Here is a 136,316-nt window from a genome sequence, read left to right on the forward strand (position 1 = left end):
GGAGATATCAGGGACGTAGGTCGGGGTGCCTTGTAAGGATCCGACGGCGAGTGAGTAATCCCCCTCTACCATCAGTCCAATTAGCCAACGTGCAATAATTGGATAACACAATGGATGAGTTCCGATCAATACTATCCTTCGAACAGAATATTAAAAACTGTAATATCTTATGTTTCACCGAGTCGTGGCTGAACAACGACATGGATAACATACAGCTGGCAGAGTTTTTGATCCATCAGCAAGATAGAACAGCTGCCTCCGGTAAGACAAGGGGTGGCGGTCTGTGTCCATTTGAAAATAATAGCTGGTGCATGAAATCCAATATTAAAGAAGTCTCAAGGTTTTGCTCACCTGAAGTAGAGTTTCACATGATAAGCTGTAGACCATACTATTTACCAAGAGTTTTCATCTATATTTTTCGTAGCTGTATATTTACCACCACAAACCGATGCTGGCACTAAGATGGCACTAACAAGCTGTATAAGGCCATAAGCAAACAAGAAAATGCTCATCCAGAGGCGGCGCTCCTAGTGGCCGGGGACTTTAATGCAGGAAAACTTGAATCTGTTTAACCTCATTTCTACCAGCATGTTAAATGTGCAACCAGAGGGGGGAAAAACTCTAGACCACCTTTACTCCACACACAGAGACGTGTACAAAGCTCTCCCTCGCCCTCCATTTGGCAAATCTGCCCATAACTCTATCCTCCTGATTCCTGCTTACAAGCAAAAACTAAAGCAGGAAGTACCAGTGACTCGCTCAATAAGGAAGTGGTCAGATGACGCAGATGCTAAGCTACAGGACTGTTTTGCTAGCACAGACTGGAATAAGTTCTGGGATTCTTCCGATGGCATTGAGGAGTACACCACATCAGTCACTGGCATCATTAATAAGTGCATTGATGACCTCGTCCCCACAGTGACCATACGTACATACCACAACCAGAAGCCATGGATTACAGGCAACATCCGCACTGAGCTAAAGGGTAGAGCTGCCGCTTTCAAGGAGCAGGACTCTAACCTGGACGCTTATAAGAAGTCCCGCTATGCCCTCCGATGAACCATCAAACAGGCAAAGCGTCAATACAGGACTAAGATTGAATTGTAGAACACCGACTCCGACGCTCGTCCAATGTGGCAGGGCTTGCAAACTATTACGGACCACAAAGGGAAGCACAGCCACGAGCTACCCAGTGACACAAGCCTACCAGACGAGCTAAATAACTTCTATGCTTGCTTCGAGGCAAGCAACACTGAAGCATGCCTGAGAGAATCAGCTGTTCCAGACGACTGTGTGATCACACTACGTAGCCGATGTGAGTAAGACCTTTAAACAGGCCAACATTCACAGGGCCGCAGGGCCAGAAGGATTACAAGGACGTGTACTCCGAGCATGCGCTGACCAACTGGCAAGTGTCTTCACTGACATTTTCAACCTGTCCCTGACCGAGTCTGTAATACCAACATGTTTGGTATCGCATCTCCCAAAAACATTTTCAAAATACTGTACATCTGTAAATGATAACCAAAGCTTTAGTTTCTAGGCTGTCTTCCTCTGAGGCTTCCTTGTCTTCTCCCTGGACCTCCTCAATGTCCACCTCTTGAACATCAGACTCTGAGACCTCATCTTCACTGTCACTTTCCAACCTTGTTGAGAATGGCTCGTTGTCAGGCTCAAAGCCTCAAATTTGCCCGGATGGCCACCAATTTTTCAACCTTTGTATTGGTCAGCCTGTTGCATGCTTTGGTGTGTGTGTTCCCAAACAAGGACCAGTTGCGCTCTGAGGAGGCTGATGTTGGTGGGATTTGGAAGATGGAAGCATGGCTGATGAGATATGTTGGCACGACTGCAATATTGCATCTCCATCCAAAAGCCCTTGCTTGGAAGTGTACTTTGCCAGACTGCCAAGAACCTGGCCCTTATCCAGGCCAAGGTGGCAAGACACGGTAGTGATGACACCATAGGCCTTACTGATCTCTGCACCAGACAGGATGCTCTTGTCAGCATACTTGGGGTCCAACATGTACCCTGCGGCGTGTATGGGCTTGAAGGCAGATGTCTTCACGCTTTTTGATGTATTTCAGAACTGCAGTTTCCTCTGCTTGGAGCAACAGTGAAGTGGGCAGGGCAGTACGGATTTCTTCTCTTATATCTGCAAGCAGAGTCTGAACATCAGACAGGATGGCATTGTATCCCTGAATCCGTGCAATGGCTACTGCTGTAGGTTTCAGGAGTTTCAGGCTGCTTACCACTCTCTCCCAAAATACCTCATCCAGGAGGATCCTCTTGATGGGGCTGTCCATATCAGCAGACTGTGATATGGCCATTTCTTGGAGTGACTCCTTCCCCTCCAGGAGACTGTCAAACATGATGACAACACCACCCCAACAGGTGTTTCTGGGCAGCTTCAATGTGGTGCTCTTATTCTTCTCACTTTGCTTGGTGAGGTAGATTGCTGCTATAACTTGATGACCCTTCACATACCTAACCATTTCCTTGCCTCTCTTGTAAAGTGTATCCATTGTTTTCAGTGTCATGATGTCCTTGAGGAACAGATTCAGTGCATGAGCAGCACAGCCAATGGGTGTGATGTGAGGGTATGACTCCTCCACTTGAGACCAAGCAGCCTTCATGCTCGCAGCATTGTCTGTCACCAGTGCAAATACCTTCTGTGGTCCAAGGTCATTGATGACTGCCTTCAGCTCATCTGCAATGTAGAGACCGGTGTGTCTGTTATCCCTTGTGTCTGTGCTCTTGTAGAATACTGGTTGAGGGGTGGAGATGATGTTGTTAATTATTCCTTGCCCACGAACATTCGACCACCCATCAGAGATGATTGCAATACAGTCTGCTTTCTCTATGATTTGCCTGACCTTCACTTGAACTCTGTTGAACTCTGCATCCAGCAAATGAGTAGATAAAGCATGTATGGTTGGAGGGGTGTATGCTGGGCGAAGAACATTCAGAAATCTCTTCCAATACACATTGCCTGTGCGCATCAGAGGTGAACCAGTTGCATACACAGCTCGGGCAAGACATTCATCAGCATTTCTATGACTACGTTCCTCCATTGAGTAAAAAAAAACGTCTGATTCCAGGAGGACCATGAGCCTGATTCATAATTTTCACCTCGAACAGAAGTAGAGGGACTTTTGTCAGAGGTTGCTTGTTGTGAGCGCTGAGGTAACTTTATGCACTTGGCCAGATGATTCTGCATCTTTGTTGCATTCTTCACATATGATTTGGCACAGTATTTGCAAATGTACACAGCTTTTCCTTCTATATTAGCTGCAGTGAAATGTTTCCACACATCAGATAGTGCCCGTGGCATTTTCCTGTAAAGATTAGAAAGAAATGTGTAAAAAAAAAACATTTACCGGAAAGTTTCCGACCCTTTGCAACCCTAGTCCCTGTGCCCAAGAACACCAAGGTAACCTGCCTAAATGACTACCGACCCGTAGCTCTCACATCTTTAGCCCTGAAGTGCTTTCAAAGGCTGGTCATGGCTCACATCAACACCATTATCCCAGAAACCCTTGACCCACTCCAAATTGCATACCGTTCCAACAGATCCACAGATGATGCAATCTCTATTGCACTTCACACTGCCCTTTCCCACCTGGACAAAAGGAACACCTATGTGAGAATGCTATTCATTGACTACAGCTCAGCGTTCAACACCATAGTAGTAATCATAAACGTAGTATAGCCTGGGCTAAAGCAAGGAAATCATGTTCTGATGCTGATTGGCTTCTTTTTAGGCAGTTCCAAGTGGTATTTTCTTCTCAGGAAGGCCAAGTCTGAATATTTTATGTCTGTTACCACTGATAACCTGAATGAACCTATAACGTTTTGGAAGTCTATTAAGTCTGTCTGGTAAGAGTAATGTTAATTAATTACCGTCATGTGTATTGAAGGACACAAACTGAAATGCTGAATTGTTTCAATGGGCACTTTGTATCATCTGGTAGGCTGTTTGATTCAGTGTCCTCTGTCTCTGTACAACCCTGTGTGGATGAACCAGTGAGAGCTGGTCAAACGTTTAGCTTTTTGCCATTCTCAGTGCAGGAGGAACATAAAGCCCTGAAATCCTTAGATCAGAGAAAGCCTGCAGGTACTGATCTTCTTGCTCCCTGCTTTTTAAAACTGGCAGCTGATTTCATAGCTGAACCACTTACATGTCTGTTCAATCTGGAATGTAATGAAATTCCAAAGATCTGAAAATCAGCATTTGTCCTACCTCTTTTAAAAAGGGGGATCCAACTCTTTTAAATAATTATAGGCTAATCTCAAAGCACTCACCCCTGGCAAAAATACTTGAAACCCTTGTTAGTGAACAGCTAAAATAGTTTTTATATACTTACTCTATTTTATCAATGTACCAATCAGGCTCCAGGAAGAAGCATAGCACAATTACAGCAGCCATGAAGGTTTTAAATTATATCACTGAAGCTCAAAAAACAGCACTGTGTCTCTTTTTATTGATCTTGCTAAGGCTTTTGATACAGTTGATCATGCTATAATGAGGCAGAGATTGTCGAGCTTTGGTCTGTCAGTGCATGCAGTTGCATGGTTTGCTAACTGCCTAGAAGGCCGGCATCCCGGAGTTGCCTCTTCATTGTTGACATTGAGACTGGTGTTTTGCGGGTACTATTTAATGAATCTGGACAAAAAATGGGGGGGGAATTACAAAAAATGTGCTTTTCTTTCAAAAACAAGAACATTTCTAAGTGACCCCAAACTTTTTAACGGTTGTATACATATTACCTCAACTAGCCGATGCCCCCGCACATTGACTCTGTACCTGTACCCCCTATATATAGACACGCTACTGTTATTTTATTGTTGCTCCATAATTATTTGTTAATTATATATATATATTTTTTTACTTCAGTTTATTTCAGTAAATACTTAACACTTTTTTTCTTAACTTCATTGTTAGTTAAGGGCTCGTAAGTAAGCATTTCACTGTAAGGTCTACACCTGTTGTTTTCGGCGCATGTGACAAATAACATTTGATTTCGAACAGAGGGGGAACATTCATGAACATTTCATATGGTTTATTATGGCGTAATATGCTCTGGTTTCACTTTTGTATATCCGGATGTGGGCTTGCAGGGGAAGATAATGCAGCCATTTTCCTGTAAATCCCATTGTTGCAGCATTTCCTGAGTGGCTGATAGGTGATAAGAGGAGTCTAATATGGGCTAGTATAATAGGAACTAGTCCTGACATGTTAGAGTCATTTCAATAACCTCTCATTTTCTGGAACAGAACCCAAACAAACACCCTCAAACACTTCAGGACATACTTTGGAACATCCTTGGGAAAATGTTGGCAGTCTTCTTTCAGACCCAAAATCCCAAGGGATGCTCTTCAAAGTTAACATGTAATTCTTAGAAACATCCAGTGAATAGTTTAAAAACCCAGTCTTGTAGTAATGGACTGAAAGTCCACTCCAACTTTCTGAGGATGACAGAATTAATGTAGGAGAAATTGTAACCTAATAGTATAGTACCTAATAGCATGTCACTTCAGTTTATTTAGTAAATATTTTCTTAACACTTATTTTTCTTAAAACAGCATTGTTTGTTTAGGGCTTGTAAGTAAGCATTTCACGGTAAGGTCTAAACCTGCTGTATTCAGCATGTGACAAATGAAAGTTGATTTGATCTGATTCCATACCATGTGTATTTAAATGCAAGAGGCTATGTTCGTGTCTATCCAGGTAGTGAGCTGGGCATCACTAGCCTCAGGCATTGTATTGTGATGAGCCCCACTGTCTTTCTTTCAACCTAACTGTTTACTGTAGGCCTACCATAGTCTATATGACCATCTGCCTTGATTATGAATGCATTCAAATTAATTAATTATTCAGCTCGTAGTGTAGGCCTATACTGCCCTAGAAAGGCAAAGAGCAGTAACTATACAAACAGCGAAACTGGGAAAAATATTTTTAAAGTTGTTTTGCTGTCCTGCCAAGAATGGTGTAGGTAGATAAATGATGATACACTGATGTAATATATTATTATGAAGTCATTTTGACCCCTAAAATACTGTTACTGCACTCTGCCATTGTATGACCTTAAATTAATATATGGGTAATGCAAAAGCAAAATGTGTTGATCAAACTTTCTTGTTGTATTTGTAAATTATTTGATGGAAACAAAGTTCTAACTACATTCCAACTGTATTCAATGTTTTTTATGTAGTTATGATTTCATGTTTTGAATGTTGTATTTAAGTAACCCTTAAGCCTTTTCCCGTAAGGTAAGAACTATTTCATCACGGAGAATGTTTATACTTTTAAGAAATATTTGACTAGCTAGTTTTTACATATTTTGTTTGCCATATTTCTTACTATTATCTGGTATTTGCTTTTCAATACGAGTTCAACCATAATTTTTCTGCTGGGTTGTAACTTGTTTATTCTGGTGATAACTGAATCACTGTCTTTCTCATGGTGTGTGTGGCGGTGTGTGTCGTGATCGGGATCGCCTGAACTCGGAGCCCGATAGAATAACATGGCGAGCTGCAGTCAAACATGGTGCAACAAAGCCAGAGTGCAGTAATTTTGCATTGCACTGCTGTTTGCCTTGGTTTTTACATGGATTTTGTAGTTACTTCAAATGTGACCCTCCATTTTCTCTGAAACGGAAGATAATTGAACTAGGTCACAAGATAAAACGGATACTACAAAGCCTGATTTCGGTCTTAAATTTTGACCAAATGTGTAGTTAATGCTGTTTGAAATTGTACAGCAGAATACCTGTGCACATACAGTAATCCTAATACCTCTTAAGTTTAGTAAGACTTTTAGATCAAATAAAATCTCAGTAACTTCGAAGAGATGAAAAGAAGCACGGAAAGCTTTCTGGAGTTCTCAGATAATTAATACCAAGATTATATAATTTTCTAAGTAATAATAATAATTGTTGGTATAAGGTTGTTTTTGTCTCTATTCTACTTGTGTAATAACAATGACCAAACACTCTACATTTGTGTGAGGTCTGCCTATCTTAAAACCCCATGACACAATAGAGCATGGTGTCCAGCTGGGCCAGATGAGTTCAGGGCGTGGGAGGGGCCATCCAGTTGTGCCTGCAGCGTCGTCACATTGCGCTCATGTGTAAACGATGAGGTCCACGACCAAACTGAAATTCCCCTAACCATTCCCACTCATTATCCACTTAACCTCTACATACATTGTACAGAGGTATCCTGGTAAAGCACGAAAGAAAAAGGCGCTTGGAAGCTGGAAAGATACGTTGTCTGTCCGCAATCGGAGGACGCGATTCTCCAAGTGTTATTTTGGCATAAGATCAGGTAAGCAGCGCAGCTGGAAACGCGCGATTTAAGGGGAATTGTCTTTTAGCGCATCGGTGGGCTATTTATGAGAACTTCAGACAACGAAGTAAAAAAAAAAATATGATAAATTATCTGAATTCGACATTATAAGCCGGTGATAGGTTTTCCCGTTATGTTCCCAGTGACACCATGAAAATGGGAGCCGTCGAGAGCGCAAAATAAAGGCAGTGCCACAACATTGGAATCCGTAGCACTAGAGTACTTACTTCACTTGATTATCAAACAAAAACACATTTTCACATCTGTTCGAAAGAGTAATATTACTGACATAAGTCTAGCCTACCTGTATTGATAATTATTTAACAGATGGCAATTCACCTAATGGACATCACATCCCCCATTATCTCTTATTTATTTTAAACAGATTATTACAAGAGTGAATATCCTGACCTAATGCATTTTGGAAATTGTCAAACATCCCCTTAATGTTCCCCATGGACACGAGGACTGCTTGTGGGTGATGCAGGTCAAGTTACATCAATGGAGTCCGTTGGTCCCTTTTGACAGAAACACAGACATATGTGGTCTACATATAGCCTATGATGCATTTTTAACATATTCACATCCTGCTAATAAAATCATGATTGTGCATTGCACTGTTTAACAGTAACCAGGTTGGGATACACTGTCCAAATTCAGTTGGAGACCTCAGCCCTGTTTATATAAGGCTCTGCTTATTAACATCACTCTCTGGTGGCCCTTTCATGCAAGCATGATCTCAGGAATGTTGTATGCACCTCTATGAATTTATTGTTCAAGGCAAGGCATGCTCAAAGTCATCATTATAACCAGCATGGCCCGTTCTAGTCATAAGGGGGGCCCCTGACCAAAACAATATAAATAAATATAGAATTACATTTCCTTGTGCATCAGCAGTTTCTCTCGTGTTATGTCAGTCACTGAATTAATCAGCCATGTCAGCTAACAGTTTTAAGATTGGTAGTTAGTCTAGCCAGATATCTAAACTTGTAGTAATCATGGCCGAATACCGACCAGGCACGCAGGGCACGTGTCCAGGGGCCCTGACCTCCAGAGGGCCCACATTGTTTTTGTTATTCATTCCCACTCAGATATCATATTAACATGGCATAAGTCATTACAAAATGAGTGAAATTGCAGAAAATTTGCTTTAAAATGGAGGGGAAAATCTCCCCCAAATGGCAAATTTGGTAGAATTGCAGGAAATTATCTATAAAACTGCACATTTCTTCTCTCTGCCCCATGGCAAAATGAGTAGAATTGCAGGAAATGTGTTTTGAAATTGCAAAGTCTTCTCTCCACCTCATTGCTACATGAGTAGAATTGCAGAAAAAGTGTTCTAAATCTGAAACATTTTCTCTACACCCCATAGCAATTATGTGTAGAATTGCAGGAAATAAATGTCAAGAGGGGGGCCACGAAAATGTTTTTCCGCGAGGTGGGGAACCCTCCAAGTAAATCTCACTTAGGGTCCCCAAAAAGCTAGCGCCAGTCCTGAGAATCAGGATGAGAGGGCTTTGAAATATCACTATGTATAATTGCCACTAAGCAAAAGCAGCCCACTCGGGGCTTTGTGACTCACAGCATACCCTCAAAGGAAAAGGCTATGTGGACACTCCTGACCTGCAAACCAACATTTTATTTCAGAATTGGTTAAAATTAGGTAAAGGTTAGGGTTAGGGTCAGTTTTAGATTTGGGTTAGTAATTTTGCAGGTCAGCAGCATTCTTATAATCTCTCTCACCCTCACAGCTGTGGGTTGCTATAGTATTCACATAGCTTTACTGCAGATCTCAAATTCCCACTGTAAGGCATTGCCATAACAGATAATTCTCTTCGGGTTATCGTCACGGCCGTGTATCTTTCCCCTCATGCCGACACCGCGATGGCTCTCAAGAAACTACACTGGACTTTGTGCAAACTGGAAACCGCATATCCTGAGACCGTATTTATTGTAGCTTGGGGACTTTAATAAAGCAAATCTGAGGAAAACACTACCAAAGTTTTATCAACACATCGCCTGCGGTATTAGCTCATCAAGAATTCTTGACGATTGTTACTCCTCTTTTCAGACATCTGCTCTGAACTCACAGGTCATAACATTGAAGTCAATAACATGAAGGTTTAAATTCAACCTCTTCAAGTTCGCAACATCAATGAAGATAGTGAGAAATGTATTACAGGCTGCTAGTTCTAGAAAATTAATACCAGATGTGAAATCTCTCATTACTACTCCTAGTAGTGCAAGTGAGGAGATGGACATCGCCAACACATTCTTTTTGGGGGGGCAAATAAGTCACAGATACAATTATGTTGAGTAGGCTGATTGGAGATGCTCAAACAACATAGAGCATCAAAGGATAATCCCAGGCAATCCAGCTTGATCTTTTAGTTATATATTTTTGAATTAGCTTTTCTAGTGGATTAAGTCTGCATTATGGAAACACGACAGTCAACTAAACTGTAGGCAGCAATGTTTGCTCTGAGACAGAGCTGAGATGACCTGGGTCTGTCACTCATGGTCAAGTCTGGCATTCCAGTGACAACAAATACGATAAATTCCATAAACACTGGGCTTCATGTGGCTCAATTCTTACCCCAGCCATGTTGTAGTTTATTTACTTTCTTCTGTTTGGCTTACACAAAAGCCCCCTGCACTCAAAGTGATAAGAACAAACTCATAGATTGTTTGAATCTTTCCTTTGAAAATACAGACAGATTTATCTACGCTGTATGAAGGAAATCAATACGGATAATCTTTTATTATATAATAGCACTTCGTTTTTACAGTAGAATAGTGGGTTGGGTTGTTTTAATGTAGGCTGCTTCCCTTGAGTACAGTAGGAGTGTATTCCTGACCTGCAGTGAGTAAGCCAATGTGAGTGTGGCTATGTGGGAGCTGTCACTGAGCATAAAGAATGTGCAGAAGCTACAAGCTAAAAAAGAATGCCCCTTTCTCCCTTTTTATCTAGATGACCCACAGATGTATGTTAATAAATGTCCAGATGTATGTTAATAAACATAAGCTATCTCTCTCTCTAACTGAGATCAGGTCAGCATTGTGTGAGGAACAACATTTTAAAAAGAGGAACACCAAATCTTGTTGTGGCAGCATGTTTTTCTTGTGTTTCCTGTCTCAGGAAATTCCTTTCCTTCCTAGTTCCTACTGAAAACTGCATGACCCATGTTGGAAAGTCCTGCTGACTTATCTAGGAAACCCTACATGATGTTCATAGATTTCTGACGTGTCCATGACTGTGTACATGACTGATGTTGTGGAATTCACCTAGACTAAAACATTCTGGGTCATTCCAAGAAATGCCTTTTGCGTTCATTTGATATTTTAAGTAGAAATTGTGCACAAATATTGCATTTTAAAAGCCTATTATATTAAATGAAGTGCCCTTTATTATAGACCACATGGACAATTCTATAAATCTGAATGGAAGACCTCCTTCCCTAAAGGCTTTCTCATCTAAACTTAATGATGGTGCTGGAGTCGTACGCAGCCACACAGTCGTGGGTGAACAGGGAGTACAGGAGGGGACTAAGCATACACCCCTGAGGGGCACCCATGTTGAGAGTCATTGTGGTGGATGTGTTGTTGCTTAGCCTGACCACCTGGGGGCGGTCCGTCATGAAGTCCTGGATCCAGTTGCAGAGGGAGATGTTCAGTCCCAGGGTCCTGAGCTTGGAGGGCAGTGTCGTGTTGAACGCTGAGCTGTAGTCAATGAACAACATTCTCACATAGGTATTCCTTTTATCCAGGTTGGAGAGGGTAGTGTGGAGTGCAATAGAGATTGTGTCATCTATGGATCTGTTGGGGCGGTATGCAAATTGGAGTGGGTCCAGGGTGTCTGGGATGATGGTGTTGATGTGAGCCATGATCAGACTTTCAAATCATTTTGTGGTGTTAGGTTCTAATTCTCAGAGTAAAACTCAACGGACACTATGAAAGCTTTAGACCAAGTTTATTCATCCCAGAGGGTTAATACAGCTGCATTAAACAAAAACATTTTCACACAAGCACTGATATTTAACCCTTCCTCCTAGGCTGAATCTCCTCCTACACATCTGCACAAACATTGCATCTTTACTGCTTGGCAGGACACTAAATAATCTGGGCCATAAACTTTTCTTTCTCCCTTAACGCGACCAGACCTGACCTCGACCCCCCTTCATCACTAATCTATGGCTCTCTCCCCTTATCAATGCCTGCCACATGTGATCGCTTCCATGCACTCAGCACATTCCAAGCTTAATTGCACACACTATATACCTTCCTCCTACAGATAACCATTAACTTCTGGTGTAGACCCTCTAAACCTAAGCACTCCCTCAGTGACATGAATAAGTATATTTCATATTCTCATAGCCCAACAGTGGCTACAGATGTGAGTAATACTGGGCGATAATAATTTAGACATGTTACCTTGGTGTTCTTGGGCACATGGACCATGGTAGTTTGCTTGAAACATGTAGGTATTACAGACTGGGTCAGGGATAGTTTGAAAATGTCAGTGAAGACACTTGCCAGCTGATCAACATATGCTTTGAGTATGCATCCTGGTAATCAATCTGTCCCCGCGGTAAATGTTAACCTGTTTAAAGGTATTACTCACATTGGCTACAGAGAGTGAGATCACACAGTCGTACGGAACAGCTGGTGCTCTCATGCATGGTTCAGTGTTGCTTGCCTCAGAGAGCATAGAAGGTATTTAACTCGTCTGGTAGGCTAGTGTCACTGGGCAGTTTGCGGCTGGGTTTTCCTTTGTAATCCATGATAGTTTGCAAGCCCTGCCATATCCGACAAGTGTCAGAGCTGGCATAGTAGGATTTGATCTTAGCCTTGTATTGACACATTGCCTGTCTGATGGCTCATCGGAGGTCGTAGCGGGATTTCTTATAAGCGTCCAGATTAATGCCCCGCTAGAAATCGGAAACTCTAGCCTTTAGCTCAGTGCAGATGTTGCCTGTTATTCATGGCTTCAGGTTTGGATATGTAAGTATGGTCACTGTGGGCAAGATGTCGTCGATGCACTCATTAACCTGTCTACGACTGGGGTTCCGCTCGCCAACAGCCAATGAAATTGCAGGGCGCCAAATTCAATCAACAGAAATCTCATAATTCAATTTTCTCAAACATACAAGTATTAGACACCATTTTAACGATAAAATTGTAGTTAATCCAACCACAGTGTCCTATTTCAAAAAAGATTTTCGGCGAAAGCAGGACATATCATTATGTTAGGTCAGCAACTAGTCACAGAAAGCATACAGCGATTTTCCAACCAAAGAGAGGAGTCACAAAAAGCTGAAATATTGATAAAATTATTCACTAACCTTTGATATTCTTCATCAGATGACACTCCCGGGACAACATGTTACACAAAACATGTATGTTTTGTTCGATCAAGTTCATATTTATATCCAAAAACCTCCGTTTACATTTGGCTTTGCATCAAAAGAAATCAGTGAATTTGCACAGAGCCACATCAAATCACAGAAATACTCATAATAAACATTGATGAAAGATAAAAGGGTTATTCACAGATTTAAATATATGCTTCTCCTTAATGCAACCGCTGTGTCAGATTTCAAAAAAACTTTACGGAAAAAGCAAACCATGCAATAATCTGAGTACGGCGGTCAGAGACCAACACAACCCAAGAAGATATCCGCCATGTTGGAGTCAACATAAGTCAGAAATAGCATTATAAATATTCACTTACCTTTGATGATCTTCATCAGAATGCACTCCCAGGAATCCCAGTTCCACAATAAATGTTTGATTTGTTCCATAAAGTTCATCATTTATGTCCAAATACCTCCTTTAGTTAGCGCGTTTGGTAAACAAATCCAGCGGAAAGTACGGACGAATAGTCCAAAAGGTTATATTACAGGTCGTAGAAACATGTCAAACGATGTATAGAATCAATCTTTAGGATGTTTTTAACATAAATCTTCAATAATGTTCCAACCGGAGAATTCCTTTGTCTTCAGAAAAGCAAATGCAACAGAGCTCGCTCTCACGTGTACGAGCGTCACGAGCTCAAGGCATTCTGCCAGACCTCTGACTCATTCCCCTCTCATTCGGCCCAACATCACAGTAGAAGCATCAGACAAGGTTCTAAAGACTGTTGACATCTAGTGTAAGCCTTAGGAAGTGCAACATGACCCATATCCCACTGTATCTTCAATAAGGAATGAGTTGAAAAACGACCAACCTCAGATTTCCCACTTCCTGGTTGGATTTTTTCTCAGGTTTTTGCCTGCAATATGAGTTCTGTTACACTCACAGACATCATTCAAACAGTTTTAGAAACTTCAGAGTGTTTCCTATCAAAATCTACTATAATATGCATATATTAGCAACTGGGACTGAGTAGCAGGACATTTACTCTGGGCACGCGTTTCATCCAAACGTGAAAATGCTGCCCCCTATCCATAAGAAGTTAATGAAGCAGGTGACTGATGTGGTAAACTCCTCAATGTTATTGGATGAATCCCGGAACATATTCCAGTCTGTGCTAGTGAAACAGTCCTGTAGCTTAACATCCGCTTCATCGGACCACTTCCGAATTGAGTGTGTCACTGGTACTTCCTGTTTTGCATTTAAGCAGGAATCAGGAGGATAGAGTTATGGTCAGATTCGCCATATGGAGGGTGAGGGAGAGCCTTTTATGCATTTCTGTGTGTGGAGTAAAGGTGATGCTGACATGCTGGTAAGAATTATGTTAAATGGATTTTAGTTTCCCTGCATTAAAATCACCGGCCATGAGAAGCGTTGCCTCTGGATGTGCATTTTCTTGTTTATTTATGGTCCTATACAGCTCGTTGAGTGTGGTCTTAGTTCCAGCATCGGTGTGTGGTGGTAAATAGACATCTACGAAAAATTGGTGAGTAATATGGTCTGCAGCTTATCATGAGGTATTCTAACTCAGGCGAGCAAAAACTCAAGGCTTCCTTAACATTAGAGATTGTGCACCAGCTGCTGTTGACAACGAGACACACCCCCTCCCCATTATGCTTACCTACCCGAGGCTGCCGTCTGGTCTAGACAATGCATGGAGAAACCCGCAAGATATATTTTATCCATGTCCTTGTTCAGCCAAGAGAAACATATAATATTACAGTTCTTCTGGTCCCGTTGATAGGATTGTCTCGAACGGAGTTCATCCAGTTTGTTCTCCAGTGACTGCACATTCGACAACAGAACACAGGGCAATGGCGGTCTATTTGTTTGCCGAACTAATCTCGTTAGGAGACCGCCTCACCTGCCTCTTTTTCGCTACCGCCTCCTCTTTCGAGTCCCGGGGATTAGAGCTTGGTCTGGAGTAAGCATAACGTCCAGAGCTGCCAACTCGTTGAAGTAGAAATCTTCATCCAAATCGAGATTAGTGATCACTGTTCTCATGTCCAGAAGCCGTTTTGGGTGATAGGAAGGGATGGCGGAGACATTATGTACAAAAAAAGTTAAGATTACCATTAAAAAACAAAATAGCAGAATTGGTCAGGAGCCCGTAAAATGGCCACTATCCACTGCAGCAGCATAAAAATAAAATAAAATAATACAGTAATCCCTCGTTTATCGCGGGGGTTACGTTCCGAAAATGACCCGCGATAAGTGAAATCCGCGAAATAGAAAACTTTTTTTTTTTTTACAATTAGCAACTATTACATGTATACAAATACAGTGACTCACGTGTAGGCCGTTTCGTCGACATTATGGGTTTAGGAGATGTTCGAAATTACAAGATAATTTGGCCAACTTAATGTAAATTTGCCAAGCTGTTTTATGTACGTACACATAACTGCACGAGACGACAAAATGATAGCACAATTCGTAGCATGTTTTGATACAAGAAGCGGGAGTGAGTTTTTAGCGAATCAGAATGCAGAGCACAATGCACCAAAAAAAAAAAAAAATTGCATTATGAAAATCCGCGAAATAGCGAATCCGCGATAAGTGAACCGCGAAGTGGCGAGGGATCACTGTAATTAATTTTTCGATTCCCCCTGTCACAAGGTGATTTGTGGATGATTTAAGTCGTCAACCCTGTTACTTGATGTGACACTTAATAGGCACTTACTGATATGGGAAAATACGTTTTTTATTGAGCATGTGCTCTTTATGACAGAATGGTAACATTTGGTGAAATAACATTTTAAAAATCATGAAGTTACACTACTCAAAAGGCACAGCATTGGTGAAACGACCCTTCTATTTACCATGGACCCTACTGTACATCACTTTGTACAGTTGAGTAGATTGTAGATCCTTGTAAGATGTTCAGATGCTTGAGTATAAACACCATTAGATATCAGAAAGCAGCCAGTGAAGCAGGAGACATTCCACCCATTCTGTAGCTAATGAACAGAGCTTTTTGACGGAAGATGAGACGGCCTGTTGTGAAAGGGCCTGGCTGCCACGGTAACATTGTCACACTGGCAGCCCAAGACGGAGAGAATCAGCCACGCCACAAACGTGTCTGGAATAGAACAGCTCCTTTTTTTGCCTGTTGAATTATAGGGAACTTGAGAACTGAATGGAAATCCAATTTGTAGGAGTTTACATTTTCTTGCATTTCAGGGTTGACTTGAGTTCCATCTAAATTCCCACTGTGGTGGAATCTTATCATCTGTACCCAGTGTTTTTACCCCTTTGTTATTCTGCATAGAGTGTTCATGAGAGCCTTTTACATTAAACTCAACCCAGAAACATTATTTACATAGCCCAGATTCCTTAGCTAAGGCCATGTGTTGCAGAGCTACATGCAGAGCTGCAATTTTGTTGTTTATATTTATCCTCTCCAATACCATCTGTTTAGGTTAGTCTTGGCAAGTGTGATATAACTAAAGGCATTTTGGGAGGAAAATTCTACCTCTACTTTTGTTCATTCGATTGCTAGATCATCACACGTCACACTTTGCAACTACAGATGAAGTATTTCTAGATTTCTGGGAATTTCGCTCTTTTTTAGACTCAATCCCTACCCAGTCAGTGTGGGCGCTTGCATACACCGATTACCAGTGGTGGCTGGTGGCACTTTAAATGGGGAGGATGGGCTCATAGTAATGGCTGGAATGGAATAAATTGAATGGTCTCAAACACACCAAACGCCTGGTTCCATTCATTCCATTTTATTCATTATTATGAGCCGTCCTCCTCTAACCAGCCTCCTCTGCTGGTTACACATTGCAAGAGATGTTTTATCTGGTAGTGGTGCAGGGTACTGTGAGGGAACAGTGTTCTGGGGCTATCCCAGAAAAGGTCACTTGTGTGATCAAAATGTGCCACTCACAGTCAAAGATCAGATGAGCTTATTAATATCCCGGGTGGTATTTTTCTCTTCACATTGATACTATTACTCAAAACCTTGTTTATGGTTGGATGTAATTGAAAATAGAGTATATACACAGAATAATATCTCCCATAAATATGCACTGTCTTTGTCATGCCTGTCTTTGTGTTTGCTGTTGATTAGCTGACAGCGAGTCGCTTCCCTTTCACTGCAGGATTAAGTTTGGATGTTTGGCAGGACTAATTCCGACAGGACTGCTGACATATCACTCACTTGTCCCACAATGTGCAGAGCTGTCATTTCTTATGAATGTGCTATGTTGTGATAAAGGCCTGCATCCTTTAGACAGGAACGCTCTGAAACAATTCTAATGGGGACTAGTTGTCCTGCATATTTATGCAAAAGTACATCTGCAGGTCAAATAGTTCATGGCTTGTTTGCACAAAACCATGCCAATAACAGTCTTACCATGAACGGCAAAAGAAAATTCACTTTCCACCCTTTTCAGCACTTTATAGTAAACAGGTTTATGTTCACTATGATGCTGAACTGAACCTCTTGCCCCCTTAATTAATTAAACTACCTTAACTTCCCTCCACAGACCTTCTCCATCACCATGTCAGTGAAGTCGGACGGGAAGAGGAAGTGGGCGGCGGTGAGGGGCCATCTGGGCTCCTCCCAGGACTCAGACACCCAGCTGGAGGCCAACCTGGAGAGTGCCGACCCAGAGCTGTGCATCCGCATGCTCCAGGTGCCCAGTGTGGTCAACTACTCTGGGCTGAAGCGTCGTCTGGAGGGCAGCGAGGAGTCCTGGATGGTCCAGTTCCTGGAGCTGAGTGGGCTGGACCTGCTGCTGGAGGCCCTGGACAGGCTATCTGGGAGGGGCTGCTCCCGCATCACAGATGCCCTGCTGCAGCTCACCTGTGTCAGCTGTGTCCGCGCCATCATGAACTCCTCGGCTGGGATCCACTTTATCGTGGAGAATGAGGGCTACATCCGCAAACTCTCCCAAGGTTCCACAGCACCTAGGAATGAGGAGAAATGCAGTGTTTAAAAATGTGTTCCACTGATGATTTAATTATTTTATTTCCGCGTCGTACACCAATTAGTTCCCAGCCCGTATGGGCATATGAGACAGGATATCAAGTATCTGTGTACAAAACAAAAAAAATATATATATATACACAGTATATATGGCACGTTGTGTTAGTTCAAAAGTTGTGTCACTTAGAAATGTCCTTGTTTTCTATGAAAACGTACATGAAATTAGTTGCAAAATGAATAGGAAATATAGTCAAGACGTTGACAAGGTTATAAATAATGATTTTTAATTTAAATAATAATTGTGTCCTTCAAACTTTGCTTTGTCAAAGAATCCTCCATTTGGAGAATTTACAGCCTTGAAGACCTTTGGCATTCTAGTTGTCAAGTTGTTGAGGTAATCTGAAGAGATTTCACCCCATGTTTCCTGAATCACCTACCACAAGTTGGATTGGCTGGATGGGCACTTACGTACCATACGGTCAAGCTGCTCCCACAACAGCTCAATAGGGTTGAGATCTGGTGACCAGTGTCTGTTCTTTTGCCCATCTTGATCTTTTCTTTTTATTCGCCAGTCTGAGATATGGCTTTTTCTTTGCAACTCTGCCTAGAAGGCCAGCATCCCGGAGTCGGCTCTTCACTGTTGACGTTGATCAACTTGGATTAGCTAACACAACGTGCCATTGGAACACAGGAGTGATAGTTGCTGATAATGGGCCTCTGTACGCCTATGTAGATATTCCATAAGAAATCTGCCATTTCGAGCAACAAAAGTAATTTACAACATTAATAATGTCTACACTGTATTTCTGATCAATTCAATGTTATTTTAATGGACGAAAAATTAGCTTTTCTTTCAAAAATAAGGAAACTTTTGAACAGTAGTGTATATACAGTACCAGTCAAAAGTTTGGACATGTAACGCCGTTCGTCTGAGGAAGAAGGAGTAGACCAAAGCGCAGCGTGGTACGTGTTCATGATGTTTTAATATAGCCTGGACACTGAAACAAAAAACAAAAGTGGAACAAAACGCAACAGTTCTGCCATGCACTCACACAAAACAGAAAACAACTACCCACAAAACACAGGTGGGAAAAGGCTACGTAAGTATGGTTCTCAATCAGAGACAACGATAGGCAGCTGCCTCTGATTGAGAACCACACCTGGCCAAACACATAGAAATAGACAACATAGAACAAAAACATAGAATGCCCACCCCAACACACGCCCTGACCAACCAAAATAGAGACATAAAAAGGATCTCTAAGGTCAGGGCGTGACAGGACACACCTACTCACTCAAGGTTTTTCTTTATTTTACTATTTTCTACGTTGTAGAATAGTAGTGAAGACATCAAAACTATGAAATAACATATATGGATTCATGTAGTAACCAAAAAAGTGTTAACTTCTTGACGCTACGTATTTTCCTAAACAACCACTGAATTGCAGAGCGCCAAATTCAAAAATAATCCAAAAAATATTTATAATCATGGAATTCAAGTGAAATATACCAAAACACAGCTTAGCTTGTTGTTAATCCACCTATCGTGTCAGATTTTGAAAATATGCTTTACAGCGAAAGCAATCCAAGCGTTTGTGAGTGTATCAATCAATTTTAGAACAGCTAGCCTTAAATTAGCTTGGTCACGAAAGTCAGAAAAGCAATAAAATTAATCGCTTACCTTTGATCATCTTCGGATGTTTGCACTCACGAGACTCCCAATTACACAATAAATGTTATTTTTTTTCGATAAATATTAGTTTTATAACAAAAAAACGCCATTTGGGTTGCGCATTATGGTCAGAAAACCACATGCTCGTTCCGGTCCTGAAAGGCAGAAGAAAATTCCCAAAAGTATCAGATTCAAATATAATACTAAAAATATTTATAATCATGCAATCTCAAGTGAAATATACCAAAACACAGTTTAGCTTGTTGTTAATCCACCTATCGTGTCAGATTTTGAAAATATGCTTTACAGCGAAAGCAATCCAATAATCCAATGATAATCTTCGGATGTTTGTACTCACGAGACTCCCAGTTACACAATAAATGTTCTTTTTGTTCGATAAATATTAGTTTTATAACAAAGAAACGCCATTTGGGTTGCGCGTTATGTTCAGAAAACTACAGCCTCGTTCCGTTCCTGAAAGGCAGACGAAAATTCCCAAAAGTATCCGTAATGTTCGTAGAAACATGTCAAACATTTTTTATAATCAATCCTCAGTTTGTTTTTAACATACATAATCGATAATATTTCAACCGGACGGTAACCTATTCAATACTACAGAGAAAGAAAATGTCAAGCTACCCCTCTCGCGCGCAGGAACTAATCAAAGGACACCTGACTCATTTTGAAAAATCTCGCTCATTTTTCAAAATAAAAGCCTGAAACTATGGCACAGCCTGAGGAAGCCATTGGAAAAGGAATCTGGTTGATACGCCTTTAAAGGGAAGAGGGGCAGGCAACAGAACAGGGATAACAAAAAATATGCATATTCTACGATCTGGGCCTGTGAAATAGTCCGTTTACCTTGGGAACGTAATTTTTTTTTTAAACAATTCTGGCCCCTAGCGTCAAGAAGTTAAACAATTGAAAATACAGTTTCTATTTGAGATTCTTCAAAGTAGCCACCCTTTGCCTTGATGACAGGTTTGCACTATTTTTTTTGTTATTTGTAATATTTTTTGTTATTTTTTTAGGGGGTGGATCAACTTTAATATTGCTGATAGATTGTTGCTTCCATCAATGTAATTGTCTGCATCATTTCCTATCCACCAGAATTTTTTTTTTAAATGTATATATATACACATAAGCATTCAGACATTTACACATATACAGTTGAAGTCGGAAGTTTAAATACACCTTAGCCAATTCCTCCTGACAGAGCTGGTGTAACTGAGTCAGGTTTGTAGGCCTCCTTGCTCGCACACGTTTTTTCAGTTCTGCCCACACATTTTCTATAGGATTGAGGTCAGGGCTTTGTAATGGCCACTCCAATACATTTACTTTGTTGTCCTTAAGCCATTTTGCCACAACTTTGGAAGTATGCTTGGGGTCATTGTCCATTTGCAAGACCCATTTGTGACCAAGCTTTAACTTCCTGACTGATGTCTTCAATATATCCACATAATTTCCCCCCCTCATGATGCCATCTATTTTGTTAAGTGTACCAGCCCCTCCTACAGCAAAGCACCCCCACAACATGATGCTGCCAGCCCCGTGCTTCACGGTTGGGATGGTGTTCTTCGGCTTGCAAGCCTCCCCGTTTTTCCTCCAAACATAACGATGGTCATTATGGCCAAACAGTTCTATTTTTGTTTCATCAGACCAGAGGACATTTCTCCAAAAAGTACGATCTTTGTCCCCATGTGCAGTTGCAAACCGTAGTCTGGCCTTTTTATGGCGGTTTTGGAGCAGTGGCTTCTTCCTTGCTGAGCAGCCTTTCAGGTTATGTCGATATAGGACTTGTTTTACTGTGGATATAGATACTTTTGTACCTGTTTCCTCCAGCATCTTCACAGGGTCCTTTGCTGTTGTTCTGGGATTGATTTGCACTTCTCGCACGAGGTTGAAAAACAAGTTTTAACCTTTCTGGGACGCACGTTCCGCTGAAAAGGCAGCACGGGGAAAAAAATATATAATAATGTAAAATATGTAACTTTCACACATTAACAAGTCCAATACAGCAAATGAAAAATAAACATCTTGTTAATCTACCCCCGATTTAAAAAATGCTTTACAGCGAAAACACAATCAGCCATTTTCCCAGCCAAAGATAGGAGTCACAAAAAGCAGAAATAGAGATAGAATTAATCACTAACCTTTGATGATCTTCATCAGATGACACTCATAGGACATCATGTTACACAATACATGTATGTTTTGTTCGATAATGTGCATATTTATATCCAAAAATCTCAGTTTATATTGGCGCCATGTTCAGAAATGTCTCCAAAATATCCGGAGAAATTGCAGAGCCACATCAAATAACAGAAATACTCATCATAAACTTTGATGAAAGATACATGTTTTACATAGAATTAAAGATACACTTGTTCTTAACCTCTAATTCCTCCCAAACCCGGATCCGGGAGCACCCCCCACAGTAAAAAAGATGACTAGCATAGCCTAGCATAGCGTCACAAGTAAATACTAGCATCTAAATATCATTAAATCACAAGTCCAAGACACCAGATGAAAGATACACATCTTGTGAATCCAGCAATCATTTCTGATTTTTAAAATGTTTTACAGGGAAGATACAATATGTAAATCTATTAGCTAACCACGTTAGCAAAAGACACCACTTTTTTTACTCCACCAGTTTTTTACTCCATCAGTAGCCATCACTAATTCGACCAAATAAAGATATAAATAGCCACTAACCAAGAAACAACTTCATAAGATGACAGTCTGATAACATATTTATTGTATAGCATATGTTTTTTTAGAAAAATGTGCATATTTCAGGTATAAATCACAGTTCTACATTGCAGCTGCAATCTGAAATAGTGCCGAAGCTGCCAGAATAATTACAGAGACCAACGTCAAATACCTAATTACTCATCTTAAAACATTTCTGAAAAATACACAGCGTACAGCAAATGAAAGCCCAACATCTTGTGAATCCAGCCAATATGTCAGATTTTTTAAGTGTTTTACAGCGAAAACACAATATAGCATTATATTAGCTTAGCACAATAGCCAGAAACACAAGCAATTTACCAGCAGCACAGGTTAGCGATCGTAACAATACAGCAAAAGATATATAATTTTTGACTAACCTTGATATACTTCGTCAGATGACAGTCCTGTAACATCATATTACACAATGCATATAGGTTTTGTTCGAAAATGTGCATATTTAGCAGCACAAATCGTGGTTATACAATGTGATCAGTGGCAACAGGTCATGCATTCTGGCCGGCGCCATCTTGGAAAGGCACCTAATCTAATCAATAAATAATCGTAAACTTGACAAATAAATACAGGTTGGACAGCAAATGAAAGATGCATTAGTTATTAATGCAACCGCTGAGTTAGATTTTTAAAATTAACGTTACTAGACATACAGTGTGCGTTACAGCCAGACTAGTGCCGCAATAATGGCGGACAAATGCGTTTACATTTTTCCACATAAATACGGAATAACATCATAAATAGCTCTTACTTTTGGACGAGCTTCCATCAGAATCTTGGGCAAGTGGTCCTTTGTCCAAAAGAATCGTTGCTTGGTTGTAAAACGTCGTCTTCAACTTCGGAATTAGCAGCTAACATTAGCTATGTGGCCACAACATGCCCAAATGTTCAAAGCGCAATACTAAGGAAATTCCGAAAATAGCAATATACTCGCATAAACTGATATAACTCGGTTTAAAATAACTTCGTTATGATGTTTCTAACACCTATATCGAATTAAATTACAGACGGATATAGCTAAGGCCGATAACTGAGCGTTTCAAAATGCCATCCTGAGGTCTTGCTTTGCGCAATGACGAACGTCGAAAAGAGAGCTCCCTTCGTTCCTTGGCCTTTTATAAGCTCTGAGAACTACGTAGAAACTCCATTCCACTTCTCATTGGTTACTGACATCCAGGGGAAGGCGGGTGCAGTTCATGTCGACCCATAGGATACATACAGAGCTTTAAACTGATCTGAGAACAGAGCCTCGTTTTCAGACCTTCGCAGTTCCTGTCATGAATTTCGCTGCAGAAAGAGTTCTGGTTCACCCACAGACATAATTCAAACGGTTTTAGAAACTAGAGATTGTTTTCTATCCAATAGTAATAATAATATGCATATTGTACGAGCAAGAATTGAGTACGAGGCAGTTTAATTTGGGAACGATAAATGTCCAAGTTGAAACAGCACCCCCTGTAGTGTCAAGAGTTAATGCAACCGCTGTGTCAGATTTTTTTTAAACTTTACGGAAAAAGCACACCATGCAATAATCTGAGACGGCGCTCAGATATAAACAACATTTCTCCGCCATTTTGGAGTCAACAGAAATACGAAATTACATTATAAATATTCCCTTACCTTTGATGATCTTCATCAGAATGTACTCCCAGGAATCCTAGTTCCACAATAAATTGTTGTTTTGTTCGATAATGTCCATTATTCATGTCCAAGTAGCTACTTTTGTTAGCGCGTTTAGTAAACACATCCAAACGCTCGTGCAGGTCCAGGCGAACGTCGGACGAAAACTTCAAAAAGTTATATTACAGGTCGAATAAACTTGTCAAACTAACTATAGAATCAATCTTTCGGATGTTGTTATTCTAAATATTCAATAACGTTCCAACCGGAGAATTCCTTTGGAATGCGCGTGACCAGGACCTGGCTCTCTGCCAGACCACTGACTCAAACAGCCCCCATCCGGCTCAACATCACAGTAGAAATTTCATTCAACGTTCTACAGACTGTTGACATCTAGTGGAAGGCGTAGGAAGTGCAAACAGATCCATATCCCACAGGGATTTCAATAGGCGATTAGTTGAAAATCGACCAGCCTCAGAATTCCCACTTCCTGTTTGGGTTTTTGCCTGCCATATGAGTTCTGTTATACTCACAGACATCATTCAAACAGTTGTAGAAACTTCAGAGTGTTTTCTACCCAATAGTAATAATAATATGTATATATTAGCATCTGGGACAGAGTAGGAGGCAGTTCACTTTGGGCACGCTGTTCTTCCAAAGTGAAAATGCTGCCCCCTATCCCTAAAAAGTTAATGACTCCAACATAAGTGTATGTATACTTCCGACTTCAACTGTATATATAAACTCCAGTCGTACTTTATTAAAAGCCTTTTCAAAATCAGCTATGAAAACCATGCCTGGTTTCCCCGATAATTCATAGTACTCGTCTTAAATTATCTCCAATGTATCGTCCATGTAAAAAACTGATTAGTCTGATTAGAATTAATAATATCTGACAAAACCTTTTTAATTCTATGTGCCAAGCATTTAGATAGAATTTTTCCATCACAACACTGAAGTTTAAGATGCCTCCAATTTTTTAAACGGACTGGATCTTTATATATACCACTTGTATCCTGTTTCAGTAATAATGAAATCAGACGTTCTTGATGTGTGTCCGATAATCTGTCGTTTATATAGGAGTGGTTAAAACTTGCTAATATTGGTCCTCTGAGTATATCAAAAAATGTTTGGTATACTTCCACTGGTATGCCATCCAGGTTTGCACACTCTTGGCATTCTCTCAACCAGCTTCACCTGGAATGCTTTTCCAACAGTCTTGAAGGAGTTCCCACATCTGCTGAGCACTAGTTGGCTGCTTTTCCTTCACTCTGTGGTCCAACTCATCCCAAACCATCTCAATTGGGTTGAGGTCGGGTGATTGTGGAGGCCGGGTCATTTGATGCAGCACTCCATCAGACTCCTTCTTGGTCAAATAGGCCTTTACACAGCCTGGAGGTGTGTTGGGTCATTGTGCAATTGAAAAACAAAATGATAGTCCCACTAAGCGCAAACCATGCTGGTTAAGTGTGCCTTGAATTCTAAATAAATCACCGACAGTGTTACCAGCAAAGTTCGTTCACCTACTCTGCGTCTCACAGCGGTTGGAACCACAAATCTCAAATTTGGCCTCCTCAGACCTAAGGACAGATTTCCACTGGTCTAATGTCCATTGCTCATGTTTCTTGGCCCAAGCAAGTCTCTTCTTATTATTGGTGTCCTTTAGTAGTGGTTTCTTTGCAACAATTTGACCATGAAGGACTGATTCATGCAGTCTCCTCTAAATAGTTGATGTTGAGATGTGTCTGATATTTGAACTCTGTGAAGCATTTATTTGAGCTGCAATTTCTGAGGCTGGTTACTCTAATGAACTTATCCTCTGCAGCAGAGGTAACTCTGGGTCTTCCTTTCATGTGACGGTCCTCATGAGAGCCAGTTTCATCATAGCGCTTGATGGTTTTTGTGACTGCACTTGAAGAAACTTGAAAAGTTCTTGAAATTTTTGGGATTGACTGACCTTCATGTCTTAAAGTAATGATGGACTGTCGTGTCTCTTTGCTTAGTTGAGCTGTTCTTGCAAAAATATGGACTTGGTCTTTTACCAAATAAGGCTATATTCTGTATACCACCCCTAGCTTGTCACAACACAACTGATTGGCTAAAACACATTAAGGAGGTAAGAAATTCCACAAATTAACTTTTAACAAGGCACACTTGTTAATCGAAACGCATTCCAGGTGACTACCTGGAACAAGGCAAAGGGTGGCTACTTTGAAGAATCTCAAATCTCAAATATATTTTGATTTGTTTAACACTTTTTTGGTTACTACATGGTTCTATATGTGCTATTTCATAGTGTGATGTCTTCACTACTATTCTACAATGTAGAAAATAGTCAAAATAAAGAATTGAATAAGTAGGTGTGTCCAAACATTTGACTGGTACTGTATATATAATGTAAAGGCCTTAGTGAGCATAAATGCACATACATAATCCTTAAGAATTTTTATTCAGTTGTAGATTTAGGAGTACAATGGCAACATGGAACAATTCAGGTCAGATATAGGCTATTATGTCAGACAAAGTGTATGGAGTGAGACACTGTGGGGAGAGACAGTGCATCGCAACATCTTCACATACACTCACAAACACAAAACGTTTTCAGAAAAGGGGCAAAGTTCACGTCACGTTTCCTTAAAATAAGCCATAACATTCTAGAGGACACCAGACAAGGGAGAAAGAAAGAGGCAGGATGTAATATGAGGACCATGACCATGGTTGTATTCATTACATCTTGCAACTGAAATCAAACCAAACAGAACGAAACAGGGAGGGACCTACCTGAATTTGTCCAATAGAAACGTTCAATGAAAAACATTTTCCGTTCCTTTTCGGTTTTGCAACGCGGTCAGCATAATGAATACACCCTATGTGTACACTGACTGTGACAATGTCTTACCACAGCCTTGGACACGTCCAATACCATGGTGAAGAAGCAGGTGTTTGAGCTGCTTGCTGCCCTGAGCATGTTCTCCTCTGATGGGTACCGTCTCGCCCTGGATGCCCTGGACCATTACAAGGCAAGTGTCATACAGCCAGACAAGCTTTCACTAATTGACAGAGGCTACGGAAATATATACCATTCATCTACAGGATAAGTTGCCTGATTGTGATTTAGGAAGGATAATGAGAGAGAAAAATGCTGGGGGGAAAGTACACATAACAGTGTGTGTGATTTTGATGAAAGCTGACTGAAATCAGATATGACAAAAAAACATGTTACATGCTATTTCAGCTCAAAAGAATCTCATTAAATAGGATAATTAAAGTAATTTTTATTCATTCCATACATTACTGAATAACCATATGACTTAGCCCCTTGAAATGCCTTCTAGTGTACAGATGTTAGACTGCCTAAGTAACTTAATTCTGTTATCTAGTTACATCCATAGTTGTCAATACATTGATTAATGTTACTTTTTGATCAATATTGAACCATTCCGTGTATGGGGTGGGGGGTGGGGCTGTCCTCACACAGTGTGAGTGAATGATATACAGTATGTCTAATGTGTTAATTTGTCCCGCAGGGTGTGAAGACCCAGCTGTATCGCTTCAGTGTGATCATGAACGAGCTGCAGGCCACAGACAACGTGCCCTACATAGTCACCCTCCTCAGTGTCATCAACGCCATCATCTTTGGGAAAGATGACCTGCAACAGAGAGACAAGATGCGCAAGGAGTTTATTGGTACAGCGCATTGTTTATCTTCATTACTCAGCCACTTGGCAGAGATTCAGTTCATCTGCAAGGTCACACAGTGGCACATTGTTAATGACAAAATGTATACTGAACAAAACTATAAAACGCAACATGGAACAATTTAAAATATTTTATTATTTAAAATAAGTTATAATTGAAATATATTCATTAGGCCCTAATCTAAGGATTTCACATGACTGGGAACACGTATATGCATCTCTTGGTGACAGATAACTTTAAAAAAGGTACGGGCGTGGATCAGAAAACCAGTTAGTATCTGGTGTGACCACCATTTGCCTCATGCAGCGCGACACATCTCCTTCGCATAGAGTTGATCAGGCTGTTGATTGTGGCCTGGGGAATGTTATCCCACTCCTCTTCAATGATTCGGGCTAGGCCCCTTAGTTCCTGTGAAGGGAAATTCAAGACGATTCCATGCTTCCAACTTTGTGGCAACAGTTTGGGGAAGACCTTTTCCTGTTTCAGCATGACAATGCCCCATACACAAAGTGAGGTCCATACAGAAATGGCTTGTCGAGATCAGTGTGGAAGAACTTGACTGGCCTGCACAGAGCCCTGACCTCAACCTCATCGAAAACCTATTGGATGAATTGGAATGCCGACTGTGAGCCAGGCCTAATCTCCCAACATCAGTGCCAAACCTCACTAATGCTCTTGTGGCTGAATGGTAGCAAGTCCCCACAGTAATGTTACAACATCTAGTGGAATGCCTTCCCAGAAGAGTGGAGGCTGTTATAGCAGCAAAGGGGGGACCAACTCCATATTAATGCCCATGATTTTGGAATGAGATGTTCAACAAGCAGGTGTCCACATTCTTTTTGTCATGAAGTATCACTGGGTCCTTCTAGCTACTGTATATGCCTGTCCTCAATCTGTCCCCTATCTTGTCCCCAAACACCTGAAACTTGTGCAAACCTCATATTCAGGGATACAATTATGCATTTGTGTCTGGCATAGATGGTGTTACATTAATCTTTTTTTGTTTTTGAAAAATATGTGTTTTAATGAAGGGGAAATCAAGATTAGGCCTATCTACAGTATGCTGTAGTGCTGACATTGTTGAAGAAATATGGGCATAGTAGTAGGCCTATCAAAATTTGATAAACTGTAGTCTGTCATATATGCTATGCATAATATTATGGTTCTTGACAGGTTATTGTATTGTCTATCCCAATATTAGACCTCTGATTATTTATTTAATTAATTAGAAGAAGCGGTCTAATGCCGTGTTCAAAACAACTCAGAACTCACCACCCAGAACTTGGAAATCTCTGACTTCAGTGCGTTCAAGACAACTGGGAACTCAGGGGAAAAACTAGCTCCGAATGGTCATCCAACTCGAAATTCCATGTCAGAAACTCGGGCATCTTTCTAGAGCGTCAACCTAAAGATCACTTGATTTAACCTTTTTTTTCTCGAATTCCCAGTTGTCTTGAAAGCACCATTATATTAGGCTAAGTAGGGTATTCTCTATGAACAGCCTTTGATTTATGCCTACCTTTTTATAATGGCCTATTGGCGGCAGTCTAACAAAAGCTTGTCTGTGGTCAAGTCGCCATTCCCTTTCTTTGTGAATTTGCTATTCACGGTAAATGTGAAATACATTTGAGATTTTTTCAAAAAATTCTGTAAATGTAGCCTATTCGAAGTCGTTCCACATCACCACTCTACTGCAAATAGATTTTTGGTGCGTTCAAAACAACTGGGAACTCAAAAAATGCGAGCTCAGACTGAGAGAAATTGAGAAGTCATTGATCTTCAGGTAGGAGAATGCTGCATTAGTAACCAAGTGGGAAGGGGAATTTACCACATACGATGTGGAAAAATTCCTTTGAACGGACCTCCAACTGGTAATTACTGGTGGGAAACTCATCTATCATCCTGAGTTCCCACTTCTCCCAGATGCTGACCTCTGACGTCACCTAATAAGGAAATTACCTCGATAACAGCATTTCTGGCAGTTAAATGCAGCAACAAAAGATTATTTATAAAATGCAATCTATTAATATGATTTTTGAACACTATAATTTGTTTACAAGCATGATAGCTGTACTTTTAGTTTATGGTTTACACAGCTTGTTGGCCATTAGCCAATCAGTGTTTCTCAATGAATTCAAACCACCTGAATGCATCCAACTGGTATTTACGACTTCAAAACTGGTAAATTCCCACCTTCCACTTGGTTATGAATGCAGCAGAAGTCAAAGCTCTGATATGATGCCTGAGTTTTCGACTTGTATGTCACGCTCAAAACAACTGGGAACTCGGGAACTCAGAAATATCAGACTTTCGACTTTAGTGGGTTGTAAAAAATGAGCTCCGACTGGGAAAAATTATTTTGAACGCTGGTCATCCAACTCGAGTTCCCAGTTGTCTTGAACGCACTGAAGTCTGAGGTCGAAGATTTCCGAGTTGTCATGAACGCACCATAATTATGTCCTAATCGCTCACCTGCAATCGACTTCACTCGCTGATTCCAGATCATATTCCGCAGTGTTCCAACTTTTTAATAACCTACTACAAAGTAGGAAACTGATCATTTGGGAGTTGGATCGTTGTTTTTGTGACTGTCTTTATTAAATGCAGTGTTTCTGTTTTATAGGATTACAATTACTTGATATACTGCCCAAATTGAGGTGAGTGCCTTGACTTACTTCCTCGTTTCATTGTGACCTTTTTGTCATGTGCAGATAAGAAATGCCCATGCATTGGTCAAGTACAATATAGTTTGAGTGAAATGTTAAACAAAACCTTTGTTACTTGCACATTTGTCAATAATTTTGTTGATTTGATGTGCAAGTGGGAAATAAACATTGTAAACAGGCTACTTGCTCAATAGGCCCTTTTTAATTGTGTGTTTGTGTCTGTGTGTCTGGTGTGTGAGAGACAGAGATGAGGAGGATGAGGACTTGATCATTCAGTGTGAGGCGTTTGAAGAGGCCATGTCTGAGGATGAGGAGGAGCTGCTGAGGGTCTATGGAGGCATAGACGTGAGCAGTCACCAGGAGGTGTTCATCACCCTCTTCAACAAAGTGAGCACAGCTGTCAGCTGCACTGCCATAACACTGCATGTCACCTACTCATGGCTAGTTCCGTAAACAACAAAATTATAAGTGCACTCAAAATAAGGTTTGGTTGTGTGTTGTTCAACCTCAAGGTGAGCAGCTCTCCGTCGTCCCGCCAGCTGCTGTCCATCCTACAAGCCCTGCTGCTGCTGGGGCCCGAGAGGGCTGACATCTGGCAAGCCCTGGAGGCCATCACTAACCGGGCCATTCTGCTGGATCAAGACTGTGAGTCATCACGCTCCTGACACATTCAATAGTTCAATAAGCTGACCCCTAAGAGTTATGGGCAAAGGACTGCAGTCTGGGTGAACAGAGTGCGTAGGAAAAATGGTTGTCTTGGTTACTTGTCAACAAAATTCAGTAGATTTGAGTGTTTGTGTGTGATTCTGTGCTCCAGCTCATATGGACTCTTGTGAGATTATTATGCAACGCCTGGTGTTCTCCAAGCGCAGGACAGCTGGTGTCGATGCTGTGGATGGTCTGCCACCCAAGAAGATTGATAAGGCTGTTCAGACCGACATGGTGGATGATGACCAAGAAAGACTGACCAAATGCTCCACAAAAGTGTCCTCTCCTCCACTACCCCCTCCACCTTTCCTATATCCCAATATGATGGGACCAGGTCCCATTCAGTGCCCACCTCCCCCTCCTCCACCCCCCACTCCACCATTACAACACATTGGAGGTGGAGTACCCCCACCACCAACTCCTCTACTAGGGATGCAGGTGCCCCCAGGGTGCCCTCCTCCACCCCCACCTCCCCCACCAGGAATGGGCGGTGGAGGACCTCCACTACCCCCACCCTTGCCCGGTATGCCAGGCCTGCCTCCTCCACCACCACCTCCCCCTGGCATAGGTGGCATTGTGGTGGCCCAGAGTAGCCAGTCCCTGGGGTATGCCTCTGCTGCTGCCTCCAAGGCAGGCCGTTGCCCCACCCTGAGGATGAAGAAGCTCAACTGGCAGAAACTCAGAGCTGTCACTGGTGAGTGGAAAACCTTGGCATCTCTCTTTAATGATCCTCCCCTGTGTTTACAGAAGCAGTCTGCTCTATGTAGGAGGGGAAAAGATTGTCTGGTTACATACTTTTTTGTGAGGTAATTCCAGATGTGTTGTGGTTATTCTCTCCCTCCTTTAATATACACACAGATGGTCATTCCATGTGGACTTCAGCTCAGAAAGACACTCCTCGGGAGCCCAACTACTCCAGCATTGAACAGCTGTTCTGTCTCCCAGTGACCGAACACAAAGATAAGGGGGCAGCTGCTCCTGTCAAAAAGGAGCCTAAAGAGGTGCACTGGTCAACACTCATTACAGCTCTCGTATCTGGAGCACACCAGAAACATGGCTCATTATGAATCCTAAAACAACCTCTCAAACAAAATGTCTATTCCCCTCTTCTCTCTACAGATCTCCTTTATTGATGCAAAGAAGAACTTGAATTTGAACATATTTCTCAAGCAATTCAAATGGTTAAGTAATTTGTCATTAAGTCGGTATTGATATCAATGTTTTTACCCCATTGAGCTTACTTTTTTCTCCATGCTTCTCTATCTAGCTCTCATGATGAGTTTGTGGTGTTGATTCAGAGTGGGGATCGCTCTAAGTTCGATGTGGAGGTCTTGAAGCAGCTTATTAAACTCTTACCTGAGAAACATGAGGTACTGTAGGTACCAGATGTTCACAATGTTTGCAAATCACCTTTATTAATACAGCAAACATGGTGGTTTTGACTAAAGAGCCTCCCTTTTCTGTCTCAATTTAGATAGATAACCTGAAATCCTTCCTGGGAGAAAAATTAAAGTTGGCCAATGTAGACCGATTCTACATCACTCTCCTGGCTGTACCATGGTAACTGCTGTTCCTTTTATCGTTTTCATAATTCCTGGCACCTCACTGGATACTCTATGTAGAGAAGAATCTCTGGCTGTGATAGTTAACGGAATCTGGTGTCTGTTTTTGTTTGGCCCTAGCTTGACTTGTCTTTTTAAATTCCCAATGGTATCTCTCTTCCCTGCCATACCATCCCTACTTCGTATCCTCCTTCTCGCTCTCGTGTCTACCCACAGTTACGAGCTGAGGATAGACTGTATGCTGCTGTGTGAGGAGACCACCTCAGTACTGGACATGCTCAAGCCCAAAGCAGAGGTGGTTGAATCAGCATGCCAGTGTAAGTCAACACCAACTTCCCCGTGTAAACACCAGTGGTGGAAAAAGTACCCAATTGTCATACTTGAGTAAAAGTAAAGATACCTTTTTATAGAAAATGACTAATCTGAAAGCCACCCAGTAAAATACTACTTAAGAAAAAGTATTTGGTTTTAAATATACTTAAGTATCAAAATTTTATTTCTAAGATATACGTAAGGATCTATAGTAAAACATTCCTTATATTAAGCAAACCAGGCGGTACCGTTTTTTAAAGATTTACGGCTAGCCAGGGGCACACTCCAACACTCAGACGTAACTTACAAACGAAACATGTGTTAAGTGAGTCCGCCAGATCAGAGGCAGTAGGGATGACCAGGGATGTTCTCTTGATAAGTGCGTCAATTGGACCATTTTTCTGTCCTGCTAAGCATTCAAAATGTACCAAGTACTTTTGGGTGTCAGGGAAAATGTATGGAATAAAAAGTACATTACTTTCTTTAGTGAAGTAAAAGTTGTCAAATATAAGTAGTAAAATACAGAACCCAAAAAATGACTTAAGTAGTACTTTAAAGTGTTTTTACTTAAGTACTTTACACCACTGAAACACTCATGTTACAATGATTGCTTTATGAATCCATTGCATATTTTTGTAAGCTAGCAGAGGACACAGTAAAGTTTATTATTTAGAATTGTGTTTGTTAGAACTGTCAAGAGTGGTAACTGTTATATGCTGTTCTATGTAGAACAAATTGTTGCTTTGTGCTGGAAATGTTTTAACAACTAAAGTGTTGGTTTTTCAAAATGTCTAAAAATGTATTTTATTTGCATAGAATGTTTCATTAAAAAAAAATCTCCTCAGGTCTCAGAATGAGCACTCTCATGCCAAGTTTCTGCAGGCTCATCCTTGATGTGGGAAACTTCCTCAACTATGTAAGTAAGGACTCTCGAAACGATGGCATTCCTACCTGACAAAGTAATGTTAGGATATCAGTTAGCCTGTAATAGCTTTTGTGCCGAACCCACAAGTGTTTCAAGTGCCAAGCTTATGGTCATTTTGCAGTAGGTAGGGAGATTCCTAGATGTGTGCAGGAAGGCATGGGACTAAGGAATGTGTAGTACTGGTGAAAAAAAAAAGGTATGTGTTAACTATAGAGGTGCCCATGTTGATGAGGATCAGAAGTGTCCAGTGCGAGAGAGACAGGTTGTCAGTCAGTTGTACTGAAGGTATCGTATCCTGAGGCAGTGAGGACGATGGGTCAATGTTGAGGGATCATAAGAGGCTCCCAGTGGGTAGTAGACTTTTACCAGTACAGAATGATAGGTCTACGAATTAAATGTGCTTCAGTAAGGTTGGCTTTTTGGTGTTCATTGCCATGGTTATCAACTGTAACGCTGAAATGGAACGTAAATCACAGAAAATAGGTTTTGTGGCAGCTGCAGAGAAGTACTTGGGTTTTCAAGATTTTACTGCAGAAGAGTTACAGGGAGTGTTGAATGGGAGTGTCCCGTTCTCCCAGACCGTCGATCAAATGGGGTGGTGGGTTTTTAATGAATGTAGGGTTAGTTGGCAGGCTAATTTTTATTTTTTCCCTTTTTGCATCACAAAGTATAATGGATTTATACTCCAGTCCAGTTGGTGGTGGTAATGTACCATTAATATTGAATGCCAACAATTGTTAAACCCCACCGATGAAGGATGACATTCCACTCACCCGTAAACATGCAACACTTATGCAGTCTGAAAAGCTCTAACTCCTGACTCTCTGCTTGCTCACAGGGAAGTCACACAGGGAACGCTGAGGGCTTTAAGATCAGCTCTCTGCTGAAGCTGACTGAGACTAAGGCCAACAAGAGCCGCATTACCCTGCTCCATCACATTCTGGAGGTAACACTATTATAAATAATAGTTAGTGCTTTTCTGAATATAAAAACTAATTTGTGGTAAGTGCTCCTCACAGTAAACCAAACATACTTCACATGGACAATCAAATCAAAGTTGGAAATCATAAATAAACTCATGATTTGTTTACAGGAGGCAGAGCTGAACCACCCAGAGCTGTTGAACCTTCCTGACGACATTGAGATTTGTGAAAAGGCAGCTGGGTATAAAACCCTTTTTATTCAAACAATTGTTATGAGTTCTGCAATTGATAAACAAATGATTCAATTACATTAAAACATTTATAAATATTGCCTTTTATCCATCAGAGTCAACCTTGACTCCATTCAGGCAGAAGCCAGTGCCTTACTAAAACGACTGAAAGAAGCGGCAAAGAAAGTCACCAACTCTGTGGACGATGTAAAGGAGCAGTTTGAAAAGGTCATTGAGGTATGAAACCAGTGAATTGTATTCTATTGTAGTTGCCTCCCAATAATGACTTTTTTCAACTCTTTTGGAGGTCAACTATACACTAGTGTTCTTTAAAAGGCAATGGTTCAACCTCGTTTCCCTCCCCAAGGAAAACCTGGAGGCCTGCCTGGATTTGGAAAAGCGGTTTGCAGAGATTGTGAGGAAGAAGGGTGACCTGGCCCTCTACCTGTGTGAGGATGCAAACCAACTCTCCCTGGAAGAGCTCTTTGGCACCATTAAGACCTTCAGGGGGCTTTTCATCAAAGCCTTAAAGGTCAGAGGAGCACATCACTAATAGACGGAATTCCACAAGTTTGGATAAATGTTAATAATGCATACTGATTTCCATCACTAGTACATTGAAAACAGAGGTTTGGTTACGAAGTCTCCTCATCCTCTTTCCCAATGTTCTATGTACTTCCACAGGAAAACAAGAGCAGAAAAGAGCAGGCTGTGAAGGCGGAGAAAAGGAAGAAGCAGCTTGAGGAGGAGGAATCCAAGAGACAGAAGGGGGAGAACGGAAAAATAAGTGAGTTCTTCTGATGGTCCATATCTCCTGTCTGTCAGGAGTCTGTTTTGTATTCCCACTAAGACGATAGAGTAGCCTGCCATGTGGTATCTTAATACATCTCTTTCTCTATCCTCTGTCACCAGTCCGGAAAGGACCCCCACCACAGGACGATGGCTGTATTATCGACCACCTCCTTAATGATATCCGGAAAGGCTTTCATCTCAGGAAGACCCGGCCCAGGTGCGAAACGGATAGCCCCCTCTCTTGTGAAATGAATAGGGATACGGGCCAGCCTGGTAAGGACAAGACGACTCTGACCCTGTCCTGTCTCCAGCTTCACTCCTATACTGAACCATAACCAGGCTTCGCCGATATATAGTACCAGTCAAAAGTTTGGAAACACCTACTCATTCAATTCTTTATTTTTACTATTTTCTACATTGTAGAATAATAGTGAAGACATAACTATGAAATTACACACATGGAATCATGTAGTTACCAAAGAAGTGTTAAACAAATCAAAATATATTTTATATTTGAGATTCTTCAAAGTAGCCACCCTTTGCCTTGACAGCTTTGCACACTCTTGGCATTCTCTCAACCAGCATCACCTGGAATGCTTTTCCAACGGTCTTGAAGGAGTTCCCACATATGCTGAGCACTAGTTGGCTGCTTTTTCTTCACTCTGCGGTCCAACTCGTCCCAAACCATCTCAATTGGGTTGAGGTCGGGTGATTGTGGAGGCCAGGTAATTTGATGCAGCACTCCATCACTCTCCTTCTTGGTCAAATAGCCCTTTACACAGCCTGGAGGTGTGTTGGGTCATTGTCCTGTTGAAAAACAAATGATAGTCCCACTAAGCGCAAACCAGATGGGATGGCGTATCGCTGCAGAATGCTAGCCATGCTGGTGATAGCCATGCTGGTTAAGTGTGCCTTGAATTCTAAATAAATCACTGACAGTGTCACCAGCAAAGCACTCCCACACCCCTCCTTCTGCATGCATTCACTGTGGGAACCACACATGCGGAGATCATCCGTTCACCTACTCTACGTCTCACAAAGATAAGGAAGTTGGAACCACAAATCTCAAATTTGGACTCTTCAGATTAACACCAGTCTAATGTCCATTGCTCATGTTTCTTGGCCTAAGCAAGTCCCTTCTTCTTATTGGTTCTTTTAGTAGTGGTTTATTTGCAGCAATTTGACCATGAAGACCTGATTCACACAGTCTCCTCTGAACAGTTGATGTTGAGATGTCTGTTACTTGAACTTTGAACTTTGAATGACCTTATCCTCTACAGCAGAGGTAACTCTGGGTATTCCTTTCCTGTGGCGGTCCTCATGAGAGCCAGTTTCATCATAGCGCTTAATGGTTTCTGCGACTGCAATTTTCCGCATTGACTGACCTTCATGTCTTAAAGTAATGATGGACTGTCGTTTCTCTTTGCTTTTTTGAGCTGTTCTTGCCATAATATGGACTTGGTCTTTTACCAAATAGTGCTATCTTCTGTATACCACCCCTACCTTGTCCCAACACAACTGATTGGCTCAAACGCATTAAGAAGGAAAACAATTCCACAAATTAAGGCACACCTGTTAATTGTTATGCGTTCCTGGTGACTACCTCATGAATATGGTTGAGAGAATGCCATCATGGCAAAGGGTGGCTACTTTGAAGAATTGCAAATATAAAATATATTTTGACACACTTTTTTTGGTTACTACATGATTCCATATGTTTTTAGTCCCTTTGTTTTTAGTCCCTTCAGCTACCCTCAGCCCCTCCACTCCAGGAAGCATTGGGCGTTTTGAACAATTTATAAAGTCTGTAAGGATCCTCCTTTTTGTAGAAGTGATGTGTTATTTTTTTTATTTTTTTACTTTGTAATATAGCTGTATGAGTTTTCTTTTGGATTGCATTTATTGCAATCCACCATCTAGTTTTGATTCATATTTTTCAACTGTGCCGTGATGTTTCAAAAAAGTTCTGAACCTTTCCATTCTCAGTATCTACAAATTGTAAATTAAAGAAACATCTTTGCTAAGAGTATTATTGATATATTACTATTTAAATAATCCTCTGTGCTTACATTTTAGCTTTATTGCAGCCACTACCAATTACACTTGCTTAATTTCATCAAGAATGTGTGCTTGGTTGTGCTTCTTTGTGTATTTTATTTAACAGCACTTGCCAGATTTAAACATCGCCTGCTTAATTAAGAATGATGGAATGTTAGGAATGCCTGGTACAGTAGACCTGCTCTTCCTCTCCAAGCATTAACAGAACCTCTCTCACCTGCAGGATCAAGTGTCAAGCCTGTAAAAGAAGATGTCGAAGCCTCCAGCACTCCCATTCCCACCCAACCCCAGGCAGAGGAGAGGGCAGCAAGAGAAGGAGTGAACGGATGCCCCAGCAAACCCAAAGAAAAATACCCAAAAGAAACAGCTTTGGCAAAGACTAACCAGCTCCCAGCTGAACTCCAGGATGGAGGGGAGCCTCTGCCAAGCCTCCCCACAGACAATTCGCCACCTCCGACGATACTAGGAATGGATGTCCTAAATAACACCCCAAGCCACTCTACCTTCACAGACCTGGCTGAAATCAACCAGAATGTCAACAGTGGCCTGGTGACAGAGAACTTGATGCCTGAGTGCTCACAGAGCAATGGAGAGGGTCAACTTAATGGAGCCTACACACTGGCTGTCGCTGATATGGACATGATTATAGAGAAAAAGCTGATGGGAAAAACCATTGGCCAAGATGATGTTGAAGGTAAGAGCAGCAGCATGATGGTAAAGACTCTTAGACCAGATGAGACTGGGGATGACAAGATGGTGGCACAGGATGACGGTGTAACTAACAGACACCGAGACACCAATGGCAACAAGTGTTTGGTCAGTGCGGTGCAAAGCGTTCTGGCTTACGATGTGCACGATGGAGTGGACTCTAAAGATCTGCTCTCATTGGTATCCGAAGCTCTGCCTTCTTTTAAGTCGGGACCCCTAACACCAGAGGATAAAAAACAGCAGAAGCTATTTAGAAGAAACAAAAATAAGAGTAATGAAGGTAATGTATTCATTCATTCTAATAAAGATGTTTGGAACTGTGGTCTCCTGACGTGTATGAAAGGGAGATGTTGTCCCCTTTTTTTATGTGGTTTTATTGCATTTTACATTTTATATAGTGTCTGATCATTTGGTGCTGTTTTTAAAACTTAAGTTTTAGCATGAATGTACTGTTTTTGGAAACCGATCTTAAAAGCCTCCCATTTACATCACATTGAGTCCTTTCATGATCATCATGTAGTTTGTTTTTCGTGTTTTTTTCTCTGACTCTCTAAAGCACAAGGTAACACTGGAAAGGGACACCCTAAATGTAAAAAGGGGTGTGTGTTGCAGTGAGGTAGGTCAAACGACTGGATGGAAAACTAACTGGTGCAAGCAGGAACATTTAACAACCCATCAGCACCAAGCCATGATTTCAATTAACAGACGTGCGTCGGTCTAACCGGGATCTGGTTTAATCTGATTGTGTCTTGTCCTGCTATTAACACTGTCCTATTCAGTAAAAATCTATAAAATCCCTGGTAATCAAATTGTAATAACTCAAGATAAACCACTTTGTCTGGCATCTTGGCTGCTACTTTATGCCCTGTTGTCAGCCTGAATCTTGTATCTTGACAAGACTTAAGCTCAAACGGACACCTCAAACGCCACAGTTGAACATTTATAATTTACACACTTCGATGTCATACCTCAGTGGGAAGACCTTGCTTAGCACTTCTCTTTTTTTGAAGGAGTTTTTCTGTCTTTGTTTCCTGTACCTCCGTACCCATATGTTGTTGAACTGCCCAACCTCACAACAACCTAAACAACTAAATGGATTATTTAACCTAACACAATTACTTTTTTCGTGCTTCTTGTAAACTGTGTCCTTTTGTAAGTCTGTCTTTTCTGAAAGATGTTTTAATTTAAATTAATTTAGTGCTTTAATGATCTAGAGACTGATGCAACCAGTAGCACTATATGATTATTTTGGAAATGAAATGGCATAAGAAACATAATAAAAGTCCATTCTCACCCCTGCCAAGCCTCTTTCTGATCCATCAAATGCAATAGTAACTACAAATGTTGGGATATTATCGGCATACTATTTTAAAGTCATTGGTATGCCATTTGATTCCTTCAATCTACTAATTTCAGTCTGTCCTTTCCCTAGGCGATTCTCGGAAAAGGAAGTCAAGAGGGAAGGAAATGTTGAGATGATTTTTTTCTCTCCCATACATGGTTTGTGCACATTGCAATGGACTAGGTCTACGTTATATTGGACTAAATTGATTCCTCCAAGAAGATATCAGCATGTTCTTTCTTCCTTTGGAGGATTTTGAGTTCTTAAATATTGAAATCAACTGAAAACCTGCCATTGTTCCCTGGCCAGGTTGATTTGTAGCCGACCAAGAGGCTGAGTCATGAACATGTTCCCATGCAGCCTGTTATGTTCCATGAGGCTACTACTGTCTGTGGTCTCTGCACAGCCTCAATCCCAGCAAACCTACTGTCACTTTTGAAATAAATTAATGATATATGTTGAAAATAAAAGAAAATTCCCTTATTTTTACATTATGGATTATTTGAACATCTATAACAGCTGAGTTCATCTGACTGAGGAAGTAGATAAAGGGCCACATTGCCAAAATCCCAAAGTATCCCTTTAACTAAGGTCTGTCTCTCACCTTGCAGTTCACAACCTCTGCCTCTTTATAACCTGTAGTCAGTCCACATGTGCTTAGTGTCGAGCACCTCTGTTTGCAGCGGGTGAAAAGAGATTGCCTACTGTAGGCTAGACCAAGCACATGGAGTAATGAGTAGGACCGTATGTTTTCACATGTGAAAGTGATTGCTTTTGATAAAAACGCATTATCTGCAATCACAATGAAAACAACTAGTTTGAAAATTCAAACATTTTATGGGAAAAAATGTGTTTCTGAAAGATGCACCATGCTGCCTTGTCGACAACATGACAGTGGCACAAATTACTGTTAGATTTGAGAAGGACACTCCTCCCTCACCGCTTTTTCCCTTTCACGCCATGGGTCATAGACCAGTGCACCGCGGCTCAGGTTAATAGAACTCCCTCGTTGTTTACCAACTCCGGTCTTCAAGTACCCCTAGCCGTACACATTTTCATTGTAGCCCCCGGACAAACACACCTCATTCAACTCAAGGGCTTGATGATTAGTTGACAAGTTGAATCAGATGTGCTTGTCTGGGGCTACAATAAAAATGTGTACTGATGGTGGACTGGATTAGGGCAACAAGCGGATAAGGCAGTGACGTAGGAATGGCAGGTTGTCTCGCTTCCTCTTCCGTCTCTGGTGAAGCTCTTGATTCACCTGGCTAGAGGTTATGCGGTGGGTTTCCAGCTGACCAAGAGGTTATGCAGTGGAGTCCAGCTGAGGCCACTATGAAGAAGATGGGAGATCACCTGGAACCTAGGGTGGAGATGAATTAGAGTGGGGGTATCTCTGAGTAAAGTTCTGTCAAGATAATGTCAAGTCAAATTTGAGTGTCTCTGCCTGACTGACTGTCAGTCAGTTGCTACTCAATGCATAGTCTACCTCGGTAGAGTGTTGCATGGTGATAAACTTGGCTCCTACCTCGGTTGACAGACTTTTTCCTGGCCCCAGCGATGGTCAGCAGACTGCACCGAGGGGTGAAGGACAGCAGAGGATCTGATAGGTGCTCAACTCTCCTGCAATAGAAGTGTTGAATGCAGAATAAAGCATATTTCATGGTGATTGGGTGTCAAATTACTCCTTGCCAATAGTTAAGAACATCTGTGGCTAGGCTAGTCCCAGATGTGTATGTCCACTCACCCACATCTAATCATAGAACGGGGTCAAAAAAGTTATAGAAAGGATGAGTGAGAGATAATTTACCATCATAGTAGGAGTGCTGATCTAGGATCAGGTCGACTCTGTCCATATAATAGTATTCATTATGATCTTAACTTTTGCAGTGGTGGCTGGTGGGAGGAGGTATAGGAAAACAGCCTCATTGTAATGGCTGGAATGGAATAAATGGAACGGTATCAAAAACATCAAACATATGGAAACCATATGTCTGACTCCATACCATTTCAGCATTAAAATGAGCCTGTCCTCCTATAGCTCCTCCCACCGGCCTCCACCTCTTTTGAAAATTCTTAGTCTGGAGTGTTCTCTTGGGTCAAAGTGAACCGTGTACATTAATTAAATATGAATTAGTAGTGTAAATCCATATGTTCCAGCTAGCTAGCTAGCACAGGCATATTAGCTAACATGGGATACCTACTTGTATCAGCTGTTATAGATTAACTCAATGACAATGAGCACCCACATGTGCTCCAGTAAAGTTGCCCTCCAAGGCCACAACCACACTGTGATGCCAACTTAGAACTGTTGTTGCTAGATTTAGCAACTTTTCAGACTACCCTGGCAACTTTTTTTTCAAACAGCACCTAGCAACAAATGTAGCTACTTTTAAAAATGTATTTGGAACTTTAAGCAACTTTTGAAAAGTGACTCAAACGCTAAAATGCACGCATATTCCCTCTAAATGACACAAAAACGATTTTCTCTGTCACACACTCAGTCACAACAACACACGTGCCTGGCTGCAAAAGTGCGTTGTGAGTGACGTCAGCAGCAGGCGCTCAGCTGGTGCACAGGCAGCAGCGGCAATTTCAGCAAATTGCAAGTCTTTGTTGTCTGACTGCAGCAGTAGTACTGGTTCGACGAGCCAACCCCAATGAATATAGTTGGGTCACGAATGTTTGATCTTGAACAGAACTTACAACATCAATCAACATGCCTCAATCAAAAATGTACAGCCAGAAGTACAGAAAAGAGTGGGAGTCTGTACCTGAACAAATGTCAAATCATATTTTTTGCCGAGATGGCCAGTCAATTTGAGTAACGTTATTGTGTATTCTACGTAATGACGCAGTTTTACGTTATCACGCAATGACATCACAACGTCATTTAGCAACTTTTAGCAACAAATCAACCTGCCTCTAGCAATTTACCCTGAAAATGATTTGGCAACACTGCAACCACTCCTCCAGTAGGAACTCCTACAGACAGACACGCAGTTTGAGAGCTGGGCAGATTAGACAAATGTTGCTATTCATAGTTTGCACTTCCGTCACTGGGTCACGTCATACCATTGTTATGAACGTTTTCAAGCCGCCCTCTGCCGGCGGCGCCATAGTGGTGCCCAAAAGTGATAGACGGAGGCTAATGACTGTTTCATTTACATTACACTATAGGGGCATGGACATATGATGTCATTGCTAAAGTAGGCAAATGTTTTGTAGGAAACAACTTTGCCATTATTATCAAGTTATCGCTATTCATAACTAGCTACAATAGTGATCCCCTCAAGAGTAGCTCATTTCAGTTCATCATTCATATAGCTTGCTAGCTAGATAGCTGGCTGTGCTAGAAATGATATAGTCATCCTAATAGTTTCAATGCACCTTCCAAATGTGAAATTACAACACAAAAGGACACTTACCTAAGGCTGTTCGTCTATATCCTCTTGGTTATGAAGGTAGTTAGCTTAGTGAGGGAATGCAAAATTATATATACAGGACCAGTAAAAGGTTTGGACACACCTACTAATTTTTTATTTATTTTTACTATTTTCTACACTGGAGAATAATAGTGAAGACAACAAAACTATGAAAGAACACGTATGGAATCATGTAGTAACCAAAAAAGTGTTAAAAAATATTTGTTATATTTGAGATTCTTCAAAGTAGCCACCCTTTGCCTTGATGACAGCTTTGCACACTCTCAGCATTCTCTCAACCAGCTTCATGAGGTAGTCACATGGAATGCATTTCAATTAACAGGTGTGTCTTGTTAAGATATAATTTGTGGAATTTCTTTCCTTAATGCATTTGGGACAATCAGTTGTGCTGTGACAAGGTAGGGGGTGTATACAGAAGATAGCCCTATTTGGTAAAAGACCAAGTCCATATTATGGCAAGAACAGCTCAAATAAGTAAAGAGAAATGACAGTCCATCATTACATTAAGACATGAAGGTCAGTCAATCTGGAAAATTTCTTCAAGTTCAGTTGCAAAAACCATCAAGTGCTATGATGAAACTGTCTCTCATGAGGACCGCCACAGGAAAGGAAGTCCCAGAGATACCTCTGCTGCGGAGAATAAGTTAGAGTTACCAGCCTCAGAAATTTTAGCACAAATAAATGCTTCACAGAGTTCAAGTAACAGACACATCTCAACATCAACTGTTCAGAGGAGATTGTGTGAATAAGGCCTTCATGGTCGAATTGCTGCAAAGAAACCACTACTAAAGGACACCAGTAAGAAGAAGGGACTTGCTTGGGCCAAGCAATGGACATTAGACTGATGGAAATCTGTCCTTTGGTCTAAGGAGTCCAAATTTGAGATTTTTGGTTCCAACCACCGTGTCTTTGTGAGACGCAGAGTAGGTGAACGGATAATCTCCGCATGTGTAGTTCCCACCGTGAAGCATGGAGGAGGAGGTGTGATGGTGTGAGGGTGCTTTGCTGGTGACACTGTCCGTGATTTATTTAGAATTCAAGGCACAGTTAACCAGCATGGCTACCACAGCATTCTGCAGCGATACGCCATCCAATCTGGTTTGCGCTTAGTGGGACTATCATTTGTTTTCAACAGGACAATGACCCAACACACCTCCAGGCTGTGTAAGGGCTATTTGACAAGAAGGAGAGTGATGGAGTGACCTGGTTTTGGATGAGTTGGACCGCAGAGTGAAGGAAAGCAGCCAAAAAGTGCTCAGCATATGTGGGAACTCCTTCAAGACTGTTGGGAAAGCATTCCAGGTGAAGCTGGTTGAGAGAATGCCAAGAGTGTGCAAAGCTGTCATCAAGGCAAAGGGTGGCTTTTAAAGGGTGGCTACTAAAATACATTTTGATTTGTCTAACACTTTGTTGGTTACTACATGATTCCATATGTGTTATTTCATAGTGTGGAATAAGTAGGTGTGTCCAAACGTTTGACTGGTACTATATACACACTACCTTTCAAAAGTTTGGGTCACTTGGAAATGTCCTTGTTTTTGAAAGAAAAGCACATTTTTTGTCCATTTAAATGTCATCAAATTGATCAGAATACAGTGTAGACATTGTTAATGTTGTAAATGACTATTGTAGTTGGAAACGGCAGATTTTTTATGGAATATCTACATAGGCATACAGAGGCCCATTATCAGCGTGTTCCAATGGCACGCTGTGTTAGCTAATCCAAGTTGATCATTTTAAAAGGCTAGTTGGTCATTGGAAAACCCTTTTGCAATTATGTTAGCACAGCTGAAAACTGTTGTTCTGGTTAAAGAAGCAATAAAACTGGCCTTCTTTAGACTAGAATACGTGGACAACTACAAATACCTAGGTGTCTGGCTAGACTGTAAACTCTCCTTCCAGACTCATATCAAACATCTCCAATCCAAAATCAAATCTAGAATCGGCTTTCTATTTCGCAACAAAACCTCCTTCACACACGCCGCCAAACTTACCCTAGTAAAACTGACTATCCTACCGATCCTCGACTTCGGCGATGTCATCTACAAAATAGCTTCCAATACTCTACTCAGCAAATTGGATGTAGTCTATCACAGTGCCATCCGTTTTGTTACCAAAGTGCCTTACACCACCCACCACTGCGACCTGTATGCTCTAGTCGGCTGGCCCTCGCTACATATTCGTCACCAGACCCACTGGCTCCAGGTCATCTATAAGTCTATGCTAGGTAAAGCTCCGCCTTATCTCAGCTCACTGGTCACGATAACAACACCCACCCGTAGCACGCGCTCCAGCAGGTATATCTCACTTGTCATCCCCAAAGCCAACACCTTTGGCCACCTTTCCTTCCAGTTCTCCGCTGCCAGTGACTGGAACGAATTGCAAAAATCGCTGAAGTTGGAGACTTACATTTCCCTCACTAACTTTAAACATCAGCTATCTGAGCAGCTAACCGATCGCTACAGCTGTACATAGTCCATCTGTAAATAGCCCACCCAATCTACCTACCTCATCCCCATATTGTTTTTATTTACTTTGCTGCTCTTTTGCACACCAGTATCACTACTTACACACCATCATTTGCTCATCATCATCTGCTCATCTATCACTCCAGTGTTAATCTGCTAAATTGTCATTACTTTGCTACTATGGCCTATTTATTGCCTTACCTCCTCCTCATGCCATTTGCACACACTGTATATAGACTTTCTTTTTTTCCCTATTGTGTTATTGACTGTACGCTTGTTAATTCCATGTGTAACTCTGTGTTGTTGTTTCTGTTGCACTGCTTTGCTTTATCTTGGCCAGGTCGCAGTTGTAAATGAGAACCTGTTCTCAACTAGCTTACCTGGTTAAATAAAGGTGAAATATATATATATATATATATATATTTTTTTTTAAATAGTTCAGTATCTGGAGCATCAGCATTTATGGGTTCGATTACAGGCTCAAAATGGCCAGAAACAAAGCACTTTCTTCTGAAACTCGTCAGTCTGTTCTTGTTCTGAGAAATGAAGGCTTTTCCATGCGAGACATTGCCAAGAAACTGAAGATCTGGTACAACGCTGTGTACTACTCCCTTCACAGAACAGTGCAAACTGTCTCTAACCAGAATAGAAAGAGGAGTGGGAGGCCCGGTGCACAACTGAGCAAGAGGACAAGTGTCTAGTTTGAGAAACAGATGCCTCACAAGTCCTCAACTGGCAGCTCCATTAAATAGTACCCGCAAAACACCAGTCTCAACGTCAACAGCGAAGAGACGACTCCGGTATGGTGGCCTTCTAGGCAGAGTTGCAAAGAAAAAGCCATATCTCAGACTGGCCAATAAAAAGAAAATATTAAAATCGGCAAAATAACACAGATATGCCTTTTTCATGTGAATGCAGACGGGCAAATGCAAAAATGAGCTGTGCACACACATTATGCTGAACATCTCGGAAAGCAGTACAATGAGACAAAGTTGGTGGGAAGCTCAGGAGACAATGACACTGTCATGGTACACTGTGGGCCTATGCGCCGTTCCACAAGTGTGGCTTCATATTGCCGGGGTCGGCACCCTTTTTCATGTGGAGTGCCAATTTAGGTCTACAATTTATCCTACCATTTCGAAAGATTAGAGTGCCAGTTATGAATTTCATAAAAGCATTGTAGTCTACCTAACTGCCCCAAAAAAATTTAACTGCCCACCAACGGAATAATTATATTTGCCTTGCTTTTTATTGACATCAAACAAGTTTTATATTAACATGTGAACTTGAGAGACAGGGCTTCTCCCCATGCAGGCGCGGTTCGAGATCGGGGGAGAATTCATTACGCCGAATCTGTTGCAAAACGTTTCTTGAACGGAAGCTAACAGAACGAAACGGGGAGGGACCTACCTGAATGTGTCCAATAGAAACAACTGTTTGGACTAATAATAATGCCTACTGCGGTCCGTGCGTCCTGACATCACGGAGACATTGATATGGCAATGCTACTCTTGGAAACATTCTAGTCTGTTTCGGACGGACAGCATAAGCAACATCATGTCGTTTAGCTGGTCAGCAAAAGACCACAAGAGTTATACAAATCCACCCTCCAACCCAACCCAAGGGTTGAAGCGGCCACGGAACGACACAGGGAACAAAGTGACAGTAGTGCTCGGTGCGCAATGGGGAGATGAAGGCAAAGGAAAAGTCGTCGATTTATTGGCGACTGAGTCTGACCTTGTTTGCAGATGTCAGGTAATATCGTGTGTATATGATACGATATTAATGCAACGTTCACATACTTGAACTGACAAAAGTTATATCATCATGTCATTGTATTATAAGCATGGTTGCTGTAAAATTCATGGTGCGTCTTTAGCAAATTGTGTTCCAACACATCGGAATCAGTGACTGTCACTGTAGCCTACAGTGTGACAGGTGTGCGTCAGGCATTGGAAAATGGTTGAAATAGCAATTTTTTGTGATATCCTCGAGGTTATAAGGGAATTTAGGATCAATAAAGTTCCGTTTTGTTTTCTATTTTATCATTGCAGGAAATTAGTTTAGATTGAATTGTTTAAAAAAAAAAAAAAATCCTTGGTGGACTATTACTCGTTAATTTCAACTGAATTTGTATTTATTGACTTGACTGGAGTTTAAATTAAACTTTTCAAATTGTAATGCTATTGACTGGTTATTTGTCTCTTCTTACGACATGATCATTACAAGCATATTCTCTCAACTGGGGATCCATACATCACACATCACTAAATTGTATCTATCTGAAGACCTATACAGTAAAATGCTCAAATAGACCGAAGTACCAACATATGGCAAAAAGCTAAATTCACACAGTACTGCTGGGGGAAGGAAGCGTTAGAGCACAATTAGATCAATACTCATAGAATTACAAAGGGTTATTGATATCATAAAGAGGGTGTCATAAACTATTCTACTTGACCACCTTAATGAAGATGATGCCAATAATGACACTTAGGCAAAGTTTCTTAAGATCAAAGTTTCTCTTTGACCAGCAAAGAAAAACAAAACTTGCTCATAAATCATTTATTGGGAGACTAACAGTGTAAAGTCCATTACACAATTTTTGTGTTGTACTCTCCATTGACAGTAGGTCACAGCACTGAGCACTCTGTGTACTTCTTCAGCCAGCCCCACCCACTGGGCTGGTGCAGGGTCACATTCCCAGTGTGACTTGACATTTAGAAGGCCAGGTCTTAGCCGGGGTGACGGAGTGTAGGGTCTAGCAGCCAAGTCTGTTAAAATAGTTGGTAGGGGGTAGCTTGGTGACAAGGAGGGGGCTTAGACTCTATTACACACTGACTAAAATAAGATTCTACATTTGCTCTGGATGCATGGCCAGTGGATGTCCTGGCAGTTTTATGTCCATGTTCTGCTCACCCTTTACGCAAAACAGCCATAAATCAAATCAATAACTGTCCTTTGGTGAAATGAAGCTGCTTGACTTTGGTGACAGTTGGAGGTTTGCTAAACACAATCTTGTTTTGATCTTCTAGGGCGGTAACAATGCAGGCCACACAGTGGTAGTGGAAGGCAAAGAGTATGACTTCCACCTTCTCCCCAGTGGAATTATCAACCCCAAAAGTATATGTGTCATTGGTGAGTGTTTCTCTACTCTTTATCCCCATGTCCACTAATTCCAGTAGGCAATGGTCAGTGTGTTCTTATCTAGCATATGTTCCCTTGTAGGTAATGGCGTAGTCATACACCTACCAGGTTTGTTTGAGGAGGCAGAGAACAATGAGAAGAAAGGTAAATTAAATATTTTTAGAATAACAGTCAATGCTGTAGTTGTCAAGTGACTTGGAAACCATTATAGTATCTTTTTCTCCATTCTCTGACCAGGTCTCAAAGGCTGGGAGAAGAGACTAATAGTCTCTGACAGAGCTCACCTTGGTATGTGTGTATTTTTCTGGTTTCACAAATGAAGCGAAGATGTATACAGAATATGTGATATTTTTATCTGCATAATGTACTAAGTATACAAAACATTAAGAACACCTGCTCTTTCCATGAGATAGACTGACCAGGTGAATCCAGGTGAAAGCTATGATCCCTTATTGATGTCACTTGTTAAATCCACTTCAATCAATGTAGATGAAGGGGAGGAGACAGGTTAAAGAAGGATTTTTAAGCCTTGAGACAATTGCGACATGGATCATGTTTGTGTGCCATTTAGAGGGTGACTGGGCAAGACAAAAGATTTAAAGGAAAAGTACATCTTTGGGTATTTGTTTCATTAGTCCATTGTTGACGTAGTCCCAAAATGTTTTGCTTGTCACCAATCAAGTTTTCAAGATATATAACTGAAAAAATACAGAAATCATCCCCGTATGATGCATTTTGCATCATATGATACTGAATTTTGAAAAATACAAAATTAATCATACAGGGATGATTTCTGTATTTTGCAACTCAATATTTGGTGTTCCTAATGTTTGGTATACTCAGTGTATATTTGTGTATTGTGCTTAGAGAAAGGATTACATTTATTTTGCTTTTATCTTTCAACAGTGTTTGATTTCCATCAGGTTGTGGATGGAATTCAGGAGACCCAGAGACAAGCAACAGAGGGAAAGATGTAAGGGTAGGGAAGGCAATGGTTGCTTACATAAAGGTAGAGAGTACAATGGCCAACTGTCAATAGAAATCCCAGGACTTCAGTCAATCACTTTCACAGCTGATGGAAAATTGCAAATGCTACTTTGTAATCCCCTCAACTAAAACAGGTGTGTTTTTCTCATGACAGAATTGGAACAACCAAGAAAGGCATTGGACCCACCTATGCCAGCAAGGCATCTCGCATAGGACTGCGTGTCTGTGACCTGCTGGGAGACTTCAAGGAGTTCTCTACCAAGTATGCTTACTGACAGACAGGACACAATATAAACATCTAAACCTGACATACAATAAATGTTTTGAGAGTCCAACAGTATATGGTTGTAGCTGTCTCAAGACTTTACTCTTGAACTAAATTGACCCACTAAAGTGAAAGGTAATAGAGATTGAGATTATTTGGGCGTTTCTTTCAGATTCAAGAACCTTGTCGAACAGTACCAGTCCATGTACTCATCCCTGACAGTTGATACTGAAAGTCAGCTGAAAAAACTGAAGGTATGTGGTAAATGCCCTCTGAATGAATAGTCATGGGCTACAGATATATTAGATCTATGAGACTTCTTGTTGTCTTGTACTGTGCAGGAGTATGGAGAGAGGTTGCGGCCGATGGTTCGGGACGGAGTCTACTACATGTACGAGGCTCTTCATGGACCCCCAAAGAAAATTCTGGTGGAAGGGGCCAACGCTGCCCTCCTCGACATTGACTTTGGTAAGAAATGTCATGGTCCCATTGCGGACCGTTATAGAAATAAATAGAGCCCGCACACTCCTAAGCTCCAACGTGGGCCTTTATTCACAAACAAACAATCTTACATTGAGGATCGTGCCAATGATAAGATGGACAAGAAAGTGTGATGGTTAAATGGACAACTCATCTGTATGTACATTTATTTCCCACTTTCTCTCTTCCCTTTAGGCACATATCCTTTTGTTACCTCATCAAACTGCACCGTTGGTGGGGCATGCACTGGTCTTGGCATCCCTCCCCTGAATATTGGTGAAGTGTATGGTGTATCAAAGGCCTACACCACCAGGGTGGGAATTGGTGCCTTCCCCACGGAACAACTCAATGTAAGAGCTCATTCATCTATATGGACATTCTTGACTCTCTCAATAAGGAGATTCTATTGTAACGATTAAAGATGAACAGCCATAGCAAGACTTGAACCGGTGACCTTGAGTGAGAGAGTGCACTATCACCTGTGCCATGAAGGTGAAGACCTCTTAGCAGAGGTTGTAGTGCATTTACATACAGGAAGGGTTAGTAGTTTGATATATACAGTTTGTTTGGACATGTTGTTTTCTTTTGAGGTACAAGTTGAGTTGGATATGTATAGTAAACCTAGTGTTTAAGATCATATGACTCTCACACATGTAGGAAGCCTGGTATCAAAAGGCGCTACCTCTGTGGCCAGCTGTCAGATTGTGTGAGAGGCCTATTACAACACTCTTTAGCTCTCATGCTGATCACATGTTCAAGGCCTAAATTTAGGCCAGAGTCAGGGTTCAAGATAGATATACTGTCTGGCCTGGGGTTATGTAACCTAACATGAGAACTGTCCATGGGGTTTCTGGTCAACATGTTTCAGCTTGATCCCTCACTCCAACTGTAAATGTATTGCTTTACTAAGCTTTTTATTAAATCAATCACATTTATTTTATAAAGCCCTTATACAGATACTCAGTCTAAAACCCCAAAGAGCAAGCAATGCAGATGTAGAAGCACAGTGGCTAGGAAAAACTGTGAAGAAACCTTTTGTAAGAGTACATGGTCATTAAGGCCAGATCGTTCTTCAAGATGTTCAAATGTTCATAGATGACCAGCAGAGTCAAATAATAATCACAGTGGTTATAGAGGGTGCAACAGGTCAGGAGTAAATGTCAGTTGGCTTTTCATAGCCGAGCACTCAGAGGTTCGGTGAACAGGTCAGGGTTTCATAGCCGTAGGCAGAACCGCATGAACTGGATCAGCAGCACGACCAGGTGGACTGAGGACGGGGACAGCCAGGAGTTGTCAGGCCAGATAGTTCTGAGGCATTGTCCTAGGCCTCAGGTCCTCTGGGAGGGGAGACAGAGAGGAGAGAGAGAAAGAGAGAGGAGAGAGAGAAAGAGAGAAATAGAGGGAGCATACCTAAGATCACACAGAGCACCATATCAGACAGGATAATTAAAACAGATGGGACAGACTGACGCTAGCCCCCTGCACATATGTAACGGATGTGAAATGGCTAGCTAGTTAGCGGGTACGCGCTACTAGCATTTCAATCAGTTACGTCACTTGCTCTGAGACTTAAGTAGGGTTTCCCCTTGCTCTGCAAGGGCCGCGGCTTTTGTGGAGCGATGGGTAACGACGCTTCGTGGGCGACTGTTGTTGACGTGTGCAGAGGGTCCCTGGTTCGCGCCCATGTCGGGGCGAGGGGACGGTTTAAAGTTATACTGTTACATTGATGCTGTTGACCCGGATCACTGGTTGCTGCGGAAAAGGAGGAGGTTGAAAGGGGGGTGAGTGTAACGGATGTGAAATGGCTAGCTAGTTAGCGGGTACGCGCTACTAGCATTTCAATCAGTTACGTCACTTGCTCTGAGACTTAAGTAGGGTTTCCCCTTGCTCTGCAAGGGCCGCGGCTTTTGTGGAGCGATGGGTAACGACGCTTCGTGGGTGTCAGTTGTTGATGTGTGCAGAGGGTCCCTGGTTCGCGCCCGTGTCGGGGCGAGGGGACGGTTTAAAGTTATACTGTTACACATAGACTATTACAGAATAGATACTGGGGACTGATAATGTGGCTCCGTCCAAAGTTACCTCTGGACAGGGCCAACCAGGCAGGATGTTACCCCACCCACTTTGCCAAAGCACAGCCTCCACACCACCAACATTATATCAACAGACAACTAACTAACTGCCCTAAGACAAGGCTGAGTATAACCCACAAAGATCTCCCCCACCGCACAAGTGTTTATTTGTAATACTTTTTTGTAATAAAAACTATTAAGATTGGTGTCCATAAGTGGACAACACTGAAGTATTTGACTATTGATCAATCAAATGATCTATTCTAAATAACGGAGTGTGTTTTGTGCAGGCGACAGGTGAGCTGCTGCAGACAAGGGGTCATGAGGTGGGCGTGACCACAGGCAGGAAACGTCGCTGTGGCTGGCTGGACCTGGTCATCCTGAGATACGCTCACATGATCAATGGCTTCACTGCGTGAGTGGATATGACTGAAAGGCAGGCTGCCAAATCTTAACTCTTTTTGAATATCTGACCCTACTCTTTACTACATTCACATTCTACATGTTAGTCATTTAGCAGACACTCTTATCCAGTAAGACTTACAGTTAGTGCATTCATCTTAAGATAGCTAGGTGGTACAATCACATATCTCAGTCATAGTAAGTATATTTTTCCTAAATAAAGTAACTATCAGCAAAGTCAGTGCAAGTAGGGGAGAAAAAAGTCAGGGGCGAGTGTTAGTTCACGAAAGGCAAGTTATTTTATTTGTTATTTCTTTATCTGCCTTGTTCAATGTGCTGTATCTGTCTGTGACTGCTACTCTGAATGTAACTCATGTAGTAGTTTTCATCTCTTTCCTGAAATGTGTTAAACAAATAACATTGCTTCCTTAAAGCATTGCTTTGACAAAACTTGACATCCTTGATGTGCTGGATGAGATCAAAGTAGGAGTGGCCTACAAAATCAATGGCAAAAGAATTCCCCATTTCCCAGGTATGCTCTCTAAATAATTCGATTCAAAAGTACTGTACCAAACTAGGCCTACCCTGTAAAATAGACATTTATAGAATTCATGAAGTATTATCTAAACAAAAACATTTAATTTCTCCTCTGATTTATAATGATCTTCATCCTTCACTCACATAGCTGACATGGAGCTGTTGCACAAAGTGGAGGTAGAGTATGAGACCTTCCCCGGCTGGAAGAGTGACACGTCTGCAGCCAGGAAGTGGAATAATCTCCTCCAGAAGGCTCAGAACTACATCCGCTTTGTGGAGAACCACATTGGAGTACCCAGTAAGTTACATATAGGATACAGGGTGTTCCTGCTGACCCAAACTGATAACAAAATAAATCCTTCTTATTGGACAAGTAGGCCTATAGGTCGTAGTAGTAGTACCTCCTTCATTTCAAAACATTTCAAAACATTTTCTTCAGTTGCATGTCTACTGAACATGACCCAGTTTTAACCATACCATAGTCCAGCATACTATTACTGACCCCTATATAGGAAACTGAAGAGCCAACTGAGTACATTTACATTACATTTAAGTCATTTAGCAGACGCTCTTATCCAGAGCGACTTACAAATTGGTACCAGTACCAGTACCAGGGACATGGCTTAAATGTGCCAGTAGGGAGCACTATTGTCTATATCATAACTAGTACCCAGTTCTGCAAGGATGATACTAGTCTAGTGCAAATGTTTTGGGGATGTGTTCATGTTTTTTGAAATGTCCTTTGTCATTTCTCTCTACAGTTAAGTGGGTCGGTGTAGGAAAGTCCAGAGAGTGCATGATCCAGATGTTCTAGAGAGTTTACCTCCTCTCTCCCCAAGATGGACGCACAAAGATGTGGCATGATGTGACATATGTTTGCAACCCCCAAACTGTCTAATATTGGGTAAAAAAAACTTATGCCAACAGATTTGTGTAGCTTTGAAACAATGTTGACTGGTAATGTTGGTAACTTTACATCTATCTATGCAGTGCTTCTCATCAGTAAGTTGCCTTGTGATGATGTCGGCCAGAAAGTCCTATTACTGACCCAGGAGTAAATCTTACCTTGTGCCACACAACAAACATGAAAGATAAAAACACATCCAATAACTTTTCCTCCTGTGTAACCTTACCTGCCTTACATCTACTGTTTCAGTTTTCTTTACTCATTTATCACACAAGCAGACTACACATATTTTGTATCAACCAGCTGTTTGTTTGCACATGTTTAGGAGTGAAACATTGTGATAAATAATTGTCATCCTTGTAAATGCAAGTTATTTTGTAGTAGGCTAATATGGAATTTGATTTGTCTTTGCTAGCTACAATTTCATAAGCAAGACCTAACAAAGCATGAGTAAATGAGATGCTGCCTCACTGGAAGCTTTAAAATAAAACGTATATGATAGCTACATAACTTGGTATTTTTTCATTTTATGCATTGAGGAATGATAGTATGTAGCTAGTAGTGATATTAAAACTTGAGTTTTCTTAAACATTGTAACAGAATGCATCACTAACATTCATTAACTTGCGATTGTGGTTTGAGACAGGGACATGGCTTAAATGTGCCAGTAGGGAGCACTATTGTCTATATCATAACTAGTACCCAGTTCTGCAAGGATGATAGTTTTAGGTTTAGACACTAGTTTGAGCAGGGTTTGAGTGAGAAAACGCTCAGTGTCATGTGATAAGAGGTCCAAGATCGGATTGGTTAGTTAGCGCGCTAGTGTATTTTCCGCTGAGGTAGCTGGCTATAAGAACGGTATTTTGTTTCTCCCTGTGTTGAATCAAGCAATTTTGGACTCGTGTTCTTTGCAGAAATGACTAAAAGAGCGTGTCCTTTCGCGGAGTCATTCTCATCACAGTATAAAATCCACGTTGGACAAAAGGAGTTGAATCATCACGACGTATTTGGGAACACGTACAGACAAGAGGTCTACGGTAATGTTTGCTGGCTAGCTAACCAATTATTCAGCTATTCGCTAACTTAGTAATGCTAGCTAGCTGGCCCTACGCTGTTTGCTGTTGTTTAGCTAGCTTGTACCAGATAAAACTGTATTAGCTAGATTACATCATACTGTTAACTAGCTAACTATGCCAAATATTCATGTCAAGTGATTAGCTACTTGATAGTAACGTTAGCTATATAGCTAATCCACCCATGACAGGCATTTAATGCAGTTTATGCCTTTGGTGGCTATTTCTAGGAAGCCACTACCTAGTTAACGTAAACTCACGTAAACTCGTACATCGCCTTGGACCGTACAATTGCCCTTATTTTAGCGCCCCAAAAACGTAATGCTTCCAGATCAACTGTAATGTCAATACCATTGTAAAGCACAATTTCTCCCCTTTCCAACAGAATCAATTACATGACCTAAACGCTGCCCGTTTCTGCATAATTCAAGCAGGCAATGACCCCCGTTGGGTCTTATAAAAGTTGCTTTTTAAAAATGGTACCGATTTAATCTTTTTTTTTTTATATATCTGTAATAATGACAATTACAACAATACTGAATGAACACTTTTTTAACTTAATATAATACATAAATAAAATAAATGTAGTCTCAAATAAATAATGGAACATGTTTAAATAATGCAGAAACGGTGTTGGAGGATAAAGTAAAAGTGCAACATGTACTATGTAAAAAAAAAATCTAACTTAAGTTCCTTGCTCAGAACATGAGAACATATGAAAGCTGGTGGTTTTTTAACATGAGTCTTCAATATTCCCAGTTAAGAAGTTTTAGGTTGTAGTTATTATAGGACTATTTCTCTATACCATTTGTATTTCATAGACCTTTGACTATTGGATGTTCTTGTAGGCACTACTGTATTGCCAGGCTAATCTCGGGAGTTGATGGGCTTGAAGTCATAAACAGCGCTGTGCTTCAAGCATTACGAAGAGCTACTGGCAAACGCAGGAAAGTGCTGTTTGAATTAATGCTTATGAGCCTGCTGCTGCCTACCACCGCTCAGTCAGACTGCTCTATCAAATCATAGACTTAATTATAATATAATAAACACAGAAATACGAGCCTTCGTTTCTGGATTTGACCATATTAATGACCTATTATTTCGAAAACAAAATGTTTATTCTTTCAGTGAAATACGGAATCATTCCGTATTTTATCAAACGGGTGGTAACCTTAAGTCTAAATATTGCTGTTACATTGCACAACCTTCAATGTTATGTCATAATTATGTAAAATTCTGTCAAATTAACTACCTTCTTTGTTAGGAAGAAATGGTCTTCACACAGTTCAATGAGCCAGACGGCCCAAACTGCTGCATATACCCTGACTCTGCTTGCGCTGAACGCAAGAGGAGTGGCACAATTTCCCTAGTTAATATAGCCTGCTGACATGAATTTTTAAACTAAATATGCAGGTTTAAAAAATATATATACTTGTGTATTGATTTTAAGAAAGGCATTGATGTTCATGGGTAGGTACATTGGTGCAATGATTGTGCGTTCTTTGCGAATTCGCTTTTGTTAAATCATCACCCGTTTGGCGAAGTTGAAGTAGGCTGTGATTCAATGATAAATTAACAGGCACCGCATTGATTATATGCAACGCAGGACAAGCTAGTTAAACTAGTAATATCATTAACCATGTGTAGTTAACTAGTGATTATGTTAAGATTGATTGTTTTTTTATAAGGTAAGTTTAATGCTAGCTAGCAACTTACCTTGGTTCCTTGCTGCACTTGCGTAACAGGTGGTCAGCCTGCCACGCAGTCTCCTCGTGGATTGCAATGTATTCGGCCATAATAGGCGTCCAAAAATGCAGATTACCGATTGTTATGACAACTTGAAATCGGCCATGCCGAATAATCTGTCTGCCTCTACTTTATATCCCCTGCTATATTGTAGATAGAGTTAACTGTCTAACAGAACAGAAGGTTCTTTAATCTAATCAAATCAAATTTTATTTGTCACATACACATGGTTAGCAGATGTTAATGCGAGTGTAGCGAAATGCTTGTGCTTCTAGTTCCGACAATGCAGTAATAACCAACGGATGGAAGCCTCCCTGATAGTCCAGGTATAATCAGGAATTCCCCAGGGAAGCTGTCTAGGCCCATTGTTTCAATCTCTACTAATGACATTCCACAGGCTTTGAGTGAAGCCAGTGTGTCTATGTATGCGGATGACTCAACACTATACATGTCAGCTACTACAGCGACTGAAATGACTGCAACACTCAACAAAGAGTTGCAGTTTCAGAGTGGGCGGCAAGGAATAAGTTGGTCCTAAATATTTCTAAAACTAAAAGCATTGTATTTGGGACAAATAATTTACTAAACCCTAAACCTCAACTACGTCTTTGAATAAATGTGTAAATTTAGCAAATTGAGGAGACTAAACTGCTTGCAGTAATCCTGGATTGTCATGGTCAAAACATGTTGATACAACAGTAACTAAGATGGGGAGAAGTCTGTCCTTAACTTCTCTGGGATATGTGGGACGCTAACGTCCCACTTGGCCAAAAGCCAGTAAAAATGCAGAGCGCCAAATTCAAATAAATTACTATAAAAATCAAACGTTCATTAAATCACACATGAAAGACACCAAATTAAAGCTGCACTTGTTGGAATCCAGCCAACATGTCTGATTTCAAAAAGGATTTACGGCGAAAGCACACCTTGTGATTATGTTGGGTCAGTACATAGCCACAGAAAAACAGATCCATTTTTTCAGCCAAAGAGACGAGTAACAAAAAGCTGGAATAGAGATAAAATTAATCACTAACCTTTGATCATCAGATGACACTCATAGGACTTCATGTTACACAATGCATGTATGTTTTGTTCGGTAAAGTTCATATTTATATCCAAAAATCTGAGTTTAGGCGGGACGCTACTGTCTCACTTGGCCAAAAGCCAGAGAAAATGCAGAGCGCCAAATTCAAATAAATTACTATAAAAATCAAACGTTCATTAAATCACACATGAAAGATACCAAATTAAAGCTACACTGGTTGTGAATCCAGCCAGCATGTCAGAATTCAAATGGGCTTTTCGGTGAAAGCAAACGATGCTATTATCTGAGTTAGCACCATAGTAAACAAAGAGCGAGAAGCAAATTTCAACCCTGTAGGCGCGACACAAAACGCAGAAATAAAAATATAATTCATGCCTTACCTTTGACAAGCTTCTGTTGTTGGCGCTCCAATATGTCCCATAAACATCACAAATGGTCATATTATTCGATTAATTCCGTCGATATATATCCAAAATGTCCATTTATTTGGCGCGTTTGATCCAGAAAAACACCGGTTCCAACTTGTGAAACGTGACTACAAAATATCTCAAAAGTTACCTGTAAACTTTGCCAAAACATTCCAAATTTCTTTTGTAATACAATTTTAGGTATTTTTTTACGTAAATAATCGTTAAAATTGAAGACTGGATGATCTGTGTTCAATACAGGATTAAAACAAACTGTAGCTAGCTTTCTGGTCATGCGCCTCTAACTAACAGTACACTTCCAGTGACCCTCGTTCAAGATGGCCGTACTTCTTCATTACACAAAGGAAAAAACCTCAACCAATTTCTAAAGACTGTTGACATCCAGTGGAAGTGGTAGGAACGGCAAGAAGGTCAATTAGAAATCTGTATTCCCAATGAAAACCCATTGAAAAGAGTGACCTAAAAAATAAACAAATAAAGATCTGAATTGTTTGTCCTCGGGGTTTCGCCTGTTAAATAAGTTCTGTTATACTCACAGACATGATTCAAACAGTTTTAGAAACTTCAGAGTGTTTTCTATCCAAATCTACTAATAATATGCATATCTTATCTTCTGGGGATGAGTAGCTGGCAGTTGAATTTGGGTATGCTTTTCATCCAAACGTGAAAATGCTGCACCCTATCCTAGAGAAGTTAAACCTCCAAACAAGCTTCAATGCCATACAACCCTCCTTCCATGGCCTCCAACTGCTTTTAAATGCTAGTAAAACTAAATGCTTTCTCTTCAACCGATTGCTGCCCGCACCCTCACTCCTGACTAGCATCACTACTCTGGACGGTTCTGACTTAGGTATTTGTAGTTGTCCATATATTCTAGGTGTCTGGTTAGACTGTAAACTCTCCTTCCAGACTCAAAATAGAACATGTTAAATCTAGAATTGGCTACGTATTTCGCAACAAAGCATCCTTCACTCATGCTGCCAAACATACCCTCGTAAAACTGAATATCCTTTGGCGATGTCATGTACAAAATAGTCCCAAATACTCTACTCAGACTACATCCTATTTGCTATCACAGTGCCATCCGTTTGTCACCAAAGCCCCATATACTACGCACCACAGCGACCTATATGCTCTCGTTGGCTGGCCCTTCCTACATATTTGCCTCCAGGTCATCTACAAGTCTTTTCTAGGTAAAGCCCCGCCTTATCTCAGCTCACTGGTCACCATAGCAGCACCCACCCATAGCACGCTCTCCAGCAGGAATATTTTACTGGTAATCCCCAAAGCCAACACCTCCTTTGGCTGCCTTTCCTTCCAGTTCTCTGCTACCAATGACTGAAACGAATTGCAATAATCGCTGAAGCTGGAGACTTATATCTCCCTCTAACTTTAAGCATCAGCTGTCAGAGCACCTTACCGATCACTTTACCTGTACACAGCTCATCTGTAAATAGCACACCCAACTACCTCATCCCCATATTGTTACTTATCCTCTTGCTCTTTTGCACCCCAGTATCTCTACTTGCACATTTCACTCGTGTTGATGCTAAATTGTCATTATTTTGCCTCTATGGCCTATTTATTGCCTTACCTCCCTAATCTTACTGCATTTGCACACACTGTACATAGATTTTTCTATTGTGTTATTGACTGTACATTTATCCCATGTGTAACTCTGTTGTTTTTGTCGCACTGCTTTATTTGATCTTGGCCAGGTTGCAGTTGTAAATGAGAACTTGTTCCCAACTGGCCTACCTGGTTAAATAAAGGTGAAATTAAAATAATAAACTGCTAGTATGTGTTAATAATCTCTCGGCACCTATTCCAGAAAAGACAAAGGACCTGCTCTTCAATGGTACCAAAGCTGTCATGGGGAAAATCTGGAATATAGATGCAGAGAAGTGCTCAGTAATACAGCCATCGGGGTCAGGTATGAAACCTGATGTGAGCCAGACACTCCTGAGGGGACAGACACTGATTGGGCAGGATGGCAGACTACAGAGAACTACACCTGTTCAAGGTAATGAGCTTCTCATGTAAACTGCAACGTTTCACCCACATCTGAGAATGGGCTGAAGGGAAACCACTACTATCACACTTGGAATGGCGATTCCAACTTCATTTCAGGAAATGATTACTGTTTAGTACAGGGGTGTCAAACTGCTGGTTGTGTATAAAAATGAATAATAATTTGTCCAATTAAGACTTAAACAACTATGGCCGGGACAATACCAGTATCGCACTATTTTTTTTAGACGGGTCCTTTAAAAACTTTCTGTATGTAAATATTGTGTACCATGGGTTGTAAAATAAGTTAATGCAACTCTGGATGATATGTTTGTTTCAACATTAGGGCTGTTTTTCCTAAAGAAGTTAAATCAACTTCGTGTTTTGTTTCCTTGCCGCGATACTGGTATTGTCCCGGGCCTATATGCAACCAGTTGATGTGATTTTCGGACTCTCATCTGTGACCTTACAGGGGAGTGTGAACCCACAGATACTTGGCTCTCTGTGATGAGTTTGACACCTGTACGTTAGTACATGAGACTGACACTTGCCCACAATTGGGATATTTTGACACATTTCCAGAATGGTCTGTGTGTATGGTTGTCTCTCAGGTTCAGCGTTGGCTCCAGTGGGGTGCTGTGTGTGTCAGAAGGCCCAGGGCACCAGGAGGCCGTGCTCCCAGTGTGACCGCCCAGCCTGCCCCTCCTGCATCCAGCAGTGCGCCAGCTGCTCCAGATCCTGCTGCTCTGTCTGCACCGTCATCGAGTAAGTGACACTCCTCACCCTTCTCTTTCATCCACTGAATTAGACTCTTTTTTTTTTTTGTCAGAGGGAGCATCTCCTCCGAGTTGAGTAAAAACGGCAAGCACTGCATCTACTGCGATTTCGCTATCGTAGTGTAATGACCTCACGAAGTCGTAAATTAAATAATTTCTATGGTATATGGAGTTCTCGACTTAGTTTATTCTCAACGGTCACACAGGGTACCGTGTGGGCAACGCCAAATCTAATAAAATCAACAGGAAGCTCACTTTGTCAGGATGTACTAAAGGGGCAGAACAATAGACTGCATGGTCATATAACGGAACCTGCACTGCCCCCCAATTGAATTAGGTTTTGCTCAATATCCCAAATGCCTGTATCGCAAGAATCAAGGTTTCTTTGAATTCATGTTTATGCATTTTAGATCGGCTTGTTCTCGTGTATTTTTGGTCTCGCCTCCTTCACTCCTGTGCTGTGCACCTTCCTATTAACACCAGAGTTCTGTATATAATGACGAGATGATCATGTCTCCGCCCTAACAATGAAAGTCGTTGTCCCAAAGGCATGTGACAAGCTTAGGTCCAAAATAAGCCCATAGAAACGCATTGGCCTTATTTTGGCGAGAGTGAAACCTCTCGCTTCGCCTTTTCCTTTGTTTACACACCAAGCCCCTCCCCCTGCAACTCACACTAACAAAATTGAGAGGTTACCTCTTCCCCTCTGACAAGCGGTTTCAATTTGCTATTTGTGTGAGGTCATGTCGGTCATGGACAATCGGTCATGGACACCGAAACAGATTATTTTAGTGTAATAGAAAAATGTACCTTTCTAACGATACATGTTTGTCTCAACTACTCAAATTGTGCGCAGAGCACACATTACTAAAACAGGAGTATCAATGAACATTGATTCTGGAAATGTAATTCTCAGGTTGTCACATTGCGGTACCGCTAGCAGCATTTTAGTCTGACTGTTATACTGTATAGTCTGTTTATAAATGTGCAATAAGCATAACACTAATGTAAGGATTTGGCAACACGTTCTCATTCTGAGAAATAAGGTAGGCCTCATGATTTTTACATCTGAACAAAGTGGACAGTCTAGCATGCTGTTCAGTTGGAGATGTGTGTTCTTAACAATTCAACTGTTCTGCATCGTTAGCTAGCAAATGGATCCAAGTTGGTTAAACTTGAAATATAAAGATTAGCTGGCTACGTGTACTTGAGATTGCGACGTGTTAATTTTCTATAATGCCTGCTACAATAAATTAGTCATTATTAGTGAATGTGCATTATGCATGGTTTTGGTTTTAAATTTGTAACTGGGCATTTTCATAGACTTGAAAGCCACATCAGTGATTATTGCAAAAAAGCAGGTTAAACTAATTTGATAAAATAAATTGATTAGTGAGGCTTATTTAGCTTAATTTCACATGCCTTGAATTCATTAGATTATTGCTGACTGAAATGCCTTGTATTTGAGCTTTAAATGTACAAGAGCTTATTTAGTAAGTCTATAGTGAATTGCCTAAGTTAAGGGAAAAAATGATTTTTCGATCGTGTCACCCAGCCCTAGACTGGACCTGCATAACTGGTACATGTGCACTGACAACAGGCACAACTTTCCATGAGGGTACCTATGATGGTATGCAGTATTTTATGATTTAAGCAAGCAGTACAGAGCATCTAATGTCTCTTGCACTTTATTTAGCCTGTTACTCATTGTTTTCTCTTTATCCTCCTCAGCTACAGTGGACAGTATGATCAAGTGCTGTGCTGTGGCTGCGCATCATAACTGGACATGGAGAAAATCAAGGATTGTTTTTATACATTTTAGTTGTCATTTCACATTAAATGTTAACTCTCAAATGTTATACATGTGTATTTTTGTATATATCTAGTTTGTGGAATAAATACTTTGCTTGCTACTTTGCTTGTCATGCACAGCTTACATACAGCTCTCATGAATGTTCAATTTTAATCATGACTTCTTATGCTGCCCATAACAGAAGTGTAGGTAAATCAAGGATCCACCAAGTAATCTAGTGGACCAGCAGGTGGCAGCGTAGATCAAGGGCTGATTCAGACATAGCTGGGAAAAGATTCCTGCGACTGCTAAATACACTGGCAACACTTTCTTTTTCTCTTTTCCTTCTTGCCTTCAATCACTGACTGATTTCAGGGTCACTCATTATGCTCTGGGTAATTGTTCACGGTTGTGGAGATTACCAGTCTAACAGGATTCAGTCATGTCACCTAGGCCCTGCTCCCTTGGACACTTGTGTAAATCATAATGGATTGTAATACTCAAAAACCCAAATAAGGCACTAAAACTAAAGCCAGTGCAAAATACACCTGCTAATCTTGACTGGAACCTCAAATGTGGTCATATTACTCCAGTACTAGCATCTACGCTGGCTTTCTGTTATGGCTAAGGCTGATTTCAAGGTTTTACTGTTAACTTACAAAGCATTTCATTGACTTGCTAAAATTTGGTCCTGCTGTACATACACGTACTCTACGGTTATGGATGCAGGCCTCATTGTTCCTTCAATTTCTAAGCAAACAACTGGAGGCATGGCTTTTTCCTATAGAGACCCTTTCTTACGGAATGGTTTGCTGGTCTATATGAGAGACGCAGACTGTCTCAACCTTTAAATTAAAGCTCTGGGATGCTGGCCTTCTAGGCAGAGTTGCAAAGGAAAATCTATCTCAGACTGGCCAATAAAAATGAAATATTAAGATGGGCCAAAGAACACCGACACTGCACAGAGGAACCCACAAATGTTGATGTTCCAGATACTCAACTAGTCTAAAGAATGCCAGTTTTATTGCTTCTTTAATCAGAACAGTTTTCAGCTGTGCTAACATAATTGCAAAAGGGTTTTCTAATGACTAATTAGCCTTTTAAAATGATCAATTGGATTAGCTAACACAACGTGCCATTGGAACACAGGAGTGAGGGTTGGTGATAATGGGCCTCTGTACGCCTATGTAGATAATCCATAAAAAAATCAGCTGTTTCTAGCTACAATAGTCACGACATTAACGATATCTACACAATATTTCTGATCAATTTGTTATTTTAATGGACAAACAATTTGCTTTTCTTTCAAAAACAAGGGCATTTCTAAGTGACCCCAAACTTTTGAATGTGTGTGTGGAAGCCCCTTGAAATGAGTGGATTCGGCTATTTCAGCCACACCCGTTCCGGACAGGTATAAAATCGAGCACACAGCCATGTGATCTCCATAGGAAAACATTGGCAGTAGACTGGCCTTACTGAAGAGCTCAGTGACTTTCAATGTGGCACTGTCATATGACGCAACAATTCAGTAAATCAAATTTCTGCCCTGCTAGAGCTGCCCCGGTCAACTAAGTGCTGTTGTGAAGTGGGAAGTCTAGGAGCGACAATGGCTCAGCAGTGAAGTGGTAGGCCACACAAGCTTACAGAACGGGACCGCCAAGTGCTGAAGCGCGTAAAGATCATCTGTCCTTGGTTGCAACACTCACTACTGAGTTCCAAAAACGTTCGGGAGCTTTATGAAATGGGTTTCCATGGCTGAGCAGCCACATACAAGCCTAAAATCACCATGACAAGCGTCTGCTGGAGTGGTGTAAAGCTCGCTGCCATTGGGCTCTGGAGCAGTGGAAAAGTGTTCTCTGGAGTGATTGTCGGCTAATGGGGATCCTAATAAATCAAATTAATCATGCTTCACCATCTGGCAGATCGAAGGATGAATTTGGGTTTGGCAAATGCCAGGAGAACGCCACCTGCCCAAATGCATAGTGCCAACTAAAGTTTTGTTCGGGCTATCAGTTCCAGTGAAGAGATCTTAAAGCTACAGCATACAATGACATTCTAGATGATTAGGTGCTTCCAACTTTGGCAGCCGTTTGGGGAAGGCCCTTTCCTGTTTCAGCATGACAATGCCCCCGTGAACAAAGCGAGGTCCATACAGAAATGGTTTGTGCGATCGGTGTGGAAGAACTTGACTGGCCTACACAAGAGTCTTGACCTCAACCCCATCGAACACCTTTGGGATGAATTGGAACCCGACTGCGAGCCAGACCTAATCGCCCGACCTCACTAATGCTCTTGTGGCTGAATTGGAAGCAAGTCCTCGAAGCAATATTCCAACATCTAGTGGAATGCCTTCCCAGAAGAGTGGAGGCTGATAAAGCAGCAAAGGGAAGACCAACTCCATATTAATGCCCATGATTCTGTTATGAGATGTTTGACTAGCAGGTGTCCACATACTTTTGGTAATGTAGCGTATCTACCTGAAATGACATCTAAGTGATTGATATATTGTATTCAGCAGTCATAAAAGTATGCCTTATTTACTTTGAAGAACTACAAAATAGTGATTATCAGACCGCATAGGCAGCAGCTCTATAGAGATGAGATGACTTGGAATGAAATAGTCATCAAATAAAACAAATGTAATATACACAACTAAAATATTGGAATAAAGTAATGTGAATAAATTATTGTTAATAAGTGATAAGCAGAAATTGGCAGTCACTACCATCACTGGACTTTTATTGTTTTATTCTGTGTTACAGCATTCAACCCACAAAATGCATTTTAATGTTTTTTAAATTATTTTGTATTACAAACTGGGTGGTTCAAGACCTGAACGCTGATTAGCTGACAGCTGTGGTATATCAGACCGTATACCACAGGTATGACAAAACATTCCTTTTTACTGCTCTAATTACCTTGGTAACCAGTTTATAATAGCAGTAAGGTACCTCGGGGGTTTGTAAACTTGGCAAAAAAAGAAACGTCCCTTTTTCGGGACCCTGTCTTTCAAAGATAATTAGTAAAAATCCAAATAACTTCACAGATCTTCATTGTAAATGGTTTAAACACTTTTCCCCCATGCTTGATCAATGAACCATAAACAATTAATGAACATGCACCTGTGGAACGGTTGTTAAGACACTAACAGCTTACAGACGGTAGGCAATTAAGGTCACAGTTATGAAAACGTAGGACACTAAAGAGGCCTTTCTACTGACTCTGGAAAAACACCAAATAAAGATGCCCAGGGTCCCTGCTCATCTGCGTGAACGTGCCTTAGGCATGCTGCAAGGAGGCATGAGGACTGCAGATGTGGCCAGGGCAATAAATTGCAATGTCCATACTGTGAGACGCCTAAGACAGCACTACAAGGAGACAGGACGGACAGCTGATCGTCCTCGCAGTGGCAGACCACGTGTAACAACACCTGCACAGGACAGGTACAGGATGGCAACAACAACTGCCCCGAGTTACACCAGGAACACACAATCCCTCCATCAGTCCTCAGACTGTTCGCAATAGGCTGAGAGAAGCTGGACTGAGGGCTTGTAGGCCAATTGTAAGGCAGGTCCTCACCAGACATCACCGGCAACAACATCGCCTATGGGCACAAACCCACCGTCGCTGGACCAGACAGGACTGGCAAAAAGTGCTCTTCACTGATGAGTCACGGTTTTGTCTCACCAGGGGTGATGGTCGGATTCGCGTTTATCGTCGAAGGAATGAGCTTTACACCGAGGCCTGTACTCTGGAGCGGGATCGATTTGGAGGTGGAGGGTCCATCATGGTCTGGGGCGGTGTGTCACAGCATCATCGGACTGAGCTTGTTGTCATTGCAAGCAATCTCAATGCTGTGCGTTACAGGGAAGACATCCTCCTCCCTCACGTGGTACCCTTCCTGCAGGCTCATCCCTCCAGCATGACAATTCCACCAGCCATACTGCTCGTTCTGTGCGTGATTTCCTGCAAGACAGGAATGTCAGGGTTCTGCCATTGTCAGCGAAGAGCCCGGATCTCAATCTCATTGAGCACGTCTGGGACCTGTTGGATCGGAGGGCTAAGGCCAAATGTCCGGGAACTTGCAGGTGCCTTGGTGCAAGAGTGCGGTAACATCTCACAGCAAGAACTGGCAAATCTGGTTCAGTCCATGAGGAGGAGATGCACTGCTGGACTTAATGCAGCTGGTGGCCACACCAGATACTGACTGTTCCTTTTGATTTTAACCCCCTCTTTGTTCAGGGACACATTATTCAATTTCTGTTAGTCAGATGTCGATGAAACTTATTTAGTTTATGTCTGTTGTTGAATCTTGTCATGTTCATACAAATATTTACACGTTAGGTTTGCTGAAAATAAATGCAGTTGACAGGGAGAGGACATTTCTTTTTTTTGCTGAGTTTGGTATATGGCCAATATACCATGGCTAAGGGCTGTATCCAGGCACACTCCACCTTCTGTCATGCATAAGAACACCACTTAGCCGTGGTATTTTGGCCATATACCCCACCCCCTAGTGTCTTATTGATTAATTATACCATGGCATTGTTGAATACTCGTTTCTGATTGGCTTGAAGGGAATTCTGCGGCCCGCTAATCGTTAGCTGTCTTGAGCATATCGGCTGCTATCTGAACAGGTCTATCGAACGATCTTCTTGGGCCACTATAACTATTTTGACAATTGGATTGGTCCCCTCTACCACACGGAACCCACTAATGTACTGACGGAAATGCACGGGGTGGCTAAAAACAGATCTCCATCTTCTGATAGCTTGCTACCCATGGCTCGGCTAGCTGTCTGAATCGCCGTGACCCCAACCAACCTCACTACTCACTGGACCCTTATGATCACTCGGCTAAGCATGCCTCTCCTTAATGTCAATATGCCTTGTCCATTGCTGTTCTGGTTAGTGTTTATTGGCTTATTTCACTGTAGAGCCTCTAGCCCTGCTCATAATACCTTATCCAACCCTTCAGTTCCACCACCCACACATGCGATGACATCACCTGGTTTCAATGATGTTTCTAGAGACAATATCTCTCTCATCATCAATCAATGCCTAGGTTTACCTCCACTGTATTCACATCCTACCATACCTTTGTCTGTACATTATACCTTGAAGCTATTTTATCGCCCCCAGAAACCTGCTCCTTTTACTCTTTGTTCCGGACGTCCTAGACGTCCAATTCTCATGGCTTTTAGCCGTACCCTTATCCTACTCCTCCTCTTTCCTCTGGTGATGTAGAGGTGAATCCAGGCCCTGCAGTGCCTAGCTCCACTCATATTCCCCAGGCGCTCTCTTTTTATGACTTCTGTAACCGTAAAAGCCTTGGTTTCATGCATGTTAACATTAGAAGCCTCCTCCCTGAGTTTGTTTTATTCACTGCTTTAGCACACTGCCAACCCGGATGTCTTAGCCGTGTCTGAATCCTGGCTTAGGAAGACCACCAATAACTCTGAAATCTCCATCCCTAACTACAACATTTTCAGACAAGATAGAACAGCCAAAGGGGGCAGTGTTGCAATCTACTGCAGAGATAGCCTGCAGAGTTCTGTCCTACTATCCAGGTCTGTACCCAAACAATTTGAACTTCTACTTTTAAAAATCCACCTCTCTAAAAACAAGTCTCTCACCGTTGCCGCCTGCTATAGACCACCCTCTGCCCCCAACTGTGCTCTGGATACCATATGTGAACTGATTGCCCCCCATCTATCTTCAGAGCTCGTGCTGCTAGGTGACCTAAACTGTGACATGCTTAACACCCCGGCCATCCTACAATCTAAGCTTGATGCCCTCAATCTCACACAAATGATCAATGAACCTACCAGGTACAACCCCAAAGCTGTAAACACGGGCACCCTCATAGATATCATCCTAACCAACTTGCCCTCTAAATACACCTCTGCTGTTTTCAACCAAGATCTCAGCGATCACTGCCTCATTGCCTGCATCCGTAATGGGTCAGCAGTCAAACGACCTCCACTCATCACTGTCAAATGCTCCCTGAAACACTTCAGCGAGCAGGCCTTTCTAATCCTGGAAGGATATCGACCTCATCCCGTCAGTAGAGGATGCCTGGTTATTTTTTTTAAATGCCTTCCTCTCCATCTTAAATAAGCATGCCCCATTCAAGAAATTTAGAACCAGAAACAGATATAGCCCTTGGTTCTCTCCAGACCTGACTGCCCTTAACCAACACAAAAACATCCTGTGGCGTTCTGCATTAGCATCGAACAGCCCCCGTGAAATGCAACTTTTTAGGGAAGTTAGAAACCAATATACACAGGCAGTTAGAAAAGCCAAGGCTAGCTTTTTCAAGCAGAAATTTGCTTCCTGCAACACAAACTCAAAAAAGTTCTGGGACATTGTAAAGTCCATGGAGAATAAGAGCACCTCCTCCCAGCTGCCCACTGCACTGAGGATAGGAAACTCTGTCACCACCGATAAATCCACTATAATTGAGAATTTCAATAAACATTTTTCTACGGCTGGCCATGCTTTCCACCTGGCCACCCCTACCCTGGTCAACAGCACTGTACCCCCCACACCAACTCGTCCAAGCCTTCCCCATTTCCCCTTCTCCCAAATCCAGTCAGCTGATGTTCTGAAAGAGCTGCAAAATCTGGACCCCCACAAAACAGCCGGGCTAGACAATCTGGATCCTTTCTTTCTAAAATTATCTGCCGAAATTGTTGCAACCCCTATTACTAGCCTGTTCAACCTCTCTTTCGTGTCATCTGAGATTCCCAAAGATTGGAAAGCAGCTGCGGTCAACCACCTCTTCAAAGGGGGGGACATCTTGACCCAAACCGCTACAGACCTATATCTATCCTACCTTTCTAAGGTCTTCGAAAGTCAAGTTAACAAACAGATCACCGACCATTTCGAATCCCACCGCACCTTCTCCGCTATGCAATATGGTTTCAGAGCTGGTCATGGGTGCACCTCAGCCACGCTCAAGGTTCTAAACGATATCTTAACCGCTATCGATAAGAAACAATACTGTGCAGCCGTATTCATTGACCTGGCCAAGGATTTAGACTCTGTTAATCACCACATCCTCATCGGCAGACTCAACAGCCTTGGTTTCTCAAATGATTGCCTCGCCTGGTTCACCAACTACTTCTCCGACAGAGTTCAGTGTGTCAAATCTGATGGCCTGTTGTCCAGGCCCTGGCAGTCTCTATGGGGGTTCCACAGGGTTCAATTATTGGGCCGACTCTCTTCTCTGTATATATCAATGATGTCGCTCTTGCTGCTGGTGAGTCTCTGTTCCACCTCTACGCAGACAACACCATTCTGTATACTTCTGGCCCTTCTTTGAACACTGTGTTAACAACCCTCCAGACGAGCTTCAATGCCATACAACTCTCCTTCCGGGGCCTCCAACTGCTCTTAAATACAAGTAAAACTAAATGCATGCTCTTCAACCGATCGCTGCCTGCACCTACCTGCTCGTCCAGCATCACTACTCTGGACGGTTCTGACTTAGAATATGTGGACAACTACAAATACCTAGGTGTCTGGTTAGACTGTAAACTCTCCTTCCAGACTCACATAAAACATCTCCAATCCAAACTTAAATCTAGAATTGGCTACCTATTTCGCAAACAAAGCATCCTTCACTCATGCTGCCAAACATACCCTCGTAAAACTGACTATCTTACCGATCCTTGACTTTGGCGATGTCATTTACAAAATAGCCTCCAACACCCTACTCAACAAATTGGATGCAGTCTATCACAGTGCCATCCGTTTTGTCACCAAAGCCCCATATACTACCCATCACTGCGACCTGTACGCTCTCGTTGGCTGGCCCTCGCTTCATACTCGTCGCCAAACCCACTGGCTCCAGGTCATCTACAAGACCCTGCTAGGTAAAGTCCCGCCTTATCTCTGCTCGCTGGTCACCATAGCTGCACCCAACCGTAGCACGTGTTCCAGCAGGTATATCTCACTTGTCACCCCCAAAGCCAATTCCTCCTTTGGCTGCCTCTCCTTCCAGTTCTCTGCTGCCAATGACTGGAACGAACTACAAAAATCTCTGAAACTGGAAACACTTATCTCCCTCACTAGCTTTAAGCGCCAGTTGTCAGAGCAGCTCACAGATCACTGCACCTGTACATAGCCCATCTATGAATAGCCCAAACAACTACCTCTTCCCCTACTGTATTTATTTATTTTGCTCCTTTGCACCCCAGTATTTCTACTTTGCACACTCATCTACTGTCAAATCTACCATTCCAGTGTTTTAATTGCTATATTGTATTTACTTCGCCACCATGGCCTATTTATTGCCTTTACCTCCCTTATCTCACCTAATTTGCTCACATGGTATATAGACTTATTTTTCTACTGTATTATTGCTTTGCTTTATCTTGGCCAGGTCGCAGTTGTAAATGAGAACTTGTTCTCAACTTGCCTACCTGGTTAAATAAAGGTGAAATAAAATAAAAAATGCTCCCTATAATTATCCTGTCTGTCTCTCTCGGTCTCCCCTCCCGGAGGACCTGAGTCATAAGACCATGCTTCAGGCCTACCTGACCTTACCTGGCCTGACAACTCCTGGCTGTCCCCAGTCCACCTGATTGTGCTGCTGATCCATTTTCTGCTGTTCTGCCTGCGGCTATGGAACCCTGACCTGTTCACCCAACGTGCTACCTTGTCCCGGACTTGCTGTTTTGACTCTCTCTCTATTTCTCTCTCGCTCGCTCTCTCTACCAGACAAGCTGCCTTGGCCTTTGAATGCTCGGCTATGAAAAGCCAACTGACATTTACTCCTGAGGTGCTGACCTGTTGCACCCTATGTAACCACTGTGATTATTTGACCTTTCTGGTCATCTATGAACGTTTGTTCAAGATATTCAATCTGGCCTTAATGGCCATGTACTCTTATAATCTACACCCGGCACAGCCAGAAGAAGGCTGGTCCTCTAGGTTTCTTCCTAGGTTCCTGCCTTTCTAGGGAGTTTTTCCTAGCCATGTGCTTCTACATCTGCAACGCTTGCTCTTTGGGGTTGTAGGCTGGGTATCAGTATAAGCACTTTGTGACAACTGCTGATGTAAAAAGGGCTTTATAAAATCTGTCATTGAATTTAATAGGCCAGATGGAATTATCACCATATTGCTTATCAGAGACGACAGTGGTGCCACTTCTGTATAGATTTTTACCTACCTAATCCTTTGTTCACCTCAAGTGCTTTGGGAGTTCATCAGTCGAAGCACATTTGTTGGAAATTAAATCTTCAAAAACTGGCAACACATCACTGGAAGTAGGCTGCTGTGGCTGTCTCAAGTTAGGCGTGGGTCAAATATTAGCCATCCTAGTAAACACGTTGCAGAGTGTACATGCCTTGCTGTCATCTGAAACATTTACTTGAATTATTCCCTGTTCATTTATTATAAGGTGAATGCCAGAGCTGGGGTTATTCTCCCTTTGCTCGCTCTGAACTCTGTAATGACATTGTGTTAATGCACTCTTAAAATGGGAACGTGCAGCTGTCAGGGTTCAACACATCCCTACATCTGTCACTCTAATGTAACTCTGAAGTTCACAGTTTGCCTCTTAAGATTGGTCTTCCTCTCCCCCTAGCATATGTATGGGGCCCTATGAGGAGAAGAGGCCGACTGGTCAGGCTTGGACACCAACTGCAGTGGGAGCGTGTGGCTTTGTCTTTCACCCATTCTCTTGGGGACCAGCTGTGCCCGGAGTGCGAGCGCCGAGCACAGCGATGCTACTGCTATAAATATGCGTCAGTGAGTGAGTGACAGCTGTGCAGTGGACCAAGGACGCACTCCACGGACGAGTCACTCCAAACAAGGCAACCCCAGCATGACCTGAACACCAGTGATATATATCCAACTGTCTAGCTAATTGTCATTCATGTATTCAATTTCATAATGTAAGTTATGTATTGCAGAAGCATTTGAATGAAGCCAAACCAATTCTGTGACAAAATAAAAGGAAATGTAACTGAGAAAAACATTTTACGACAATGTCTATTTTTAAGTAAATATATTGTTACTGTTTCTGAGAGCAGTGTGATGATGAGTCGATGTGAGTGAAAATAATGTCTATGCCGCAGATTAGTGTCTATATATAGAAACGAGACTGGGTTTTTGTACCAAGCTGTTTGTTTCTTTGTGTGTGTGTGTGTGCCCTTTTCAAGTGTTACCACCTGTCTTTTGTTAAGAAATAAAGAAATAAACATGGACCACACCAGCTGTCCCTGGCAGTCCGTTCAGAGGTCAAGGGCTCCCACCACTGGCCTTGTGAGGTGGTGGACACTTACAACTTTCATCTCAACAACTTCCTCCAAGTCTGCCTCTAAACTGGGGAATAAATAAATACAGAGAGTATTGTAGAGGTCCAAAACCATCTAAATGTACCAGGCTTAAAAGCCTTGGAAAGGAATGTTTTCAATATTCCATGATTTAACTCAGAGCCCACATCACAGCCCTGACATCTAGCAGTTAATCGTTATCACATGGACCATACTTTCCATACTCAGGTTTGGTTCACGTAGAAATCCATGTGATGGCCTAGTGCAGATATAACATGCTGATAGTGATGTGAATACCCTGAGAACTGAAGAAATGTTTACAGTGTGAGGTCCCTTATTTACTGGGAGGTAGTGGAGGCCGTTTGGTGTGTTTTTGAATGATCTTGGGAGGACATTGTTTTCTTTGTGCTGTGGTTGGCTGGCCAGCGCGGCAGTGTCGTCTGTTTATGCATAAAGTTAGTGCTCGGGAGTGGGAGCAGACAGAAGGAGTGCCTGAGCTACTACCCAGTGGCTGGATGAGGCCAAGGATGGGGCCGTAATTCAGGGTTGGGGGTGGGTGGATGCAGCCTTGTCTATGCACCACAGAATTGATGTGCTGGGGAGGGTAGTGAGAACTACCAACCCATCCCGAATGCATAGCAGAGCAGCTGGATTTTTTTAGATGTGCAGCGGGGGAATAATTAATACCCCTCCGCAAAGAAAATGACCAGTGAATTGACATGGAGATCCCCAATTAGACACGCATTTTTTTGTTTGTTTGCTCACTTATGCAGTTTACTTTCATGAAAGACAATGAAAAGGTGATTAATATAACAATTGAAAGTATTCAAAAGGTATTTTCTCTGCGGACTATTGGCAGCAGCTCTGGAAGAATGACATGCCACCGCTAAAGATCCCCTATCCTTGGCTGCAGCTTATGGGTTCAACGGGATAGAGAAGACCCACAGTATTATCACATTGTGTTGTCTGTATACAGTTCTCTCACTACCAAAACACACTTATCGGGTGTTGCTTGTGCAAAGGCAACAATGAAGACTCTCCTTGACAATATCTAAAGGTCGACAGTGGAAAAATCCTCTTTCACGAGTTTGAATGCATATTACTTCAATTTCCCATGCCAATTATTATATGGATTTATTGCCACAAATCCTGTCTTAGTTTAGTGTCAGATAATTTGGTTTGTCTGTAGAATACAAAACATAGGATTGGACAACTAAATCCCAAAGTGGGAAGCGCTATACCCCTACACATGTTAACATGGTAATATCAGGAAACGCACAAGAAAGACATCCACACGAGGCACAGAAAAGTGTCCTGTTTAATCTATGCATAATCTTAATAAAGACCTAACTCAAGATTGTCACATCTCCACAGCACACACAACACACTCTCTGAAAGCGCAAACAAAACACAAAAAAAGCACATACAATTACAGATAAAAAATAAATTGCCTGAAGTTCTACACAATGTCAATTCTGAATAAGATTGACCCCTAATCTTTAAACCACTAACACAGAAGCAATTGATTACTATAAAATATAACTTTCTTATTAAAAAAATTATATTAAATTCTAATGGCACTTCTACAAATTCTAATATTACCATTGACATTTATCAGCATCTTTCATTTTACAAATCAAAAAATTGAGTCAAATGTTGCACAAGAAACAATTGAATAAATATTTCTCATGATTACACACAATTTCACAGTCTTAACCTGCCAAAGACACAAATTCCAGTATTAATGTAACCCAATACTCAGTTTTAGACTTAAATCCTACAGCATGAATTAGGAAAACAAAACCCCACTGATCAGGAGCAGTAGCATGAGTTTTCATTCGTCATAAATATATCTCTCAGTGTTTCACATTAAACATGGCATCTATGGAAAACAATTAGGTTAATTCCCAAACATGGACTTAGCTTAGAGCCAAACAAAAATACTTCCATTCAGTTTGCTTAACATTAAATTGAATTCCAGATTAAAAACCTTTACAAAATATTAATTAATTTAACAGTAGCAAACTCCAACCCTGAAACTTGTCCCTAAAAGCAGCAGAAAACGGGTTTAGTTTACATTTTGATAAGGTGAAAAAAAGAACAGAAATTTGTATAGCCTGAATATCATCACAGCTGTCTGTGGCAAATGTACAGTGTATAAAAAGGGCAACTCCAGGTGCAACACTTGTCTGTGTTACTACAAGGCACATTCTGTAACAATCCTGGAGATATAAATAATGACTGAGAAACCATCAAAACAATAACTTACTGTTAGTTTTCTAAGCCTGTACAACTACATGTGTACATTAGAGAAAACAATACATCAATGTTTCAACTGCCTCACATAAGAAATGTTCCTTTCAAAAGAGTGAGACAAAATATGCAACAAACTACATTCCTGTGTTTTGATTGAAATACCACAAATTGAACACTATATGACATTTATCTAAAACACACAGCTTCATGAAATATTGGGAAACTCATTCCAGGGGGAGGATGGGTAGATAATTGGATGTTAATAAATACTACCTACATACTACTAAAGTTCAGATGAATCAGTGTTGCGATACCTCATCTCAAAAAGTTTCTTGAAAATCAGGCAACACCAACACTTGAAAAGAGAAATACGCTTACAATTATAGTGATTGTGTTGCTAAAGACGCTATGGAGTCACTGTAGTATCCTCTCCACATAAATGAACAATGAAGCACTTATCTAATGCATGCTGGGAATCGAGGGCTGTTCTTCGATGCCTCCAGACAATGCACCTGTTTACCGTCTTCCAGGTCTCCCTTTGCCTAATACATTTCTTGCATTCCAACGGCTCCATTCAATACAAAAAGTGCAAAGAGAGACTCATGGTGCCTTTTTCCCCCCACAGTGAGGGCAGACATGCACAATGATCCCTTGACAACTACCTGGGACAGGAGAACAATGCTTGTATTGTATGACTTCTATAGATATTCTACACCATATCGGTGTGTTTGTTCTTGTGAACAACTGCTTCCTCTGCCGGAACAGCAGTCATAGCGGTATTACTCCCTGTTTTGCTCTGGAGTGAAGACATGGCCTGTGAGACATTACATCTGAAAAGGAAGCCAAGTTCACTGGAGTGAGACAGGAAAAGGAAACCCAAATCACGGTGGGAGGGAAGACATGAAACTCTTACCTAAGAGATTGAAGCCTTAGTAAAACACCTTGATAATCAACTCTACTGTGTTCTTCTAATACAGAGAAACAGCATACATATTGATAAATAGAATATATATTTACATTAAATATACAAATAGTAAGAAATAGCAGCCTAGACAATATCAGTGTTGAAACTATATGCATGCTCAAAACAAGTGCTTCGGTGAGAATACGCAATTTAAGATTTCTGTGTAAGATACATTAACAGACCATTTCTTTACAGTAACAGGATTTTCAGAAATGAATAAGCGACCCCAATATCAATTCCATAGTACCAAGATGACAAGGCATCAAAAGTCTCTAAGCTTAGAGAAATCAGCTCATCTTTACAGATCACACCTAAAGTAAACCCTGAACCAAGTTAAAACGAATAAATCCTTCAGATCAAGTCTTCTCAGGACAGATGAAACCAATATCTTGGACTTTTAGTGCTACTCACCTTGTAGGAATCATATGTATAGCATCAAAATGAACCCAACTACAATGAAATCTTTCCATCACACAACAGCCCCATGAAATCTACATTCTGTCCAAAGATTCTGTCAAGCAAAGTTCCACCAAAGGATTCAGTCAAACGTTAAAATCAGACATCAGTCGTACTTCAACATGAACAGAAAAATAGATAGGATACTTTATAAGAGCAAACACAAGGGGCAAAATGAACTCAGTAGATTTAGCATTTTGAGCTACGTGTTCTGATGAACGGACAGTGTGGCAACAAGACATCCACAGTACACCATCTCCTCAGAGAAGCACTGAGGCACGCCGAGAGTATACTTTGGCCAGCTCTCCCACTCTCTGCCCTGTCTATCAGGGCATGTCTCCACTATTATTATATGGACAGCAAAGGAATATGCAAATGTGGTTACCCTTTCTTTTACAGTGCTGTAATACAGACAAATAACCCAGAAATTGAACTTACTAAATAGAAGTGAACAATTGTTAATTAATAAAGAGCTTGATTTTACGCCACATGTATTACATTATTGTAAGTACACTCATGAATCAATTGGCATACAAGTGCCAAGGGCTATCACTGAGTGACCAAGTTACTTCCTGGTATTAAGGCACTGTAAAGGGAAAGTGCACGTTTTTGAAGGCCCACAGATTAGTTGTATTAAAGGCAACAGGTCCTATGCTTGTATGAGAACAGGAGTGTCAATTTCAGTAGGCACCAGTGTTACAGGCATTAGCTGCAATCTTTAGTAATTAACACCCAACCTGTATATGCATCATGATAGAGCATAAAGGTGACAAAACAATTAACTTCTAAATGTTCATTCAGCAGCCTGACAGCCTAAGCTGGGATGAACATTGAAAGGCCAGTGCAGCAAAAAAAGTAATTCCTTCAGGACATGCTCCATCTTATTATATGAAAAACCCTTGCAACTCCTGTATTTATTTTAGTCCTCTATTTTAAGGAAACATTCTGTTGTCTGCTTCATTCCTACCATAAAGAAAATGACAATACTATCTACCCAAACAAATTATCCAGTAGTCCAACTTCAAGTATTTTTTCACTGCCTTGTGATATTTCTTCCTGTTAAGCAGGTTGACTAATAAATAAGGTTGGATATAAAATAGATTTCTACTCTGGGACAGTTTTAGTTTCCTCTTCCACATGTGCACTAATCAAATGTTAATCCATTCAGGAGTGTGTGCTATAATTCACTTGCAGATATATGCGTAGAAATGTGTTTCTATTAGCAGAATACACTCTTCATCAAGCTCAGCAGTTTTGCACTACCAAGACAGACAGAAATAAACAAGTGCAACTGATTTGTCCACCTTCAACATATATCCAGCTTGAGTGGAAAAGCACCCCATCTTATTATTGTAAAACAAAATGATAAAGTCCAACATCCTTCCAGTGAAGTCCAGTTTTGTGCATTATAAAGTTGCTACACCTTAACTTAAGAAATGCCACATGGATTAGAATTCCAAAAGGATATGTCTTTAACAATTTGTGAATATGTATAACTAGTACTTTACTGTGGAGGTATATGCAGTAGTAGTACTCAGGGAGTGATAAGACGCTACTCGGTCTTATTTCATGGCACTGGTGAGAGGGGTTTATCCAATGGCGAGGGTCTTGACAAGGCCACAGTGGAACTTGCGGATGTGGCGGTACAGGTCCCCAGACTGGGTGAAGCGCCGCTCACACCACTTGCAGGCGTGAGGCTTCTCACGTGTGTGAACCACGGCATGCCGGCTCAAGTTATGAGAGTACTGGAAGCTCTTGCCGCACTGGCCACAGGTGTATGGTTTCTCGCCAGAGTGTGTGCGCTCGTGCCGCTTCAAGGTGTACATGCAGGAGAAGGTCTTGCCACACTGTGAGCAGGTGGGAACAGAGCCGTCGGGGGAGAGCTTGGAGCGCGCCCCGTCCTTCTCGCGGAAATGCGAGCTGAGGTGCAGTTGGAGCACATGGGGACTGGGGAACACCTTGCTGCAGAGTGGACACACACACACCTGTTGCCCCGGGGGCAGCAGCACCCCACTGGAGGTGGAGATGTCCGAGGAGGCCAGGTCATCCTCCTCCTCACTGTCCCCCAGCAGCCTCCCCCTCCTCTCCTCGCCCTCTCTGCCCCTTGTGCCCCCCCCTCCTCCGCAGCCCACCCCCTCCTCCATCAGGTCTTCCTCCTGGGAGAGCAGGGCCGATGTGGAGCCGTTGTTGCCTGGGAAGAGGGCAGCGAACCCTGTCACCACTGAGCTCCTGGCACTATTCCCAAAGCGCTGGCTCTCCGGGCTCATCGCCTCACTGTCCTCCTGCTCTGACAGCAAGTCGTGTTCATCTTTAACAAGTGGCTCAGTGCCCTGCTGCTGGCTGTCGAGGGCCAGCTGTCCCGAGATGTAGGAGGGGTGTATGGGATCTCTGCTAGACAGTGGCTTGAAAGACAAATCCAGAGCACAGTCCATGTCAACTGAAGCCCGGGACCTCTGGGACAGCAATACTGTGCAACTACTGACATCAGCTTTTGTTTTTCCAGCTGTTTGGACGCAGGGCTCGGCCTCTGCTGACACATAATTGACACCTACAAGGTCCGGGGACCTGCCAGGGTGACCGTTTGCCTTCTGCCTGCTCTGTGCAGACCTATCACAATCTGTGACAGCCAGCCTGACTTCGCTGTTGTCCATGTCAAACTCCTCTGCCGGGGGGGCTCTCTGGGGCAGCTGCTGTGTCTGTCGCCGGCCTGGCCCTGGCTGCTTGCTCTGCAGCTCGCTGTCTGAGGAGGTCTCCTTGTTCAGGCAGCTCAGTGCTATCCCCTCGCTAACCTTCTCATCCAGGTAGCACAGTTCCTTATCTTTCAACTTGCTTTTGCACACTTTCACTATATCATACATGTGAAGGTAACTGGCCGCAGCCAGGACATCCTCTACTGGCAGTGTGTTGAATTCCAGCTTCCCCTCATACATAAACTCAAGGAGCAGACTGAAAGCCGGGGCTGTCACAATGTCACTGTTCAGATGCACAACGTCCCTTTTGTCTGGCTGATCCCTGTAGAAGAGATGGAAGTACATGCTGCATGAAGCCAAAACGGCTCTGTGCGCTTTGAATCGTGCATTCCCTACAAGAACAGTGCAGTCACAGAGAAAACCTTGGTGACGCTGCTGACTCAGGCACTGCAGCAACTGGCGGCTATGGTCTGGGAACTCCATTCTTCCGTCATAACCTGATGAAAAACAGGAAAAACTGGATATTAAATCAACGAAATGCTGCCATATAGAGGGCACCACAGAGCGTCAGCAACACATCTGGTGTTCAAGGAAACTACAAACAAAAGTAAACCAACCCCAAACGAAATGTACAGGAAAAGAATACAACTTGCAGAAAATGCCACAAAGTAGTCTATCAATGCAAACATTACCAATTAAAATGCGAGACATGCACATAGTTGTTTAAAAAGAAAAGTTTAAGACTACATTCCCATTGAATGTTAAATAGAAGCGCCATCCCTATTACAATATGGTAAAGGGGTCCTTATCATATCGACTTCTTTACGCATCAATAGGGCTACTTAAATCAATATAAATATTGTTATTTTATTCTCGATTAGCCTACAGATTAAGGTGTGTGTGTGTGTTTTTCGGTGTTGTCCTTTTGAGCTCTCCTACCTTTCTCTCAAGTTACCAACAGCAGTCCGATTAGTCGCACTAGTTTTTGAGCTTCACATGGAAATGCGAAACGGACGGACCGGGTACAGTCGCACGCACGCTTCCACACAGACAAAAACGATCGCTACTCAGCCGTTGTTCGTGTGTACTGAACAATGATCAGGAACCGTTCATTTACCAAGCATGCAAACAGAGATAGGCAAAAACTCAGGCTTGTGGATACCAGCACTCGCCCATCGGGCAAAGTTAAGAAAGACGCCAGGGGAATGAGTAAACTGGTGCTCTGTTAGCTAATTACACTGCAAGCTGTAGAGTCAGCTGCTCTGACATCACCGCAATGGAAACGCTACCTCCAGCTGTGCTCCCCTTTAAGCCATATGTTACTCTGAGTCGAGTTACGTACAATAGACACACAAACTTGTTTCAGATGTTGCATCAGTCCCAACACTAAAATATTGTACACTTAAGAAAATGTATTTTATTTTAGGATTAAAGGACACTTGACAGACGGTCGAAATTTGGATAACTTTATAACGCATTGTTGTTCCTTTTACGCACTGGTCAGCCACAACTTTAATGACACATACTTTTGTTCTATTGGTGTAAAAACATTTAAAGTTATTAAAATAACAATGGACCAGACTACAAATAACAAACAAATGCCCCTATGAACTTTTAATTAGGCCTAACCAATAATAAAGCGAACATACACATATTTGCTTTTCGCGAACTAGTTTGCCCTGTTTTAAACGAAAGGAAAACTACAAGCAGAGGCAAGAACGCAGGAAGATAACGCTACATGGTCGTAATTAATGGATAGAAGCCTTTACACAGCAAAGGAGCTCAGCAACTGTCGCTGACCAAGCCAGCTGCGCTGCACGGAGGTAGCGCTGGGTATTATAACTTTCGTTTTCAACATTTTCATTGTCAAAACGCATTACTTACAGATATTTTCCTTGTCCCCGTGTTTTCTTAAATGTTCTGACGTCCTTTCATGATGTACGGACAGATGTTCGCTTCTCCTGTCGTTTATTGAGCTCAGTTCGACCCTGGCAGGCAAGCTGCACTCAGTGCTGTGTGTCAAGCAGGTTGTTAATGGACCAGTCTCGCGATAACACCGACCACAATAAATTCTGTACTACTGCATGAACTCACACAGTGGCAGCAAGTAGCAGTGTTCTTTGAGAACATAATTTGACCTACCTTAATCTATCTCCTTTTTCTGGAATATTTCCACCTGGGAATTGATTGATGCTTTGAACGATGTCTGTTCGCACAGTGCATAATGTGTATCAAATGTTTTGATCATTTTCTTTCTTCTCTTTAATGTATATGGAAAAGACAATTATGCTCCCATTCTATATACAGTATTTTTTTGTCTGAGGATGCAGAACAGAACATATTTTTGATATTCCAACAGATATGTATTTTTATCTTGTTGCTACAATTTATATTGGGTGAGCCCAGGCTGCAAGAAATGGGAAGTCCAAAAGGCAGAAAGTTTATATAAATAAAACAGGAAAATATATTTGGGGGGGATTGCAACTTGCTATACCCCCAACACTCTGTCACATCTATAATAAAATATACACTTTGATATTTTCTTTAGGAAAGATGGAACCTGTTCAATAAACATGCTGCATTTATCTATCAAAGAGGAGTTGATCATAAGGATTCATTATGGAGAGTAATTAAGACCAAAATACAGATGTTTCTCATTTTCACTGATCGTCATAGATTTCTAATTCCATATTTTCAAAATACATATATTGAGGGAAAGAAGTGGCTTCAAGTTGCAGCTGCTCTTCTTGTGGCCCCCTCTCCACCCACCCTGCAACTGCTTCAGTCACCTTTGCCCTGTGTTCCAGCTGTCGTGTGTTTTGAAAGGGGCATTTGCTGTGACTCTCTGCCCCTTGACAGAGAGGGGAATGAGCAATGTGACGGGAGACGGCAGGCACTGGTCAGAAGGGGACACTGGCTAAAGATCCAGTTACTGCTTTATTCCATTTTTAGTCTACCGTTGACAATTAAATCTATAATCACCATGGCATCTTGTCCCAAGCCTTAGCAAAGCTCAAAAGAACAGCAGGTTTATTTTTTTGTGTTCTCTCATCCTGTCGGCCAATATTGATTTTAGTGGTCAAATATATATGATCTATTAAAGGCATGTACAATTTTTCTGTTTGGTCAAAATGTCCAAATATGAGGAATGAGTAATATAAAATACGCATAAGAAAGTAAGTATTATTGAGTGAATTTACATCATTTTCAAATACTTATTGCAAAAAAATTATCTAAAATGATTTCTAACATGTGTGCCAAATGCCAACAATGTTAGTTATTTATATTTGTTAGGCCAAGCCATGTAAATAACAGCTATGTGTATAAGAATGGGACCACTGGCAGCTCCTGGGTCCCTGGCCATACAGACCCAGGCAGCAACCAGTAGAGGATGGGTGGTGGTGGTGTGGTATGTGTTTATGGGGTGAGACAAAGCAGTGGTTGTGCCCAGGGATTGTGGCCTCCGAGAGAGGCTCAGCATGGTCAAGTTTCTCACACAGAGAGAAAGAGAGAGGTATGGAGAGAGAGAGAGGTATAGAGAGAGAGAGAGAGAGAGAAAGAGAGAGGTATGGAGAGAGAGAGAGGTATAGAGAGAGAGAGAGAAAGAGAGAGGTATGGAGAGAGAGAGAGAGAGAGAGAGAGAGAGAGAGAAAGAGAGAGGTATGGAGAGAGAGAGAGAGAGAGAGAGAGAGAGAGAGAGAGAGAGAGAGAGAGAGAGAGAGAGAGAGAGAGAGAGAGAGAGAGAGAGAGAGAGAGAGAGAGAGAGAGAGAGAGAGAGAGAGAGAGAGAGAGAGAGAGAGAGAGAGAGAGAGAGCACTTCCTGGAGGTTCTTTCCACCTTTCTGCAATCATCAATGGCATTCTCCCCTGACCCACTCTTCGCTCAGATAGACAAAGGCCCTGCATTCCTCTGCAGTCTGACTGCCAGGCCTAGCCAGGTCCAATTTAAGCATATCACTCATTCCCTCTGGACCAATGGGCTCATCAGGGGGCTGGTCATGAATGATAATTCACAGGTTTTATGCATTTTAATTGTTACTATTTATCACACAATTTGTTCCACTGGTTTCCCCCCAATGTATTAAATTGTTTCTAGAATAACATTAATATGACAACTGTGGTTTTGTTACAGAGTTGAATGTATGAAATGTCATACTTTCTCTTCATCTAAGCCTTTGACATAATAAGCTGAACACTTTTATACACCTATACATACAGTACCAGTCAAAAGTTTGGACACACCTACTCATTCAAGGGTATTTCTTTATTTTTACTATTTATTTACATTGTCGAATAATAGTGAAGACATCAAAACTATGAAATAACACATATGGAATCATGTAGTAACCAAAGAATTGTTAAACAAATCAATATATATTTTATATTCTTCAAAGTAGCCACCCTTTGCCTTGATGACAGCTTTACACACTCTTGGCATTCTCTCAACCAGCTTCACCTGGAATGCTTTTCCAACAGTCTTGAAGGATTTCCCACATATGCTGAGCACTTGTTGGCTGCTTTTTATTCACTCTGCGGTCGAACTCATCCCAAACCATCTCAATTGGGTTGAGGTCGGGTGATTGTGGAGGCCAGGTCATTTGATGCAGCACTCCATCACACTCCTTCTTGGTCAAATCGCCCTTTACACAGCCTGGAGATGTGTTGGGTCATTGTCCTGTTGAAAAACAAATGATAGTCTCACTAAGCACAAACCAGATGGGATGGCGTATCGCTGCAGAATGCTGTGGTAGCCATGCTGGTTAAGTGTGCCTTGAATTCTAAATAAATCACAGACAGTGTCACCAGTAAAGCACCCCCACGCCACCTGTTAATTGAAATGATTTCCAGGTGACTACTTCATGAAGCTGGTTGAGCGAATGCCGAGAGTGTGCAAAGCTGTCATCAAGGCAAAGGGTGGCTACTTTGAAGAATCTCAAATATAAAATATATTTTGATTTGTTTAACACTTTTTTTGGTTACTACATGATTCCATATGTGTTATTTCATAGTTTTGATGTCGTCACTACAATGTAGAAAATAATAAATATAAAGAAAAACCCTTGAATGAGTAGGTGTGTCCAAACTTTTGACTGGTACTGTATATCCTATTCATATTTAGCAGCAGGACATCAGGTGTGTCTTCTTTACATTATCTGAGATGTTGAATACAGTTTTCAAACCATTCCAAACCAAGTAATTTAGCACCAAACAGAACAAATCAAATCAAATGTATTTATATAGCCCTTCTTACATCAGCTGATATCTCAAAGTGCTGTACAGAAGATGTAGAGCTAAGCACCGTTAGAGCAAAAGTATTTGAGTGTCACGCCCTGGCCTTAGTTATTTTTGTTCTCTTTATTATTTTAGTTAGGTCAGGGTGTGACATGGGGGATGCAGGTGTTTTTGTTATTGTCTAGGGGTGTGATGTATGTCTATGGTTGCCTAGATTGGTTCTCAATTAGAGACAGCTGTCTATCGTTGTCCCTGATTGGGAACCATATTTAGGCAGCCATATTCATTGGGTAGTTCGTGGGTGCCTTGTAAGAATTCGCAGACGAGTAGGTAACCCGCCACTACCCTCCGTATTATTGGCCAACGTGTAATCATTGGGAAAAAAACTGGACGATCTACGATTAAGGCTATCCTACCAAAGGCGCATTAAAAACTGTAATATCTTATATTTCACCGAGACATGGCTAAACAACGACACAGATCATATAGAGCTGGCTGGTTTCTCCGTGCATCGGCAGGACAGAGCAGCTACATCTGGTAAAAATTAGGGGCAGGGGTGTGTGTCTATTTGTCAATAACTGCTGGTGCGCGAAGTCTAATATTAAAGAAGTCTCGAGGTATTGCTCGCCTGAGGTAGGATACCTCATGAGAAACTGTAGACCACACTATCTACCAAGAGAGTTCTCATCTATATTATTCGTAGCCGTCTATTTACCACCACAAACCAATGCTGGCACTAAGAACGCACTCAACGAGCTGTATACGGCCATAAGCAAACAAGAAAATGCTCATCCAGAAGCGGTACGTCAAGTGGTCGGGGACATTAATGCAGACACATTTAAATCCGTTTTATTTCATTTCTACCAGCATGTCACTGGTAACCCAAAAAAACCTCTAGACCACCTTTACTCCACACACAGAGACGCATACAAAGCTCTCCCTCGCCCTCCATTTGGCAAATCTGACCATAATTCTATCCTCCTGATTCCTGCTTACAAGCAAAAAGTAAAGCAGGAAGTACAAGTGGCTTGCTCAATACGGAAGTGATTAGATAACGCGGATGCCACGCTACACGACTGTTTTGCTAGCACAGACTGGAATATGTTCCGGGATTCATACAATGGCATTGAGGAGTATACCACCTCAGTCACCGGCTTCATCAATAAGTGCATCGACGACGTCGTCACCACAATGACCGTACGTACATATCCCAACCAGAAGTCATGGATTACAGGCAACATCCACACCGAGCTAAAGGCTAGAGCTGCCGCTTTCAAGGAGCGGAACACTAATCCCGGATGCTTATAAGAAATCCCGCTATGCTCTCAGATGAACCATCAAACAGGCAAAGCGTCAATACAGGACTAAGATGGAATCCTACTACACCAGCTCTGACGCTCGTCGGATGTGGCAGGGCTTGAAAAATATTACGGACTACAAAGAGAAACCCAGCCGCGAGCTGCCCAGTGACGTGGGCAGCTAAATGCCCTAAATGCCTTTTATGCTCGCTTCGAGGCAAGCAATACTGAAGCATGCATGAGAGCATCAGCTGTTCTGGAAGACTGTGTGATCACGCTCTCCGTAGCCGATGTGAGAAAGACCTTTAAATAGATCAACATTCACAAAGCCCCTGGGCCAGACAGATTAACAGGACATGTACTCAAAGCATGCGCGGACCAACTTGCAAGTGTCTTCACTGACATTTTCAACCTCTCCCTGACCGAGTCTGTAATACCGACATGTTTCAAACAGACCACCATAGTCCCTGTGCCCAAGAAAGCGAAGGTAACCTGCCTAAATGATTGCCGCTTTCACGGATCCCCCCGGTACTGATGCTGATTCTGTTCACCAGTTCTGGAGGTCTACGTCACCGGCTTTCTAGGCTTCACTGAACGGGATTCATTATCATCAATCCCGGACTGTCTTGTCTGATTACACACACCTGGTTCCCATTTCCCCTGATTAGTATGTTATATATGTGCCCTCTGTTCCTTCTGTCTTTGTCGGTTATTGTTCCCATGACCGTTGGTCGTGTGAGTACCTATGCGTTAGTGCAGCTGTTATTCTGCGTGCTTTATATATTGTGTATTACGGGTTTTGTCCCATGTTGTTCACCGAGGTATCCCCTCGCTCTTTTGTTTGGGTACAGCTCAGTGTTTTTGTATACGTGTTTGTTTTGGGTGTATTAAAAACCCCTATTGTGTATTCCTGCGCCTGTCTCCAAATCCTTTATACCAGGATGACAACCGCCATATAGCACTCACGTCGGTAGCCAGGAAGTGCTTTGAAAGGCTGGTCATGGCTCACATCAACACCATCATGCCGGAAACCCTAGACTTACTCCAATTCACATACCCCCCCAATAGATCCACAGATGATGCAATCTCAATGGCACTCCACACTGCCCTTTCCCACCTGGACAAAAGGAACACATATGTGAGAATGCTGTTCATTGACTACAGCTCAGCATTCAACACTATAGTACCCACGAAGCTCATCACATCAACTGGATCCTGCACTTCCTGATGGGCTGCCCCCAGGTGGTAAGGGTAGGCAACAACACATCTTCCACGCTGATCCTCAACACTGGGGCCCCTCAGGGGTGCGTACTTAGTCCCCTCCTGTACTCCCTGTTCACCCACGACTGCGTGGCCAAGCACGACTCCAACACCGTCTTTAAGTTTGCTGATGACACAATAGTGGTAGGCCTGATCACCGACAATGATGAGACAGCCTATTGGGAGGAGGTCAGAGACCTGGCTGTGTGGTGCCAGGACAACAACCTCTCCCTCAATGTGAGCAAGACAAAGGAGCTAATCGTAGACTATAGGAAAAGGAGGGCCGGACATGCATGCCCACATTAACATCAAGTTTCCATTTCCTTGGTGTCCACATCTCCAACGAAACTATCATGGTCCAAACATACCAAGACAGTCTTGAAAAGGGCACGACAAAACCTTTTCCCCTTCAGGAGACTGAAAAGATTTGGCATGTGTCCCCAGATCCTCAAAAAGTTCTACAGCTGCATCATCGAGAGCATCCTGACCGGTTGCATCACCGCCTGGTATGGCAACTGCTCGGCATCTGACCGTAAGGCGCTACAGAGGGTAGTGCGTACAGCACAGTACATCACTGGGGCCAAGCTTCCTGACATTCAGGACCTATATACTAAATAGGCGGTGTCAGAGGAAGACCCCAAAAAATGTCAAGGACTCCAGTCACCCAAGCCATAGACTGTTCTCTCTGCTACCGCACGGCAAGTGGTACCGGAGCGTCAATTCTAGGACCAAAAGGCTCCTTAACAGTTTCTACCCCCAAGCCATTATACTGCTGAATATTGCTGCTACTTGCTGTTTATTATCTCCACATAGTCACTTTACAAATTACTTTGACTAACCTGCACCTCCTCACTTTGACTCGATACCGGTACCCCCTCTATATAGCCTCGTTATTGTTATGTCATTTTCTTGTGTTACTTTAGGATTATATATATATTTTTTACTTTAGTTTATTTAGTAAATATTTTCTTAACAATTTCATGAGATGCATTGTTGGTTAAAGGCTTGAAAGTAAGCATTTCACAGTAAGGTCTTCACCTGTGCATTCAGCGCATGTGACAAATAAAATATGATTTGATTTGGCTACAGTCGGTCAGCCCTGTTTCTATTATGTGGAGCAGCATGGAAGCATGAGTTGTGAAGAGCTCATTTACAGTGACAATGAGAGGAAATGGCACAGAACTGGAGGGAGGAGGCAGTGGGTCAAAATATCTTTCATCAAGGGGAAGGGTTTCCAGCAGCCCCATGCTCCTCCACCCCCCTGCCGTTGTGATATTACTCAACACAACCTTTCACCAAGTCTCTGTCAAAACAGTGGTGTTATTAGGGACAGCACAATAACATGCCCAATCTTAAACATACAGTGCATTCGGAAAGTATTCAGACCCCTTGACCTTTTCCACATTTTGTTACGTTACAGCCTTATTCTAAAATTGATTAAATCTACATCAATCTACACACAATACCTACCTCATAATGACAAGGTGAAAACAGGTTTTTAGAAGAAAAAAAAATCGAATTGATAAAAAAACAGAAATACCTTATTAACATAAGTATTCAGACCCTTTGCTATGAGACTCGAAATTGAGCTCAGGTGCATCCTGTTTCCATTGATCATCCTTGAGATATTTCTACAACTTGATTGGAGTCCAACTGTGGTAAATTAAATTGATTGGACATAATTTGGAAAGACAGGATTGTGTCGGGGCACAGATCTGAGGAGGGGTACCAAAACATTTCTGCAGCATTGACGGTCTCCAAGAACACAGTGGCCTCCATCTTTCTTAAATGGAAGAAGTTTGGAACCACCAAGACTCTCCCTAGAGCTGGCCGCCCGGCCAAACTGAGCAATCGGGGGAGAATGGCCTTGGTCAGGGAGGTGACCAAGAACCCGATGGTCACTGACAAAGCTCTAGAGTTCCTCTGTGGAGACGGGAGAACCTTCCAGAAGGACAACCATCTCTGCAGCACTCCAACAATCAGGCCTTTATAGTAGAGTTTCCAGACGGAAGCCACTCCTCAGTAAAAGGCACATGGCAGCCCACGTGGAGTTTGCCAAAAGGCACCTAAAGGACTCTCAGACCATGAGAAACAAGATTCTCTGGTCTGATGAAACCAAGATTGAACTCTTTGGCCTGAATGCCAAGCGTCACGTCTGGAGGAAATCTGGCACCATCCCTACAGTGAAGCATGGTGGTGGCAGCATCATGCTGTGGGGATGTTTTTCAGCGACAGGAACTGGGAGACTAGTCAGGATCGAGGGAAAGATAAATGGAGCAAAGTACAGAGAGATCCTTGATGAAAACCTGCTCCAGAGCGCTCAGGGCCTCAGACTGGGGTGAAGGTTCACCGTCCAACAGGACAACGACCCTAAGCACACAGCCGAGACAACGCAGGAATGGCTTCGGGACAATCTCTGAATATCCTTGAGTGTCCCAGCCCGGACTTGAACCCGATCAACCATCTCTGTAGAGATCTGAAAATAGCTGTGCAGCGACGCTCCCCATCCAACCTGGCAGAGCTTGAGAGGATCTGCAGAGAAGAATGGGAGAAACTCCCCAAATATACGTGTGCCAAACCTGTAACGTCATTCCCAAGAAGACTCAAAGATGTTTTCACTACCAAAGGTGCTTTAACAAAGTACTGAGTAAAGGGTCTGAATACTTATGTAAATGTAATATTTAAGTTTTCTAAAAACCTGTTTTTGCAATGTCATTATGGAGTATTGTGTGTAAATTGATGAGGAAAAAAAACATTTTAACCAATTTTAGAATAAGGGTGTAACGTAACAAAATGTGGAAAAAGTCAAGGGGTCTGAATAATTTCTGAATGCACTGTAGGATTGGTAGTAGCATACGTAGCAAGACATTAATTTCCTTGGAACCTCTGCCTTTGTACATTCATAAAAAACATGTGGTGCAAATATGACGTACATTCTGATTGGATCAGCAGGTTATGGTTGGAGAGTAACTGATTACCTGTAATCAGTTACATGTAATCTGATTACAAAAAACTGTAACTGTAATCAGTTATGTTACATGCAAACATATTGTAATCCGATTACAGATACTTTAAAAAACATGAGTATTACTTCTTGGAATACTTTTAAATTCAGAAAGGATGTTTGCAAGAAAAAATACTTTCACACCTTTCACCTTGTTTTCTCAATGACATTCAATTCACAATTGAAAAAAGATTAAAGTTTGTTCTGACCACAAATCAGAACAATGACACAGCAAATGCTTTGATGGATCCTTTTTGCCTTCTTCTAATGCCTCTTAAGGGAAAGTAATCCAAAGAAACTGAAAGTAATTAGATGACGTTACTGAATTTGGGTAATCCAAAAGTTACATTACTGATTACAATTTTGGACAGGTAACTAGTAACTGTAATGGATTACATTTAGAAAGTAACCTACCCAACCCTGCAGATAGAACATCTATTGGTTTTACTTTTCTCATTACTTATGGACTACAAGCATTCTGTAGACTAGGCTATACATTCATTTTATATTTTATTTAACTAGGCAAGTCAGTTAAGAACAAATTATTATTTACAATGACGGCCTACCAAAAGGCAAAAGGCCTCCTGCGGGCACGAGGGCTGGGATTAAAAATAAATAATCTGCATATAAATGGATGAGAGAGCTTTCTACTGCCTGAGCTATGTTGTTGATGTAAATTGAGAAGAGTGTGGGGCCTAGGATCGAGCCTTGGGGTACTCCCTTGGTGACAGGCAGTGGCTGAGACAACAGATGTTCTGACTTTATACACTGCACTCTTAGGTATCAAACCAGGCCAAAGACCCCTCAGAGAAACCAATACTCCTTAGCTGGCCCACAAGAATGGAATGGTCTACCATGTCAAAAAAAGGCAATAAAAATAGCAGCACAACATTGCTTAGAATCAAGGGCAATGGTGACATCACTGAGGATCTTTAAGGTTGCAGTGACACATCCATAACCTGAGCGGAAACCAGATTGCATACCAGAGAGAGTACTATAGACATCAAGAAAGCCAGTCAGTTGATTATTGACAAGTTTTTCCAACACTTTTGATAAACAGGGCAAAATTGAAATAGGCATATAACAGTTACGATCAGCTTGATCTCCCACTTTAAATAAAGGACGAACCGTGGCTGCCTTCCAAGGAATGGGAATCTCCCCAAAAAGGAGAGGCAGGTTAAAAAGGTCAGAGATAGGCTTGGCGATGATAGGGGCAGCAACCTTAAAGATGAAAGGGTATAAACCATCTGACCCAGATGTTTTTTGGGGGTCAAATTAACATCAGCTAATCAACATGATTACAGGTGAAATGATGTGAAGATGAACTCAAACAAACCATATTTTTAATGGGATGGTTTTGATGGCTCATCCTACATAAAATTATGTATTTATTATGAGAAAATATATAGATAAAACATATGTCCGGAATCTTTATCCGCCTCTGTGTGTAGCCCCCTCTGGATCGAAACCAGAGCAATCGGCGCTAGGACCTAGGAGATGAGTATGCCACAGAAGCATTGCAGACAGAACGTTTGGGAGGTGTTGTAGAAGAAAGGCAAAAGAAACCGAGTAAATGAGAGCACTTTTTGTACAGATTATTGAAGGATTTATCAGCTAAATAAATCGCCGAAACAGCTCATTATAATGCAACGGACACACTATTGAAATCCTGTCCAGGTAAAGGCCTGCATTTTGTTTTTCGTGTTGACTGAGGTCGACTGCTACTAGAGCGGTTAGATCCCATTGTATAAAATAGGATGCGGTTATTCTCACTCAAACTGCCCTGCTAGGCCCCATATCCAGACTAAAATGAAGTGCATTCCTGACATCAGTTTATTCTCGGGTATAGTTATGTTTACTGAAGAAGTTAGTTAAGTTTCCAAACTTTAACCTTAGCAGAGACTGTGCCTCATAAACAAAACTAAAATATCGTATAACATTGTCATTTATTGACTATGCTTTTGAATTTGACATAATGTCCGCCTTTGAGACAGCCTACAGGCCGAAAATGTTTATGTCGTTTTTACTGTACATTACTTTCATACAATTATAAGTCACCTATAGGAACGAACTATACGTTTTAGAAATTAACTTTATGGACATATAAATGCATTTGCAACGCGTCTTAAAAACAAACTATGTTGTGATCTTGCGGGTGGCCAGTTCAACACTGCAACTCACTCATTCATTTATCTGCACGTTCGTCAACAAGACAATTGATTTTGTTTTCTGATATGTTCTTGTTTGTCTGTATGTCACACAAGATTAAATATATTTTACTGGCTTCATTCAAAATTCCACGACGTCTAAACCGAATATTTTATGTTTAGATTATCTGAAGGCAGGCAGCCACGTTGTTGCATTGTTGTTACAATGTAGCAATGACTGAAACAGAAATTGATACAAAGTATCCACCTTTTGCTTTATTATGGCGTGTGGCCCAACTTTGTCCTTTCTGTCGGACGAATACATGTATTGTATAGTAGATCTACAGTTGATGACTTTTGAAAGCATACTTCCTTTATTCTTGGATGACAGTTGTATGCTTCCTGGGACTCGCCTCATTTATTTTCCATTAGCACAACTATCCTTGAATAAGCATCCCCCAAATCCCCTAACATTCAATCTCCACTGTGCTCCCTATTTTCCATCTTTTAGATGTAATATTTCATAACATATTTTACATTTGGACTAAATGATGAATACTCTTATGATTCACTGTCCACTTTTTTAAAGTTTTGGGTAGTCATTTTCAATATTTTTTGTTGTTGTAATGTGTGCATGTAAAGCAACTCTCACGCTGAACAGTAGTCATCCCCAAGCATGTTGTGTGCCATGCATGTCTTAAATGTCATAATTTGTTTTGAGTCATGAGACCGACCATGACTAGCCACAGTCTGAATGTGAAGGGACCCAGGCAGGCAGCACAGCAGCAGCATGTGACATTAGTCTGAGGGTGGTTAAGTGATGTTGTTACTGTTTGACTCACTCACCCTGTTCTTCCTGGGAGATGTTGACGTCCTTCGCTCCCATTGGTATGGGAAAGGACTTTGAGTTCCTCTGGCCTTGTTGATGCAAATGTGCCACCAGTTGTATGCAGAATCTGAGGAATGCTGTTTGAAATCTGCCTTTACACAGTCAGGCTTATTGTGGCTAATCTGAGGCCTGTACGCCACAGGAGCTAGGAGACTTTATCAGTGTAATGGGTCCACACACTTTCTGGCCCTCCATGCACACCATATGACTGTCCTCTCCCTGGTCTCTCTGTGTCACAGTCATAGACAGCACTGCTTCCTCTGCTGCTGTCCATGTGGCTGCAAGCAAGTTGTTTACATTCTGAACTTCAAGCCCTCAAGTCAGAACCAACAGCATAGATGGAATTAGGGGACGCCATGAACGGATACAAGATGCTAATGAAGTGTCACCAACAGTAATACTTTTGAAGAGGAGACTGGAGAACAATAGGAGGGTTTCTGCCAAGTTACACCATATAAAAGGTGCCTTTTCTATTCAAAACAGACTTTACCCAACTCTCTTTCTTAGTATGTATAGATCCATTTGAATGGACTTTCATTTTGTCTGTCTGGGAATTTGTATACAATACTAGTCAAAAGTTTGGACACACCTACTCATTCAAGGGTTTTTCTTTATTTTTACTATTTTCTACATTGTAGAATAATAGTGAAGACATCAAAACTATGAAATAACACATGGAATCATGTAGTAACCATTAAAATAAAATACAAATCTAAATATATTTTAGATTCTTCAAACCCTTTGCCTTGATGACAGCTTTGCACAGTCTTAGCATTCTCTCAACCAGCTTCATAGGGAATGCTTTTCAAACTGTCTTGAAGGAGTTCCCACATATGTTTTCCTTCACTCTGCGGTCCAACTCATCCCAAACGATCTCAATTGGGTTGAGGTTGGGTGATTGTGGAGGTCAGGTCATTTGATGCAGCACCATCACTCTCCTTCTTCTAATCCGTTCACCTACTCTGCATCTCACAAAGACACAGCGGTTGGAACCAAAAATCTAAAATTTTGATTCATCAGACCAAAGGACAGATTTCCACCGGTCTGATGTCCATTGCTCATGTTTCTTGGCCCAAGCAAGTCTCTTGGGGTGTCCTTTTAGTAGTGGTTTCTTTGAAGCAATTTGACCATGAAGGCCTGATTCTCGCAGTCTCCTCTGAACAATTGATGCTGAGATGTCTCGCAGTTAACTCTAATGAACTTATCCTCTGCAGCAGAGGTAACTCTGGGTCTTCCTTTCCTGTGGAGGTCCTCATGAGAGCCAGTTTCATCATAGAGTTTGATGGTTTTTGCGACTGCACTTGAAGAAACTTGGAAATTTCTTGAAATTTTCCGGGTTGACTGACCTTCATGTCTTAAAGTAATGATGGACTGTCGTTTCTCTTTGCTTATTTGAGCTGTTCTTGCCATAAAATGGACTTGGTCTTTTACCAAATAGGGCTATCTTCTGTATACCAACCCTACCTTGTCACAACACAACTGATTGGCTCAAACGCATTAAGGTGGAAAGAAATCCACAAATTAACTTTTAACAAGACACATCTGTTATTGAAATGCATTCCAGGTGACTACCTCATGAAGCTGGTTGAGAGAATGCCAAGAGTGTGCAATTCTGTCATCAAGGCAAAGGGTGGCTACTTTGAATAATCTCAATTATAAAATATATTTGCATTTGTTTAACACGTTTTTGGTTACTACATGATTCCATGTGTTATTTCATAGTTTTGATGTCTTCACTATTATTCTACAATGTAAAATAAAGAAAATCCCTTGAATGAATAGGTGTGTCCAAACTTTTGACTGGTACTGTATATTTTCTGGTACTCTTCTCTCTCTCTCTGTGTGATTGTCCTGCTGGAACAGACACCAGGAACAAACTTGATTGTGTGTGGAGGCATGACTAGTCACTTGACCTGTCTACCTTTTTATTTGTACGTCTTGTTTGAAGGAAAATTGCATAGATGCATATTGCTATTACTATTCAGTAAACATTTCCTTTGATGCACAGTAGTATTGGGACACTGCTTTCCTGCACCCTTCTACTAGGACTCCAAGACAAAGCCAATATTGGCACAGAGAATGGATTCACGTTGTTGATATAGAAGACAATACAACAAATGATAAAGGTCAACCTGCTGCCTCCATACACAGCTTCTTTGCTTGAACCCAGCCAAGTCTCAAGACTAGTCTGGGATGATACCCAATGGACTATATTAATCAACAAGTGTTTGTATGACTGGCTCTGTGTGTGGCTTCCATACTGCATGACACTGATTTGCATTGAGGGGGGCCCTGGAACGAGAGCCAGAATGATGAATGATTGAAAGTCAAGCAGTCAGGGCAGGCAGTCAGGGAGAGACAGAACGAGAGAGTGAAGCAGGCAGGTAGGGAAAGAGCGAGTGAAGCAGTCAGGCAGTGGCCCGGGCCCCTGGACCATGTGACCTGCTGTTAGGGTACTAGGTTCATTCACTGGCTACAGTTCTGGCTGCGGCCCAGTTTTTCCACACAGCCCACAGTAGCGACGGCTCGGTCACATTAAACATCAACACTGTGTTGTGGCTCCAGAGCCGGACCTCTGTGTGTGTGTGTGTGTGTGTGTGTGTGTGTGTGTGTGTGTGTGTGTGTGTGTGTGTGTGTGTGTGTGTGTGTGTGTGTGTGTGTGTGTGTGTGTGTGTGTGTGTGTGTCAGAGAGGGTATGCTGAGAGCACAGAGGCTTGGTTTGCGTTTGTGATCAAAGTTTGAATTGGTCTCAGTAGGGTATACACTGCTCTAGTGGACAGGCCTGCTCTCAGTCAGTTCCCCAGAGCTCATCTCTCTCTCTCTCTCTCTCTCTACTACTGTGACAGGCCCAGCCACAGCCAGAGATGACTGGAGCACAACGCACTGCTGGCCTGAGCCAGAGGACTGGAGCACAATGTGCTGCTACCAGTACTCAGAGCATGTGGGACCAACTGGCAGGTGTCATTTTCAACCTCTCCCTGACCGAGTCTGCAGTAACTACATGTTTCAATCAGACCACCATAGTCCCTGTGCCCAAGAAAGCGAAGGTAACCTGCCTAAATGACTACCGCCCTATAGTACTCAAGCTGGTAGCCATGAAGTGCTTGGCTCACATCAACACCGTCATCCCGGAAACTCTAGATCCAATACGCATACCGCTTCAACAGATCCACAGATCTCAATCTCAATGGCTCCAATCTCAATGGCACTCCACACTGGCCTTTCTCACCTGGACAAAAGGAACACCTATGTGAGAATGCTGTTCATTGACTACAGCTCAGTATTCAACACCATAGTGCCCACAAAGCTCATCACTAAGCTAAGGACTCTGGGACTAAACACCTCCCTCTGCAACTGGATCCTGGACTTCCTGACGGGCCGCCCCTAGGTGGTAAGGGTAGGCAACAACACATCTGTCACGTTGATCCTCAACACGGGGGCCCCTCAGGGGGTGCGTGCTTAGTCCCCTCCTGTACTCCCTGTTCACCCACGACTGCGTGGCCAAGCACGACTCCCACACCATCATTAAGTTTGCTGACGACACAACAGTAGTAGGCCTGATCACCGACAACGATGAGACAGCCTATCGGGAGGAGGTCAGAGACTTGGCTGTGTGGTGCCAGGACAACAACCTCTCCCTCAACGTAAGCAAGTCAAAGGAGCTGATTGTGGACTACAGGGAAAGGAGGGCCGAACAGGCCCCCATTAACATTGACGGGGCTGTAGTGGAGCGGATCGAGAGTTTCCATTTCCTTGGTGTCCACATCACCAACAAACTATCATGGTGCAAACACACCAAGACAGCCGTGAAGAGGGCACGACAAAACCTTTTCCCCTCAGGAGACTGAAAAGATTTGGCATGGGGCCTCAGAACCTCAAACAGTTCTAAAGCTGCATCATTGAGAGCATCCTGACTGGTTGCATCACTGCCTGGTATGGCAACTGCTCTGCATCTGACCGTCAGGCGATACAGAGGGTAGTGCGTACGGCCCAGTACATCACTGGGGTCAAGCTTCTTGACATCCAGGACCTAAATACTAGGCGGTGTCAGAGGAAGACCCAAAAAATTGTCATAGACTCCAGCCACCCAAGTCATAGACTGTTCTCTCTGCTACCGCACGGCAAGCGTTACCGGAGCGCCAAGTCTAGGTCCAAAAGGTGACTCCTTAACAGCTTCTACCTCCCAAGCCATAAGACTGCTGAACAATTAATCAAATGGCCACCCGGACTATTTACATTGATGACACCCCCCCTTTGTTTTTACACTGCTGCTACTCACTGTTTATTATCTATGCATAGTCACTTTACCCCTACCTAAATGTACAAATTACCTCATCTAACATGTACCCCCTGTACATTGACTCGGTACCGGTACCCCCTGTATATAGCCTTGTTATTGTTATTTTGTGTTACTTTTTATTACATTTTTTTTTTTACTTTTGTTTATTTAGTAAATATTTTCTTAACTACATTTCTTGAACTGCATTGTTGGTTAAGTGCTATTAAGTAAGCATTTCACTCTAAGGTCTACACCTGTTGTATTCGGCGCATGTGTAAAAAAAAAAAAATGATAATTGAATACATTTAATTTCCAGTGAGTAAAAATAACCATGTGTAGTGTTTCCAATTAATATGAGTTCACTCAACAATTTGTAAACACAATGGATGTTAAAGGCTCCTGTCATGCTGGTTTAATGGGGGATGTATTAGGCCTGGGGCTCTAACTCCCAGCCTGTCAATAGCCACTGCTTCCTGTTGTTTTCCTCTGCAGCCACTGATGCGGTCACATTAACAGGCCTGTCTTGTGATGATGGAGCTCTGGAGGATAAATTGATTTCAGTGGATGGTCAGAGATAGCCATCCGCACACTGGTCACAGAACTTAGTCATTAGTTTTGAAGTGTTTGGCCCTGTGGTGAGTTTGTGGATACTGTCTTAACTCTAGTTCCTCATTTGGGAGTGATGCCACATGCTCATACTGAACTGGAATAATACCCATCTGGTGTGTGGCACAACTATTTTCCACTGTCTGGACAGACCACAGAAGTATGGAACCAACATGTTTCCAGTTCCCACTGAGTTGCACTGATGTTGACTGGTGAAGTTAATATTCAGACAGGTGGAGAGGAAATGTTTTACTTCCAGATGAGGCTAATTTTTACTCTTCCCTTTACACTAAAAGGAAACTGGTGAAAAGGCGACTACAGGTTCCTGCCCTGGACTGAGTGAAGGACACTTGGGGAACAGAGCCGTGTCTCTCCCTGTCAGAACCCTGGACACACTAACCTGCCCACCAACATGACCGATGTGGCGATAGTGAAGGAGGGATGGCTGCACAAAAGAGGTGAGTGGGTTTGGACTATTTCCTGTATCAACAAATGCTTTGCTCCTTATTTGACTACAACATGAGCATGAGTGCTGATGTGATTTTGGTATTATTTGTATAGTTTCCGGTATGTGATTCCTATTTCCTAGTCAACAGTATACCGTAGGCCCCAGTATCCCTCTTGCACAGCTAGCTACTTTGTGTGGTATGGCAGGGGTGAGTGCCGTTGTTTGGATGAGGAGGCATTCCTCACATACCTGCTGGCTTTGAGCGGGGGGTGGTGTGTGTGTGTGTGTGTGTGTTGCGTGCGTGCGTGCGTGCGTGCGTGCGTGCGTGCGTGCAGACTCCTCTGGAACAGAGAGAGAGCAGGGGTGTGGTACCTGGGACAGAGACACAGGCTCATGGGACAGACAGACATGGGGAACACGTCACTAGGAGTGGAGAGTCCCAGATGCTGTAACCCAGGGAACAGCATTCTACTCAGTACGCTCTCCCTCTAAGGCCTCAGCAGGAACACAGCAGGGGCTTGTGTCTTAACAGAGTCATCCTGGGTTAGCTACGCAGGCAGACCCAGGCCCACGCAGACCGATGCAGCCCCTGGTCCTGACAACCCTTCCCTGGGGTGGAGAGGGCAATGCTGGGTACTACTGACTGCTCATTTAAAAAATAATCTCAGTGATTTACTTAAAACAGCAGATCGCCCTGGGATTCTTGGTACATGTCTAGAGGCTGAGAAACACATATCAGTCTGATGTTTTCTGATGTAAGAGATCTTTGTCTAAATAACAAGGAAATAGGAAACAGCATTTGCCTTATTGGAAGGAAATGGACCAAAGTTGATCATTTAAAAAAGTTCTGATTTAATAACAAACATGTCAGCTAAGGGAGGGTCTTTCCAAGGGTGTCTAGTTCTTCTGAAACTGAAAAAAAATCATGCATGTGATTTTACCTTCTTTACCTCACCTTATGCATGGTCTGTTGGCACATTTGACGTGCAGTATGTGATGCAGTATAACATGCACTATGTCGTTTCCACTACTCCTTGCCAGAGTGATAAGAAGGGAAGCAGGAAGGTTTCTGACAGATTGCCAGTGTAAAATGTAATGGCCCAAGGACTGTCAAATAGTGACCAGTGAGAAAAACAAACTCCTTTGATCTCAAGTCACATCTTAACCTTGAATTATTGAAGAACAAAGCCAACACACAAACAGACTGAACAAACAAGCCTTCAGGAATACTGAGTTGGCATGCTGTCATACCCTAGCAGCTGTGCCCGGTGAAATGTCACCCAGAGCAACACTGTTTTGACTGGAGGGCTTCTGCCTGCTTGCTGCGCGTATCTTGACAGGACGGGTTTTAATGTCACGTCACTGTCACCCAGTCTCTGTCCCAGTGCAACAGCACAGAAGGTGAGTCTGCAATAACAATGTTTTGCTGCCCATCACTTCAGCCAACCACCCTCTTCCCGTGAATCTTTTCATTTTAGCCCATCCTCTAACCTCACCACTAAGATTTTGGACTGCAGTCACAGAACATTTCACTGACTGATTGCATTGTGTGTTTGATGGCATGGGATTGAGGCAGGCCTCTGCCGCACTCTGAAGGGTCATACAGGTAGGTGGTGGCCTGCCTAGTGCCTCAGAAATGTCCCTGTAATTATGTGCCATCGTGACTGTATTCCATTCTACAGACATGGCCACGGAGTGGAGCAGCTCAGGTCTGGCTGGGAGCTGAGAACGTCCATGCCACCCTTAACCCTCCTAACCCTGATTCCTATCTGATTAGTCATGCTGGGCATGCAACTGTAAGCTGGTTTTGTGGTATCCTTTTGCTGCCAGACAATGGCAGAGTCCTGAAAGTGGAGCAGAAAACTTGGTTTCTTACGTGGACTAAGTCCAGCCAGCCTATTCCACAGAACAGCCAGATTCCCAACCTTGGAGTGTTCGGTTCTGTACCTTTTTTCCCCAGACAGGCCCAGCTGAGTCTGATGATCCCCAACGTCAGGCCACACCTTTCCACTCCATCAGCCTTGTACTGCTGGGCAGTGGGATTGTCTCAGCCATTTATGTCACCCATCAGGATATAAAGAGGGTTATCTGTTCAAGGCCAGGTTTGGACTCCCAATACATAGCACTAGGGAATAGGCCAGTAATCCTGTGCTGTATACCAAGTCACCAATGGCTCCTCTATAGGCCCGTGTGTGTGTCTGCGGAAGTGTGTGTCTGCGGAAGTGTGTGCATGAGGTAAAGCATACAATTGCAGGGGTAACAGTGGTTGAATGTTGAAATGATTTCACAGTGCCCACATGTACAGGTTGCCTAGCACACTGAGGCTTGTAGTTCAACATCCGCTTGTATCTTGTTGCGTCTGTTACAATCCAGTTGTCATGTCCCTAAGGGCCACACAGACAGTCATCCAGCAACGGATGACTCCCATTGAAAAACCATTGGATCAATCTAGGTTTGATTAATCTGTAAATATGTTGGGTCTACTTTACACCATCCACACAGTTTACATTATGCCTGCAGCCTCTAGTGGTCAGTCTGTAGTTTATTTCCTAAAGTTTCCATCAAAGGCAGAGCATCATCCAACATCAAAGAAGCAGATTGAAGGTTCTCTGTGTGCTGAGTGCTGTGTCCAAGAGCCTAGTGAAGTGCAACAGAACTGTGCTTGTTGGCCCTCTCTCTTCCAGGCAGCCCTTGGCCCTCTCTCTTCCAGGCAGCCCTTGGCCCTCTCTCTTCCAGGCAGCCCTTGTTTGTTTGACTAATTTGCTCCCTGACAGGTATAAAGAGCCGGCCCCCTCGTTAGGCTAACGAAGGTTACAACAACTGTTGGATTTGGGTAGCACTCTCAGCTGGCTCGGAGGCAGGAGTGAATGGATGGGGGAGGGAACGGAGAGGAAACAGAGCTCCAGGTCTTTGTGATATTCCCAGAACATCATCACTCTGTGTGCAGTCCTTTTCTCACAGACCAAGCCTGACTTAGAAACAGGGTGTTCTGTGTGATGTGTCACTCTGACTAATAGGTTGATGCTTATTGGATGATTTACTCCAAGGGGTCACATGATTAGTCCATGGAGTCATGTACTAGAGAACACCTTTGAGTCGTTCCACTGAGAATAACTAAAAGAGTGTGTGTGAGAGTATGTTTGTTTGAGTACCTAATATAGTTACACCTCATACAATCACATACCATTTTGAAACACCTCATTAAAGATTTTCTCAGTATCAAAGCAGTAAAAGGGAACTGTGTGTGGGAGTTATATTTTCACTCTTCAAAGGAACCAACCCACCTGATTAACTCTGTCTCATGACACTGCAATGCTGATCGCACAAGGACTTTGTCTGGCTGCCAGCTTTACCGCCAGGCTCGCCTTGCTTAGTCTCCTTCACACATACCCCTTCATTAGGTTCCAGCCTGCCATGGACCACACAGCGGCCCTGCTACCATACACACCAACAGCCTCACTACAACGGCTCCAGCAGCAGGGGATGCCCCAGAGCCATTATGCCCTGTCCACACTCCCACCGCCCAACTAACTACATAAAACAATACCAGCAGCAAAACTTTGAGCGACAGAACCAGAGTCACGAGGGGAAGCCCCCAAGGCAGGGCCAGCAGCAGAGGGTGGCTCCCCAGGAGGGGCTGGTGTCTGGCTGTCAGCAGGGTCCCCTGCTCTCAGTAATGGGAAGCAGCCTCCTGCTAAATGTGGTGGAGAAAAGTAAATTGCCTGGGTGCAGCTGTCGACAGGCAGGCTGGATGGGAGGGGACCAGTAGGCCAGAGAGAGCCACCTCCGTCACTTGTCTCTGCTCGCAGTGAGCCCGCTGTGTGCTTACTTTTCTGTGCAGAATCCTCCTGCTCCACAACTGGCGCTTGGCTGTGCTCCCCCTGCCCCCTACCCCTCTCTCTCTCTGTCACTTCCTCTCTCTCTTTCTTCAATTCTCCATCTCTGTTCCCCTCTCTTTTTCTTTCTTTACCTCTTATCCTGCTTCCTACTCCCACTCTACTCCTCCTCTCCCTCTTTTTTAATCCCCATCTCATTTCTTCTCTGCCTCTGCCAGTCGTCCCCCACCACCTCCTCGCCCACTTGCCTCCTCCGCTTCCCCAGCCCCCCCCCCCCTTTGCCAGGATAATGACCCTGCTGACAACACCGAGGCGGAAGCTGCTTCCGACTGCCGTGGCGCTCCCAGTCTCAGACATCAATCACATCACTGGCTCACTGGCTCTCCCTGGCAACTGGGACAGACAGAGGGGTAGAGAGAGAGAGAGAAAGAGAGGGAGTGGTGGAGTGTGGACAGGAAGGGGTTGCTCAGCTGTCCATAGAGTCTGACTGTATGTTCAGACTGCTGTCACATTCACATCAGACCATCATCAGGATACACACCCAGATCACACTTAGCCTCTCATCCGGCTCAGGGACAATTTGTCATTATGGATCACAGACAAATATAGCAATGTATTTGACTTGGCCTTAACTCTCCTAAAGGTTCAAATGTAATCTTAGGTATATCCCCCTTTTTATTGTACATGGTTGTATAATTTAAGAGTGATGGACTGTTCCCTGGTCATTTAGTGTTAATTGGCACTAATTTGAACTAAATAATGTGTTTATTTGTTTGTCATGCAGTAACGCAGTTAACTAATCCATGGGCTGCTTGTTTACCGAGAGGAGGGGCCAAATTAATCACACAGAAAAGCAGGGTGAACTTCCCACAGTGTCTCTATGGTAATCAGCAGGTGTCACTCGCTATGGAGAAGAAATGAGGGCTTTCTTATGAGCGTGAGAAAGAGGGGCTCCACCACCACCCTCCCCACTGTCCCCCCCCCCCTTTTTTTTTCCTGTTGCGGCAAAAGCCGCATCAGCAGAGAGAGAGGGGAAGGGAGGGTGATGGAGAGAAAAGAGAGGGCTGCAGTGGAGGCTGGGGCAGCCCTTCCCTGTGACCTGTTGATGCTGTTGCCAAAGCCCCGGCAGTGCAGTCCCATCCAGCTGCATGAGAGAAAGAGAGACGCCAACAAAAGAGGAGAGGGACAGCAGGAAGGAAAAAAAGAGGGGGGAGAAAAGAAAGAATGAAGAAACCCAAACTCCTGGGCGGTTTAGCCTGGCATGTGAGAGGCCTGTTGTGAGCCTGGGCAGCCTTATATGGTCATGGGGAGAGGGGCAGCCTGGCGGCCCAGTCTGCCCTGAGTCCCAGAGCTGGGAAGGGGATGGGACGGGGGGCAGTATTGGGGTGGTGGTACAGAGTGGTGACCCTTCCATCAGGGAGCCCCCTCTCCTCTGGAGCGGGTGGCGGCACCGCGGCACAGAGGCTCATTGAGATGCAAGGCACATGGCGGCAGGTTGCAGCTGCAGGCTACAGGCAGGGCCCAACAGAAAAGGGCCGAAGGGTGCAACCGAGGAAAAACTAACAAAATACACTGCCTCCCCTGCTTTGGAGTTTTAATTCCTTAATCCTCAATCCCCCTCTCTCGACACTCTCACACATACACACTCTCACACATACACACTCTCACATACACTCTATCACACAGTTACCACTGGCTCCCTTCATCCCTCTCATCCCCAAACTATGAATGAGTGGCCAGGCAGAGACAAAAGTCCACAGCAGCCCACTCAGGAAGTCCAATCACTGGGCACTGCGCTGAGAAGGGCTTGTTTTGTCTGACCTCTTCTTCTCCCCTTTCTTAACATTTTATTTTCTGTTCGCATTCCTCTCTCTCTCTCTGTGTCTCTGTCTGTGTGTGTCTCTCGCTCTGTGTCTGTCTGTATTCTATGTGCCTGTGATGCCAGACAGAGCACAGCGGTTGGCCTCTCCTTTGCAGTGTGATGAATGTTGCATGATGTGTTTATTAAAGAGCTGTGGCAGCTGGGACCTTAGATTCCTGTCGTTGTCACGTAGAGACAGAGAGAACACAACGCTCCTCAGACACACAGGCTAACCTCTGACACACTCTCTTGCATCCTCTCTTTTTTACATTTAATCTTATTTCTAATGACACAGACTGCCTGGACTCTAAAGCCAAGCTGACTTGCAAATGGCCTCTGTGTCAAATGGTAGTATTAACATGGATCTGAATTGGTCGCATGCTTGTTCTTTTACAACGGACTGACCTTGAAAACCGTAACTAGGTACAGTCTGACCATTGAGGGAATTATTTTAGTCTGACTGCAGACGGTTCGCCTTTGGTCAATTAAGATGCTCTTATTGCCAGTAGAAGGTTTTTGAATAAGCTGGTTTTCATGTGTCTGTTGCGAGCTCAATGGAACTACGCTGTCAACTCACAAACCATTCAGACACATACAGCTTATTCAGTAATGGCTCCAGTTCTGAAGAAAATGACACTCAACACGGTAGCATACAGTATTTGGACAATTGGCCCTCTGCAGCTGTAAGTCATTGATTGTGTGTGTATGCATATGAGAGAGAATTTGTGCATGTGTGTGTGGAGGGCATGGCACTGGTACAATTTGGCTGTCCACACATAAGCCATGCAGCAGTTGGCAAATAAAGATGAATTCTCTTTTGTTTGGCAGAGGCTCACTGTTCATTATTTTCTACTTTGCCCAGTGCGCATCCCAGACCTCAACAGCTGTTTGACATGTAAAGACACTCTACCAGCCCCTGACAGCTCCTCGCATGGCCCTCGTCCACACACACACACACACAGTCACAATTGTAGTCGAATTTGCCTATCCCAAAGACTGTTCTGTTCTTGATCTTATCTGCTATGTGGTCAGGCTGTCAGGTTGTTTCCTGTTTTCTACAATTAAAATGTTCTAGTGAGTTGAAAAGTGTCAGTTTACTGCAGCTGAAAGACTTTGAAGATGGATGGATGGATAGAGTTGATAGCAGGGGACTTCTGTGTCCCAAGTCCCTTCTGGTCTTAGTCAGCATGTTGTCTTCTCTCTTAATCTGTATTCTGCAATTTGCCCATTTGGTCCAATTTGTCAAAATATACTGTATCAAAAAAAGCATATAAATACTAAGTGAGTAATTTTAAATTGTCTACAAATTAGTATTTTGGCATCTCCTGCTGTTGTCTGTACAGCCTCTGCTTCCTATTCCTAAGCCCCCAGTTCCTAGTTGTGGAGTATCATGGTAGGATGTCATCATAACATCAGAAGCAGAGTGAGAAAAGTACAGTACAGTAGTGGGCTGGGTTTTTAGTTTCAAGTCTAGTCAATGAGAAAGACAAAGGTCAGATGAGAATAGAAAGACAAAGTGTTAGTAAATAGGAAAGACATCTGGGTCATGGCTGTGGTTTTCTAATGAAGAGATGGACTGCAGAGGTAGGTGACAGAAATGATAAGACAGATAGACGTGGACATTTCTTCAGTCACATGACTCTCCATGCCCCAGTCAGGATGACGTTTGCCTGGTCAGGATATCCTCTCCAGCCAGACCAAGGACAATGTTCTCAATAACTTAGCTGATAACATGCATACTGCCAATTTATCCACAGCCATTGTTTTCACCACACCCACATTTTGGGAAATGTGTAACGTTATGCTTTATTTGGAAGAGCAAAAGAAGCACACAGACAATTATGTTCTGACAATTGCACCAATGTCAGTCCTGCTGTGGTCAGAGCATGCTGCGGAGTTTTTAGGGTGGGATTAGGTGGAGGGGTATAGGGGGGTAGAGATGTGCCCTAGGTGTCACATTCCACCATGATGACCTTGTTCAGTTCACTGAACTCTACTCGCTGGTCTTTACAAGCTGTGGTCTCTGAGAGGAAAGGAAACACTATTAAAAGTGTCCTTTACCAATGACATTTGCATTACAGTGCATGGTGACCATTAAGTGACTGTCCCCATGGCTTTGTTGCTGTGTAGTGACACTGTGAAAGGCTAGCCTGGCTGACGCGACCCACGTGACTCAGCGCAGGGAGAGCTGTGACCACACTGGTCTGAAAAGTACACAGTTTCTTAATGCAATATTCGCTTAGAAATTGTGTGACGGGTTTGATTGGTTCTCTCAACCCCAAAAAAATCTTCATGGGTTGAGAGCTTTTGTTGTTTGGATTTGAAAATGGAATGGGGCGGTGCCAGGGGGCTGTATGTCGGTGTTTTGAGGAGAGCCAACCAGTAAAAGCACAGCCTCCTTCATTATCGACACATTGTGCCGACAACATCAAAGAGCCATTCCAGACTCTGAAGTCAGGAGGACTTTGAGAGTTAGGTGTTAGCTAGACTAATGAAAGGGTACAGTGCGTATTCATTGTCACCTCATTGAGAGCCATGTGACAGAGCCCGCCTCTGCGTGGAGGAATGTCTCTGCAGTGCATGCCACGCACGGTGGCATCATCACAAGGCACGGTGGACGCCAACTCTTGCCAGCCTGGGTGGGCTTCGTGCGTCAGAGGGGCTGGCAGGCCAAATCAAATCAAATTTTATTTATCACATGTGCCGAATACAACAGATGTAGACCTTACCGTGAAATGCTTACTTCAAGCCCTTAACCAACAATGCAGTTTTAAGAAAATAAAGTTAAGAAAATATTTACATTAATCAACTAAAGTAAAAACAAATATTTAAAAAAGTAACAAGAAAATACATAACAATAACGAGGCTATATACAGCAGGTACCGGTATATATGATCTATGCCCTATCCAGGCCCTCTGTGCTTGAGGATGGCAAGACCTTGCTGTCGTCAGATATACATTCACACATACACACTGTAGAGTGTACTTTCATACATGCCAGTGCATATAAACAAACATCTGTCTTTGCTTGTCAGTGTCTGTGTTGGGACCATGGTCTTGATGCCAGTTTGTGGCCTCAACACAATTAACGTAATCAATCAGCCTTTCAGCGTCATTGTTGGAAGCACCAAACATGCGCTTGACCTATTTCCTGAATCTCTCTGTATTCTTCCCTAAAGAGGTGAGCGGAGCGCTGCCAGTGTGTAGGCTAACCTATTTCCCAATTTTTGGGGGGCTCCAGAGTGGTGCAGCGGTCTAGGCAGTGCTAGAGGCATCACTACAGACCCTGGTTCGATTCCAGGCTGTATCACAACCGGCCTTGATTGGGAGTCCCTTAGGGCGGCGCTAGGGTTTGGCCGGGGTAGGCCGTTATTGTAAATAAGAATTTGTTCTTAACTGACTTGCCTAGTTAAATTTAAAAAAACAAAAAAGCTCCCTCTGGTGTCACTGTGCTCGGATGATGCATGGCTGGAGGTAGGGAGCTTATTATGCTGCCTTTGCATTGTGCACATACTGTCCCCAGCCTGCCCTGCCAGGGGCTCTGAGCCTTGGGTGGGGTGGGTGATATGGGTCAGCCAAGACCTGACCACAGACTGACAATCTACCTAGAGCAGAAGTCAGGCGTTGATTTATGGTAGATTGAGGCTGAGGGTGTTCTGTACATAATGCATCGCAAGTTTAGGATGACTCTGGAAATGGTCTTGGATATGGAGGCTGGGATGTGGGTCCCAGTGTTGTAAGCTGTTGGCTTCTTAACCATGAGATTGCTCCTTATAGCAGTATCTCTGTTTCACCTTACCAATGCCCACCACTGTGCTGACGTAACAAGAAATTCAGTCAGTCGTGTGAAGCCGCTGTTGACCCGTAGTTGTAAATCACATTGATGTTGATTCTCTGGCGACCTGTGTGTGTGTGCGTGCTTGCTTGCGTGCGTGCGTGCGTGCGTGGATTAGTGCTGTGAATGTTGATTTATGAGCCATGTAGTGTAAAATAGACAAATGACTCATCACTGTAATTGCAGCATATTGAACAGACATGGGGAAATCCACAGAGCTTTCCTCTTTATCACACTGTTTTTTTCAATGAGGACGGTGCGTGCTCGGCTTTGTAGGCAAGCAGTAAGCATTGCAATCTGAAATCTGACAAAGTCTAACTAATTTCTAAATGAGCTGCGTTTGTTGTAAAAACACTTAGTCAGCAGAATGGAGATGAAAAATCTCCTCCCGTGCCGTGATGAAAAATGACAACAGCCGTAGTAACATATTGGACATCTGCTGCAGACTGACATCTAAAGTATACAGTTTTCTGAGACAGATGTTTTCTCTAGTGCTGTGATTTGTGCTGCCACCTCGATTGTTGCAGTAAATCAGGTGCTTTACTGTGTGTGTGTGTGTGTGTGTGTGTGTGTGTATGTGTGTGTGTGTGTGTGTGTGTGTGTGTGTGTTCCTGCTGTAATGGTTGCACCCTGTGGTGTTTGAATGATGTAGCCCCTCAGGTGGGATTCCGCTAGTCAGACAGTCGACCCATCACATTGAGGTGAGACATCCTAGAATATGGAATACAATCCACTTAGTGATTATGTACATAGCCTTTCGTTGCCTCTGAGAGATTCACCTGTGGGTGTCTTGTGTTGGAGGAGATAGGCAAGGATGGAGACATGGATTCCTGTATAACCTCTATGGGAACGAAAGGGCAGAGGCAAGGGTCCTGACTCCAGCTAAAACAGCCATTTGTCCTGGCTTTGACCTACTATAGCTGAATGTGTGTGACAACATGGTCATTTAGGGAATGTTGGTGAACATCTTAGCAATTAAATCACAAGAATTGGGTCAGAACTGCTGTGAAAAAGGATGTCGCCTTGAAGATAATAGCTTTGTGTATCATAAATCATCAAACCGCACAGATTAATTTTCATAGACCAATCAACAATTTAAAGAATGGAACCTTTTGAAACCAGCACATTATAGTAACCAATTATCCTCATCCCTTTCTCCATCTCTCTTTGCAGGAGAGTACATTAAGACCTGGAGGCCCAGGTATTTTCTACTCAAGAGTGATGGTACATTCATTGGCTACAAGGAACGACCACAAGATGTTGACGCGTTTGAAACCCCCTTAAATAACTTCTCAGTAGCACGTGAGTATCTACTCTTTCAATAACCTACTATCTAAATTACTTCACCCATTAAGATTATACAGCACTTTATATTGCATAATCACCAATAGAAAATATTTTTGTTCAGTAGCTCCTATGACAATGTCTTCCCTTAATGGTACACTTCAAAGCCACAAAGTTGTGGTTAGAAACATCAGAATATACTGGTGGTACATTAGCAATATGCCAGTATTCTCCCTGGCTGTGTGTGAATTCCAGTTTTGTCTATGGGACTACTCCCTACATGACAGGAAGTTGCTGGGACAAGCTCGGCAGATGATTGAACAGAGTAATTAGAGAACATGCTGTTTGTTAAACAAAATGTTTCCTGACATTCTTGAGTTATAGTGGTTATTAACCATCTGATTTCAATTATTTATCTGTGGGCTGCTCTGTCTCAATCAGCAGTACAGAGAGGGTGACACAGTTTGTCACTGAGCAGACCTGCAGTAGACCCACAGACAGAGGGGCCATGTGATGTTGCTGATGGGGCTGATGAGGTGGTGGGGCTGGGTTACACAGCCACACTGACATAGCCCTGCTGGAGCTCAGTGGTGGCCCAGCCCCATATCTTCCATCTAACAGACTTCCTGACAAAATCTTCCATGTTTTTTTTTGGCATACGCAGTTTGTTGACTGTGTGAAAGAGCTGCACTGGGAAACTGGCTGCTCTCTAAAAATGATAACTCAGTTTCAAGCTAATTGAAATTCCTTTTATTTTTATGTGAATGTCATCTGTGGCCCATATTATAACTTGGACACATTTTCTAGAATTGACTGAAATGACTGCCCAGATCACTGCTCACTGCTCATGTATTGACTAAATCCCGAGGTAAAAATACACTATATATACAAAAGTATGTGGACACCCCTTCAAATGAGTGGATTCGACTATTTATTTGTTTTTGTATTTTTTTCTCCCCAATTTTCGTGGTATCCAATTGGTAGTTACAGTCTTGTCTCATCGCTGCAACTCCGTGCGGACTCGGAAGAGGCGAAGGTCGAGAGCCGATGCGTCCTCTGAAAGACAACAGGCCGCACTGCTTCTTGGCACAATGCCCACTTAACCCGGAAGCCAGCCGCACCAATGTGTCGGAGGAAACACCGTACGTACACATGGTGACCGTGTCAGCGTGCACTACGCCCGGCCCGCCACAGGAGTCGCTAGTGCGCGATAGGACAAGGACAACCCTGCCGGCCAAACCCTCCCCTAACCCGGACGACGCTGAGACAATTGTGTGCCCCATGGGTCTCCCGGGCGTGGCCAGCTGCGACAGAGCCTGGACTCGAACCCAGAATCTCTAGTGGCACAGCCTTAGACCACTGCGCCACTCGGGAGGCCCTGGATTAGGCTATTTGAGCCATATATACAGTGGGGAGAACAAGTATTTGATACACTGCCGATTTTGCAGGTTTTCCTACTTACAAAGCATGTAGAGGTCTGTAATTTTTATCATAGGTACACTTCAACTATGAGAGACGGAATCTAAAACAAAAATCCAGAAAATCACATTGTATGATTTTTAAGTAATTAATTTGCATTTTATTGCATGACATAAGTATTTGATACATCAGAAAAGCAGAACTTAATATTTGGTACAGAAACCTTTGTTTGCAATTACAGAGATCATACGTTTCCTGTAGTTCTTGACTAGGTTTGCACACACTGCAGCAGGGATTTTGGCCCACTCCTCCCTACAGATCTTCTCCAGATCCTTCAGGTTTCGGGGCTGTCGCTGGGCAATACGGACTTTCAGCTCCCTCCAAAGATTTTCTATTGGGTTCAGGTCTGGAGACTGGCTAGGCCACTCCAGGACCTTGAGATGCTTCTTACGGAGCCACTCCTTAGTTGCCATGGCTGTGTGTTTCGTGTCGTTGTCATGCTGGAAGACCCAGCCACGACCCATCTTCAATGCTCTTACTGAGGGAAGGAGGTTGTTGGCCAAGATCTCGCGATACATGGCCCCATCCATCCTCCCCTCAATACGGTGCAGTCGTCCTGTCCCCTTTGCAGAAAAGCATCCCCAAAGAATGATGTTTCCACCTCCATGCTTCACGGTTGGGATGGTGTTCTTGGGGTTGTACTCATACTTCTTCTTCCTCCAAACACGGCGAGTGGAGTTAGACCAAAAAGCTCTATTTTTGTCTCATCAGACCACATGACCTTCTCCCATTCCTCCTCTGGATCATCCAGATGGTCATTGGCAAACTTCAGACAGGCCTGGACATGCACTGGCTTAAGCAGGGGGACCTTGCGTGCGCTGCAGGATTTTAATCCATGACGGCGTAGTGTGTTACTAATGGTTTTCTTTGAGACTGTGGTCCCAGCTCTCTTCAGGTCATTGACCAGGTCCTGCCGTGTAGTTCTGGGCTGATCCCTCACCTTCCTCATGATCATTGATGCCCCACGAGGTGAAATCTTGCATGGAGCCCCAGACCGAGGGTGATTGACCGTCATCTTGAACTTCTTCCATTTTGTAATAATTGCGCCAACAGTTGTTTCCTTCTCACCAAGCTGCTTGCCTATTGTCCTGTAGCCCATCCCAGCCTTGTGCAGGTCTACAATTTTATCCCTGATGTCCTTACACAGCTCTCTGGTCTTGGCCATTGTGGAGAGGTTGGAATCTGTTTGATTGAGTGTGTGGACAGGTGTCTTTTATGCAGGTAACGAGTTCAAACAGGTGCAGTTAATACAGGTAATGAGTGGAGAACAGGAGGGCTTCTTAAAGAAAAGCTAACAGGTCTGTGAGAGCCGGAATTCTTACTGGTTGGTAGGTGATCAAATACTTATGTCATGCAATAAAATGCAAATTAATTATTTAAAAATCATACAATGTGATTTTCTGGATTTTTGTTTTAGATTCCGTCTCTCACAGTTGAAGTGTACCTATGATAAAAATTACAGACCTCTACATGCTTTGTAAGTAGGAAAACCTGCAAAATCGGCAGTGTATCAAATACTTGTTCTCCCCACTGTATATATGTATAAAATCGAGCGCACCGCCATGCAATCTCCATAGACAAACATTGGCAGTAGAATGGCCTTACTGAAGAGCTCAGTGACTTTCAACGTGTCACCGTCATAAGATGTCACCTTTCCAACAAGTCACTTAATCAAATTTCTGCCCCGCTAGAGCTGTCCCGGTCAACTGTAAGTGCTGTTACTGTGAAGTGGAAAAGTCTAGGAGCAACAACTGTTCAGCCACAAAGTGGTATGCCAGACAAGCTCACAGAACGGGACTGCCAAGCCCTGGCTGGAGTGGTGTAAAGATCGCTGCCATTGGACTCTGGAGCAGTGGAAACGCGTTCTCTGGAGTGATAAATCAAGCTTCACCGTCTGGCAGTCCAACGGACGAATCTGGTTTTGGCGGATGCCAGGAGAACGCTACCTGCCCCAATGCATTGTGACAACTGTAAAGTTTGGTGGAAGAGGAATAATGGTTTGGGGCTGTTTTTCATGGTTCGGGCTAGGCCCCTTAGTTCCAGTGGAGGGAAATCTTAACGCTACAGCATACAATGACATTCTAGATGATTCTGTTCTTCCAACTTTGTGGCAACAGTTTGGGGAAGGCCCTTTTACTGTTTCAGTATGACAATGCCTCTGTGCACAAAGCGAGGTCCATACAGAAATTATGTATTGAGATCGGTGTGGAAGAACTTGACTGGCCTGCACAGAGCCCTGACCTCAACCCCATCAAACACCTTTGGGATGAATTGGAACACCGACTGCGAGCCAGGCCTAATCGCCCAACATCAGTGCCCGACCTCACTAATGCGCTTCTGGCTGAATGGAAGCAAGTCAACTCAGCAATGTTCCAACATTGTTCCAATAGTGGAATGCCTTCCCAGAAGAGTGGAGGCTGTTATTACAGCAAAGGGGGGACAAACTACATATTAATGCCCATGATTTTGAAATGAGATGTTCGACGAGTGTCCACATACTTTTGGTAATGTGTATTTAGTATGAAGGAAAAGCTGTGAACAGGGTTTCCTCCTCCATCCTTCCCCCTAGTGCAGCTGTTCAGTTCCCTATGTACGGCTGCATGGTGGCTGTCCCAGCCGTGTCTGTTACGGTGGCGATAAAGATAAATGGCTGTAACTGCGGGTCTCTGTCTCCTCTCCTCCTGGCCCCTCTCTCCCGGGATGTGGCCAGAGTGCCAGCTGATGAAGACGGAGAGACCCAAGCCCAACACATTCATCATCCGCTGCCTGCAGTGGACCACTGTCATCGAGCGCACCTTCCACGTGGAGACCCCCGAGGAGAGGCAAGCTCAGCCACAACCCCTCCCTTACACATACACACAGTCAAATATACACACACCGCAAGCATGTGCATACACATTGTACACAGTACACTGGTTGTTGGCTGACCCTACATTCTAAATTGCCTTCCTGTTGATAAGATGACAATTACATGATTGGGCTGAATTAAATCATGTTAAATGAGGTGTTGTAATCTCCCTCTCCTTCCTCTCTCCTTCCTCTCTCAGGGAAGAATGGACGAAAGCCATTCAGGCTGTAGCAGATGGCCTACAGAAACAGGAAGAGGAGATGATGGACTCCTCCCCAGACCCAATGGACATGGAGATGTACCTGACCAAACCCAGACTCAAAGTGGTGCGTCCCCGCCCTCCTCACGCTGCCTCACCCTGCCCCTTCCTGCCTCACCCCAAACCTCACCCTACCCCTTCCTGCCTCACCCCAACTCTCACTGGCCCTTCCTGCCTCACCCCAACCCTCACCGGCACTTCCTGCCTCACCCCAACCCTCACCGGCCCTTCCTGCCTCACCCCGGCGCCCTGGCACTTTCCTAACAAATAAAATACAATTGTATTTTTGTCACATGCGCCGAATACAACTGGTGTAGACGTTACTGTGAAATGCTTGCTTACAAGCCATTCCCAACAATGTAGTAACACAATTAAATACACAAGAATGGAGCTATATTTATTTATCCTTTTATTTAACTAGGCAAGTCAGTTAAGAACAAATTCTTATTTACAAATACAGCCCAGGAACAATGGGTTAACTGCCTTGTCAGCTTGGGGATTTGATCTAGCAACCTTTTGGTTACTGGCCCAACGCTCTAACCACTAGGCTACCTGCCGCCCTATATACAGGGAGTACCAGTACCAGATCTATGTGGAGCTACAGTTGAAGTCGGAAGTTTACATACACTTAGGTTGGAGTCATTAAAACTCATTTTTCAACCACTCCACAAATTTCTTGTTAACAAACTATAGTTTTGGCAAGTCGGTTAGGACATCTACTTTGTGCATGACACAAGTCATTTTTCCAACAATTATTTACAGACAGATTATTTCACTTTTTATTCACTCAAAAGTGCTCAGCATATGTGGGAACTCCTTTAAGACTGTTGGAAAAGCATTCCAGGTGAAGCTGATTGAGAGAATGCCAAGAGCGTGCAAAGCCGTATATATTTTGATTTGTTTACACTGTTTTGGTTAATACATGATTCCATATGTGTTATTTCATAGTTTTGATGTCTTCACTATTATTCTACAATGTAGAAAATTGTAAAAAATTAAGAAAAACCCTTGAATGAGTAGGTATTCTAATACTTTTGACCAGTAGTGTATATACAGGGGGTACCAGGACCAGGTCAATGTGGAGCTATATACAGGGGGTACCAGGACCAGGTCAATGTGGAGCTATATACAGGGGGTACCAGGACCAGGTCAATGTGGAGCTATATACAGGGGGTACCAGGACCAGGTCAATGTGGAGCTCTATACAGGGAGTACCAGGACCAGGTCAATGTGGAGCTATATACAGGGGGTACCAGGACCAGGTCAATGTGGAGCTATATACAGGGGGTACCAGGACCAGGTCAATGTGGAGCTATATACAGGGAGTACCAGGTCAATGTGCAGAGGTATTAGAGTCAGTGCAGATAGTTCAGGTACCGTTAATTGACTATTTAGCAGTCTGGCTATTTAGCAGTCTTATGGCTTGGGGGTAGAAGCTGTCTAGGAGCCTGTTGGTCCAAGAGCCGATGCTCCGGTACCAACATCAGCCCTGGGAGGCTTAGCACCAGATGGCGTGTCCACTCTGTTTCATCACCACACATCTGTGCTCTTAAGTCATGACACAAAGGTCTAAGGGCACCAGATTGCATGTCTCCTACACAACCGTTTTCAACATTCTCACCAGCCCTGAGGGTCAGAGGTTAAACAAGTGACTGCAGCATATAGTCCCACCATTAGAAGAGTGGAAGTTGCAGAGTGGATGAAATGGCACCTTAAATGCTTCTGTGTTGTTGTCTGTGGGATTATATGTCTTGACTAGTTAGAGCATGAATTTGTTATAGCCGCTGTTTGTAACCCGATGCTGCTTTTTCCCCCCTCGCTCATAGACTATGGACGACTTTGAATACCTCAAACTCCTCGGAAAAGGTACTTTTGGCAAAGTGATCCTGGTGAAGGAGAAGGCCACAGGACGCTACTATGCCATGAAAATCCTGAAGAAGGAAGTGATCGTAGCGAAAGTGAGTAGAGGCCACTAACTGTTAGGAGAAGCATGAGAAAGCGAAAGAGGGAGAGAGAGCATGGGGGCGGTGAGGGGCGATCATGGATACCTAAACGGCAGCCATTGTGGGAGTTGCACAAACACTCTTTGTGATCTCTTTCAGGATGAAGTGGCACACACACTCACAGAAAACCGAGTGCTCCAGAATTCCAAGCATCCGTTCTTGACAGTGAGAGACCCCTCCATCCACTCCATCTACCTAACCCAAACTCTCCTCTGGCCACAAAGACTGAGGATCCACTCCACTTCAGCCTGAGAGCTTCCATTCAGGGGGAAATGCTGAATCTGTGTTGGGAGAGTTTGAGCAATGTTTACAAAGATGGCAATAGACTTGGCCTCCTTTGAGGACACTAGACATCTCATTGTTAGTTAACCACCTTTCTCAAAGTCTGTGATGGCTCACGATGCGAAACTCTTCCACATTAAGTGGCTGGAGTAACACATGCATCTTCTGTACATCCCACTGTGGTGAATGGGGCTAGCAGTTGTCACTCAACAGTTATATCCCAAAGGCAGATATCACTTCAACAAAGACTTTGGTTTCTTATGGAGAACTTGCAATGGCGGGCTTAATTTTTTATCCATTGCAGTTTAAGTTATTGGTGTATATCCCCAGGGTCCCATGTGGCTCAGTTGGTAGAGCATGGTGCTTGGAACGCCAGGGTTGTGGATTCCATTCCCACGGGGCACCAGTATGAAAAAAGTATGAAAATGTATGAACTCGCAACTGTAAGTTGCTCTGGATAAGAGCATCTGCTAAATGACTAAAATGTAAATATATATCCCCAGGGCCTGAAATACTCCTTCCAGACCCACGACCGGTTGTGTTTTGTAATGGAGTATGCGAACGGCGGAGAGGTGAGCTTTTTAAACAGTCAATAACACCTGACAAGCAAGATCCAATTTAGCTAGTAGTAGCCAATAATCCTCCCACCCCTCCTTCTGTGTACGCTAACCTTGTTCCCTCTGTCTCTCCTCTCCCTCTCTCTTATCTTCCTCCTTTCTCTAGCTGTTCTTCCACCTCTCCCGGGACCGGGTGTTCTCGGAGGAGCGGTCTCGGTTCTATGGGGCTGAGATAGTGTCAGCGCTGGACTACCTGCATGCTGAGAGGAACGTGGTCTACAGAGACCTGAAGGTAAGGCGGAGGAGCACAGTCTGCAGACCGGGATATAAATAGTGTTCACAGCAGCAGCAAGCCTCCCCCGATTCAGTCCTCACTGCAGCTGGAGACCTAGACCGCCCCTTTCTACAGCCGGAATATAATAACCACCATCTCCTTCTGGGCAGATGTTCGATTCCTTTATTTATCTTTGTGTTACCATTAATGTAAATAAGCAGTGATGAAAAATTTGTATTTTAGTATTGACAGTCATATTTTACCCCCGTCATCAAACTTATTCTGTCCAGCTGTAAATTGTTTGTACCAGAAGGAAGAGACTAGTACAGAAACTCAATGATCTGTATTCATAGCATAGCATTGTCATCTCCCGTCTGGATTACTGCAACTCGCTGTTGGCTGGGCTCCCTGCCTGTGCCATTAAACCCCTACAACTCATCCAGAACGCCGCAGCCCGTCTGGTGTTCAACCTTCCCAAGTTCTCTCACGTCACCCCGCTCCTCCGCTCTCTCCACTGGCTTCCAGTTGAAGCTCGCATCCGCTACAAGACCATGGTGCTTGCCTACGGAGCTGTGAGGGGAACGGCACCTCAGTACCTTCAGGCTCTGATCAGGCCCTACACCCAAACAAGGGCACTGCGTTCATCCACCTCTGGCCTGCTCGCCTCCCTACCACTGAGGAAGTACAGTTCCCGCTCAGCCCAGTCAAAACTGTTCGCTGCTCTGGCACCCCAATGGTGGAACAAACTCCCTCACGACGCCAGGACAGCGGAGTCAATCACCACCTTCCGGAGACACCTGAAACCCCACCTCTTCAAGGAATACCTAGGATAGGATAAAGTAATCCTTCTGACCCCCCCCCCCCCCCTTAAAAGATTTTGATGCACTATTGTAAAGTGGTTGTTCCACTGGATGTCATAAGGTGAATGCACCAATTTGTAAGTCGCTCTGGATAAGAGCGTCTGCTAAATGACTTAAATGTAATGTAAAAATGTAAATAAGAGCAGAGGTAGCAGAGGCATGATATGACTGGTTTTAAAGGGGGGGGGCATCTGTAGCCCTGTTTCTTCCAGCTGATGAAACTATACCAGCCAGGTCAGCATAGCCTCCTCCCTCCTCGTTCCCCCCTCCCTCTGCTCTCCCCATGGGTTAATGAGGCAGGCTCCCAGCCTGCTAAGGTTCTCCTGAAAATGCCAGGGTAGCAGTATTGGAGGATGTGCTGACTGGCCTGCCTGCCTGGTGCTGCTGGCCACGTGTGGGCTACAGTTGCCAGGTGACTTTTACTGAGAGGACACACTGATATTAAAAGGACATGCATTGCTAGCTCATGCCTCTCAGAGCTGAAGCCAAATCAGCTGTGCCTCAATCACACACTCACTCCCCCTCCTCCTGTTGCTGATACTTCCTGTCTCATTCTGTCTCCTTGTCTCAGCTGGAAAATCTCATGCTGGACAAAGACGGACACATTAAGATCACCGACTTTGGACTGTGTAAGGAGGGGATCACAGACGGGGCCACCATGAAGACCTTCTGTGGGACACCAGAGTACCTGGCCCCAGAGGTAGTGTATTCTCACAGTCCATTCACAATATGGGGGTCAATAAATCGTATAATTTTTTTTACATAAAAAATGGAGGCCTTTGGAGCCCAACCCATGTGACCTTCCTCTTCAGTGCACACTCTTTTGGCATGTTCTCGTGAGTATTTTTGTCTATTCAAATTTGAGTGTAAATCAACTGAAGAGAATAAAGTCACATAATTGGTAAATAACTGAAAGAATTAACAGACTAAACAGGGTTTGAAGAGAGGAACTGTATTGCAGCGAATATATCCCACTACACACATCATCGTAAATGTCTGTTTTTCGGGCATATTGTTAAGGCATACAAGCAATGTCACATTTTTTCTGGTGTATTTCCTATGTCTAATTTAGTTGTGTAATTAATTGTAAGATGCAAGGCTCCCTTGCAAAAGAGACCTTGGTCTCAATGGGACTCCCTGTTAAAATAAAGGTAAAATAAACTGTTGAAGAGTGGCTTTGGGACAGTTGTTCCTAAATGCCTGTCTAATCTCCAGTATAAGACATGCAGCTAATGAGTCTGCAGTGTGCAGGACAGGCTGTTCCCATATTTTTTGTTTGAGAAGGCATGTGTACAGGGGTGTGGCTTCTCCCCATTGCGTGCAGGTATGACATGGGGTGTGTAACACGACAGGGCATTGTACAGTGTGTGTGCGTGTGTTAGTCCCCTTGCCTCTTGCTGTAAGAAAGTTTTCTGGGAGAAGGGTGCCCATGTTGACACAGTTGCTGACTCTTTGTTTTTAGCCTCCATTTGGAATTTGCTGGGGGGTTTGGCAGTGCCTCAGGAAACGTGAGTTTCCGCCCTGAAGAAAAGGTTACATTGGCTACAGCTGCTCCTGGCACTGAGGGGGCTTCTAGCCGACTGCTGCCCAGGATGCCTATCCTGACCTGGGCAAAGCCAGGGCCACACTCTGGGCCTGTTGTCCTCAGTTCTCCACTGTAACAATCTCCCATGGCGTTTTCATCTGACATCTTTATATTTCTCTCTCTTAGACTCTTAGCTGTTCATAACTTGTCTGAAATGTCCACATCAACTAGCCCATGTCAGCTAACATTTTTTTAAAGTTTTGTTTTTTTATCCTATAGATATTGTTGTAATTTTTTTGTCACTCAAATATCACATGAATACACATTAGACTGGCAAAATGTATGGAATTTGAAGAAAAAAATAGCTTTAAACCTGTGAAATTTCCTCTACAACAACAAGAGGGGTGTGGACAGTTTGTGTCATGAACAGTGCTTGTGCCCATAGAAATAGACGTGGCGTGTGCTCACGCAGGCGGGGAGGGCCCAATGCTGGAAGGGGGTCCAGAGTGAAAAAGTTTGGGAACTCCTGCTCTAGAGAACCATCCTAATTTACGGCATATAGTAGCCATCATCACCAAAGCCAACTAGAGCATGAATTACTATATAACCATCATGTCACGTCCCTCACACTAGGGCAAGCAACAGGCAAATGATAATTAAAAGGAAAGAATCTGTTTGTCATTTTTGTATGTCCATGTGTGGTATGTCATAAATGTGCTGAAGAACAACCCTCCCCCCTCTTTAGCATTCTGAACACAGTAATATAGCTAGTGGCACCATTTAACAGCCCCAGCTCTGCTCCTCCTCTGGCAGCAGAGACATCAGGGGGCGTTTCCGTGGAGACGGGGTCGCCATAGAGCGTCTCTATGGGAGCCAGGGCCAGGCAATGTTACAGGTTGTTCTGCAGTAAACAATGACCTTGTTGTGTGTGCTGCACAGGAATGCTGTAAGGTCTGGGAATATTCCACGGCCAGACCCGCTGCCCAGACCAGGGCTGTAAGCTTGCATCTTGCGAACACCCATGGAACAAGTTTCACCTAATCCACTGTGAAATAGAGTCGTTTTATTGAAACATTGGAACGGCAATGAAGTCGAGTTGTGAAAGTAATGAACAATGAAAAGGAGAGTGAAGGGCATGTGTTTGGGAGAGGGACAATAGCTGTGTTTGTGTTAGAGGGAGAATAAGGCCAGAGAAGTAAGATAGAGGGCAGTATCAAGTGGAGGAAAAGTACAGCAAGTGTACGTTTCACTCCTACCTCCTCCCTGCACTGTGCTGTCCTTTGGGCCAGTGTAACAGAGCTGGTCCAGGCAGCCCTGGTTACGTGTGTGAGGGATGAGCTTGGCTCCTGTGGTCCTGGCAGTTCCACAGCTGTGGTACTCTTCTACATATATGGGGCAGCTGCAGGCCCAGCTGTCGTGTGGTGTGAATCACACGACAGCAGTGCTGGAAATAGAGACGGTCCAGTAATCCTAGCACCGTGCCGGCTTCACGTTACCCCTGCCCTCCGAGTCCTCCTCGCCCCTAACCGCAGCGCCAAGCAGCGTGCCCACAGATGCAGGCACACACCACCCGCCCAAACACACACAAACACACTCCGGTTTTGTTCCATTTACGGTCACATCTGTCCATCTGTTCTGCCCGCCTCTTCTCTCTGGGTCTGTGTACCTTCATGTCCATATGTAATTCTATTAGGCTGCCCTTTTACCTATGAATCTATTCCTGGACCAATTTATCTCACCTCATATAACCTCGTTTTAAAGAACAGTCTGTTCTCATTGGCTTGATTTCACCTACAATATCCTTCCTGTACTGTTGACCCAACTACATGTCCCAGAAGGCCTTGTTTAGTAACAACTCAAATACTATTGCTGACATTCAACAGGCTGCCCAGTTAGACAGCATAGAGCCAAATCGAGCCAATTGATTAGAACGTGTGAACACGTCATCTTCCAAGATGTGTGAACCTCCACCTCCGTGACTAAGGGCTGTAGCAGTGGTGTGGTGTATGTGGTTGCTGCTGGCCCTAGCCTCTCCAGCCTCCAGCCCCTGCCCAGCCTATCCCTCCCTCATGATGGTGTGTAGTGTGTACTGCAGACCTCTAGTGATTAAATATGCAGGGCTCCAGGGGAAACTCTATCCCTGCTCCTAATGTGAGATGTGAGTCAGTTTTGGCTGTGGCTGCTTGGAATCCCAGACCAGGAGAAGGGGGGTGGGGGGTTCACTGGCCTCAGGGTTCTTTATACAGCCTGGAGAGCTGCTGACCTCACTACCTACCTAATGTCCATCCACTTAGCTAATAGCTAGGTTTCAGTGATCTAAACCAACAATGTATAGTATGTCTCTCTTGATGCTGTCATAGGGCTGAATGTACATTTGAACTCCTGCTAGCCCTTGTCCTGTATGCTTCCAAGTATGATTGTGTAACTGTTCCTAATGGTATTATATTGTATTGTGGTTGTGGTTGTGGTTGTCCTGTGTTGTCCAGGTTCTGGAGGACAATGATTACGGTCGGGCGGTGGACTGGTGGGGTCTGGGCGTGGTCATGTACGAGATGATGTGCGGTCGGCTGCCCTTCTACAACCAGGACCACGAGAAGCTGTTTGAGCTCATCCTCATGGAGGACATCCGTTTCCCACGTACCCTGGGTCACGAGGGCAGGTCCCTGCTCTCCGGCCTGCTCAAGAAGGACCCCAAGCAGCGGTGCGTAGACCCTCTTGCCAGCAGTTATCCGCCATACCGTATGTACAGAATCCCGTGGAATATAATGGCATGGATTGATTTGGCCACGTATTTACTTTGTTTTGGTTCCTCTATCTTCCAGGTTAGGTGGAGGACAGGATGATGCTAAGGAGATTATGCAGCACAAATTCTTTGCTGGGATTGAATGGCAAGATGTTTATGAGAAAAAGGTAAATTAGTGTTCCATTTTCCATTACTTCAGTGAACAACCAATAGATTTCACCAGGCCTGCAACTGTCTACACTCTGATTGACAGGACAGATGTGCCAATGTGCTCATGGTGTCCTCTCTTCTCTCACAGCTGGTCCCGCCCTTCAAGCCCCAGGTTACCTCGGAAACAGATACACGGTATTTTGATGAGGAGTTCACAGCACAGACCATCACTATTACACCGCCCGGACAAGGTACTACCTGACCCACTGCGTATTCTGTATCTTTACAGAATACACACACCACACTCAGAGAACAGTTTTACTCACCCAGACAGATAATCATACTTTTGTTTTTCACTGACTCTTTGGACCTGAATGTTTTTGTTTAGTAGGGGTGATCACAGTCTGACTCAGGATGAACTGGAAACGCAAGTGGTTCTAAATGTCATTACTGTAAAGAATACCTATTGCGTTTCAGAATCTCACATAAATGAATCTCCCCTCTTCAGAGATTTTAACTGAACATTAAATTATAATTTTGCTCTAAATGTCAATGTTTATTTTTGGGGTTCCAGAATTGGAGTGTCTCAAACAAAAAACCCCAAGCTGATCTACATTGTTTAGATTTAGATAGAATTTTGATTGAAGATAGTAATATTCTTCCTCGTTGTCAGGCTCATGAGAGAATGTGCCTTTTTCTCTACTTTAAATGCAGTCCTATCTTTTGCTTACTCTGACTGCCTAGTACTAATTTTTGGGCACTCCCAGTAGTTTTACTCACCTATTCATTGAACAAAGAAAAGAAACCATTTTAAAGGTGCCCTTGATGTATATGATACATTATACAGTTGCGGACAAATATATTGGCATCCTTGCACTTTTCTTAAATAATTCCCTATTTCTAAAATGAGTTGAAATTGAAAAAAAAAACATTTGTTCTCCACACAATATTGAATTTTCATCATTGTAGATCCAATTTTTATTTTTGTAAACTTAAGTTTACAATTTTATTTAGAAATTAAATACAAATGGCATGGACAAATGTATTGGCACCCCTTGTACTTGGTTGCACAGCCTTTGGCAAAGATAACTGCAGACAAACCCTTTTTGTAGCAATTTGGCCCACTTTTCAGCAGCAAACTGCTCTAATACTTCAATGTTTGAGGGGTGACCTCCACCAACTGCTTTTTTCAGATCTCATCATAGGTTTTGGATGTGATTCAGATTTGGACTCTTGGCTAGCCACTCCAGAACAGTCCAGCATTTCTTCTCAAACCATTCCAGGGTGCTTTTGATGTGTATATGGGGTCATTGTTCAGCTGGAAGACCCACAACCTTTAACAGAGACAGGTTTTGGACACTGGGTTGAACATTGCACTCCAAAACACCTTGATAATCTGCTGATTTCATGATGTCTTCACATGTTCAAGGCCCCCAGTACCAGAGGCAGCCAAGCGACCCCACAGCATTATTGAACCTCTCCCATGTTTGATTGTAGGGAGGGTGTTATTTTCTTTGAGTGCTTAATTTGGTTGTTGGTAAACATAGGAAGACCCACTTCTGAAGGAGACACAAGAATGAAACAGAATTAGAGCTCTTTGACAATACAGATCAGCGCTTTGTTTACTGACAACCAAATTAACATTCAATGGAAAGAACACCCTCCCTACAATCAAACATGAGGGAGGTTTGATAATGCTGTGGGGTTGCTTTCCTGCCTCTGGTACTGGGGGCCTTGAAAATGCACAAGGCATCATGAAATCAGCAGATTATCAGGTGTTTGAGTCCAATGTTCAACCCAGTGTCCAAAGACTGGGTCTCCATTGGAGGTTGTGGGTCTTCCAGCAGGACAATGACGCCAAAAGCACATACAAAAAACACCAAGGAATGGTTCAAGAAGAGATGCTGTTCTGGAGTGGCCAGCCAAGAGTCCAGATCTGAATCACATCCAGAACCTATGGTGAGATCTGAAAACAGCAGTTGGTGGATGGCACCCCTCAAACATGGAAGCATTTGAGCAGTTTGCTGCTGAAAAGTGGGCCACGGTGCAGCAACATCACTGATGGCTACAAGAAGCATTTGTCTGCAGTTATCTTGACAAAAGGCTATGTAACCAAGTACTAGCCAATCATTTTGTCCATGCAGTTTGTCATTACTTTCAAAATAAAAAATTCTAAACTTAAATTTACACAAATAAAATTGCTTATGCAATGTTGAAAATCCAATAAGGTGTGGAAACAAAGTTTTTTTCCAATTTCATCTTATTTGAGAAGAAATAGGGAATTAAAGAAAAGTGCAAGGCTGCCAATATATTTGGCCGCAACTTTATATCTGTACTGTAGCACTCAAAGAATTAAATCCCACGAGAGAAAAATAATAGATAGTTTTGAACATCATTCAAGGTATAGATTGCACTCTCCAAGGCAAATATTGAAATGATAATGGGGAAGGTCCATCTTCCCAGTGCAATTAATGTGAGGTCAAATTACATAGCGCTTATTCAATTCCTCTGGGGGATTTGTGCCCTCTCCTGGAACGTGTGTGTAACGTCTGTTATTCCATAGTTCACTGTGTACCTCACATGGAAGTGCTAGACCACTAGCTGTGTGTGCCAAACTGCACCCTGGCTAGTACTAGGTACATTGTGCATTAGGACTCAATCATAAGGGTTTTTGTCACAGAGGAAAATATATATTTTGTATTAAAGCGGAAATCAGAACGTATACACTAATGGAGTTCTCTGTGCCATCCCTCTCACTCTCTCTTTCTTCCCCAATCATTTTGTATTCCAGAAGACAGCATGGAGTCGTTTGACAGCGAACGGAGACCCCACTTCCCACAGTTTTCCTACTCTGCGAGTGGAACAGCCTAAACACACCCCTTTATTCCTCTGGTCCCACCATTTCCCCTCACCCCACCAGACTGCACATCCAACTACCGGGGTTTTCGCCACATCCTTTCTTTACTTCACCAGTGTTTCAGATAGTATTGTTGAACAGACTTTTGCAATCTGCAGGTTCGGTAATTATATGGGAAAATACTCCATACTACACAAATGAAAAACCACAGATTTTTTTCTGTGGCCTTTTAAGACTTTTCTAATGGTGAGAGAGAACACTACAGTGCATTTCCTGCTTGTCTTGACGTGTGCAGTCAGACAAGCTTGATGTTCATAAAACCTAATTTATAGGAAAAGAGTGGTCATGCAGCGATGTGGTATATGAATTTAGAATGATAAGGCTACACGTTCTTAAACTTTTGTTTGGCTTGCTTTTGTCAGCACCTGTTATATTTGTCACATACTATTCACAAAGTGAACGTTTGCCTGGAAAATGTCACGGGACCATAAGGACTATATTGGAATTAGCCATTTAAAATTGAAATGTATTTTGCTGTTCTTTGTTTAAAGGGGTGATCTGCAGTTGTTACATACATTTTTTGACTCATGAATAAATGATATGTACCCATTGATTCTTGAAGAGTATAACCTATGAATGCCTAATGAACTTAGTTGAACTGTCGTACCCCATCACAACCCAAAATATAAGATAATTTTCCTCCAATGTTTGTAAACAAACACTATATAGCCTCACACTATGGTTAAAATTATCATTTTGGATATCATGGCATCCATAGCTCTGTCTATGAATTTTAGTGGTTCCATTTCTCCAACCCCATCCCTCAGCTTTTTACTGAAACAGGGATGGGGAGAATGCTTTGTTTCAACTGCTGATTTCCGCTTTAATACCAATAAATATTGTGGCCCAACGGCAATAACAATAGATGACCAATGACTTCGTTTTCAATGAAGTGGGAGATTAGTCTGATGTTGATTTTTTTTATCAAGACTTTCACACTATCACTATTTGACCAACACTTTGAATCTCCTTGGGCTGCCAGTATACCTAATCAATAAAATGTATAATTATGTATATCTAACTGTTTGTAGAACATGGTTGATTCTTATAGGACTTCCAATGCTCAAAAAAACATTCTTATCAGAATTTTAAAGCCCCAAAACATTAGAGAACAAGGTGAGAATTACCCAATCGACCACTGTCAGTCTAATAGAGAAATTGTGTAATACAGTGGCAGAAAGGGGATTCGCAGATACTTAAATAATGCTTATTCTGGGGGCAGGCATAATCTAAATAGATTAAAGCTTGCTGTCAATGAATCTCAGAACTGTGTACACATGGTCAATTAGATATCCATTTCCTGTGGTCCCATTGAAAAGACAGAGTTACTCTAAACCCCCTGGACTATCATGTGCTTGGATCATGGTGCCTCCCTGTCTGAATGTTGTATTCCAAACACTCTAGGCTGCTTCCCTCTGAACTGGCCAGTCAGGTACGGATCCTTTCTGCTCAATCAGGGAATCTTTTCTCTCTTCTGGATTTTCCTCTTCTACAGTATTGGGTGTTTTCCTCCCAGTGTACTCACTGCAGCCTCAATGAGGTCACTATAACAATATACAGTCCTTTAGGACTTACTCCATAAGCAAACTGGGCTGTGGTTCAGGGGGAAACAAGTTGAGTCAGCTTTGATCTCTATAGGTAGGGATGTGTTTCATTCCTCTGTACATGGCTCTGAGTTGTTATTTATAGAAAACCAGCAATGAAAATGGATTTGACTGTGCCAATGATATGCACTTTCCTGCCCCAAAACATGTATGTATGTATTTGTACACTTGTACACGAAACAGGACCTCTCTAGACATCAATTCTGAAAGGTGTGAGCTATGAAAATATCGTTTGCGCAATTAACTCCCATATACAGATTGCTGTAGATAAACTGGTAATCTTGAAAATGGAACACAGTTCTCCTATGAGTTTCCAGAAAATTCTGCTGTGTTTTCAGATGACTGATAATCACGATACAAAAGTTCATCATACAAATGAATGTAACAGCTTTTTATTTTTATTTTCACATCAATTCCTCTTTCTCAAACAATTCTTAAATTGTTAGATCTGATTGTTGCTTAATCCTATGCACACTCATCCTTTGCTGTCACCCTCTGAAAATAGGGAAATGCATTTTATACCTTTATTTTTTAAACTTTTTTTGTACCTCCTCTTTCCCATTCCTGGGACTGAGGACACCAGCTTTAGTAAATAAATAATATCAACTTTGTACACTGTTTTTACTGTTTAGTTTTTTCTTTCAAATTGATTAAATAAAAGGTCTTAACTAAACCTGCCAACTTGTCTTTCATTGTCATAAGTTCAGTTGATCATCCAGCCATTCTTACAGACCTCAAGAACTTCTCGGATATGCTTTTAACCCACAGTCATAGCACAAGCTTGACTTGCTAATGCTTTGATCTGACTGAGGTATAAAAAAAATAAAAAATAAACATCCTTGAACGAGGTGAACGTCTGAAACATAGGAATATACCTAAATACTGTGTGGCTGGATAGGTTGGACTTCTGTACCTCTACAGGACTGCATAGGTCCATGTTTGTCTGTGACTCTGCAGCTGGTCAGAGCTGGAAGAGAAGCTCCCCTGGGCCAGACCCAGATGGTACAGTCTCCTGAGCAGATGTTGACAGCCAGGGCTCTGTCTGTCTGTGGCCAGCTGCACTGCTCTTCACTGCAGGATCATGGTTGTGCCCAGCATGGGACTCACCTGACAACCGTTCCTCACCTGGCTCCAGCTGCACAAACCACAAAACACCTTTGTGCTAGCAGTGATTTTCTGCCCTCTTGGGGGATGTGTTGTGGGGAACTTGTCAATTACTGACTCCACAGTCTCTACCTCTTTCCCCTCACCTCACTGTACCAATCTTTCCTCTTATTATCTCTGAAGATTGAAAACCACTTATGCTTTGCATACAGTGGCTAGGGAAAGTCTACACACCCCTTGCACAGTCTTCACATTTTTCTGCCTTAAAATAAAACGTATATAAAATGTTCGTTTTTTTCTACTTCACATTTCCAACGTGAGAAAAACATTTCCAAAGTGAGAAAAATTCTATAAAATGGGTGAGGTGACATCATGAAAACGATGTTGCGCTTCCATGGGCAGATGTCTGTGTGTTGTGATTCTGGATGGCCAGATTGATAGAAATAGCTAGCTAATCAATAACTGTAATTATGTATTTGAGCGACAAGTGCTCATTGTGAGAGAAAAAAAAGTGCTCATTATGCAAATATATTTATGTTTTCAATAAACATTGGAGACTAAATATAGTTGATATATTATCAACAATCCAAGCCAACCCTGTCTGTTTATCCCCAGTCTGTTATTCCCCATAGCTGCGCACGTCTCGGTTTTGTTGCTAAACAACCACCGGAGTGGGTGTGTCGAAAGGAATGGGTGCATGGAAAGCGAATCAGCTATTGGGCAGATTTGTTGCCTCTCAATACCGTTTTGCGTGACTGATTGGACTGCACAATGAGTCGGAAAACCGGGGACCAGTGCACCGGTGTTGTATGGACATGCATGCCGACCTGAGACCTGACTGTGATAAGCTTCCTACTGGGTATCGAGGTTGTGTCGCCAGCGGTAGTTAAGTGGCCATTTTTTTCCCCTCCCGTGAATTTATTTCATATAGGATAGCAGCCTACACAATAAATAAATCATATTGATTACTCAATGGGGAGGGCATGAACGGTAACAACACCGGGACACAGTGCCGTTCGCTCCCGCTTGACAAGCACTACTGTCCCGCATTGGAAGTAACTACCTAGTATCAGGGTGACAGTCACAGTAAGCATACACATACAATGCATGAAGCAACAGTTCACACATCATCAGTTCTCTTAATAACAATTATCGTCCCTTTATAACTGAAAATGTACAATTATTTGACTAAAACTAACAGTGAAATACGACTCAGACTCATCCTCTGGCTTAAAAACACAAGTATAAACTCTCACGGTATGATAGCTCAATGCTATGATGAAGCAATAAGGCACAAGGGGGTATGGTATATGGCCAATATACCACGGCTAAGGACCCTGGTTCGATCCCGGGCTGTATCACAACCGGCCGCGATCGGGAGTCCCATGGGCGGTGCACAATTGGCCCAGCGTCTTCCGGGTTGCAGGAGGGTTTGCTGTCATTGTAAAATAAGAATTTGTTCTTAACTGACTTGCCTAGTTAAATAATGGGTAATACAAAATAAAAAATAAAAGTTATTAAGCATGACGCAACACAGAGTGCCTGGATACAGCCATTAGCCGTGGTATATTGGCCATATACCACAAATCCCCCGGGGTACCTTTTTGCTATTATAAACTGGTTACCAACGGCTTTCAGACAATCAGCATTCAGGGCTCTAAGCAGGTTAATAATTGTTAAGAAATCCCCTTTGTGCATGTGCATAACTATAAATAAATCTGACAGGAGAGTTTGGGTGATGGAAGTTGGACAGAGAATCTCTTGAAACACTTGGACGAACATAAAAAAACGAATGTTAGGCTATTTTCTGGCAATTGTGCTGTTATAATGTGCCAGATGTTAAGACTACAAATCGTTATAAAATAGCCAATTTGCGAGATTGACTTTTCATTTCAATAGGCATAGGCTACATAGATTAAAATCTGTGTTTATGATTGTAATTTAACTTTGCCAGGGTTTGCTTTGATAAAGGAAGGTAGCCTATAGCCCCTGATAGGCCTACATCTCATGTCAGATAGACTATTGTAGCCTAGACAAGATGTAGGCAAAATGTAAACTGAACGATTTAGCAGCTTGCTTAGTTCAAATGAACATTTATTCAACATGAATAGCGAGGCTATTTCCAGGTAAGAAGTGCTTGTGTTTCCCAATAGCCTGCTGGAATAGGCGAGGATGGTTTCATAATTTTAATCACTGAATTGAATATGAATAATATGTATATGAACGGAATATGCTTGTCAACAACATTAAACGTTTTTACCTGTAGCCTAATCTGACTACTGTTACCGTCAATCTAATGCGTTCTAACAACTGCGATAGAGCTTCCAATGTAATTAACTAAACATGTCCATTCATAATTGCATAATAGCATAAGGCTACAACAACAATAAACTGAAGTTATATGCTATTTATTAAATTGGTTTGCCAGCTCCAGGTAGCCTACACAAGTGGTAGAAAGTGGTTTGCAATGACTCCAGTGATATCGTAATTTCAATGTATGTATTGTATCAAATGGTAGCCTACAATATCATATAAAGTAATAGGCTAATTGATGGCCAACAGAGGCAAATGTATCATTCTCCACATTTAATGAGTTTTATTGAGGACTTTCCCCCATAAAAAGAACCACGCGAGTTCCATAACTTCCATTTCAAATTTCCACTCTAGCACCCCTCGAGACGCAAGAACTGAGCATGCATAAATCACTGAGCGTGCATAAAAGGGTTGGAAATAGGTGCCTTCATAGTAACAATCTAAAAAGCCTACCACTGGTAAAAAGTTGTCTCGACGTGAGCGCATGCTGCGCGTTCTCCTCTCGCTCACCAGATGTATAAATGTGAAGCATCCGCTTGGCATTTCCACTCCCTATCAAATAGTGAGAGGAAGCCCAGTGGCATGCAGTGGGAGAAGATAGAACGAGATGGATTTTGGCCGATATTCTGATATCGATGAAACATTTGATATCAATATAGTTTTGTTTCCAAAAATAAAATATGTTACGAACTTAGTGAACTAAGTTTTGTAGACATGACCTTTTGCCAAAGTTTTTAAAAATTGCTTTGTTTAGATGGAGTGAAAAGGCGAATTGAGTTATTGCACACGCGCAATTCACGGAGAAGGTGTTCCCTAACGGAAATATGCAAATGTTGCTAAAACGCACCAATAGGATCTCGCTAGCTTGTTCTTGGCTCTGTCCATCTCCTTGCTTGTTCTGCCCACTATGACAAATTTGTTCCCATTTGAAATGACAGGATGTGGTCTATCTTGGTTTAGTTATAAAATTATTTGGCTGTAGTGCTCTCTCAACACACACACACACACACACACACACACCGGGCCTCCCTACCACTCACTCACTCAGTAATAGCTAGTGATGGGCATTCCGGCTCACTGAAGAGCCGGCTCTTTTGGCTCCCAAACGGCTCTTTAAAAAAAAGAAATTATTTTATTTTTTCATCAAATCAAATCAAATCAAATCAAATTTTATTAGTCACATACACATGGTTAGCAGATGTTAATGCGAGTGTAGCGAAATGCTTGTGCTTCTAGTTCCGACAATGCAGTAATAACCAACAAGTAATCTAACCTAACAATTCCACAACTACTACCTTATACACACACACAAGTGTAAAGGGATAAAGAATATGTACATAAAGATATATGAATGAGTGGTGGTACAGAACGGCATGGCAGATGCAGTAGATGGTATAGAGTACGGTATATACATATGAGATGAGTACTGTAGGGTATGTAAACATAAAGTGGCATAGTTTAAAGTGGCTAGTGGTACATGTATTACATAAAGATGGCAAGATGCAGTAGATGATATAGAGTACAGTATATACATATGAGATGGGTAATGTAGGGTATGTAAACATTATATTAAGTGGCATTGTTTAAAGTGGCTAGTGGTACATTTTTACATAATTTCCATCAATTCCCATTTTTAAAGTGGCTGGAGTTGAGTCAGTATGTTGGCAGCGGCCGCTAAATGTTAGTGGTGGCTGTTTAACAGTCTGATGGCCTTGAGATAGAAGCTGTTTTTCAGTCTCTCGGTCCCTGCTTTGATGCACCTGTACTGACCTCGCCTTCTGGATGATAGCGGGGTGAACAGGCAGTGGCTTGGGTGGTTGTTGTCCTTGATGATCTTTATGGCCTTCCTGTGACATCGGGTGGTGTAGGTGTCCTGGAGGGCAGGTAGTTTGCCCCTGGTGATGCGTTCTGCAGACCTCACTACCCTCTGGAGAGCCTTACGGTTGTGGGCGGAGCAGTTGCCGTACCAGGCGGTGATACAGCCCGACAGGATGCTCTCGATTGTGCATCTGTAGAAGTTTGTGAGTGCTTTTGGTGACAAGCCGAATTTCTTCAGCCTCCTGAGGTTGAAGAGGCGCTGCTGCGCCTTCTTCACAACGCTGTCTGTGTGGGTGGACCAATTCAGTTTGTCCGTGATGTGTACACCGAGGAACTTAAAACTTTCCACCTTCTCCACTACTGACCCGTCGATGTGGATAGGGGGGTGCTCCCTCTGCTGTTTCCTGAAGTCCACAATCATCTCCTTTGTTTTGTTGACGTTGAGTGTGAGGTTATTTTCCTGACACCACACTCCGAGGGCCCTCACCTCCTCCCTGTAGGCCGTCTCGTCGTTGTTGGTAATCAAGCCTACCACTGTAGTGTCATCCGCAAACTTGATGATTGAGTTGGAGGCGTGCATGGCCACGCAGTCGTGGGTGAACAGGGAGTACAGGAGAGGGCTCAGAACGCACCCTTGTGGGGCCCCAGTGTTGAGGATCAGCGGGGTGGAGATGTTGTTACCTACCCTCACCACCTGGGGGCGGCCCGTCAGGAAGTCCAGGACCCAGTTGCACAGGGCGGGGTCGAGACCCAGGGTCTCGAGCTTGATGACGAGTTTGGAGGGTACTATGGTGTTAAATGCTGAGCTGTAATCGATGAACAGCATTCTCACATGGGTATTCCTCTTGTCCAGATGGGTTAGGGCAGTGTGCAGTGTGGTTGCGATTGCGTCGTCTGTGGACCTATTGGGTCGGTAAGCAAATTGGAGTGGGTCTAGGGTGTCCGGTAGGGTGGAGGTGATATGGTCCTTGACTAGTCTCTCAAAGCACTTCATGATGACGGAAGTGAGTGCTACGGGGCGGTAGTCGTTTAGCTCAGTTACCTTAGCTTTCTTGGGAACAGGAACAATGGTGGCCCTCTTGAAGCATGTGGGAACAGCAGACTGGGATAAGGATTGATTGAATATGTCCGTAAACACACCAGCCAGCTGGTCTGCGCATGCTCTGAGGACGCGGCTGGGAATGCCGTCTGGGCCTGCAGCCTTGCGAGGGTTAACACGTTTAAATGTTTTACTCACCTCGGCTGCAGTGAAGGAGAGCCCGCAGGTTTTGGTAGGGGGCCGTGTCAGTGGCACTGTATTGTCCTCAAAGCGGGCAAAAAAGTTGTTTAGCCTGTCTGGGAGCAAGACATCCTGGTCCGCGACGGGGCTGGTTTTCTTTTTGTAATCCGTGATTGACTGTAGACCCTGCCACATACCTCTTGTGTCTGAGCTGTTGAATTGCGACTCGATTTTGTCTCTGTACTGGGACTTAGCCTGTTTGATTGCCTTGCGGAGAGAATAGCTACACTGTTTGTATTCGGTCATGCTTCCGGTCACCTTGCCCTGGTTAAAAGCAGTGGTTCGCGCTTTCAGTTTCACGCGAATGCTGCCGTCAATCCACGGTTTCTGGTTTGGGAATGTTTTAATCATTGCTGTGGGTACGACATCGTCAATGCACTTCCTAATGAACTCGCTCACCGAATCAGCATATTCGTCAATATTGTTGTTGGACGCGATGCGGAACATATTCCAATCCGCGTGATCGAAGCAGTCTTGAAGCGTGGATTCAGATTGGTCGGACCAGCGTTGAACAGACCTGAGCGCGGGAGCTTGTTGTTTGAGTTTCTGTTTGTAGGCTGGAATCAACAAAATGGAGTCGTGGTCAGCTTTTCCGAAAGGGGGGCGGGGGAGGGCCTTATATGCGTCGCGGAAATTAGTATAACAATGATCTAGGGTTTTCCCAGCCCTGGTAGCACAATCGATATGCTGATAGAATTTAGGGAGTTTTGTTTTTAGATTAGCCTTGTTAAAATCCCCAGCTACGATGAATGCAGCCTCAGGGTGTGTGGTTTCCGGTTTACAAAGAGTCAGATAAAGTTCGTTCAGGGCCATCGATGTGTCTGCTTGGGGGGGAATATATACGGCTGTGATTATGATTGAAGAGAATTCCCTTGGTAGATAATGCGGTCGACATTTGATTGTGAGGAGTTCTAGATCAGGTGAACAGAATGACTTGAGTTCCTGTGTGTTGTTATGATGATCACACCACTTTTCGTTAATCATAAGGCATACCCCCCCGCCCCTCTTCTTACCGGAAAGATGTTTGTTTCTGTCGGCGCGATGCATGAAGAAACCAGCTGGCTGCACCGACTCCGTTAGCGTCCCTTGAGTTAGAGTTCATGTCAAACAGTTTGCGATAGTTTGACTATGATTGGTGTTAAAACAATTCTAATTAAATTATTAAATGAAATTATACTCTACCTTAAACACAATGTATTTAAAAATGCATTGGTTTGTTATGAAAAACAATATCAAATAAAAGTGTATTTGTCACATGCGCCGAATACAACAGGTGTAGTAGACCTTACAGTGAAATGCTTACTTACAGGCTCTAACCAATAGTGTGAAAAAAGGTGTGTGTGTGTGTGTGTAGGTAAGTAAAGAAATAAAACAACAGTAAAAAAGACATTTGAAAATAACAGTAGCAAGGCTATATACAGACACCGGTTAGTCAGGCTTATTGAGGTAGTATGTACATGTAGGTATGGTTAAAGTGACTATGCATATATGATGAACAGAGAGTGCTATTAAACATTTGCCTTTAAAGTATAACTTTTTAATGTATATAAACAATGTGCATATAAATCTGACCATTCAAAACGAATACAATCTAAACAGCATAATTGTAACGGCTGTCGTCTTCCTCCTCGTCTGAGGAGGAGAAGTTTGAAGGATCAGAGGACCAATGCGCAGCGTGGTAATTATTTGTCCCGTTTTCGACAAACGGGACAACGTTCACCTACAAGAGAGAGCTCTTACAGCCGACTCGTTCGCAAACGACCCATCACTAGTAACAGCCTGCCTCACTGCCTGACAGTCAGCAGCAGGTCACAGTGAAATACACTGCTCAAAAAAATAAAGGGAACACTTAAACAACACAATGTAACTCCAAGTCAATCACACTTCTGTGAAATCAAACTGTCCACTTAGGAAGCAACACTGATTGACAATAAATTTCACATGCTGTTGTGCAAATGGAATAGACAAAAGGTGGAAATTATAGGCAATTAGCAAGACACCCCCAATAAAGGAATGGTTCTGCAGGTGGTGACCACAGACCACTTCTCAGTTCCTATGCTTCCTGGCTGATGTTTTGGTCACTTTTGAATGCTGGCGGTGCTTTCACTCTAGTGGTAGCATGAGACGGAGTCTACAACCCACACAAGTGGCTCAGGTAGTGCAGTTCATCCAGGATGGCACATCAATGCGAGCTGTGGCAAAAAGGTTTGCTGTGTCTGTCAGCGTTGGGTCCAGAGCATGGAAGAGCCCTGCAAAATGACCTCCAGCAGGCCACAAATGTGCATGTGTCTGCTCAAACGGTCAGAAACAGACTCCATGAGGGTGGTATGAGGGCCCGACGTCCACAGGTGGGGGTTGTGCTTACAGCCCAACACCGTGCAGGACGTTTGGCATTTGCCAGAGAACACCAAGATTGGCAAATTCGCCACTG

The 136,316-nt window shown here is 42.8% G+C and overlaps 5 protein-coding genes and 1 long non-coding RNA gene across 19 annotated transcripts; 4 read left to right on the forward strand and 2 right to left on the reverse strand.

The window, feature by feature from the left end:
- The first annotated feature begins 7,098 nt into the window (after positions 1-7,098).
- LOC139553644 (inverted formin-2-like) lies at positions 7,099-40,152 on the forward strand. Of its 9 annotated transcripts, none has more exons than XR_011670694.1 (23): positions 7,099-7,326; positions 17,253-17,664; positions 26,643-26,758; positions 27,266-27,425; positions 30,061-30,094; positions 30,349-30,490; positions 30,616-30,748; positions 30,921-31,505; positions 31,670-31,812; positions 31,931-31,992; positions 32,079-32,181; positions 32,286-32,371; positions 32,590-32,690; positions 33,531-33,601; positions 34,449-34,556; positions 34,704-34,774; positions 34,880-35,000; positions 35,131-35,295; positions 35,448-35,550; positions 35,676-35,772; positions 37,837-38,601; positions 38,878-38,937; positions 39,754-40,152. XR_011670694.1 is itself a non-coding variant. In XM_071366193.1 (23 exons), the coding sequence occupies exons 2-22, from the start codon at positions 17,268-17,270 to the stop codon at positions 38,934-38,936; spliced, it is 3,678 nt and encodes a 1,225-aa protein (XP_071222294.1). In that variant the 5' UTR covers positions 7,099-7,326; positions 17,253-17,267; the 3' UTR covers position 38,937; positions 39,754-40,152. The 9 variants fall into 9 exon arrangements, 7 of the variants coding, with proteins under 7 accessions (XP_071222294.1, XP_071222295.1, XP_071222296.1 ...); XM_071366193.1 differs by having other exon boundaries at positions 35,676-35,828; XR_011670695.1 differs by lacking the exon at positions 38,878-38,937.
- Positions 40,153-40,480: 328 nt separating this feature from the next.
- On the reverse strand, positions 40,481-43,197 carry LOC139553645 (uncharacterized). 3 transcript variants are annotated; one of them, XR_011670696.1, is made up of 3 exons: positions 43,092-43,197; positions 42,601-42,648; positions 40,481-41,286 (listed from the first exon to the last, which is right to left on the reverse strand). It is a non-coding gene; the product is annotated as an uncharacterized lncRNA (long non-coding RNA). The 3 variants fall into 3 exon arrangements; XR_011670698.1 differs by lacking the exon at positions 42,601-42,648 and having other exon boundaries at positions 43,092-43,190; XR_011670697.1 differs by lacking the exons at positions 42,601-42,648; positions 43,092-43,197 and adding an exon at positions 42,438-42,594.
- A 3,853-nt stretch (positions 43,198-47,050) lies between these two features.
- On the forward strand, positions 47,051-54,881 carry LOC139553643 (adenylosuccinate synthetase isozyme 1 C). Its single transcript, XM_071366191.1, has 13 exons — positions 47,051-47,332; positions 48,613-48,715; positions 48,806-48,868; positions 48,962-49,012; positions 49,631-49,697; positions 49,866-49,973; positions 50,149-50,230; positions 50,318-50,444; positions 50,652-50,806; positions 52,816-52,940; positions 53,362-53,459; positions 53,613-53,762; positions 54,226-54,881. The coding sequence occupies exons 1-13, from the start codon at positions 47,135-47,137 to the stop codon at positions 54,276-54,278; spliced, it is 1,380 nt and encodes a 459-aa protein (XP_071222292.1). The 5' UTR covers positions 47,051-47,134; the 3' UTR covers positions 54,279-54,881.
- Positions 54,882-55,111: 230 nt separating this feature from the next.
- Positions 55,112-63,362, forward strand: LOC139553646 (apoptosis regulatory protein Siva-like). The gene is made up of 4 exons (XM_071366202.1): positions 55,112-55,408; positions 60,495-60,686; positions 61,285-61,438; positions 63,181-63,362. Exons 1-4 carry the CDS (start codon positions 55,288-55,290, stop codon positions 63,227-63,229), a joined length of 516 nt encoding a protein of 171 aa, XP_071222303.1. The 5' UTR covers positions 55,112-55,287; the 3' UTR covers positions 63,230-63,362.
- Positions 63,363-74,826: 11,464 nt separating this feature from the next.
- LOC139553647 (zinc finger and BTB domain-containing protein 18.2-like) lies at positions 74,827-81,897 on the reverse strand. 2 transcript variants are annotated; one of them, XM_071366203.1, is made up of 2 exons: positions 81,777-81,897; positions 74,827-80,389 (listed from the first exon to the last, which is right to left on the reverse strand). In XM_071366203.1, the coding sequence occupies exon 2, from the start codon at positions 80,373-80,375 to the stop codon at positions 78,792-78,794; it is 1,584 nt and encodes a 527-aa protein (XP_071222304.1). In that variant the 5' UTR covers positions 80,376-80,389; positions 81,777-81,897; the 3' UTR covers positions 74,827-78,791. The 2 variants fall into 2 exon arrangements, with proteins under 2 accessions (XP_071222304.1, XP_071222305.1); XM_071366204.1 differs by lacking the exon at positions 81,777-81,897 and adding an exon at positions 80,832-81,150.
- Positions 81,898-92,184: 10,287 nt separating this feature from the next.
- Positions 92,185-128,048, forward strand: LOC139553648 (RAC-alpha serine/threonine-protein kinase). 3 transcript variants are annotated; one of them, XM_071366205.1, is made up of 14 exons: positions 92,185-92,362; positions 98,903-99,064; positions 109,760-109,888; positions 114,060-114,171; positions 114,397-114,523; positions 116,283-116,414; positions 116,559-116,624; positions 117,245-117,313; positions 117,465-117,590; positions 119,004-119,132; positions 122,444-122,658; positions 122,780-122,867; positions 122,999-123,101; positions 125,642-128,048. In XM_071366205.1, the coding sequence occupies exons 2-14, from the start codon at positions 99,019-99,021 to the stop codon at positions 125,719-125,721; spliced, it is 1,422 nt and encodes a 473-aa protein (XP_071222306.1). In that variant the 5' UTR covers positions 92,185-92,362; positions 98,903-99,018; the 3' UTR covers positions 125,722-128,048. The 3 variants fall into 3 exon arrangements, with proteins under 3 accessions (XP_071222306.1, XP_071222308.1, XP_071222307.1); XM_071366207.1 differs by lacking the exon at positions 92,185-92,362 and adding an exon at positions 96,649-96,768; XM_071366206.1 differs by lacking the exon at positions 92,185-92,362 and adding an exon at positions 97,748-97,879.
- The last annotated feature ends 8,268 nt before the right edge of the window (positions 128,049-136,316 follow it).

This window comes from Salvelinus alpinus, chromosome 25 (assembly GCF_045679555.1).
Source record: "Salvelinus alpinus chromosome 25, SLU_Salpinus.1, whole genome shotgun sequence".
Lineage (NCBI taxonomy): Eukaryota > Metazoa > Chordata > Actinopteri > Salmoniformes > Salmonidae > Salvelinus > Salvelinus alpinus.

Bases quoted from the DNA above. Each gene is read 5' to 3' on its own strand.
- LOC139553644 (XM_071366193.1), top strand. From the start codon at position 17,268: ATGTCAGTGAAGTCGGACGGGAAGAGGAAGTGGGCGGCGGTGAGGGGC. The intron at 32,691-33,530 runs GTAAGTCAACAC...AAATCTCCTCAG, and splicing joins GGTTGAATCAGCATGCCAGT to GTCTCAGAATGAGCACTCTC. The intron at 34,775-34,879 runs GTATAAAACCCT...TTTATCCATCAG, and splicing joins ATTTGTGAAAAGGCAGCTGG to AGTCAACCTTGACTCCATTC.
- LOC139553643 (XM_071366191.1), top strand. From the start codon at position 47,135: ATGTCGTTTAGCTGGTCAGCAAAAGACCACAAGAGTTATACAAATCCA. The intron at 48,716-48,805 runs GTGAGTGTTTCT...GTTCCCTTGTAG, and splicing joins CAAAAGTATATGTGTCATTG to GTAATGGCGTAGTCATACAC. The intron at 49,698-49,865 runs GTAAGGGTAGGG...TTCTCATGACAG, and splicing joins CAAGCAACAGAGGGAAAGAT to AATTGGAACAACCAAGAAAG.
- LOC139553646 (XM_071366202.1), top strand. From the start codon at position 55,288: ATGACTAAAAGAGCGTGTCCTTTCGCGGAGTCATTCTCATCACAGTAT. The intron at 55,409-60,494 runs GTAATGTTTGCT...CACCTATTCCAG, and splicing joins GTACAGACAAGAGGTCTACG to AAAAGACAAAGGACCTGCTC. The intron at 60,687-61,284 runs GTAATGAGCTTC...GTTGTCTCTCAG, and splicing joins GAGAACTACACCTGTTCAAG to GTTCAGCGTTGGCTCCAGTG.
- LOC139553647 (XM_071366203.1), bottom strand. From the start codon at position 80,375: ATGGAGTTCCCAGACCATAGCCGCCAGTTGCTGCAGTGCCTGAGTCAG.
- LOC139553648 (XM_071366205.1), top strand. From the start codon at position 99,019: ATGACCGATGTGGCGATAGTGAAGGAGGGATGGCTGCACAAAAGAG. The intron at 117,314-117,464 runs GTGAGCTTTTTA...TCCTTTCTCTAG, and splicing joins AGTATGCGAACGGCGGAGAG to CTGTTCTTCCACCTCTCCCG. The intron at 123,102-125,641 runs GTACTACCTGAC...TTTGTATTCCAG, and splicing joins TATTACACCGCCCGGACAAG to AAGACAGCATGGAGTCGTTT.